This window comes from Mangifera indica, chromosome 11 (assembly GCF_011075055.1).
Source record: "Mangifera indica cultivar Alphonso chromosome 11, CATAS_Mindica_2.1, whole genome shotgun sequence".
Lineage (NCBI taxonomy): Eukaryota > Viridiplantae > Streptophyta > Magnoliopsida > Sapindales > Anacardiaceae > Mangifera > Mangifera indica.
The window spans coordinates 5,234,927-5,374,512 of record NC_058147.1 but is presented as its reverse complement, the minus strand read 5'-3'; the positions used below and the strand labels follow the sequence as shown (position 1 = coordinate 5,374,512).

Below are 139,586 nucleotides of genomic sequence, written 5' to 3'. Positions count from 1 at the left end.
ATATAAAAATTGTTAAGAGATTTCCTCGATAGCAAAAGTGTTAAGAAGATCTTTGAGATAAGAAGCCAAGCGGCGGAGGTTGAGAAACAGATTTCAAAGAAACAGATTGTCAATTTGATTAAAAGAGATGCAAAGGAGAGAAGAGAAAGAAAGAGAGAATGATAGGCATATGTTGGCAACATTGAAAGACAAAGGTTCTGCTGATAAGAATAATTTCTTAAGGAATGTTTTTGTGGGTAATAAAGTGTTTTAAGACTAAACTTGGATGGAAAATTGTTAATCAATCCTTTTGAAAAGTATTTCTAATTAGAGAATCATTTATAACACATACATCTACTTTCAATCAATTATCCTTTCTTTGTCCAAGAAAACAGAAGTGAGGCTTAAAAAGAAAGGTTAATAAAACTGATAGAGTATTAAAACTTCCAAAAAAAAATTTAGGGTTCTAAGCGTTATCACGTTTGTAAAACCTTCTAATTAGTTACTTATCTAAAAAAAAAAAACTTGAGGGTACTAATACAATTATAGAGTATTCAATTCTCTTGTGGGTATTATCGAAGCTAGAAAATCGAGATATAAGAAAATCAACAAAACTACACATTTATAAATATATCTTATTAACTTTATAATAATTATCAATTAACATGCATTTCTTTTTCAATTTATCTATTGAAATATCCTAAGGGAAAATGGAATTTGTGTCATATATAAAAAGAAATTCTTTTATCAATATATTCACACATACCTATTGATCATATCTATTACATGAAGCCATAAGTTAACTCTCCAAGGTTCCAAATAGCCTCCGCTCTAGTAAGTGCTTCCTCTGCCAGCCTAGTGACCTAAAACACAAATGAGTCTCATCAGTCAAAGGATACAGAGACCTGAAAAAATGAATAAAAGAATTGGATAATTAACAAATCAGTGGAAGCTTATGTTGACATGTACAGAACATCTGGTAGAATCAACAAAACTACTATGAACACCCACTATTTTCATGGGTATGACAACATCCATCAGCTTGCTTTGAGAAGACAACAAATGATGGGCATTCCTCATACTAACGGTTAATCCCATAATCCAGTTCAAAGCTACAAAGCTTTGAGCCTTGAGGCAATAAACCTAGTCAGACTTTTACCAGACGCACATTGTTAGAGGTTGCAACTCCATATTAATGCTATACAGCCATCTAATTTTACCTGCACAAGCGTGCATGTATATACCAACCACGAGAAACTGAAAGGTCGCAGAAACCAAAGAGACTTATTTTCGTGCACATATTTGAAATAAATCAAGGTTGATTAAAACATTATCCAATTAAAAACAGCAAATGATAGTCAACTCTTTCCTCCAACTTATCGAAAAAGGAAAAGATGATAGGTGATTACTTACAAAATGTAGGAGATTGGTGGGGCGGATCATTTCTTTGTGGCATCAATAAACATGGCTCGAGTCCAATGCTCAACATCCTCAGTTTGTGAAGGTGGAGGAGGAAAAGTTGGATGCTCGACAATATCCCATCCTTCAATAATACTTTCATTTTTCCCAACATCAGATATTTCAGTTGCATAAAGATAACTGGCCACCGAACTTGGGAGATTATTATCACTAAGTTTTCCTGCAATGCAACACAAGCACACAAAAATCATTAAGTCTTCCAAGAATGAAATTCATTTGAAACCTAATGCCATATTATCCACACATAAAAAGAGAATCCTGTTATCCTAAATGTTACCCATCCTAGTTATACAAAAGATTGGTGAAACAAAGACAGCATGAAAATCACTGGTTAAGCCATGTGACTACTTTCATCGAATGGAAACACTTCTCTCTCCACTATCTGTCTTTATAGATTCTATTATAGGTATGCATATATGGGCAGGTGAAAAGACATTACAAAGCAATTTACAGAAATCATCACCAGTAGCAATTTAGGCTGTATATACTATATAATAGAGATTCAACAAGCATGCTAATGTTGATTCCTTTCAAAATTTATAATCTAGTTACTATATGAACTTTTAACATTCTTCCCTCCTCCCCCACCCCCCCCCCCCCCCAAAAAAAAAAAAAAAAAACAGAAGACGGAAACACAAAAGGAGAAAAAAAAGGTGGTTTTGGGTTATCACACAAAAGGGTCCTATTCTTACCTAACAAAGCAGTTAAATACATTAGCTAAAATTTTTAAATCAGTTAAAAACCAAAATTATACCAGTAGTATGGGCAACATATGTGCACTCTCCAGTAAAGTGGTCGATGAAATAGCAGAATTCATATTCCACACAGATTTGTTTAGTTGTTGAACTTGTTTACATGACCTGAAAGTCAAAAGATAGTGTCATGCCCAAAAGCACCACAATACATGAATAAGTACTATTCTCTGAGAAAAAAGGGTAATATGAATTTATCACCCATGACACTGTTGTAAAGTTTTGATGTACCCTAGGATAGAGGGCCCAACAGATTAATCATTCTGAAGATGGTAAAAAAGACCTTGGATAAGTTCTGGGCAAAGGCGTTTTCACATAGGCTTGAGAAACAAGAAGAAACAGTGAAAGAAACACACAGTATTTGGCTGTTCAATATCAACCCTATTCAACAGACTGAGAACAAGGTAAGCCATGCTAGGGAATACATGTTCAAGCTCTAGTTTCAATAAGTAAGAAAGTGGCATCCTCTGAGCTCATTTCTTTATACACAAATCAATATCTGCAAAAAAATCTCATTGAAAATATGAACAGATGATCAGAAAACTCTCCAGCTTTTAAAACAAAAGACTGAAAATGCAAAAAAAAGTTGAGTAAACCTACAACTTAATAGCTGCAGGATGAATTTTCATGGCCCAAGGCACTAACAAACTAGCAATAGCCACGTCCCAGTGACTACTATAGTAACAAAGAAAAACTTCCAAGTATCATCCAAACATTTCTAAAATGACTTATATCTTTATTTTTGTGCAAAAGTTGACTTGCTGGCTGTTGTTCTTAAACTTTCACAAGGTAGAATTCAAATGTTTGGTCGGATCAAAAATCACGTATAAAGAGCGAAAATGGGAAAAAGAAAGAAAGTGGAACATATACCTTGAACAAGCCATTTTCAAGGAAAAAACAGATCGAATTTCCTTAGATGAAGACAGTGTTCCCAATAACTTTGCAAAAGCTTCAAAAGTAGATGCTTCTGCAGGAGCATCTAGACAGAGTGAGTTGTAACAGTAAGCTGTTATGCATGCCACACTTTTCTTGAGAAGAGAAATCCCTTTCTGCAAGTCCTTGTGTGTTTCAACAGAATGTGGGGATGCAGCAGAATAATTGAAGCTACCACTTCTAGAACAATCAAGGTTGGGCCTTTTCTCAGATTCCATTGATGCAACACCGAAATTACTTGAACTTTTATCCCATGCTTCTCCACTAGTAGAACAGTAATTTTGGCGAGGAATGAAAAGGGGATATTCATTGCTGCACAGAACAAAATATATTCAGTCCTACAATCAATAGAACAATGTAGCTTCGTCAAATTAAATTCCCGGCCAATATACCTTCGAGAGGATGGGCGTGCATTCCAATAAGAATCCCTTTGCCATATTCTTGAGCAAGAACCCTGAGGAGAAATTACAACATAAATATACAAGAAACTAGACAGAAAAAGATTTAAAGAATCCAGTGCAATTTTTTTGTGTGTGAATGTAAAAATTCCCCAACAATATAGTTTCCAGCAAGGGCAAAAATTTTAAACATCCACCCTTTTTCTTTTTTCCTAAAAAAATCTTGCGAAAACTTATAGGATGCTCTCATTAAATAGTTACGGCTTGCTCTAGTGAAGGTTATGAACTATTCCCTTCACCAAAACTATCTCAAAAGAATAATTCTTAGGTAAAGTCACAGTGTAATCATCATCCTTACTTTTACTTGCATTGATAACAAGTCCATGCAAAGGCCAATAGCTAAGAAACACAGAAATTTGAAAGATATTTTACTCAAGATTAGAAGAATTCTTTTAGTCATTTGACACAGGGCACATACTAACTCACCGCAAAACCTGAGTTATGAAGGACAGGAACTGCCAAATTCTGAACAACAAGATTTAGAAGTTGCACCATGTGTCTGTCCTCCAGTCACAAGAATTACAGGTTAGTGGTCAAACAGAAGAACATCCAAGCTAATTAACCAACAAACACATAAATTTGAGAATTTAGAAATACACTACCAAGAAAGTATACATGATTGAATCCCAGTAGGATAATCTAATTACCAATTCTCCAGTGGCATTGATTATTTTTCTTATTCATTTTGTCACAAAGGTTCAAGCACAAAATTGTATGCATGCATCAGCAGGATAATCTAATTACCAACTTTCAGTTACACCAAATTTGTTTTTCTTATTTAGTTGGATATGAAGGGACAAGCAGAAAAGTTAGATGTATGTATGCACTTGCGCAGAAACATACATAGTCCAAACAAAAGAGAAGCTGTTACCCCAAAGAGGCAGCTAGCTCTTCTGATGGAACAGAGTGTGGGTCAAGTCCTCTTGGCAATCGTGCACAGCAAATCTGATCATATTGACCACTGAGACCATCTCTTACTTCTGAATCTTTAGTCACCTGAAGAAAAACAACTATTGTATCTTATATGGAAGCATCATAACAATCACCCTGGAAGGCCGCTTCGATGTAACAAGTGATCTTATTTGTCACTTGAAGGTATGACAAACCCAGTCATATTTAAAGGCCTTACCCGGCGTTGTGGGAACAATTTGCAAATCTGTTTTATAACCACAGACTGTTTATGCAGAAGTTCAGAGAGAATTGCCATCTGCAAATCTGGAAACAATTAGGCAATAAACATGGTAATTGGGAGAACAAAATAAAAAGAAATGGCATTCCGTATGATCGACAAGAAGAAAGAACAGCGAGGATACAAACATCACAGACAAACAAATACTCCAACAAACATTAGATTAAAAGATAGTGGCCAACATAAATGTCAATATCTAAATGAAACTAGGATGATGGGCCTTACATGCCCCAAACTCTGAGTGCAAATAAGGTTAGGATAGAACTTCTGTAGTTGTTCTGCACGATTTTTATCCAGCTGCAGAGTCAAAATGATACATCAAATATCTCATATCAAATAAACAATGACACTAAAATGAAATCAAGAACAAACCAATACCATAGAACGAGCTGATTCAAGTACAACATATTTAGCTTTTAAATCATAAGACCTCTTCTCAATCTGTGACTCGCCTGTAAGAAATTTAAAGTAAATCAACCTTTAAATCTAATATACAGCACAACAAATTAGGAGCAGTCAAAGAACAAACCAACCTTGTGCGAGTTGCTCCTTACTAAGCCGTAGCTTCTCTCTCAAATTCACAAGCTTCTCATTCTGAAGCACTCTCCAATTTAATTGATCATCCGTCTTCCCCTAATGAAAAATAGAAAGTCCTAAGGTCATAAATGTGCTGCCTAAAACAAAAATCATATGAAAGCGGTAGGCAAGGCATGATTCAAACCTTTGTCACAAGAACGTCAGTCAATTTCAAAAATAATGCATCCCGACGACTCTTTAATGATTTCAACAAAGTGTTGCAGTCATTTAACCTACACATCATATTATACGCTCAGCAAACAAGCAAGCCTAAATCAATTAAAGCATTTAAAATAAGCTCAAACATCAAGGAATTACAGAAGTACCTGTTATTGACACAAACTGCACAAATAGAGGCGCGATTCGAATTCTCGCAGATGGCGCAGTTACTGCTTCTCTTGTTCATCCTCGGATTTCGTCTTCAGAAAATCAATCGACAATTTATATTTTTAACTGCTGCAAAAAGAAATTAAGGGCGCTGAATCTCTTAGAAAAGAGAAAATACCATAGTTGAAATGAGTTGGCCAGAGATTGAATCGATGACGGATAATTACCGGAGATTCATTATAACGGGAAATTGAGATGGCTTACGTGATACTTTTCTGCTCTCGTCATACAAGGAATAAATTATAAGGTTTTATTATTCGTTACTATTTTTTGTGACGGAATTTGAATTTGGGGATTGCCGAAATCAAATGAATGTGAAAACATTTTCGGGGTACAAAGGAAAGTTTTCAAGTCGTAGTATCACGTCATTTTTGTCTTTATTCAGTGATTGGGCTAAAAAGGTAAAAACACTATTTCCTTATAAATCCTACTTCATCAATTAAAATCCAACTTATAACTTAGATTATGGAAATCCAACTTTAACATAAGTCCAAAGACTGCAATTACGATATTATCCTTGTTATTTAATTTAATATAACTAAAATATCTTGATTAATTCAAAATTTACCCTATTAAATTACTATATTAAGACTCATTAATTATCACATTGTCCATTCCTCTCCATACATCATCCGGATCTCTTCAACTATTACCACAAAGGAAAAAAAACTCATAATTTAACTTGATACAATTGATGGAATGAACTAAAAAATTTTTTGTGGTAGTTTATAGGTATTTGAAAGACACTTGAATTTACCCATATAGAGTTGTCACTTATTAGTGTTACTTCAAAACTATTATTTCGTTGGTTATCTCAAGTGTTATCATAAGTTTGGTGCCCCTATGGCTAACATGTTTGCACTTCTAGATCCCAACACCCAACTCAGCCAGAGAGGTTGCCTAATATGAGAAGTGATAATTTGGTTTGGACAGATTTCATTCAAAGAGGTTTGTATCTTTTGAATCAATTTGATTATACAATAAAAATCAATGTGACATGAACATAGATATTAATTTGGTATACCCTTGCGCCAACAAAAACTAAGATAAAATTTAATATGGTTTGTTAGTTTGTGTAAAATTATAAATACTGATTTTAAATATAGATAAAATTGTGATGATGGTATCATCGTGAAGATAGGAAGAGATCGAATACTGAAAATAGTTCAAGTTTTGAGATTGGATGATGGTGATAAATAAGAAATGAAAAAGAAAAAAAGAGAGAGAGAAAAGGAAATTATTTTTATTTTTAAAATTTTAGAAAATGATGACACAATTATAATTGGTGAAAAAAAATATTTTTTAGAGCAATTTTGAGTGGACAAATGTTAATTACTCATCTATATATTTTTTATTTTAACGCCAAATATCTGCGTTCCACCCAATGTTTAATGAAATGACATGCTTACCCTTTAAATATAAAAAAACTATTTGTTCACACATTTATTAAATTTGTTAATTTTTTTTTAATAAAATTGTTGAAAAGACAAAAAAGCTAAAAAACTCAAGTTAAATAATATTTTGCCCCCAAAATATTATTAGATAATTTTTTATACATTTAATTTATATTAATTTTAATTAACAATAATAAAAAAGTTTCTTGTATAAATATAGATATGAGTGTCAAAATATATAATCATATGTTTGAGACAAAATATAATTTTTTAAAATATTTAGGGAGTTAATAAAATTTCTTCAAGATTTTAGAAATTTAAAAAAATTGAGATATTTTAAAATTTTAAAATTTTGATTTGATCCTTGATAATTCAAATATAACAAATTAAGAGTATATATTTTCTTCAGAGTTCAATATTGTAATATTTTTAACTTTAGAGATAATAACAGTTGAAAACATGGATTTTTTAAAGCTTCAAAAATTTGAGAATTCCTTATTTTATCAATTCTTGGGTGAGAAATAGTTATTCCTTTAAAAGCCTTGATATGACAATTTATGCATATACCCTGTGATCCAACTATCTACTAATCCTGACGATTCAGGGTTAATGTTTCCAATAATTCAGAGCATGCAGCCTCTGAATGATACAACATCAATTGACAGATTTACAGATGATACAAGAAACTACGATTAGCCCTAATTAATAAATAATAAATATTAGTGTTTGATGCTTCAAATACAATGCCTGCTGTTGTGTTGACAAAATTTATAGGAAGCTGAACTGAGGAAATACAACACAAGACCTAGGGAGGTTTACTCTGAAAGTCACTCTGTCACAGATGCAACATCACAGAAACAGAGCTACTATGATATTACTTCCGCCCAACTTTCTGTATTAAGATTGCAGATTTGTGATTGAATAAATTTGGAAAACTTCTGAAAAGTATCGGTTATGTTGTCATCATCACATAAAGTGCTTTTCTACTAGTTTCCTCAGCTCCTCCATCTTCTCAATGATTTTAGGATTCATTAGGTCCTTCGCTTCTCTCAAAAGAGTGCCTTCCCGGCTGAACTTGTAAGCATCCACCACAGTCCTCATCAATGTATGGAGTTTTTCTGGGGTCCTACAAATGGTGAGAAAAAAACCAACATTGAATTGATGATGTACGAATTAACCCAGTAATTGAGTAAGAATATAATAATCTTCCACTGGAAAATCAAATTCTTGCTACTATTTTCTGTGTCCTTTCAAATAGAAAAAGGCCTCCAAAGAAGGCCAGCGTTGGATGTTCCATAAGAAGGAACTTTTTTATGAAGGGCCTGACTCATTAAGGATCTTGTACTTCAAAATCCATAAGGTGAACTGTTATTTTGACACAGATTAGTAGGAAACAAACAAATTTCAGAGACTTACGTGTATAGGTTGTCTACATCTTTCCCTTCGATTTCTTCTCCAGGAGTAAAGGCATCTTTAAGAGTACATAATCGCTCTTCCGGATCCTCAATTGTGAGAAGATACTTTAAAATCCTAACCTCTTTAGGCATATTCCTCTGGAGGTTACCTCTTGCAGTCATATATAAATGATACAGTATGTCTTTGACCTGCAATGGAGCAAACCAAAGGCTAATAAGGTAGCAGTCAAACAACTCTATGCTAGACATTACAAATATTTAGTCGTCACATACAAAACCATCAAATATGAAGATGGCTGCATTCTTTGCATTAAAAGATTGAATATCAGGACACAGACGAAGGACCACTTGGACTATTCTACAGTTATCCAAGAGTTGGTTTTCATAGTACGATAGCACCTCCACAATTCTTTCACTTCTTCCCAACATGAACACAAAGTTTCATCTCCTCTCCCATGGAGTTTATTCTCTGTTTCATTCCTTCCCCACAAAATTATGGCCAAACTTAATTTCTGTGGGGAAGGAATGAATGCATGCATCTACAATCGAATAACTGTACAAGAGGGAGCCATATTTGATATTTTAACAGGAATGGTTTATAAAATTTAAACATCAAGAAACTTCTTCAAATCCCAGCATTATAAAACCATGAATGCATGCATCTATTATCAAATAACTGTACAAGAGGGAGCCATTTTCAAGGACCAGTGGTCACTTTACCTCATCTTTTGTCATGTTTGATTCCTTAGCAGCTGACCAAGCTTTAGTGATCATCAGCACCAACGCTGAATCAAGCTGATTTTTCTCAGCCAGATTATCTATCTTTCTGCAAGCAGTCTCTATAGAAGGTGAATTGATAATATCTTGGAATTTCAACTCAGCAGTATTGAGTGCTTCAATGCTCTCTGTTGCAGTATCATAAGCTTGCACAGCAGCCAAGCAAATGTTCCCCAGCTTTGCTAAAGCTGGTCAAACAGACACAAAAGAACAATTTCACCTTTTATCCACAAACAAAATAAAATAAATGGCGACTTAAAATTTCAAGCAAAGCCTGGATAGGCGCTGCCTTGTGGAGTCTTTGTCTCCATCATATGCATGAATAGAGTATATGCATATTAAATAACACAAGAAATCAAACATGAATAGAGTATATGCATATTAAGTATTGGTTTAAATCAGCAAAATCAATCCAGATTATAATATGTGAAACATAAGAACCATGTGCTCATGTACAATTGGCAAGCAACTTCACATCCAACTAGATCAAACCAGCCTAGATTACATATAGATAACTAGAAGGAAGAATATAGCATAAATGATGCGTTCATCAATTTGCCCATTCATTCAAAGTAAACATGTCCACAGGTCTATTTTGGGATGGTCAAAAGTCTTCATCCTTGGTAGTCCCCCTTAGTGTCAGAAACAAGCCATAAACACAGTTTGGCATCTAAAAATTTTAATACATTCAAGAAAAGTAAAAGTTAATTAGAATATCATTAAAAAATTAACTATTCTCACCATTTTGTTCAGTTGGATTCTCATAATATGATTCTGCTACAGAGTGTAGATGCATAAAAAATTCTTTAGTGAAATCTTTACGACGTCTAGCAACAATTTGACTTATTTCTTCTGATGGTGCTTTCTTAATGACTTCAAGAAGCTCATTGTGTCTTTGCACATCTTCATCAATCTGTGCATTAGAAACTTTCAGCGAGTCAGCAAAACAACAAGACGACACACTTAAGACAAAATCAGTAAGCATATTATGCCCTAAATTATTAATGGGAAATTACAACCAAACTGAAGTTAGAAGTTCAACGATTGAGAAACCTCTTTCAGTTTGCGTCCAAGCCGAAGAAGTTTATGCTTCATTCCAGGGTTTTCCTCAGCATCAGCTCGGTCCTGACAACGCTTGAAGAAATGAGAGCGTAGATTGCTCCATTCCTTGCTGAAAGCAAGCAACCTTCTCCAATCAGTTGGAGTGGGCTTGTCAACCATGAAAACCTCAATGAGCTTGTCACATACTTTAATCATTTTCCCATCATCCAAACTCCTAGTATCATCATTGTTTTGACCGCCTATGGCAGGCTCCTCGTGAACAGGTGTGGTTTCAGCAGTTGTATCACCAACAACAGCAGCAATGGGGGAATATCTTCGAAGTCTGATGGGATTAACAATCAAGGGACAACCTTACAAATCAAACCAGTATTTAATTAGCCACTGCTCATTATTAATTCAACATAAATGTAGTAAAAATGGAACCCAACTAACCACTAACAAAAAATGGAGAAGAGGCTATATATTTAAAGAAAAACCTAATTGAATTTATTCTTTGGGCGAGTAATAGAGTCCGAAAGTGATTAAAATTCATTCTTGATATTAAAAAAGAAAAAAGAATTCGACTACGGGAAAGCATGGGCAAGTAAATGAAAGCAACGAAAAAGAGAGAAAAACTTACATTTAAATTTATGGGAGAAACAAGGAATGGGCGCTGAATTTCTTGTCAACGGAAGAGCAGCAGCCTTAGCTCGAGAATATGTACGGGGGTAAAAGTAAGAACTCCGTAGCGTCACACAACCAAACTCCATCGCACAGTCAAATTCGCAGCGCTTGTAATGTAACACTAATCATCTTATTTGAGACTCGAGCGTGTTTGAGTGACTCCTGGGGTTCCAATAGACTAAAATATCCCTGTATACATCATCTAGAACGACGTCGTATCGTAGCTATCTCATGGAGAGAAAAGGGCAAAAAAGGCATGAGGTTTTAGACCTTTTCTTTGAAAGTTAAAATTGAATGTGGGGCAGAGAGCGGATTAGAATTTTTAATTTTATCATCTCATCTTCATCGAAGACGGTTTCTTCTTTCGCGGGAATTTTGAAGCAAACAGGTGATGCTCTCATTAACCTTCTTTTCGCCACATTTAACTCCCTCTCCGCAACCTTCACTACTCACCACTAAATCATTACAATCTCCGAAACACGAAAATAACTCGAAGTCGAGAAACAGTGGTTCTCAAAGCCCAAGGTTTCACTGCTTTTCTAGTAAAACCACGTCTTCTACCACCAGTTTTAACAACGCCAGCGACAGTTTGGGTTTTCAGGATAACCCAGTAGCTGATTTTTCGGATAAACCCTCCTTGAGTCAATGCGTTGAGTCTAACGAGCTTGCTGTTTGGCTTCAGACGTGTGATAGTGTAAAGCAAGTTAAACGAGTACATGCCATTGCTTTAAAGTGTTTGAGTAACTCCGTGACTTATGTTGATAATAATTTGATTAGTGTCTATGTTAAATTGGGGAAGCTAATTGAAGCTCGGAAAGTGTTTGATAAAATGCTGGAGAGGAACGTTGTTAGTTGGACCGCAATGGTTAATGGGTATTTGAAATTTGGTTTTCATGATGAAGCTTTAATGCTATTTAGTGAATCGATCAGAAGTGGGGTTCGAGCGAATGGGAAGATGTTTGTGTGTGTGATGAAATTGTGCAGTAGGAAATTAGATTCGGTGCTAGGAAGACAAATTCATGCTTGTATTGTAAAGGGTGATTGGAGAAACTTGATTGTGGATAGTGCGATTCTTCATTTTTACGCGAAACTTGGTGAATTGTCTTGTGCTTTTCGTGCCTTTGATAGGATGTCGGAGAGGGATGTGGTTTCTTGGACAACTATTATTACTGCTTGCTCACAACAAGGGCAAGGGCAAGAGGCTTTTTTGATCTTCTTGCGAATGTTAATTGATGGATTTTTGCCTAACGAGTTCACGGCTTGTAGTGTTTTGAAGGCTTGTGCAGAGGAAAAGGCTCTAAAATTTGGGAGGCAGTTACACGGAGCCATAATTAAGAAGACATGTAAGAATGATGTGTATATAGGAACTTCTTTAGTAGATATGTATGCAAAGTGCGGGGAGATTTTGGACTCTAGAAAGGTATTTGATGAAATGATGAATAGGAATATATTTACATGGACTTCAATTATAGCAGGGTATACTCGGGAAGGACTTGGGGAAGAAGCTATAAACCTTTTTCGAGTAATGAAGAGACGAAAAATAATTGCCAATAACTTAACTATTGTGAGCATCCTTAGGGCTAGTGGTCTGATTGGGGCTATCCAGATAGGGAAGGAAGTACATGCAAAAATAATCAAGAGTTGTATCCAAACTAATCTATACATAGGAAGCACTCTAGTGTGGTTTTACTGTAAAAGTGGGGAGTCCCCTACTGCGTACAAGGTCCTCCAGCAGATTCCTCTTAGAGATGTGGTCTCATGGACAGCCATGATTTCTGGTTGTGCAAGGCTTGGTCATGAGTCTGAGGCTCTCGAGTTCTTGAAAGATATGTTGGAGGAAGGTGTGGAGCCCAATCCATTCACTTATTCATCGGTTCTGAAAGCATGTGCTATGCTAGAAGATATTACACATGGGAAATCAATCCACTCCTCTGCGAAGAAGACCACAGCATTGTCTAATGTATTTGTGGGTAGTGCTTTAATCAATATGTATGCTAAATGTGGATTTGTGTCAGAGGCATTTCAAGTTTTTGACAGCATGCCAGAGCGGAACTTGTTCACCTGGAAGTCTATGATTCTGGGCTATGCAAGGAATGGACGTTGCCAGGAGGCCTTGAAGCTCATGTACCGGATGCAAGCAGAAGGATTTGAAGCAGATGATTTCGTCCTTACAACAGTTTATAATGCATGTGGAGATATTGAGTGGGATGTGGAGCTTTCACCTGGGTGTTGCATGCAGTCTAGTTGACCTTTGTGTAATCAGAAGTTCAATGTTTGCTTGAACCGAGAATGAAGACATGATGCCTGTGCAGATCATGGATGTTTCGGGTCATATATTTTCCTATTCGTTTATGTTGCATGGAATCCAGTAAATATAAAGGGTTGATCAGTTTATTGTAACCCCATGTCCTCAGAAACCGGAATTGATCCAACCTGTTATTAATGCCAGCCAGGTCTGTCATACAGAACTGTTTCTTGGATCTGTAATATAAGGGCCCTTAGAGATCCATTTTGGAATCATGAATATCGATGATCCAAGCCAATTGCATTGATATAATGCAAATCTGCTTTGTATCAGCTATGTAAATGTTAACTTAATATTCTTTACAAGTCAGAAAGATATACTGTGTGTAAGATGGTCTTCAAACTTATCTACCTTCACGGCAATATTTGGGTTCTGTTGTCCAGTGTACATTGCATCCTCGGGATCCACATTTGAAAGCCCTTCTAAAATTGGAAGTACCAAAAATGAAACCCACCAATATCCCAAGGCTGTACCTTTAAGAAGAAGACTGATAGGGGAAATTTTATATAACCCCGGTTGGAACATTTATGTTTTCCACTTAAAAGTGAAGAAAAATTAATTTGGCAAATATTTTGGTAATTATTTAAGACTTACAACATAACCTTTAGTTAGTGAAAATGTAAATTATTTACGTTTAATTCCTGTTTTAAATATATTATTCCAAATTTTTGAATTCAAAATAAATTAAACAGTATTTTATCCGTTTTTCTTATTAAATGCGTATTTTTGTTTTTTTTTTATGTTTTTCCTTTTTTATGCATTTTTAAAATATATATTAATTATCATAATATCTCTTATATTTTAAATTAATTATCATAATATCATAACTATATAAAAAAACTCAATTTTTTATTATTCAAATCTCTAATATTTTTTGATAATTTTTTGTAATGATTGAATCTTAATTATATATTATGTTATATTAACTTCAATAATCAGTTGAAAACTTTATATTTGAATTATTAACTATAAGATATATTAAAAGTATTAAAACTATTATTGATATATTTTTAAAAATGTATTATTAATGATATGTTGTATTAAAGTCATATATACACATTCTATATTTTTTCTATATCCAAATTTTATGGCTTTTTTATTATTTATTATATTATATTTATAAAATTTTAGGTTTTTTTTTTTCTATTTGTGTAGTTACTAATTAGGATATAATCTAAAATATCATACGTGGCAAAATTGTAACGTTGGAAGCAAAAAAGGGGCTCGCTTGACTTGTACCTAAGAAAGTCCAAAGGCAAGGTCCAAAAGTAAAAGGCCGAGTTCAAAAAATTTCCGGAAGAGTTGTGTAGCCCACAGACTTCCCGCTTCTCCTGCTTTCTCTCTCGTCTCCCTCCTTCCGTTTCATTTCATTTTGTTTCCATCAATCTCTCTCTCACGCTCTCACCAATTATACATAAAACTATAACTTTGTTCTTAATTCTCTCCTGATCCTCTCCATCAAATTTTATTCCTAATCTCTCCAATCAATCGTTATAATTCTCTCCAGATCGGTACGTCTTTTTTCTTTTTACACATGGAGCTGAACAGAAATTATGATCCTTAATTTTATCTGTGATATGCTTATTTCTTTTTGGTTTGCTTGGTGTGATTGATTGAACTGTGTAAATTCCTGCCATTTAGCAATTGTTTTTTTGTGCTTGAAGTCTACTTGAAGAGGAGCTCATGAAAAAGTGCAAAAGAAAAAAAAAAAAACTTTATGAATGAAACAATTGGTGCTTTGAAAAATGTAAACGCAGAAGTTTCACACATAAGATCACATCAATTTACTCTGGTTGAATTACACACGTTAAAGCAGCACTCAACTACACTTTACTGATGCTCAGATTGTTCCTTGATCAAGGCTTCCGTGTTTCTATCCAAGTTAATAAAAATACTGATTATTCATATTTACTTCGTATTTTTAGTTAATTTATGTATTAAATATCTCGTTTTAAAATTTTTGAATTAAAAAATTATTAAATGGGCATTTTATACATTTATCTTATCAAACACATTTTTATTATTTTAAACATTAGTCTTCTTTTTTTAAATAAATTTTTAAAGTACAAAAATTTCTTTTATATTTTCAATTAATTATTATTAGAGATGATGATAACTCAAGTTGATCAACTCTAACTTGGCTCACTAGACTTATCTGTGAAGTTTGATCCAAGGTTTGCAATATAATAAACCTTACGGATAAGATTGACTCACAAGGAGTATAAAACTTACGCCTAACCCTATATATATAGAGGTGGGTCAGACCCTATAATAACAGAGTGGCCCATTATTAATTAATTAATTATTTAATAATTATGAAAATAACAACAGATTGGATTGAGAGTCTTTTGTCTACTCCCAAGGCCTCGTTATTGTAGGAGGTTAGACCCTTCTGAGTCAAGCTATTTTTCTATGCTTCAAGCTGGGTGCAGGATAGTTTGACCTATTTGACACCTCTAATTACCATAATAATATAATTATATAAAACAAAAATTTAATTTTTTGTCACTTAATTTGTTAATGTGCATTTTATATTTTCAATGACACTATAAAGATGTTCTATGAATTTTCTATATACATTTAATTTTTTCAAATATAGAACATCTTAATATCTTTAAGTTTACTTGTAGGTGTTATAAAATATGGACAAATAATAACATTTTGGTGATGATTGGATAAAAAATTTCATGGCATCAAATTTTCACCCAAGACAGAGACCTGCAGTTTACTGACTAATGGCAGTTTATTAAATTCAAAATGTAAACACACAGTTTTCGCATGAATTGACTCTGGGTAGGTTCCAATCTGTGCTGCGTTCTGGTACGAATTCATATGATCCCCTCATTACCTGCCAAGATCATGTACTTTTCTTTTCTTGTGAGACAGGTGCACTCAAATCCCAAAGCTTCGCCAATCTTCTTCTGCACATAGTTGGCGACTTCGATCCTGGATTTCCGGCCGGAGTTACATGTTTGAGAAGTGGGCAGCTTCTCAAGAATGGTGGCAGAGTACATAGCAAATGGATTCAGTAAGTTAAATATAGAGTCTAACCATTTGAATCCGCTTGCTGTGGACCCATAAAACATGCTAACCTGCAAATCCATAGCCACAGGAATAATTGCATCACTCACCTCTGCAAACAGAGGACTAAACCTCAATAAAAATGGCTCCCTACAAGTGGTTCCTTCAGGGCAAACCACGAGGTTGCCTTGCCTCAACTCTTGCTCCATCACTTCCTTGTCTTTCTCCCTGTCCCTCGTCAATTTAACCGTCTTAATGGGAGACATGACGTCAGTGAATCTGCTGGTGCTGTAAGTGACCGTAGTTAGAGGTTTCATGATAAATATTGAGATATAAATTGGGTCCAAGAGTGTTCTGTGGTTGCAAACATAGAGGAGTCCAGTTGGCTTGTTGTGGTTAATGGTGGGGCTTGATATTGATACAGTGGAACTAAAGCCAGTCGAAGAATTGACAAGATTGGCAATGGAGAGAGGTAATAAGGTGCCGCAGGTAAATCTGATAATGAAAACAAAGATTCCCAGTGGAAGCCACATAAACATGATTAGGGAGGCAAATGGGGTAGGCCTGAAAGCCAATCTTCCATCATGAAAGATCAATGGCTTTGGGTATTTCTCCCTTGGAAGGATTTCCCACCTCCTTTTCTCTTCTTTCGTCACCCGGTACATTTCCTGTTGCAATTTCACTCCAAAAATTTTGGTCAAATTTTGTATTAGAAATGTGAGAATTATTACAAAGGTATTCCCTCCCTATCAAGAGCAATGTTATATAATTTATAAGGGTTACTTTATTATTAATTTAATGATATATACATTTATTTATGTATTTATACGGTTAAAGATGGATGCATCTGTGTATAATATAAACAAAATGAAACAGAAGTTAGAGATCTTACCTTGCAATATGAAAAGATTTGGTCATCAAAACCCAGGCAGCCAATACCAATAGGATAGCCACCAATTTTCCCATTGCCAAGAAACTCATTTAGAACAACTGGATTTCCCTTTTTTCTCTCCATTAAACCTAGACAATACCCACAAAACACCTTCAGTTCTCTCCCTTCAACACCATCAACTCTTAAATAATCTTTCACAAAACACTCCACCATGACTCTAGGCATCTCACTCACCGCAATCTTCCTTTTATCACCATAGCTCATCACTGCATCAAACCCTTCATTTCCAACGTCTTCCAACAAAAACTTAGGTAAAACCGAACTCCCAATCCTGAACTTGTCCATTTTCATCCCTGCAAAACTCACAAAAACCATTATCTGCAGCCCTAATCGTCTCTCCCCAAGCAGGCAAACCAAAGGGTACAAAAGAAACAAAATGAGAGCTCTCAAGAGCCCTCCCCCTTCCAAGGCCACCAGCATGAAGTATGTAAACAGTGAAGACGACTTCAACAGTGCTCCCTCTAAGTGAAACACCACGCTGGTCATTTCTTCTGATTTAGTTTTGTTATGGGGATCAAGGGAGGTAAATTTCTGAGATATTGGGTGGGTTGCATTTGCATGGCCTTTTTTTGTACCTAAAATTGAAGAGCAGATGGACTTGTTCGTCATTTGAATTGGAATTTTGGCGAGTTTACGTGGGGAAGACTTTGCAGCTGCCAAATATATTTTCTTCTATGCTATTTTTTGCCATGAACAAGGTCTACAGCTCTCTATATAAGTTAGTGAGTTATCCATTAGAGCTAATGTACTGGGGTAAGTTCGGTACCTTGGAAACAGGCATTAAAGAAGAAAGAAGTCAGGGTTTGGCATCATCTTTCGTCACTAGTTCAACTGATGAAGGAATGGTGGTCATTAATAGAAGAAATGAAATTTAATTTCCTTTTTATTTTTAAAAGAAGAAATATGTAGGGCTAGATTTGAGCCGAATCGAGCCAAACTCGAGCTCAGCTCATATATGGGTGGCTCGAGTTCGAGCTCGGCTAAGACCGGCTCGTTTTGGGCTCAAATCTAACTCGGTTCGACTCGTTTTTGTTATCAAAACGACATCGTTTTTAATATATATTGGTCAAAACGACGTCGTTTTGTATAAAAAATTTTAATTAAAAAATGAGCAGAGCCAACTCGAGCTCGATCGAGCTCGACTAAGGTCGGCTCATTTCGGGCTCGATCGAGCCGAGCTCAAGTTGGCTCGGCTCGAATCCAGCCGTAGAAATATGTATTGAATGACATTAATATTACCATAAAACTATATATATTAATTTTAGATACATAAATATATATATACTTATATATATCATCACGTAATTAGATCTAATTATATAATGACAAATATAAATATATACATAATTATATACTCAAAGTGAAAACACATAATATTGTTTCTAATATTAAAGCAGGTGAATTGCATTTTCTCATGGTAACCTTAAAACGCTTTTTCATTCTTAATTGACATAAATGATCCTCACTCAATATTTGTAATATCATTGGTCCAATAGCCCTAATTAAAGTTAAAATATTATCTATTTTGGATAAACAGTCGATTATAATTTTATTTTTGGATTTTACAACAAAAAATGTATATTTATAGCTTAAATAATTTATAGACTATTTAACCAATCACATCTTCGTATCTCTGAACGAGATAAGACAAACACATATACCCAATGTTTTTCAAGTTTTATTGATGTAAAATTTGTTTTAGGGTGGCAATAAAATTATCATTTTATTTTTAAATTATTATATAACTTTAAATTTATAAAAATTAAAAAACATATTATAAATATTTAAATTATATAAGAAAGTTAATTTTCCCTTTTATATATATATATATGTTTTTCCTTACGTTTAAAAATAGAATATATTTTTTTAATTAATTAAAAAGTTCTGAATTAATCTTGTGTTAAGTCATCATTTGCATTTACGAAAACATGCAAAACAAAATGAGACAGGCAGGTAGTAAATTGCTGGCAAAATTTAATGACCCAAACCAAATAACATGTCGTCTTGGTCATTTTTATGGCCCATTGGGCTCATAATTTCACTCTGAATTGACTACTCTATGCACGGATCCCAGAAATTCAGCAGCAGAGCCACTGGTGGGCCGTTTCTAATTTGGTTTGAATTGGTTTTAATTTGAATTAAATTAAATTCAAATTTAAATTAATTAAATTTAGTTTTTGAATTGAATTTGAGTTTGAATTTAACATTAACCAACTCAATGAGCCCGTGAGCTCTTGCTTTAAATAAAATATTAATAAATCTTTATAAGTTTCAAATATTTTATTTATCCTCTTAAAATTTTATTTCTTCAATTTAAATTTGATAAGTAATCAAGAAATATATAAGTTATGAAGTTTAAAAGTATTTTTTTGAAAAAACAATTTTTTGAGCCTAACTCGACCCTCATTTTTGTCTTCAACCCAAGCTTTATATATATATAATCAAATCGAGTTTAAATGAGTCATTGTTAGACTCATTTGCATTCCTATTAATGATTTTTTAAATGAAAATAAAATAAAATGGCCAAAGGACTTATTCTCCCCTAAAGTATATTATTTTCCCAAGTTTCTTCCTTTAACTTTGAAAATCTCAAATACCTATCCATGATTGGTTAAAATTAACAGTTATAAAGATAAAATTATCATTTTATTTGTAATATTAAAAATAAACTAAAATATAATCTTCATTTTTTTTTCCTAAATTTTAAAAACTAAAAGTTTTCCCCTAACCCAAATTTTAAAAAATGACAATTTCCTCTTAGGGTTTAGTTTCTAGATCTTCAGCATTATTGCTGACAACCTCTCCATTTCGAAACTTCATCTCCCTCTGACGGTCTCTCTCCACTTAATTGGATGCCCAATCGATGTCTAAGGAAGTTTCGGAGACGACAGGAGATGAAGACGAAGCCCGTCTTCGTCTGGGAGGACAAAGAGCTTCGTCTCCCAAGCTTCGTTGGACACTAATCGAGGTGTCCAACTAAATAAAGAGACTGTTGGAGGGAGAGGTTATTGGCAATAGCACTAGAGATCCGAAAACTAAACTCTCGGGGGGAACAGTCAATTTTTAAACTTGGATTAGGGGAAAACTTTTAGTTTTTAAAGTTTGAAGGGGAGGTAAGAGATAAAATATTAAAGGGTTAGAGTTCTGTTAATTTTAACTATTTATGGGTAGGGGGGAAGGATAAAATATTAAGGAATTAGGATTCTATTAATTTTTACTGTCTATGGATAGGTAAATGAGATTTTCAAAGTTAAAAGGTGGGAACTTGAGTTTAAAGGGTACTTTGGGTGGGAATAGTTCTTTGGCCAAAAAAAATTGATGAGGCAACGGATAGATAGGTGAAAACATTAACTTGGTGAAGCAGTGGAATTGAACACGAGATGGGCACTTGTGCTTGTCAGGGACCATCAACAGAAGATCATCTACTTAATGCTTCGTCTCTGTTGTGTAACTTGTGTACCTAATGTAAACATCAAATTCAATCAGTATTTATAAGCAGATGTTTTAAAATCTAAGCAAAGAAGACAATATGATCCTAAATTTAAGGTTTTCAATCCATTTTTACTCTAACAGAGAGAGATTTTTTTAATAAAAATAAAAAAGTAAATAGAGACGGAAAGAAAATTTTTCCTCGAGAGCAAAAGACAGAAAGATGATTTTTTTTTCTTGTAGATAATGCAAAAAAACTCTTTATCATCCTCATGAGGGGAATGGATTAAGGACACAAATTGATATCCTACAAAAACAGATAATAAAATTGTCAACCTGAAATCCCAGTTATCACTTTTTATGTCTTGTCGTTGTCATCCCCAAATCCAACAGTTGTTATTTTTAATGTCCATGTCACTTTCGTTGTGGTTGTGAGCAATAAAGTTGAACTATGGAAATCATGTCAGGACGGGCTCTACCACATTGTCGATGAGATTCAATCTTAAATTATGAAAAGGTCTCCCATCTGCCATTTTCGGTGCAATAACAGGTAATCTACTACCTTTCATCTTCATTCGTTGATAAGATTGAAACACACCCTTGTCTAACTGGCCCCTACTGCTCAAACACAAAATTTCAATATCAACCTTTGGGTACATAAATATTACCTAAATGTCAGAGGGAGCTCATTGTGGATTCATGGAAGAAGAAATTTGAGGTGATTTTATATTTTCGATTTATTTGAATTATTATATCAGAAAAAATACACTGCAGAAGAAAATTTTGGGCTAATTTTAATTACCAAGAGGCAAGGCAGATCTTATGACCTGTATTCAGTTCATGATACAAAAGGTTAAATGAACGAAGTAGATGGAAAAGAATCATGCCCGGCTTAATAGTTTTGGAAAATACATTCAACATTGAGTTTAAAAAGCACATCCAGTTACTTCTATCAATGGAACCCTTTTGTTTATTCTGAATGTAAAGGTGAAATGGTTGACACAGTACCAACAAAAACATACCCCAGCTAGGCACAAGTTCACTCTTAAGGGTTTAGAGTTTGCTGAGCCTGTTCCTAAACAATGAAAATCACTCTGTATTCTACAATTTTTCCAATTGCTTTGTTGATGTAACAGGAGAATGGGGTCATGCTGACGTTTTCTCAAGAATAATACACCAGTTCGATTTGTCATAAAATCGATCAACCACTACTGCATTGTTCATATCAGATGTCAATCTGCAGAAATTTATAATGCAAAATGTATGAGCATGTAGTTGTAATATTTGAATGAATGTGACAGAAAAAAAAAGTGAGATAATTCTAGTATTATGCAAAAGAGGCAAAGATGAAAGACAAAATATAGTTGCTTGATCAATTGCACTTATGAAGAAGCTTGGGATAAACTCAATCACACATGTTGAGAAGTTGTGAGAGTGGCATAGCCATTTAAATTTTATTCCCTCATCTCACAAACCGCCTTTTCAACATGACATTTATGACAATATCTTTAGCAAAAATTGATCCATATATCTATTGCTAAATTTCAGCTCATATTAAAAAAGCCTATCAATGACAATGAAAACAAAGGAGCATTATCCTTTTCTCTGGGCCATGCTTGATTTTCTTCTCTCACAAAACTTAAAGAAAAAGCATTTCTTATTGCCCATTAATTTTGTCATAACTTCTCATGCTGAAGTTTGTTACAGCAGTCAAAACCTTCCATATCATGTTATTGTGTTAAAAATTTTCTGGTCGGTTACAAAATTAGATAAAGAATCAAGGAAAGTTGGAACAACAATCAATTTAATTGAACCAACTGCATTTGCTAAAGCAGATAATGCGTACCTTTCAAGTTCACCTGCACTGAAGACATGGTAATATCTGTTGTACACCACAGCACCCTTTTTATCATCTTTCTTTGCCAGGCCATTTGCAAGAGCACTAGCAGAAGCACCACTGACTTCAGCTCGGTGATAAGGTAAGTGCCAAGGGACAAAATATTCTTGCTGATTGTTTATGGCTTTTTCATCTTTAGAAACCGCCAAATTATCTTCACTTTGAGAGGGTAAACAGAGAGATTCCCACAACTTGTCAGTAGATTTCTCTTTGGATTCTTTTACGCATTCTCCCATACCATTTTCCTCTGTTTCAGGAATACTTTCTAATGTTGGGGATGAAGGGCTCCGGATATGAGGACTGCCTGGTCCTATCCACTCTTCCACATACTTTTCGGAAAGCGGTGTCCACTTGGTAACTAAAGATTTATCCTCTTGTTCCACAGCCCAGACTGTTATTAGAACTAAACCACCCTTTTTGACAACCCGAACTAATTCTTCAATTGCTTTCTTTCTCCTCTTTTCAGTACTTAGGTGATGTAATACAGCTATAGATATTGCTGCATCACCATAACCAGTTCTGTAGGGAAGGTTTACAGCATCTGCAACCAAAACCTCATGCCCTCTATCTGCACAAATTTTTATTAGGGAAGGACTTATATCACAACCCAGAAAGAAGCAATTTGGATTTAAACCCAAGTACTTCCCATTTCCACATCCTGCATCCAAGACAAGTGAACCAGAAGGCAAGGAGTTCAAAAATGTGGCAACTTTTGGCCACTTAGCAAAACGAGTGGAACTGAAATGGGGGGCAATAGCATCATAAACACGATGTACATACTTCTTCTCCAATTCAGGGGTGGATATTACACTTGAGGATGAGCAACTCCGGTCCTTGCTTACAGAAACAGAATCCTGAATATTTGACTCCCCACCAGCAGCTGCAGTACACAGACCAAAGGCACTCTTAGCTTTCACTTCTCTCATGGTTCTGGAAATTAATGGAGGACAAACACAACAAATATTGACAAAGGATCGAGGACAAGTCTTGCAAAACTTATAGAAACATCTACTTGCATTCAGAAGCACGAAAAAACCATGAGATTGAAGCATAGGACCCAATCAGACATAGTGCTGCACAAAGACCAAGGATATTAATTCAATAATTTTTTACTTTCACAAGAGTCTAGGAATGAATTTGGCAAGTTGCAAAGATTGTTCCAACAATATGCGTGTGTCTGCTATAATGTGCAAATAACTTCAGTTTAATATGACATGATATAAATCAAATTTAATAAACAAATTAAGGAAACTGCCGGAGATGGCAACATATACATGAACCATAAAACTCTAATTTCTATGCAAGCAACATCAAACATAAGATTCTTAACTTCCATTACCACATCTACAGTCAATTAATAGAACATATGTTTTCCTTCCCAAAACCATGGATCGAAATACACCCTACACGCTAACTTAAATGTTAGGAATATAAATTATAGGTTCAATCACTTCAGTTAGTAATACTTATCTCATCATGAAACCTAAAACCAGCTTTCCTACCGAAAGAAAATCTGGTAGTGAGAAAAAAATAATAAAAATAAGGCAAGGTATGCATTCTCATAAGGGAGAAGATACACATAAATATGCAGGGAATGACCACGTACATGTAAAAATAATAAATATCCTTATTCCTGCTTAAGACATAATGTTAATGCATCAATTTCAACTAAATTCCTGTTTCTATAACTCAAATTATGCAATGTTTTTGAGTTCTCCTCTTGGTTGCTCATAAAAGCATTGAATACATTAAATAAAAATGTTTCAATCTTATGTCTTGAAATGCCCTATACCAAACCCATGAAATCAACTAAGCCAAATTAAACTGTTTAAATAATATTCCATCACATCATCTAATTAAAAAATTAAGCTCAATCCAACCCTTCCCTATATTCAACCAAATGGGTTTTGCCAATTCCAAACTGTACTAAAAAAAACTCTAAACTTGAACTTCATTTCCTTCCCACGCATTTCTCAAATCCAACAGAGCTTAAGCATTCAACAGAGTTTAAGTACATTATGTTATTAACAACATTAACAAAAGAAAAATAACTCCCAAACGTATCATACTTATCAAGAAACAATACAATTTAAACATCAAATGATTCATTTCCCATTTCCACTAAAAATTATCATTACAAGTAACAATACGATTCAATTTGAAGCTGAGGAACGCATTTCTTTTTTGGAATGGTTTACTACAAGCCAAATCTAGGGTTTTGAAATGATGATAAGAAACAATCACATACAGGGGTGGGTGGAATTATAAGCGCACATGTACAGTTAAGAAATTTACCTGATTGAATAGAGATGGCATCGACATGGGTTATTACAGTGAGGGGTTTGAACAGAGTTTCGCGATTAAATTAGGGTTTTAGGAGTAGAAAGATAAGACATATTAGGTATGGAAAATATTATAATGAGGGAACAGCTTTATGATAATCAGTATGAGCTCTCCTCTAACTACCGTCGGATTAGCATTTTTTTGGTCGGGTTTATGAGTTGTTAGTTGCCGTTGGATTAGCATATTTTGAATTTTTGGATAAAAGACTCTATTTGCTGAAAAAATGTCGTTGACCTGTTGGCTTTGGAATTAATAATTTTTTTCAAATTAAATAATATATTAAAAATATTAGTTTGACCTGAATTAAATTGCGTAATGATATAATAAGAGGTCAAGAAGATAGTGATAAAAAATTCCTCTCTTAAGAACTGATGAATCATATTTTCTAATAGGCCAGAAGACTTATTCCAACCCAACGTTTGGTGTTTTTTCAAACTCTAATTTACTAAATTTAAAAAATTTAAAAATTTATTTAATTATAAAAATTAATAAAATTTATTAATTTAAAAAATATAATTATCATTAAATATTAATAATAATTATATCTTTTAAATTAATTAATTTTAATAATTTATAAATAAATATTTATATTTTTAAAATTTAACAAATGGATGATTAAAAATACAATAACTCCTGGGTGGGAATAAGTCATTTGGCCTTTCTAATAAAAAACTATATATATTTAAGACTTTGAGGATTTAGATTGTTAGGTGACTTGCATGACAAGATTGATTATAAATGGAGGGTATTCTTATTTTTACTTAATTAATCATAGACTTTTGGAAATTTTCAACCATGTGTTAGAATACAGGGATGTCAAAAGGAATTTTTCTTCTGCATATCAAATTCTGGATTATGTTGCCATGATTGATGATACTAAATTTATGTTGAAATGATCAGAAAAGGAGACTTTTCCAGCGTCAAATTAAAAATTTCATAGCTTCTTCCTCTTTGTCTTGTACCGTAGTTTTTCTTCTTTGCTTTTGGTGTGTTCATGCATGATTCCAACTTAAAGATAATAACCGGACGGATAAGAGTCAAATATGTTAATCCTTGTCCCCAACCTCATATGAAAATCCTCTATCCCCGTTCTGTTTTCAATATGGGGATGGCAGCAAATCTTTTGTATTCTCCATACAAAGAAAAATTTTCTCTCATTCCCTTCCCCATTTCTGCAGGAAAAATTCTCTACACTTTTTTATTGACATCTTATTTACATATTTATAATAATTCAAAACTTTGAAGGTTAATTCAATATATAAAAGTTTAAAGAATATGTAAAAGATAATACAAACTAAAGGGGGATAAATCGGAGATATATTTATTTTCGTTCCAACCCATTTTTGACTGTAGAGATTTTAGTCATCTTCGTCTCTGTCTCCATCTTCGTCTCTGTCTTTATCTCTATTTTTGTCGGAAATCGGACAAGTTGCTACTTCTATTTCAACTAATGAGTTAAATTATGTTATCCATATATAGGTAGAGTAGCGAGGTAATTTCAAGGAAGGGGAGAGACTATGCTTTTAGTCAGTAGCTAGTCATGTATATTCTCAATGAAAATTTCGGAGAAATGTCTGTTCAAGTCTTTCAAAGTTGCTTAGAAGGAGAAGTTCATTAATAAAACAACCGTCAATTAACGTAAAATTCCAGTTGTGTATTAGTTGCATGTAGACTCATTCTTCCGGATTTGTAATGTATATGTGAGCTTTTAGTTGAAGTCAGCATCAATGAAACTTAACTGGTCAATCTAATGCCCAATCCAACTGCCCCACGACTCCACTCATAGACAAAGTTGGCTCTGCAAAAGTTGCAGTGTGCCATGTTAATTACTGAATAGCTTTATTTTAATTGTCTTTTTCACTGTGGTTACTTTGGTGGTTTCCAATGGGTTGACCCATGTTCCACTTTTGGAAGTAATTAAGAAGAAGTTACCTTCTCCATTTTAGCAAGAAGTTTTCTTTAATTACTTTATGTGAGAACCGTAAAAAATACAGGTAGGTTCAAGGAAAGACCCGTAGTCTGTACTGCTGAATTTTTCCATTGGAAATTGTGTTGAATTAGGTGGGTGTAGTGTGGAAATTTAGGTGTGTTCAGCAAATGGAATTCAGTATCTTTGGATGTCACAGTCCAACGGGCTTGTGAAACCAAGAAAGAACTTCTATGCTGATGGAATGGCAATCGTAAGCAGCTTAATTTGTTTTTTCTCGGAAACTCCATAGAAAGTCCTATGGATGAATTTAATCCACTTTTCATATGGCCCCATATGTTTATTTTCATTATGGACTTTTTGGCACTCTCCCACTGTTATAGTACTTAAATAAATAGCACTGTCGTAGTTGCCATCTATCGCAGACTTATAAGAGAGGCAGCTCAGCTCAATATATAAGAGAAAAAGATTGAAAAGGGATTATGTATTACTCTACAATGTTATCTTCACAAATTTGCATTCCACGTGCAACTGTTTTACAATCTAGAAAGAATTGGGACAGGTTGATATTGTTCTTATTTAGCTTGCCAATGTTTCTTTACTATTTCTTGTTCAAGATTATAAGCTGCTGATTTATGTCTCTTCATTTGATTGGGTGATTTGCAGTTCAAAGTCCAACAATGACTGGAAACCTGGTATTGACCAGATATCAATGCATGAGACCGAACACATCAGGAAGTATCCCGATGCAAAACTTATACGGCTTGGTATTGGTGACACTACAGAACCCATTCCTGAAATCATTACATCCGCAATGGCTGAGGTAACTCAGTGTAACTCCGTTGAGAAGAAATGATTTTCCTGAAAATTATTTTTTACACTTTTAGATTATTTGTTTTCTCTAAATGCAGCATAGTTTTACAGTGTGCAGAATAATTTCGCACCTAAGTATTGTTTTCTTCGTGTGGTGTTTTAGATGATTACTCTCTTGGGTTATCATTTAAAAATGAGCCGCTAAGCATTTAGTTAGAGATTGCTTTGGTTGTGGTAACTTTTCTGCTTTCCTTGATAATTTCTGATGCGGTCTTTTCTGTTTTTGCAGCATGCACTTGCTCTATCAACAGTTCAAGGTTACAAAGGGTATGGACCTGAGCAAGGCAACATGGTATATTTGCACTTGATTGGCTGGTTCTAAATATTTGTAAATATCAGAAGAGCATTCAAATTGAAAATACTTTTGGTCTTTGTTTCTTCATAATTCATGATGAGAGGAAAATTAATTAATCACCACTTAACCAGTGTCTATCTATCTATCTATAGAAAATAGAAAAGCATTTGTTAACTAGATTATCTCCTTCTGTTAGTCATGCAAAATCTAATATTGATCCGTTTGGTAAAGCTTTATGCGGATTTGGTTCCCCACATACTTTCTATCGTGAACCTAAAAAGGTTACAGGGGCATTTATTAGATCTAGAAATAAAGTACTTGAGAAACCCGAAAGAAAAAACGTACACTTTCTTTCGCTGAGAATTGGTGGTGTGTACGTGTTCAACTTTTTACTCTTGTCAAGTTGTGGGTAGTGCAAATCTGGTTAGCATTCCTGACTGGTCAAATCTTCATGAAGCTTCATTTTTATGGCTTACTTTAGGAATCGTTTATATCATTGGAAAATCAAATAGGTAGGATAAAGCAAAAGAATAGCAACAAGGATGTAACATCAGGAACATAGGCGTAAGGATGCTAAGAAGAACATGTGCTTGAGTGCTAAGATATTACAAATGCATCAGCTGGAATTTTTCGTTGGTAAAACCATCGTTGTATGTGGATATGAAATGACTTCCTGGTAAGCGAAATAGAAGCGTATCCACTGTTATTAATAATAGCCTGGGACTTGCCTGACACAAAGAGTCTGAACTTGAAACCTAATATCCCATTAAAAGAACAGATATAATTTCCATGATGATAGATGTGGAGTTGTCAAGTTGATGTTTGTTTCCTTGGCACTTGCATATATTTTATATAGTTTCCATCAGCTTTATCTCCTTTCATTAATTAATAAAAATACTGAAAATTCTTTTGCTGCTTTTTGCAGGCATTAAGAACGGCAATTGCAGAAAAGCTTTACAAAGATACGGGCATAAAAGGTGAAGAAATATTTGTATCTGATGGTGCACAGTGTGATATTTCTCGCCTGCAGGTATGGTATACTTTCGGTTTTCCTCTTTCTCTTTTAGCTCGGTTGTGCTGAACTATATATGTCAGAAATCCTGACGACTTATGCTCTTGCTCTCAACAGATGCTTCTCGGACCCAGTGTAACAGTCACTGTTCAGAACCCAACTTTTCCGGTAATATTTCAGGAGTTTGTAGCAATTCCAATTGGGAAACCATCATGAAATTACATATATAACTTTTCAAACTAAAATACTTGTCTTTTGTGAAACCTATAGTGCACAAAATCCCTTTTGGGCTTTTCAGCTAAACTTACACGATAGTGATATTTATTTTATATTTGATTGAAACTTTTGGTTCCGGGGACCATGTTAATGGACTATATGTTTAAAGCAGGCATATTTAGATTCTAGCGTCATTGTTGGTCAAGCTGGCGAGTTCCAACAAGAAATTGGGAAGTACAGGAAAATTGCATACATGAAATGTGGACCTGAGAATAATTTTTTCCCCGATTTATCTACCACTCCGAGAACAGATATCATTTTCTTTTGTTCTCCAAACAATCCAACTGGCCATGCTGCATCTTGGCAGCAATTAAAACAACTAATCGAGTTTGCAAAGGCAAATGGGTCAATAATAATTTATGATTCCGCATATTCTGCTTACATAACAGATTCAAGCCCAAGATCAATCTTTGAAATTCCTGGAGCCAAAGAGGTCTGTCAATAAGAAATAGTTTTTTAGTGCAAGATTTAACTTTATTGCAGATAATAAATTAGCTTTTGTTATATGACTTACATAATATAGGTTGCAATCGAAATTTCGTCCTTCTCGAAATTTGCGGGGTTCACAGGTGTTCGCCTGGGTTGGACTGTGGTCCCTGAAGAGCTTTGTTACTCTAATGGATATCCAGTCATTAATGACTTTGACCGCATTGTGTGCACTTGCTTTAATGGTGCTTCAAATATTTCACAGACTGGAGGGCTAGCATGCCTTTCTTCAGACGGCTACCAGGTAGGCAGCTGATCAAATTCCTTTTCCAATTCATGTCTTGTCTCGTGAAAATTTCTGGAATTAACTTAAGAGTGTTTATTTGTTCCCTGTTGTTGAATTTTTTTAAGGCTTTGAGGAACGTAGTTGACTACTACAAAGACAATGCCAAGATAATCGTTGATGCATTTCAATCACTGGGTTTGAAGGTTTACGGTGGGAAGAACGGCCCTTACGCTTGGGTGCACTTTCCAGGCAGGAATTCTTGGGAAGTATTCACAGAAATTCTCGAGAAAACACACATAGTCACTGTTCCAGGGAGCGGGTTTGGTCCTGGCGGCGAAGAATATATCAGAATCAGTTCCTTTGGGCATAAACAAAGTATACTAGAAGCTTCCAGGAGGCTCAAAAATTTTTATAAATGACCTAAAGTTAGACGTTGATGTAAGCGCATGACCCAGGTCGTACTTTCGTATGCTTCACGCAACGAACATATTCCTGGTGAAATGCTCCAATATAATCAAGTGATGCTCCCCGTACCATAATAAAGACAATAAGTAAGGGCTATTCTTACAGTTGCCTAATTAACCATGGAACTGCGTGACAGAAATATGTTGGCCTCATTTCTGGGATATAATAGAATTTAATGGTATATTAATTGGGCAAATTCATGCACAGTGTTCATTCATTTAATCAATTAAATTTCAACACAATTATGTAAGCCATATCTACACAGGTTACAGAACATTTAAATTGAAAGTGGTCAGGATTAAGAATAACTTGATATACTAATAATTGATGCAAAATCAATTCTAAATCGAATACATTGTCAATATGATGAAGTGGGTCTTTCTTTTCTCTATGCTTTTAAAATAACTATATTTATAATAGGTCATTTATTATGTATATTGGGAAAGTTACCTAATCTCAGTTTATTAACTCAATAAATATACACTTATATTATCTTATCCCCATTTTTTTAATAAAATATACAAGACATTTAACAAAATTAAGCATAACATACCCATATAATACCTGAATTTTATTAAATTAAAACAACTTCAATATCTGTCCAAGTAGATTAATTTTCTAGCATCAATTCAATCACATCTATCAAACAGAAATAACTTGGCCATTAAGGTAGGCAAGCTAACAAGAAGGGCTACTTTTAGATGTCCCCACTTGACTTCAGTCAAAATTAAAAACAGCCGCGCCGCCCTTACAGAAAACGTCAAGCAACTCGCTCTCGGGGTTGGTGACGCTAGTAAAAATAAGCCAAGTACTTGCTTCCTTCCCAAGTACAAGCCCCTATAAATTAGTGTGTTGAAATTAATCACACTTACAGAAATCAAATACCCAGATTCCAGTTCTATAATTTTGGCATCTCAGATACTGCTAAGAGATGGCGACTCCAGGGTACTGTCTTGCCGAGGCTTATGTGCTAAGAAAGATGCAAAAGGAGAAAATGAAGAAGGAAGAAAGAGGCAAGAATCAAAGGATTCATTCACGGGAGAGAATTTCTAGTGGGTGTTTCCTATGGAAGGTCAAGAAGGTTCATTCAGAAGTATTGTGTAAGGATTACTCTGGGAAAGAAGTAGAGAAAAGGGATAATGAAGGTGAATTAACAGGGATCAAATGACATGTTAGCTCCATCTTTACATGTTAATTATTGTCAATATCCATATGTATTTTTTGAAGTCGTTTATATATGTCAAATAAAAAAGGCAAGCAATGGTTGTGAAATGAAGTGGGTTTGTTTTAATCTAAATTTATGTACTGAATCTCAAATTTTTTTTTTTTGTAAGTAATTCAAATCAAAATTTTATAAAACCGGACAAAGATTCAAACCAAAACCTTTCTCTTGAAAGTTCTAATGAAGTTCTCTTGAATCTCAATATCATCATTCAGCTTTTGTGTGGTTGTTTTATTAGGCTCCCTTAGATATAATCAATTTTTAGCTAATTAATATGACTTTTTTTTTTTCCCTTTCATCCTGGAAGATGAAAGTATAGACACCGGCCATTAGCCTAGGTTATTCACTTGCTTGAATTTTTCTACCTGGTAAAAACCACATCGAACATTGATTATTTCAATTTCTGATTATGTTCATAAAGTTTTCTTTTGGGCAGAGACTCGGGAAAACTTGCAAAATTTGAAGTTGAAACCTTCATAATCGAAGTTCTTCTTCGTTACTTAATCACATTCTGGGCCAGGCCTTTATGATGACAACGATCTACCCAAGAAGAATTTAACATTCATCGCACGTTCACCGCTCATTCCTACGTAACTCCATTCCAAGAGATTTCCTTTTTAACATTTTTTAGTCAACTTAGATTTAGTATAGTGGTCCACCTAATAAGCATTTTATAACGAGACAGTTAAGTCCACCGGTACCTGGAAATATCATTTAAAGTCCTTTTCAGCAATCAAAGAATATATATATATTAAAGTTAGGGCAGTTTGAGTAAGAGGATTGAAATATTATTTTAATAATTTGTTTTTTATTATTTATATTATATATTGTAAATAATAAAAAAATTTGGATGCTTCTATTATCAATAATAATGTGATGGATAATATAAAATGTAGTAACTTATGTATTAAAATATTATCAAAGTAATTTTAATTTTATTACAATTATATCTTTTTTAATTTTTTAAGATAAAAATAATTTTATTTTTAATTAATATAATAAATAACATAAAAATATTTTAGAATAATTATATTTAAAAGTATTTAAGTAAAATAATATCTTAATATTCTTTTATTACTTTTAATCAAATATAATAATTATTTATATTCATTAATTTTTATCAAATTTTATAAAATAACAATAATTTATATTTAATAATCTTTTAAATAATTTATCTTAAAGATAACTTTTTATTTTTTTAATATAATGTTATCAAAACCAAACACATCTTAATAAAAGTTAAAAGAATTATAAAACATAATTAATAAACATCTGTTAACTGAAAATTCATTTAAATTTTTAGAGAAAAAAAAATTAAGTATAAGAAAATAAAAATAAAGGGGTATTTCAGACTCTTAAAATAACAATCAGACAATCTCGGGGGTACGTCTTTGCTGACCTATGCAAGGCCCACCCCAAAGCCCTTCTTAACACGTTTCTGTTGGAAGGCAACGCGACTTCACCGCCTTCATAACTTGACCAACAAGGCAGGGCTGGCCGCCGAAAGAGACTATGCACACAAGAAGCCTATAAATTGACATTTCCATGATTCTTTTACTTCATCAAATTAAATCTTCTTCTACACGTTCAAGTTTGTTCTGCGTATAGATCGATATTCAAGTGTTATTCCAAGTTAACAGTCGAAGACAATGTCTGCACTGGGTCTAACAGGAGTCAGTCTAGCTGAAGCTTACGCCGTGCGAGCTTTGCACAAGGAGAAAATGAAGAAAGAGAAACAGAAGGCTGCAATTGATGCTGTTGCTGATGAAAAGGAACTCCCCAGTGGATGTTTCTTCTGGGTATCCAAGAAGAATACGCATTCTTCTTCTTCTAAGGTGGTTTCATTTGCAGAGTCTGAAGAAAAGCTGCAAGTCCATGAGAAACTGGGATTATAAAAGCTAGTTGAGTTGAGTTAAGTTGTCAGATTAATTGTGTGGGTTACTTGCTAATTCAAGGGTCACCTCAGGTTTATTGTGCTGAGGATTTAATTTCATAGCTTGGATATACAGGATAATGATTTTTTTTTTCCTTTTGTTTCTCATATTTTCCTCGATCATATAGTGAGGAAGATTCAATTATGGTGTTTTTGTGTATGAAAGACAAAAAGAAAAAGAAAATAGTAAGTGTGAAATTATTTTGTTTGTTCGAAGTGAAAAAACAATTCACATGAGCCACAATTTAGATGAAGAGGGCCCTAGTTGATGTGGGTTAAAAATTATTTACATTATTATAGTTATATGATTGATTATATGTAATTGTATCTTTAATTAATATTATTTAATTATTTAATAATATATATGAATATTAATTAGTATTCATTTTACTCAATTAACTAAAAAAACTTATTTTAAAATTTATTGTATTTCTAAATTTTCATATATTAAAATTTAAATATTTATTTATTTGTTAAATTTTATTCTTATTATTATTATTATTAAAAATTATCTTTTAAATAAAAATATTATTTATATTATTTTTTATTTAAATAGAAATTTTAAGTAATATTTTTATTATTGACAATATTAATAAAATTTAATAAATAAATAAATAAAATTTTAAAATTTAACCGGCAAAAGTTTGAGAATGTATCCATCCTTAGTGGGAATAAGTCTTTTTGCCCTATTTATTATAGAAGTGTGAATGCAGTCACGTCATAAAGGAGAACCAATGGAATGGGCTGAGCCGTGAGGCAGAGGGACAGTGCGTGAGTGATCAAATTTTACGCGACTTTAATTTTAAAAAGCGAAACGGAAGCCCTGGGCAATCACTTAAAAAGCCCTTTTAGGCCTACTCAATGTGATCAATGATATAACTAATATGCTTTATTTTCTAAACAATAACAAACTCCTCATTACTCATAAAGACTGAAATGCCCCTTGACTAACTTAACTCATTATGTAAACTCTGCTTCATATCGATTGCTTCTTAATTTGAGAGGAGACTCTGACTATTAAGACTCAAGACTCAGGCTGTTCTCATATTTTCCCTAGCTGCAACACAATTCATAGTATCATCTTTATTTTCTTGGCCAAAAGGCTTATTCCCACTGAAAGTTTGTTGAAACGATAAAGTTTTACCAACTAAATTTTACAAATCTAAATACTTATCATTTTATAAAAATTTACTATTTGAATTAAGGATAAAAATGTTATTTAGTTAAAAATATTAAAAAATAAAAAATTATCACATTTTTCTTTCTTAAATATTTAATAATTTCCTTCTATCCAAGATTTAAAAAGTGTAATTTCTCCTTTAAGGTTTTTTTTTTAATTTTCTTTGATGAACATCTCCTTTTTTTCCATTAGCGTTCTCTCTCTCTCTTGATTTCTCTTGTTGCCCTCCTTTATCGAATACCAAACTTTTTCATCTCCAACAAAGACGACCAAGAGGGGAGGGAGAGAGAAGTTAAGAGAGAGAAAAAATAGGATTAGAGACGACAAAGTTCGTTAAAAAGTAAACCCTAGAGGAAAAATAGTCACTTTTCAAACTTTAGATAGAAAAAAATTATTAAAATTTTAAATTAAGGGGGGAATGTGATAAATATTTATTTTTTAAAATATTTTTAATTAAATAATATTTTTATCCTTAATCTTAATGGTGAATTTTCACAAAAAGGTAGGACTTTGGGTTTTTTAAACTTAATAGGTAGAACTTAGATATTTCAGCAAACCTTGGGTGGGCACAAATCTTTCTAGCCTGTTTTCTTTGTTTTGGGCCTCATCTATTTCATCTCTAGTGACCAACTAACTGCCATCTCTTGGGCTTTCACCTCATCCACTACAATTTTGGCCTTCATATCGCAAGTCTTGATGCACAATCGCGACAGACGCATGCCACTATTTCTGAGAACGGAGTGCTGCTTGACATAACAGCTCAGCTTGAGCACAAAAACAGGGCTTTAAGTATGGAGGTTAGTTATCATGAGAAAAAAATCAGCTTGCTGCTGAAGTTGGAAGGCTGAAGCACTTGTTGGTGAGATCCGAAGAAGATATAGATAATCTGATTGTCTCCAGAGAGGAACTGGATATCAGAGGCTTAATACTTGAAGCTAAATTAAATGAACTGTGTGGCCAAGCAATCTTGTTGGAGGCTTATGACATTGCAGAATCAGTGAAAAGAGCTTACTCAGAAGCTTTCTTGGCAGGTTTTGAAGCAAAACCTTGTCCATCCATCTGAAGGAGCTTAAAGACAAGGCTGAAGTTGAATGTGTCCAGCTTCATGAAAATAAGTTGTCTGAAGGATCAGAAACTGCTATGCAGGAGTCTCTGAGGATTGCTTTTATTAAAGCACAATATGATGCAAAGCCGCAAGAACTAAAACATCAGCTGTCCGTTTCAAAAAAGGTTAGCAGGGAAATGCTCTGGAAATTACGAGATGCCATCGATGAAATTGAAAATAGAAAGAAATCAGAAGCTTCCCCTTAAAGAAAAATGAAAAGTTGGGAGTGAAAATCTTGGAATTGGAGGCTGAGTTACAATCTCTAATCGCTGAGAAGCGTGAAAAAACAAAGGCTTATGACCTGTTGAAGTCTGAACTGGAATGTTCATTAATTAGCCTTGTGTGCTGTAAACAAGAACAACAAAAGCTTGAAGCTTCTTTGCAAAAATGCAATAAGAGGAAAAGACTCAGACTGTTGACCTCAACATAATGAGAGAATTTCTGGACAGTTCCAACTCGGCCTTTCAGAAGCAAGGAAATGATGGGTTGCACAATGAAGGTTGCATGTCGAATGAGCTAGTTGGCAGAAATATTTACCAAAATAATATAAATTTGAGCACTTTAAGCCATGGAAGAGTGAATGCAGACAATGGTTGCAGTAATGGTCCAACAGCTGACATGGATCTCAAGTATTTGGAACAAGATAGTACTGTGAATTGTGAAAATTCAGAGTACATGCGCCTGGTTCCTATTGCTGAGGGTAACTGTTTTAGTGCACGCATTGATGTGCAAGCAGGGCAGGTAATCCTCAAACAGATCTTTTGTCTCATTATTATTGTATTGTTTTTGCATACAGGCTGTGAATTTCTATGTAGCATATGTATTATTGTGACTTCACATAAATTTTGAATGTTCTGTTATTGGGCTGAAAAAATGTGTGAACAGGCCCCAATATAATATTAAAGTTAAGATCGGCTTCATTTTTCTCGCTCTTAAGGTGCAATATTAAATTTACTATTTTGATGCCCAGAAGAATCGTTCAATAATGAAGTACATGAAAATTCTCCTTAATATTTCATTCTTCTGTAAAAGACTCAGATATAATTGTTTGTATAACGAAGACAGTGGGCTCTTTTTTGTTTCCTGGTTGCAGCTGGAGGGGATGAAAAATGAGAATTCACTTGTTTCACAGGGTGATCATAATTTTAACTTTAAATTGCCAGGTTTACAGAGAGACCTGATGCAGTTACTTAAGGTAAATTGAATTGTTAATTGTGACAAATGATCCTAACACACTTCTTCTGATTACTTATTCTGCCAGTTCCTCAGGTAAACGAAGAATTGGGAAGCATATATACTCTCTTCAATGAAAGCCTGGGCAATGGAAATGCAATAGAAAGGGTACTTGCATTAGAAATTGAGCTTGCTGAAGCATTGAAAGGAAAGAAAAAATCAAGCATCCATTTTCAGAGGTATGCTATCTCTTTCAACATCTAAATATATCTAATGCTTGTGTGATTCAGCTCTTTCTTGAAACAACACAGTGACGAGGAAGCAATTTTCCAATGCTTTAGAGACATCAACGAGCCAATTAACGACACGGGAAGGTATGCAGCTGTGGAGACTGAACTAAAAGAGATGCACGACCAGTACTCTCAGTTAAGTCTTCAATTTGCAGAAGTTGAAGGAGAGAGACAGAAACTGATGATGACTCTCAAGAATGTTCGGGCATCCAAGAGATCACAGACATAATTTCGGACCTCATCTTCTCTTGGCGAGGCACAAAAACAATAGCAGATGTCTTATTTGCTGAGTTCTGGAAAACATAAACCAGAATTCAGAAGTTGGCCTTACCAGTCACCACCTTGCTTGCCTACAATGTTAATTATTATAATTCCAGGGACCAATTATCCCAGGCCACTGGACACCGCAAGTCTTAAAATTTTCAAGCTTGATGGGTATGCTTATTTCCTCATTTATACCCTTTCGGAAATAACTCAAATTGCAATAGACACCAATGAAACAGACCTGACAATTTTTTCCCTATAATTTCCTATTTTTACTTTTTGTTTCATTCACAACCAATGATGGAATGCAAGGTACTTTAGTTGAGTAAACCACGAGGTTAAGCAAATGAATAAAATTTTTGACCAAAGACCTCCAAGCTTCTCCTTTCAGCAGCCCCTTTAAATCCTGGAACTCCCTGAACACTTGGAATTTTCTGAACTGTATTTTGGTTTACACCTAATGAGAAGTCATAGCAGCTCAAACAACATTATAAAAGCTTTAAAATGCAGTCACAAGATAGCACAAACACCTGGGCTTGTTTGGAAGATCATTCCGCAGTTTATCTGAGAAAGTTACAGCAGGTGTTAGTTTTGAGATTCAGATCTATAATTTAATTGTGTTTCTAAACCATGCTATTCGCATATCCATGAACTACTCCTAATAATATAAATGAGGTAGTGTCTATTAGCTTCTCCCAGAAAGGCTTTAGCCGTCTACAGGCTTTATTTTTAACGAGATATAACAAATTACCAGAATCTTACAATCCTTGCAAATTTTGAAATACATGTTTGTTAACAGGGAATCAAGATCTATCAGCATTACCATTTTGTTATAAGAACAAGGATGTATGGCTTTGGTAACATTTTAATACCAAGTTATCCATAACATCCAAAGTTAGTTGATACAAATTGCAAAGAAGATAACTTTCTAAACCTATTTTGGCCAAATGACAAGTTCCCATCAAAATCGATTAAATGACCATTTTTCGCCTTTTTAAGGTAGTCATTTTACATAAGTATTTTAAAAATCCAATAAGTATTATATAAAGGTTATAAGGATAATTTTACTTTATATGAAAAAGCCCTTTCCTTCTTCTTTCTCCTCTGGAAATCTCATTGAAAATTTCTCCTTTGGAAAGATGATTGAAAATCTTCCTTTGTTACCTTAAATTCATTCTATTTTCCTATGAAAATGGTAGATTTGATAACTTTTTAATACACCAATGTGAGAAAATCATCAATATGCATAAATGGGTACATCATTGCAGTCAATGGACGAACAGGCAAAGCTAGAGGAGCTGAACCTGAAAGGGTAAAACATGCGCCTCCAGGCTCACTATGAGTATCGCCATTATCGAAGAAATGATAACTTGTATCTGATATCTCCCTCCCGGTGTACTTGAAGCACGTACGTAAAACTCCATATCTCTCAAACCCATTTTCCCAATTCGTTTTGGGCATCTGGGAGTTCATTATATTTATTGATCCACCTTTTTGTGTTGTCTCCTCCACCTTTGTAATACAATCCATATTGTTCGAGTCAGCTTGAACGCTTTCTTCATATTCTTTTGGTTTCTCTTTCCCAGTGTCAGTGTAGCCATCTCTTTCTTCCTCTTCTTTGATGATTTTGAGGTATTGTAGCTCTAGCTCTTCCTCGTTTGATGTTATGGTATCATCGAAGAACACAAGATTTAAGATAAGACGACTGTTCTCCCTGTAGGCTTCGAAGTACTGGTGATGCTTCAGTCTCTCCTCTTTTAGGATCAACTTCCCGTCTGTATAATGTCTCGTTAAAGCCCAAGACATGTGTCCCGGCAAGTTTCCTGTACGAGCCAATAAAGGGATTGGTGGTGGACACTCCTCTGATACTGAACACCGTTGACGCCGCCTACCAAGATTACGATTGTGATCAAGCACTGCTTCAGATTTATCCACTTGTGGAGTATGTTGTTCATCTGAGATTATGCAAACCCCACTATCTGTTCCAATCAAATCGTCCATAACCGAGGACCAGGTTGAAGAGGAAGTCAAATCAGATGGGAGCAAAGATGTGGTCATGGAGGATGAAGACGATGATGATGATGATGACATCATATGGGAAGTGATGATTGATGAATGGTGGCTTGGAGTTTACTAGGGTTATGAGACCGGCTGGCTGGTGAAGACATTGGTGCAAATAAGGATGTTCTTTTGGGATCGGCTCGTTGGGAGATTGTAATGTCCTTGATGCCCATAACAGAATCCCACCAAGAGATGAAATAACTATCCATTTTGCTTTCGTGACAAATCCTTCTATGCTGTGCGAATCCATGCCTCCCCAGTAATTGATGGACCTTCAAACTCTAGCTACGGTGGAGAGCTGCGAAATTAAGCCCGAACTGCTTAGACTTTTCTGCACTGTACTGTGGCAGCAGACTTTCAACGTGAATAGCCTGCAAAAAAAAAAAAAAATAGATTCAAATTGATAAAGAAGAGACAATCTAGGACTGTCTTTAGTTGACGTTATTTATAATGGAGTACGCGTGGTGATGTATTAGTACTACAGATTATACATTCCTTAACACGAACTTGTTTTTTGGAGCCATCGGCACCGTTTCTGCCCGAATAATTTCGTATCTGTAAATGACAGTAAGAAAATAATTTTCTATGAATGATGAATGAAGCAGATAAATATATAACAGCTATGAGCAGCGAAGAGAAACTGCCCGGAATTTACATACTAACTAGTAATTCATATGAAATATAAGATAGAGGTTTTAGCAGAGAGCTAGATCTTGGATGGGTCTACACAAGATTGAAGAAGCCCTGCTCATGAAATTAAGTTCATAAATCATCTAGTTTCAGCCTGTGAGATGGCATAATAACAAGCTACAACAATGCGCAAAAAGGAGAACATTTTATCAGTAAAACATTCTCTCAAATTAAGTAAACAGCGTAGGAATACTTCAATAACATGATTCTTAAGAGAACGGGAGGAATCAAACATTTCAAAATCCAGCTTTGTTACATAAATGAGGAAAATCACCAATACAAAGTGCAAGAAATTACAGACACATATTTTTATGTACCCCTTACTTAATTTCTCTGCTAAAAGCAGTCCATGCCCCATCGAACCACGAGGGAAGAGTAGTAAAAATGACCCAGCACTGATGTCCTCTTCAGTTTCTCCAACTTTATAACAAGGGAAGGGAAGACTTTGTTTTTATATATTTGTACAAAAGATTATCTGAATTCTGGTTTTGTTTCGGCTTTGTAACTGTGGCACCCAGATTCGATGACAGGTTGCTCCCTTTCCCATCAGGACAATACATTTGGACAGATATCTTTGTGCAGCCACCATAAATATCACATGTCAATATTCTTATCTTTATGAGTTTATTTTCTTCTTGATTTTAAATTTTTGTAATTATGTAGCAATATTTCTTATGTTTATGATCTAAATACAAGTCGTTCCCATTAATTAAACTTATCATAGAGATCTAATGTAATCAGATACAGTACTAGGATTAATTAAAAAGAAATCTTCTGATATTATAAATAAAAAACTAACCATCTATGTATTAATAAAACTATATGTATAAACAATAATCGTAAATTTGAACACAAACGATAATATATCACTATATGATTTGGTGATTTGAATTAGAGATAGAACAATACTAAATTATATGATAATATATCATCGTTTATGCACAAATTTATATTGTGCACATATAATTACTCTTAAGGTGTGTTTAGTTTGATAATGTTTTTATTACAAAAAAATAAAGTAAAAATTTGTAAATATAAATAATTATTATGTTTGATTTGAGTTATTAAAATAATACTATAATATTATTTTATTTAAATATCTTTAGATATAATTATTCAAAAATATATTTTTATGTTACTCGTTATATTAATTAAAATTATATTATTTTTGCCTTGAAAATTAATAAATAAAGATATAATTATAATAAAATCAAAATTATATTGATAATATTTTGATACTAATATGAATATAATAATCAGATTATTTTTTATATATTACTTGTCATATTACTATCACAATTGATAATAGAAGATTATCAAAATTTTTATTATTTATAAATTAAATAAAATAATATAAATAATAAAAAATAAATTATTGTAGTAGTGTTTTAAGAGCATTAACCAAACACAACCTTGCAATATATAGTCGTGCTCAAACCAGTTTTGACATCCAGAATGGCATGTGAACCAAATAACATGAAAACATAAACCAGAAATTAAGCATTTTGTGAGTCGTATTGGGGTTACAAAGTCATGTCATCACTACGTATGATACTGTAAAATGGATGGATTTCTTGTAGGAATTTGTTGTCATCTGTCTAAAGACTAGGGATAAGCTCTAGATTGTTGAATTTGTGTCCATGTGCAGATAATAAATTCTTGCAGGTGGATCAAGTATGCCTTCAAAGAAATTTGTGATTTTTTTCCTACTTACCTTCTTCTTACTTTCAATATAAAACTTATAATATATTCAATACAAATCTGACGTTTTTTCTCTTTTCTTGAGATCAATGAATTCACATTCATGGTAAAATTAAATAAATAAAACAAATTCATTTGAAAAAATTGTTAGTTTTGTCATATTTTGTTTCCTTAAATGGCCAACTCTTTGATATTTCGCCCAAGCTAATTTTAATGATGAAAAGGAAGGATTTTGAGCATAAGAGTAAAGATTAAATACAAATAGACTCGGTTTCATGGCTGGTCTATGCCCAAAAAAATCCCAAAAGAACAATTAACCCTTACATCAAGAAAGATGAAAAGATAAAAATAATAAGGATTTTCAAGTGACGAACAAAGGACTGAAGGGTGAGAAGACTCGACGCTAAACAACGCCGCATGACTGTAAATATTTTGTTGAGAGCTAATCAAGTGTGAACCGGCTTGATTGCTTGTACTGGCATCCCTAGAAAACAGGGTGAGTTTATTCCCACGCTGTTGTACTTCAAACACTTGCCGCCGCCGCCATTCTCACCCATCGCTCTTGGAACACTCCCATTCTCAACTGACGACTTGGCTATTTTAGATTCATACTTTGCCCTCGCTTCTTCCGTATTTTTACGTACGATCTTCTTCTCACCATTTTCGACAAAATCATCAGTCGCTTCTTCCACTTGTTCTTCTTCCGCATTGCAATATGGTTCGTCGACTTCATTTTCATTTTCATCGGAAAAGGGAGGGGCCAAGACATCGTCATCTAGATGAACAAGCTGCAATGTGAGATGACCATTGGATCTGTAGGCCTTGATGAAATACTCATAATGTCTCAACCTTTCTTCCCGAAGGATCAAACGGCCATCATTTGTGTAGTATCTCTTCAACACAAACGGCATACGCGAAGTTTGGTTCTCTGTACGTGCAAGCAGTGATATTGGTGGAGGAAACTCTTTCTTCTTCTTCTGCTTCATTGAACATCGTTGGTCTCTCTTACCACGAACATAATTCTGAACCCGTGCTCCATTATTCTCGTCTTCTCTATTCTCCGTAAGCAAATGTTTATAATTCTTCGAGTCGAGGCAGCTCTCCGTACCAATGTAATCACCCATCTGAGAAGAAAACGATGGTGATAGTGGATGTGACACCAGGTTAGATCTCATAACTCTAGAATTGTGATGGTGACCAAGTTCTATATCTGATGATTTTGGGGACTGCATCGTGATCGAAAGAACAAATTGTGGGTTTTCCAAGTCTTTGACCAATCTAGCTATCTAGAGAAAATTGTGGCAGAGACAGCTAATATCTGTGACGTCAACATTGGGAATGTATGTGGCTTGTAGATATTCGAAATCTCGTTCGTAAGCGACTTACCTGTAATACACAAATATACAAAAAAAATTAGACCATAGATTACCTGAATCTAATTGCAATACAGCAATCAGCCTGCAAGCTGTGGGGGCGGCGTTTCTATTAGGTAATTTTTGTGCTAGTTTTGCTGTAGAATCAACAATGACCATGTGTAAAGCTCGACTCTATTCATTGTACTTTATTCATCCAAGGTCCACAAAAAGGGTCTCGAACGCAAAACGTTAATGGATCATACATGTAGTAGGTATTATTTAAAAAGAAAGAAAGGAAAGGAAAGGAAATTAATTACTTGAAAATGAAAATGAGAAATTAATTATTGGGGAAGAAGAAGAGAACAAAAAGAAGGCATATGCGCGTCCAAAAAGGTTGGCAACGGGGGTTGAAGCAGACATCTCTGCATGCAAACGTGGATGCCAGGGATCTCCAGCTCAACATAAAAAAAATAGGTTCTATTTCTTTATTCTCTAGACGAACCCAACAATTTCATCATGGATGAATGATGAGATAAAAATTTCTAGCCTAATTTTTTTTTTTTTTGGTATATAATATCGGTACAGGAATTTGAATCAAACATGGTGGAATTCTAATGATGAATGACATAATTCTAAGGAATAAATATGATCGAATAATTGAATAAAATATAGTCAAGATTTGAACACAAGTTTTCTTCATCCACAAAAGAATATATGAATGAGTAAAGAATTCCTTGAATTAGGGTTTCTTGTGACAAACAATGAATAGTTAGAACTTAGAACACTTCAATTCGATAAATCAAAGTGTTTCAACTCTTTAAACTGGAGATGATTGACAGAAGAAGAGAGAAGATGATGAACAGATTGAGAAGAAACACTAAAATAGACGAAGATGACAGATATATCACATTCACATATACGAAATAATAAAAGAAAAGAAAAAAAAATGGTAAGAACTTACTGGATTGCAATGGAGAAAAAAAAGTTGACATCTTGATTTGGGCTTTGAGACAAGAAAATCATACGAGGATGACAAGTAAAAAGACAAAGAGACAGAGACAGATAGACATTAGCTAATGCTGTTAAGATTCTAGCTTGGCTTCGATTTCAGTCTTAATATTCCCCGTTTATTTCTGTATAAAATTACTCTCTCTTAATATCAATAACTAAATTTTCTGTTGTTTAAATTACCCATTTATAGGTGGGGATTGATTGTCTTTCCAGTCATCTCTCGGTGGACTTTTTAATCTTAGACGTTTTGCCGATACTTTTGGTTATTTTGCGGGCAGAAAATAGTTCTTCTGCCACCCCCAAAAGGAGGGAAAAGGACTATTTCCCACCCATGTTTTAGGGCTATCTCAAACTTATACCCATAGAAGGTGAAAAACCAGTTTTCCCACCCATGACCAAACTGCCGTCCAATTTCTCAGTTAAGGATGGGGGTAAAATCGATATTTTATTGTTTATATTAAAAAGTTATAAAATTTATTACTTTTCACCCCTCTTAGGTTTTAGAAACTAACATTTCCTCTTTAACCAAAGTTTTTAAACTTTAAAAACTAACATTTTCACCCCCAAACCTAGGGTTTTCATATTTTTCAAAATGCAGCTGTCCCCCATAACTTTCAAAAATAGCAGTTTCATCCTCATTCTTCAATTTCATCTTCCGACGTCGTCACCGGCCTCCTCCTTCTTCTGGTGCGACGAAGAGACGAAGATCTCTTCGTCGCACCACCGTGCGACGAAGAGGTCTCTCTTTGTTGCTCGTCGAGTCGTCCTGACGCGACAACGAAGGACGACGAAGTGTCGTCTTTCGTCTGTTCTTCTAGATCTGGATGACGCTTCGTAGTCCAGATCTGAGCGACGAAGGGTGGTCCTTTGTAGTCGGAGATGTGAGATCGGTGGAATGCGTCAGCCGTCGGTGATGGCCGGAGAAGGAAGCAAACCCTAGGGGTGAAATCTAAACTTTTTAAACTTTGAGGATGGGTTGAGTTGTTAGTTTTTAAAACCTGGAGGGGATAAATGGTGAAACTTTAAAGTTTTAAACAATAAAATATCGATTTTGCCCCTGTCTCTAACTGAGAAATTGGACGATAGTTTGGTCATGGGTGGGAAAACTGGTTTTTCACCTTCTATGGGTATAAGTTTGAGATAGACCTAAAACATAGGTGGAAAATAGTCCTTTCCCCCCAAAAGGATGGCTTAAATGGAATGAGCTTAAGCATGTGTTTAAGTTTCTTTTAGTAATATATTAAAATTAAATTTTTGATTTATTTGATTTAATAATTGTGAAATCAGTTATTAAATTCGAAATTTATCTTACTCAGTGTGATTGGTTTTCACCTAATATGATGAACTTGAGATTTGACCTGTTTAAAATAGTTAATTCCAGCCGTATATAATAATTCGATTCAAATGGGCGGTTCTTTCTTACCCAAAAAAAAGAAAGTTCTTCTGGTGTGCCAACTTATATCAACAATTCTGCATTATGGGATTTTTTTTAAATAAATAAATATTAGATAATTTAAAAGTTTATGAAACTTAATCCTCTTCTGCTCCTTTCGTCTCGTTTTTTAAGGATGAATCAGTTTCACTAAACTACCTGACTAAATCTGATTATTCAAAGCAATCCAATTTACCTCTTTTCATGACAACTCGCAATACTGAAATAATCAGAAACTGCTACGACCGCTCAAGGGTAAAAATTAATTGAATAAAAAGATAAAAAAAAAAAAAAACTGTTATAACGTACTAACAATTAGAGATGGCAATTTGGACCCTATTTTAGGGGCTCCGACCCTCCCCGACCCTAACTGAAAGGGGATTCCCCAATAAAAACGGGGAAAGGGGCGGGGATAGGGATGAAAAAAATCCCCGTAGTCGGGGACGGGTCGGGGACGGGGATACATATGTCCCCGCCCCGGCCCGACCCATCCCCTCCCCTCCCCACCCCACCCCTTCCCACCCCTTAAATCTAATATATTAATATAATAATTTCTAAACTATTAAGTTCTAGAAATTTTTACATTATGATTTATTAAAACTATAACTTTAATTTTACTAATTTTTGAATTATCAATTATCAGCTTTTACTAATTTCTGAATTATTAATATAATATATTAAAAAAACCCCAGAATCTCATTATCATAAAATGCAAATGCACCAAATTAATTTTATTTCAACTTCAAAACTTAGTTAGTTAATCCACCAAGTTTTACACAAAAAAAAAATTATAAACTTAATAAAATCAATTAAAGTGAATGAAAATTGTTAAATTTAATGTTATTATAAAATTACCTTAAATCACATACATAAAGAGCTATTAATGAAGAGATTAATTATTGCATATTGTTAGATTTTATGAAAACTTTGTATTTAAACTAAAATAATAATGAATATTTTGTAGTTCTTGTAGCAAGTGATATTTTGGGTGAATATAATTTATTTTATTTATTAAAATACATAAAGGAATTAAAATTTATATTTATGGGTATGGGGAGGGGATTTTTCCCCGCGGGGACGGGGCGGGGATGGGGAGGGGATTTTTCCCCGCGGAGACGGGGAGGGAATGGGGAGGAGATTTTTCTTCGCGGGGAGGGGACGAGAATTCTTTTTTATCCCCGTAACGGGGATGGGGCGGGGACGGGGACGGGGATTGATATCCCCTCCCCGCCCCTCCCCATTGCCATCCCTACTAACAATGCTATATGGGCATATGTTTTGATATATTATTGAACATATAATTAATATATCATTATATAAAAATAATTTATAATTGATAATCTTTTAATTAATCCGTCTTTAAAATAATTTTTTATTTTTAATAATAAAATATTATCCAAATCAAATATACCCTTATGGTCTTGCTTACAACAAGGTGTGATTTTGCATTGGATTAAACTTACAAATTATTATGTGAATTTGCAGAGCATATTGGAGTCTCTCTACGTCCTGGACTTATAGTTGTCTACGTCCTGGACTTCTTTTTTATTTTACTAGGCCCAAGATGGCAATGAACCCTGAGCCCAGCCCCTGTAAGCTGTAATTTCAAACATGATAATCTGACTTCTCTACATTTCTCATGTTATCTGCTATTAAATTTGTTTACTCAATAACATGAGAAATTATATTAGGTGATATCATTTAGAGACAAGAATTGTGAATGGGTATAATTTAATTTTTTTCTCATGAAATTTCACTTCTCCACTATTCTAAATAATTGTTACAAAAATACAATTAAATCCAAGTATAAAAACCTGAAGTTATAACAAAGTTAAAGTATAGAAAAAAAAAAAAAAAAGGAGATCAAAGAATATCCAAAGTAAGAGGAATGTTGGAGAATAAGATGCAAAAAGTATGAAAATCTGAAAATGAAGACGAGAGAGTAGTTGGATAGAAAGCATGAGGAGGAGCATGATAATTTGATATGATGAGACGTGTTAAGTTATATTTCGTAAGATTGTTAAATCTTATTTTAAGTAAAGTTGTAAAGTTGCCAACACACCTACACAACTAGAACCACAAAATAAAAGAACCTTTGCGGGTAAATACTTGGTTAATGGTAAGGTGTACAAATAATTGAAAACTATAGTTGCAAAAACTTAGTATTTAATAGAGTGATGGAACACTTAAAGCTAAAATTTGAACAACATCCCATCTCTTTATAGTATAGATAAGATTAAGAAATGTCTAAGTATGAGAATAATGATATGATGCATGCTAACTCTATTTTTAGGGAAACCTATAAATTTGAAGTTCTTTTAGATGTATTGGAGATGGATGCATGCTATGTTGTTCTTGGACATCAATGACAATCTAATGTACATGTTATATAAAAGGGATGTGATAATACATACACTTTTACTTAGGAACAAAAGAATATTTTAATAGTATCAGATAAGAATGAAAGAAGTGGTCCAAAATAAGAGGAGAAATCATTAATTTCGATACTCATGGAGAAGGAGGTAAACTTTTGAGAACAACCTCAATATTTTAAAAAGTCTAAAGAAATTGACGAAGAGAAACCTTCTAATGAAAACCGAGATAATTTTTCTTTAACTCAATCTAAAACAAACATAATAAATGATAAAGCTAAAAATTCATACAGAAGACCCATGGATTCATACTAAGGGCACATCATTAAAGATGGTATATTGGGGGGATATGGTGTATATTCAAAAGGTGCAAAAATTACACCTGAGGAAGGATGAATGTTTTGAAATTTCTTTTTCAAGAAAGTAATGATTAGGGATAGATGTATATTAAATCAAATCTGAATATTTATTGATTTGAGTTTATTTCAAATAAAAAATAATTCAATTCAAATTTATCAAACTAATATTAGAGGTGATTTAAATAAAAATGACTTTGTTCAAATTCAATATGAGTTTGGTTCAAATTTAAAATTTAAATTTATTATTTGCATATATGACTTAAATTTATGGTTCGAATTCGTAACTCATTAATAAAACAAATTTATTTAGCAATTATTTAAAAAATTTGAATTAAATATAAACCAAATTTTAATCGAATCGAGTTATTTATCTAGTTTGAGAGTCAAACCAAATTAAATTTTTTAATTTAAAATTAATTCTATTTTAAAACGAATCAAATATTTTAATTTTAACTCAGTTTAAATTTAAATTAAATTAAATCAATTTTAAAATTTAAATCAATTCAGTTTAAATCTAACATTAATAATAATGTTAGTATAAAAGAGATTGTCGATTTTGATCAACTCAACAAGTTATACGAGGAAAATAGATTTCGAGCAAATTTGGACCATGCACTTAATTGAAATCCTATGAGGAAGGCTAACTATTGTTTTAAATTTGATAAATGATTGATGGTGGTAACCTGTCCCTTTCATTCCCGACTAGAATGCTCTGATGGACCACCGTATGTTTGGCTTTATTTAATTCGCTTTCCCTCCAAAAACATGAAAAGGCCCATTAAAAAAAGCGTTCCGTCACGTGTCATTAATTCTAGAATAACCACATCAGTATGATTGCTCTAAATTTAAAATTTGAACTCTCATTGGCCCAGATCATCATTGCTTACCGTTTAGCAAAAGCAACCGGCTCGTAGCCTGCCTGCTACTAGGTTTTCACGTGATGCACTTTCAAGAAAAACCCCCAGCCGCATTATTGGCCTTAGCTAGTGCGCACTGCGCACTGCGCACTTTAGCACTCAAACTCAATAAAGAGCTCTCAGATTATACATTACTATCTCTTTCTCTTTCATTCACTCTCTGTACCTAAAATGGCGAATCGTCTGGTTATGTTGCTGGTCTCTTTGTTAAGTTACTTGTTGTTCGATGGATCGGCTGCTGTCACGTTTTCTTCGAAGCTGATTCACCGATTTTCCGACGAAGCGAAAGAGAGATGGATTTCGAGAGGTGGTAACGCGTCGGTTGCTGGTATGTGGCCGAAGAAGGAAAGTGTGGAGTTTATGGACTTGCTTTTGCTTAACGACTTGAAACGGCAGAAAATGAGAGTGGATTTACAAAGTAGTAACAAGTCGCAGTATCAATTGCTGTTTCCCTCTCAAGGAAGCCATACTCTGTACTTCGGAAATCAGTTTTATTGGTCAGTGAAACTCGTTACTCTTTGTTTGGTTCCTGAGAAAACGAAAGATTTCTTTGTTTTTGTTTTTTTGTCAACCATTAATAAATAAAAACATGTAATCGATGGATTGCCCTATTAATTAATTTTAGGTTTCTTGTGCGTCTGATTTTATAATTCAGGTTGCATTACACGTGGATTGACATAGGGACACCAAACGTTTCGTTTCTGGTTGCATTGGATGCTGGAAGTAATATTTTATGGGTCCCATGTCAATGTATAGAATGCGCTCCGTTGTCTGCCAGTAACTATACTTCTTTGGTAGGCCATTTTTTCTTTTTGTTTTAAACTGTTTATTCTTCTTTGTAACGGTTTCATTTTCCTAGTCATGGTTGATGTCAGATTTTACTTCGTATAAATTATATATGAATTGAAATTGAAATGGAATGAACTGTTATCCTTGTGAAAGATATCAATTGATTCTTTAAGTGCTACTAGTGGCGTTCATCGTTAAATCAGGAGAATATCTGAAGGTAAATGTTAATGGGCATTCCCTTAGTACTCTGCCGCTCTCAGAAATGCATTTCCCTTTCATTTTAAAATTTGGTATCGCTGAAACATGTTGAAAGGACTCGAAGCATTAAACAGTGCTTTGGCTAGGAATTGATAACAGATTTAGCATTTTAATTCCAATGATTGATTGGCAGGTGCTCCCTTGTATTTGGGGCATCCATTGTGCAGGAAAGAGATCTGAGTGAGTTTGATCCGACAATTTCCAGCAGCAGCAAAAACCTATCGTGCGGTGATCAGTTATGCAAGCCCCACTCAAACTGCAAAAGCTTGAAGGACCCCTGCCCTTACATTGCTCAGTATGCTTCACAAGATACCACAAGTTCTGGATATCTGGTTGAAGATGTACTACACTTGGCATCAGTTAGCAATTATGCATCCAAAAGTTCAGTGCAAGCATCAGTAATTATAGGGTGTGTTTATGTGGGTTTTCCTTTAATGTTCATCAACCATGTATGTATGTGCTTAGACATATGATTCTTTCTGCTACATGTTTCATTCCATCAGCTGTGGTAGGAAGCAAACTGGCAGTTATTTGGATGGAGCAGCTCCGGATGGACTAATGGGGTTGGGACTTGGAGACATTTCGGTACCAACTTTGCTTGCTAAAGCAGGATTTATTCCGAATTCTTTCTCAATTTGTTTTGATGAGAATGATTCAGGAAGAATTTTCTTTGGAGATCAAGGGCCTGCCTCTCAACAGTCCACTCCATTCTTGCCCATAGGAGAAAAATAGTATGCCATCTATGTATATTTTACTCCTACATATGTCTTTTGCCCTGTCTAGGGAGGTAGAAGTAAAAGACTATAGCTTTTCTGCTAGCTGTTTGGAGTCCTTTGGTTGCTTTCATATATTTGGTGACTGATCTTGTAATTTTTCTCTTAATTGTTTCAGTGACACCTATTTTGTTGAGGTGGAGTCTTACTGTGTTGGAAGTTCTTGTCTTCAGCAATCTGGATTCAAAGCATTGGTTGATAGTGGTTCATCGTTCACATTTCTTCCAACTAACGTATATGATAATGTTATTTCAAAGGTGCTTCAATTGTCCTGATTTTACTTTATAAATTGTGTTACAATGTTATGGCCCAAAGATGATTATGTCTTTATTACAGTTTGACAAACTTGTGACTGCTAAAAAAATTTATCTTCAAGGAAATTCCTGGAAGAACTGCTACAATGCCAGGTTGGATTTTAAATGCGAAGAGTTTAGGAAAGCCTTATTGCTTATATCTTTAGAACTCATTGTCAGCTGTCTTATGTGAAACAGTTCAAAGGAGCTGCGTAGCATTCCCAACATGAGGCTCATATTTACTGCAAACCAAAGCTTTGTAGTCCATAATCACAAATATATCTTTCCTGAAAATCAGGTAGCTGATCCTGCTGGCTTAACTTTTCGACATTTGAGTCTAAACTTATGGTCCAATTAAAATTTTCAGAGAAATATGGTCTAAAACAGAGGCAGATTGAATTATTATAAACATGTAGTGTTTAGATTTCATTTTCTAGTTCACAACAAGTGTTTTGCATTGGTGAGAAGTTGACTTGTACAATCTTCAAGATTGTTGTGTACAATTTTAAGTATATTTGGTTGGTATCATCCATTTTTTCTACATATATGGATATAGATACCTTCCAAGTTTTCCTTTTGCATGTTTTCTCTTGATTGTTCCTTTTTAAGTTGATGGAAAAAATTAATGTTGGATAATTAGTTGTCTGGATGTGTTGTGCAGGGATTTACCGTATTCTGTTTAACTGTGATGCCTGCAGATGGAGACTTTGGCATTATAGGACGTGAGTACACTGTTGCAGTCTTTAATTTTTCCCTTTGACTTATCTATCTTCTCTTTATTCTCTCTGCGTTTTATGACAATAGATTTAATCCATGTCCTGCAGAAAACTTCATGATGGGCCATCGCATGGTCTTTGATAGGGAAAATTTTAAGTTGGGTTGGTCACTTTCCAATTGTAAGTGCTTCAGGTTTTTTTCTTAAATGAATACAGTCCTAAGAGTTGGTAGACATTATTTTAAATAAATAGCTTTACAATCTTTGACACCTAACTGTGAAAAATAAAAATCTAAGGGTCTTGAAGTAAGAATTTAGCAAAATTTATGTGGTGCATTCATTTAGTTGTAGGAGGTCTCCGTTTACTTAATATTTTAAAAATAGTCAAAAGTTCACATTAAGAATTAATATAACAAAGAACAGGTCCAAATTGTTATGGTCGTTGTAAGACCTTGGGTGAAATTTTCCTTCCAAATTATTATCAGTCTTATCATTGCTTTGTATTTTTATCGGGTATCTCTGTTGTTGAGGTGGCTATGTAAAGTTCATTTTAATCAGGTTGCATTCTTGCTTTCATAAATGAAATGTATCTATTGTTTACAGTTAATGCTTAGTACACAGAGAAGTTAAACAAGGTTGATGTTAAAATAAGTTATTTTTTTATATCAATCTAGTTGTCTTTGCTGTTTGTTCTTTGAGAAAGAAAAATCTGCTAGTATTTTTTAAAATACTGTATAAAAGAAATCCTTTAGAAGAAGAGAGTTAACTTGGCTGTGCAATACTCGGTAGCTCTTTTTTATCTAAGCATTTAATCTATTTTTGATTATGCTGAGTGATTAAATTGTTAACTTTGCTGTGCAATAATATGTAGCTCTTTTGTCAAACTCTGTAATGAACAGATGGTGGATGTGCAGTAATTGGTAAGGTTTGAAAATGAGAGTTAGGCTTAAATTTATGTGGCTGTTCTTACAATGATGGTATTGTTTCCAACAGTTTCTCTGAGTCAACCATCTCTTTGTGTTTGTGGTTTAAAAATTAAAATTATTTTTAATTTTTCCATTTAAATCTTTGATACCCAGTTGTGTTCATTGTATGTGGGTCTTAATTTGATACCTTTTTTGTTTAAACAGGTGAAGATGTGAGTGACAGGACACATGTACATCTTGTGCCACCGCCTGATGGTGGATCTCCAACCCCGTTGCCAACCAATGAGCAACAGAGCACCAGTAATGCCAGCACTGTTTCACCTGCCACTGGCAAAAGGGGTTCGTCAAAGTCCTCAGCATTGTCAATCCTGCAACTTCATTCTCTGTTCCTTCAAATGAGTTTATTGATACTGTTAATATGTTTGTTCCAACCATCCGATTAACTCTTTTCATCATTTTATTTTGTAAATCTTGTGTATTCTTATCATAACTCTCTCGGCTGATCGAGTGTTTGCATTTTGATTAGGTTATTGTATTTGATTGAGGTGGGTAGGAAGAGTTATGTTATGATTTGGTATGTTAAATTCTGTGGATTTAATATGATTTTGCTTACATATTTATGTAATTTTACATCTGTAGTATTTGTGAGGTCACTAAATTACAAGAATTTATGTAATTTAGTTCGCTGGGTTAGCATATTTATGTAGTATTTGGTATCAAAATGTTTGGCTTTAAGGCCAACCCAGTGAACTGTCCAAACATTCATTATAACCCTGGTGGAGTATAGGTGGGGATTTGAATCTCAATGTCCAAGAATTTAGTTTTTGTATTATTATTATTTAAAAAAAAAAAGAAAAGAATCTCTTGAATGTTGAATTTGGTTGCAGATATTAAGGAGAAAGAAAAGTTTTATGATAAAGCTGACGTCCTTTGGCTGTTTACCAACTATTAATACAATAGTAATAGAAATCAGCTTACGTTAGTGCTTAATCTTTAATTTGTTAAGAGTTCGAAATTTTCTTTGAAATCCAATTTCTGACTCTTTTAACATTAATGAATGAGAGGATTAAAAGGCACCAAAAAGTTACACTAAACAAACAATGGTTTAGTTGCATTCTAGGTAAGAAGTAGGATGTGGATTTGACTGTGATTGGTATTGGTATCTTCAATTTATCTCGGTATTTTCTTTATTATCGGCTTTGACAAATCTAGAGCAGAAGGGCTGGTAGAAGGCCAAACCCAGTTTCTTCTTTCTTGCTATGGACAAATATTGGGTTGTTTAAAATACATATATGGTGCTTTTTTGGTTCCTGGCATCATTCATGGGGTCCTCGTCCATCATATCCCAAATCCAGAAGTTTTTTGTTTTTTTTTTTTTAATTTTAACAAATAAATATCTTTCTCCTTGAGTTACGGCCATAGAAATTATTAAAAAAGAAATCAATAGAGACAAGTGTTAAGGTCAAGTAATTTGTTTGGTCATTTCAATCTTAAGCTCATAAAAAGCCTAAATTAATGTTGCGTAATTAAGTGGCAAGTCTATGATATATGGAAGGATTTTGATTGCTTTATGAACTGGGAATTGATTGTTGGAATGGGTTAACACTGAATATGATTTTGGTTTAAATAAAACCGGGTAATTGAATAATAATTTATAAATGAGTTTAAGTGATCAATAAAAATAAATTCAATATATTTACAAGTTTTAGTTTGGATAGACAATATTAGTATAAATCTTAAAACTTATTGGATCTTTGATAGATGAGTTTGATAACTTATTATATATTGGTTATGTCTCCTTACTGAAACTCATACAATATAAATTTTACCTATTAAAAACTTTCATTTATGAAGGCTTCAAGAGCGGAAGATTAGTCGTTGTGATACAAGTAATCTCGATAATATTACGAATTCAAATTATATAGCGTTCAAAATACTCTTATAATAAAAGTTTTCAATTAAGTATTTTATATTTTATATGTAGATATTTTTGAATTACGATTGTATAATTTTATATTTGTTCAGGTAAATGAAATTTTTCGTTGTTCTTGTATCACAATTTCAATGAGTTAGAAATTTCTTAGGAATGAAGTCAACAGATATGTATCAAATTTGCATTTGAACAAACTTTACCTGTAAAGTCTGTTGTGATATTCGGCAATGGTGAAAGCAACATAGATAACAAGTTGAAACCCTTTTTATCACTTTTTTTGGCAGACTCCCTGAATGGATGTATCTCTGCAACTGCAACATTTCTTTGTTATTATTATAAATTAATAAAAGTTCTTCTACCGACCAGGCACATGAATACTTCATTAACATGGGTTTAGTTTTTGACAGAGGCAGAGACGACTTAGAATTCTGAAAGTTGCACCTCGCTGTCACAAGTCCATTTGTAGCTTTACTTAGATTATTCTTTGTTTCCTGTTTTTTCTACAGTCGCACCGCCCAATCATTCATGAACCCTATCAACTAAGCAATTCACAAGTGGACAACAATATCCACCAAACCATACTTGTTTCTTTGCCACGTTGGACGTTTCATCTATTTCTTCCGATACGTGGCGTCCGCTGGTGCCATCAAAATCCAAACACATACTCTATTATTAAACAAATAATAATAACATATACACAAATTTTCAGCATTCAACTTTTGACAAGGTCCCTCTCCGCGAGCACCTCTGGGTCAGCGAAGTCTGGTGTTTACTGCTTTCTTTCACGTTTCGTGTACCCGAAGAATTGGATTCCGTCTGATTTAACGATACACAGAAATCGTATATTTGCTTTTAAAGAATAGTTTAAGCGGTAAAGAAGTGATTTTTAAGTATAAAAGCAAAAGGGTATAAATCTCTTTTATAATATTTTAAAATTAAATTATTAATTTATCTAATATAATAATCATAAAGTTGAATGGGGTTTCATTTACTTGGTTTAATTGGTTTAATGCTGAAGTATTATATATTTGAGAGGTTGAGTGAATCGTTTAGGAGGTTCATGCATGCTCCAACTTTGGTTATACACCGATTGAACACACTTTTATTAATATCTTTAGTTCAATAGTTTAATATATTATTAAAATATTATTTATTTAAATACATAATTTATTATAATTTTATAATAAAAAATATGTTTTAACAGTTTAAAAAATTTACATGTTATTTAATTCGTTTGAGTTTAATATTTTCAAACGATATGAGATATATATACAAATATAATATTTTTTATATATTTTATTAATATAAAATTTATATAAAAATATTATAATATATTTCACTAAATAAAGCGGACGCAGCCTTTAAAGTGTTTTGCTTTTGTGTTCGTTCTCTTGAGAAGTTTAGCAAGATAATCCAAAAAGGTGCCAAGGAAGCTTCTGTTATTTTCTTTTCTGTTATTTTATTTTAATTGTTACTGTTTCTAGCTTTTTTTATTTATTAATAATTGAAAACCTCTCTATTTTAACACTATAAATAATCCATCATACAAGCCTTCGACACCAAGACTATTCAGTATCCATCTTCTGATATAGTTCACTCATCAACGTTGATTTCTCTCTACTCTTTACGCTTCTCTGTTGCATTTCTTTGATACCCATTTGTAACAAAAAGAGAGCTTCTCTGGTTTTGTTTCAATCTTTCAAGTTCTTCTCTCCAGTAACAAAAAACATGGGAGTTCAGGGTACTTTGGAATATCTTTCTGATTTACTAAGCAGTGTAAAAAGGAAGAAGAAGATGAAGCGAACGCAGACAGTAGCACTTAAAATAAGGATGGATTGTGAAGGCTGTGTGCGGAAGGTCAAGCGTGTACTCTCTTCTGTAAAAGGTAGATATATATACATATTTTCCTTTATATTTCTATATCCTTCATGTTATCCTTCATAGTTTGTTTGAAAGTAACAATGATTTTCTGAATTGCAGGAGCCAAATCCGTGGAGGTGGACTTGAAACAACAGAAGGCCACTGTAACCGGATACGTTGACCCGAAGAAAGTGTTGGCAGCTGCTAAGTCGACTAAGAAGAAGGTGGAGATATGGCCGTACGTCCCCTACACTCTGGTGGCAAATCCTTATATTTCTCAGGCTTATGACAAGAAAGCTCCTGCTAATCACGTGAGGGCCGTTCCAGCCACCGCCACCATCACCGAGACCACGGTGAACGACACTTACATCACCATGTTCAGCGATGAAAACCCTAATGCTTGTTCAATAATGTGAATATACAATACATATATATGTACACGCACACACACACACATGTATTTGCACCTAAAAATCAATAAAATCTCTAGTAATTGTGAGCAAATTATGATTTTTTTTCAAATAAATTTTATGGTGGACGTGGAGGTGTATGAAGGGCCAATTTGATTGAATAGTCTGGGTTTCTATGAGACAGCTAAACACATGGTTAAATATTATATTAATTTCCATAATCGATGTTTGTATTTTTGCATGAAAACAATTATATCTTACGTATAGATAAATTTGTGATCGAGATCATGGAAATCGGCATAATTAATCAATTACTTTGTACGATCTATATATGCTATACAGCAACTACAATAGGTTACAGGGCATCACTTTATATAAGAAAATAGGAAGTTTAGGAAATACTATTTGATCAAAATGGTTACATATTGATTAATCACCACTATGAATTAATATGATATAAGATGATGAACATAGCTGAGAACAATCTTTTTAGACTTGGATATGACCTTGACATGTCAAAGGGTCAATTTACGGGTTGAATGATTCAATTAGCAGGATGGATTTTGGACATCAGAATGAGATAATTAAAAATTTTAAGTGGGTTTATTTAATATATATTAAATAATGTTGAACAATAAATATTTCCAACCAAGTTGTGTCTTTGTCTTTCTAATCCTTAATCTTTAGTTCAAGAATTTTCATCCTCAATTTTAAATAAATAGTGTTGACATCATTATAATGATCTAACTCGATAATTGAATTATGACATGACATTAATCTCAATCACAAAAGAGTATTGAAATCAAAAAGTGGAAATCTAACCAAATAACAATCCAAATTATCCAATAATCCAACAAAAAGAATCCAATACAACGATAAATATCAAGATACATGTCAAATAGTGCCAAGTTGTGATAGAATGTCAAACTTGGAGGTTATGCCAAGAATCTTGGCTCGAACAAGGTTGTAGATGTCAATAATAATGGTCCTGTGAGAGTTGTATTGTTGATGAAATATATGGTTATTGTGCTAATACTATAAGATATACACTGTCGCTGAGAGGATTAATTGTGCAAAGATGTTCCTGAAGTCATCTTTGCAGTGAAGATGAGTATGATAGTCTACTAGAGCATAGAGAACCATGAAAAAGTCGGTCAAATCATAATTGTTTTAGTTGAGACTTCCTTTCATGTATAAGAAGAAAAACCAATATAACTAAAGAAAAAGTGCTCACGGGATTCAGAAAAAAATCCACATCGCACACACTCATATGATGCAATAAAGCCATGGACCTAGAGACGATCCATGGTGCTTAGTCTTCCTTGGGATGCCAATGAAAGAGTGTCTTGAGATATGTCTCGTGAACCATAAAAGAGGATGAATAAAATTAACACTTCATTTATCTCTAAACAAATCCTAGGTTGAGTTAATGAAAAACTTAATCAATGAGTGAGATATAGAGGTCAAGAACCCCTACTTATTGGGTAACGAAGATCAAGTCCAATATAATTTGGAGGTCTAGGCTGCTAGATGAAATAAGCCGTGAGCCATCGCAAAGCACAAGTGGGTAATATATGTATCGTAAGAGAAAGGCAACCAACTGGATGCATTTACAAACTCCGTGATTCTGTGGAATTGAATCTTGAAAAACCAGATAAAGTAATGAGCTTTTTATTTAAAGTAATCTTTGTATTGGAATATTCTGTTCTAAATGTTTTGGATACTTCTGAAATGATTCCTTGTTTGAAAAGAAATGGAGTTGGTAATTCAAAATACTTATTTCAGTCAAAGGCAACTATATAATTAATCTCCAAACGCTGAAATTCCTCTCCATTAAGAAATGAATATTAGAACCGACCATTTGACGAATTGCACGACCAGCTCTTACACTACAACGTTTTGACCCTTCAATATTGGCTGAAACAATATGTTATTACTTTAAAACGTTTGATTCTTTCTTTCTAAAGGATGTAAAAGTTAATATGAATATTCAGGCCTTGAAATTGAAAAAGACATTTTAAAAATTTTTATTGTAACCGACAAGTGGAGCAAACAATTTTCAATACTGATCCGTTATCCTAACAAGGAAAAAATTGGATTAGAGTTCAGTATTTTTGACAAAAATTTTTTTTCAGATCAATCTGATACGACTTAAAATTAAATTGGATAGTGTTAGAGTTCATACAAAAATAACTTGACATAACCCATTTCGATTTGAATATTTTGAAAAATGTTACTTTAATAGAATTTATTAGAAATAAATTATAGAAATGTTAAAAAACAATATTAATAACAATTAAAATCTTTACAAATTGTATATAGTTATAATTTTTATTTAAACATTTTATTTTATTTATTAAATAGTAAGAATGTGATTTGATTAGTCAAATTATTGATGTGTTTTAAAGTTTTTAATATGTAATTTTTAAAACATTTGTAAACTAAACAAAATATTATATTACGTGTTTTATTAATAATAAATTTGAGTGATTTTGGTGAAGAAATTGAAATAGTAAAAATACTTTGAAGAGCAAAAATAACAAATAATTTTATGTCAATTTAGGTCAAATTAAATATTTAAGTGTTAGATTAAGGTTAAAAAAATTTGATACGAATCTAATCAAGATCGGATTAGAGTAAAAAATTTCTATTACGAAATTTGAATTATAATTGGATAACATAAATTTTTAAGTTTATCGAAAAGCACATTGTTGATCTTAACATGGATAAACTTTAGAAGTCAAACAGTCAACCCTTTAGTAATCTCTTTCACAACTTCGGGAGGAAAATCAGGGTCATGCCGACTTGTTATCCAATTAGTTTACTAATATTGTCAAGTCAATATAGATTTAGATTACTATGAAAGATTTATATTATACAAGATAAAAAATAACCAAGGGAGAAGTATTAAAGCATTGTAATTGATTAATTTAATTTGGAGACTATATTTATTATCGTTAGATTAAATTGAATTGAATAAAAATATATAATTTAACTTTGTGTATTAGTTTATTGTTTCTGGGTGGCATTAGATTATATAAATTTTAATAAAATTATATATACATATTTTTGGTATATAATTTAAGTATATAGATAATATATTATTATGTGATTAGATGATTTTAAATTAAAAATAAAATAATACTTAATCATATAATAACATATTATCTATATATTAAAATTTGTTATAAAAAAAAATATACATAATATTGTTTTATAGATTTATTGTAAATAAAATGAAAACAACATAAATAATAAAACTATTTAAATTTAAATTTTGTAATTTTTCTGTCACATCCTCAGATCGGTGAAGATAGAAAAGAAAGTGGATGTGAATTTATGGAATTGGGTTGTCCAGGTACCCATGGACCATCCATATTTGGACTTTGCGTGTTAGGCCAAATTTAAGATGACACACATTTCCTCGTACAATTTTGCTCACTGCTTTAGGCTCTCCTTTACAAGAAGATTTAATACCATGCACATATTTTATTTAATAATTTCTTTTACAGATAAATGATATGAAAATTTGTTAGGCAAATGATGCAATATTTTCTTCACATTATAACCTTAGGCTTAAAAATATGAATAATTATATATTGAAAAATTTAAGACCTATTGTTTGAGGTAATGTTGTCATCTGTATTGTAATATGATCAAATGATATGATAATAAACATTATATTATAAATGACTCTCTTAATTGTTAAAGAAATTGAGAGGCTATGTGAAAACCAAACATTGCAAAATGGTGAGTTTAATTTTAGTGAAATGATACATAGTGGTTAAGTGGTGCGATATCATTTTATATAAGTAAAGAATGGTTCTTGTTAGAAAATGAATAGGAGAGGTCGTAGTTCATTCAAACAAAATGTTTTGTTTCATTGCCTTTATGAAATTTTGGGTTTGAGAAGGGAATATCTGACAATGGTTAAAGTCAAAAAATTTATTTTCAGGTGAGCGGGTTAACAGTGTTTGATGAAAAATAATAGTTGTTAATAGTTGTTACATTGTTCGAAGCTATATAAATGATAAAAGACTATATTGTATAAAATTTCTATACTACAATACATTATGCTTGATCTATACGATTGATGATGTTCATGTTTAAGACCATTGTTTAGTCTTGTTGTGATAAATGTGACAAACACTTCTTTAATCCTCCATTAATACCATTGATGGACTAGATTATTAAGAAAGATGTTATCCATAGAGATGGTTAAAGATTAAACTCATTAAGTTAGTATTGTATAATCATTAGTTGACGCACATGATCTTAGTGGAAGACTGTTAAAAATATTTATTTTTTATATTAGACTTACATATTAATAATGATATATATTATATATTATCGACAATTTTGGATAATATTGTTATCATGTATTTTGTTGTAATCAAATAGTATAATGAAATTATTAGACTTAAGACTCGTCTCATTAATCTTTTTTGGTACGAGTTTTTATAAAATGTAAAGACTAATATATTATATTTTATTATTTTTTATGAGTCTATATAAAATATAATAAATATAGTAATATGTTGAGATCCCTAATCTAAACCTTAATTTTATTTTACATTTTTATTTATATTTTTTTCTTAGTAATATTAATGTGATTTTTTCTCAAATAGTTTCTAGACGTAGAAGCCAATCAATCATACGATTTTACGTTGTTGTGGTTTACATTTATCTTTGCGAATATTTATTTTATTTATTTGATATAATATATTGATTGGATGAATTTAGACATTTCTCCATCACCATTAAGGTTTTAGAATCTGTCTATTACTTGGATTCAATATATTCAGGTAATGGTGATATAATTAAGAATATCTAAGAAAAATGAAGGAATAATTGGTACATTGTTTTCCCAATTTCCATAGAATAATGCCAAAGCTGGCTTTAATCCACATGTTGTCTAATAACAAAACGACAATGTTATTACTAATTTGCATGTTTAAAATGCCCATAAATTATTTGAATAATATTATACGTATTTATTTTAAATATATAAATAAGTACATATTTATATATATTATAATATAATTGAATATTATTTTATCATTAATTCAATATAATGATATTTATTTATATATTTAAATTAAATATAGATAATTCTACTGAAATCATATAGATAAAATGAATTTTATGATATTTTGAATTTTATAATATTTTTTTATTTTAAATTATATTTATATTATATATTTATTTTGGGGATTCCAATGGCAATGGTGCTCACAAAATTATGGAACCAGAAGTAAAAGGTTCACCAACAGGCTAGTTATGATTTTGAACCATTGAATCGAATGCCAACTTCTCCAAGCCAACGAACCCTTCTCTTGAAAGCCTTTTAATCTCTCGACAGTCCTCCATTTATAACCATATTTCTATCTCTAATGATTAACAGCCCTTCTTTTCAGGGCCATGCATTGTTTGCAACTACATATACAGCAACGCCATAGATTTTCTTCTTCTAAAATTAAGAAAAAGCAAAGATCGATCTTTGCTCCTAAGTTAAAAGTTTCCATCAACATTATATCTTTTTCCTTTTTTGAGTGCATAGATAGATCACATAGGTGCCAGCTAGCTGATCATCAAGATGGGTCGTGTTAAATTGGAGATTAAGAGAATAGAAAACAATACAAATCGGCAAGTTACGTTCTCAAAACGTAGAAATGGACTCATTAAGAAGGCTTATGAACTTTCCATCCTTTGTGACATTGATATCGCCCTTATCATGTTCTCTCCTTCTGGTCGTCTTAGTCACTTTTCCGGCAAAAAAAGGTGCCATTTTCAATCCCTCTTCATCCATTTGTTTTTGCATTTCGGTAAATCAACAATTTTCAACGCAATGCATGAGATATATATCAAATTATTCAATTGAGTTTTATTACGTACGTTATTGGTTTTAACGGATATTACTGAAGCTTTCTTCTGTAAACATTTCTTCAGGTTAAGCAGCTCGTAATTTTGTTTTAAGTTTTACTTTTGTTAATCTTGATGGAACTGGTTAAAATAAAAATTAACTCTGGAGCTAGGGATTAGGATCTTCTGACTGGCCTTGAAACAACTTTCTTGCCCTCGTTTATCGGAAGGAGAAAGAATAGCCCATTTTGATGGCCATTCATAGTTTTCCACAAACTTGTGTATCATGTCATCTCACTTGATTGTTAGTAAAATTACCATAAAAATTATATATTCAAAAATGGATATATATAACATTACTTTTAATTATATTATTAATAATATTATTAATAATTTTTTTGAATTTCAGGATTGAGGATGTGTTTTCTCGCTATGTTAATCTCCCCGATCAAGAAAGAGAACAGTATGTTTCTTAAATATTTACTTAAATCCATTTCATTTTCTTCTTTGAATTCTTGATACTTCAATAAAACTTGCTAAATGATTTGTTGCAGTGCTTTGATTTTTCCTGACCAAGGCAGACACCCGTATGCTCATAAACCCTATTAGCTCTTGAGAAAAATTAAGTACATTTACTTCATTACTTTTGATAATAAATCTTTATTTGGTGTATATTTTCGCTCTTTTTTTTGCAGTGATATTCAGAACGAAGAGGTAAGACGGCCTTTTACTTTAATAGTACCATCTTCTGAATTTTGTTAAGTCAGAAATTCAATCTAAAAATGACGTTGGAGAAAATTTGAATTATTGCTTTTTTATACTTGGAATCCACTGGAACTACCTTAGGACAATAGCAAGAGGAGTTATTGCAGTAAAAAATTGAAATCCATTTTAATAAAATTAATGTTGGGTTGAATTCATGCAGTATCTGCTAAGAGCTCTGCAGCAACTGAGGAGTGAAAATGACATTGCTCTTCAACTAGCCAAGTTTGTTTCTGTCTCTTTCCCTCTTAAAATTTTTCTACTCAAGTCCTTTCTGATGAATTGGTTTTGATTTTTCACTTGTTTCCCCATCCTCTCTGATGCTTCAAAAAAGTCCCGCAGCGATCAATAAAGATATTGAGGTAAAAAAAAATAAATAAAAATATATTAAAGTCTGTTTTAATGACAGTCTCTTTCTCTCTTTCTGTTTCCAAAATCTTTTGATAATTATTTTTCTCTTATAGGAACTCCAGCAAGAACTTGGCAGGTTACAGCATCAACTTCAAATGGCTGAGGACCAGATAAGGTATCTTTATGATAAATAAATATTTTTTTTCTTTTATGGTAACTCAATGATTTTACTTCTCTGTATGAAAGCAGGACATATGAACCTGACCCTTTAAGGCTAACATCCATGAAAGATATTGAATCCTGCGAGAAAAACCTTGTTGACACTTTGACACATGTTGTGCAAAGAAAGGTATTAACAGCTTCAATTTTTTGAATTCCACATGAGAAAGTATGAACTTTTAGTGTGAAACTTATATGTGTTTAGATTTCTCAATCTTAATAACTAGTTTTTGAAAATCTTATATCATATTAATGTTGCTTTCTCTAATGTTTACTCAATCGGGGTTGCAGGATTATCTAATGAGCAACCATCTATCTTCTTACGATCCATCTGGTATGCAGGTAAATTTATATGCTAAAACAGCTTGTAATCTGAATATGAATGAGTCTGTTTTGTTGTAAAATTATATTACTGCATATCAACAACAGCAGTGTCAACAAGCAATGCCAACGTCTTTTGAGAATGACGTTGTAGGCTGGTTGCCTGATGGTGGCCATAACCAAGCCCAAATATTCGACACACCAGCCCCTTTAAATCAACTCAGGTAATAATTTTAATATACTTAATTTGCACTGCAAGTTTCCTCTTTCTCTTAAATTTTGTGGGAGACTCCTCGTTGATTCAAATATGTTTTCAGAGATTTATCAAGAACAATGTATGATCCATTGTTGCAAGGAAATAGCTTGAACACAGGGCCACCTGACATGGGAGAATGTCAAATCACCAACACAAGTCCCGAAAATTATCCCACGTGGACTCACGCTTATGTTTCAACAGACCTCTGTTCCTCTCCTGCATCACCTACCTTTTACCCTCAAATTCAGGTTGATAATTTTAACCTTTATTTGCGAACTCCGTGTATGTATGCAATAAAAATATATATACATATTTTTTTAAAATAAATAAATAAATAAATAAATAAATAAATAAATATATATATATATATATATATATATATATATATATATATATATATATATATATATATATATATATATATATATATATATATATATATATGATGAGAATGTTGCTAATTAATGGGTTTGGTTGGGCCCATGATATGGTGTGTGCGGCAGCATGGCATGATGGGTATAGAGACAACAGAGATTGTGCCACGTGAGCAGGTTGATATCCCAATCAATGGCCGCCATGTACAAACTGACAATGAAGGTGCAAGAACAGAATCCCACAAGTTAATGGGCAATGGTACGCCAACCCAATTAAACTTTGGATAAAAACATCCATCTTATTGCACTGAGAATGATTGTGTTATTTCTCATGTAATTTCACTATAAATAATGTAATCCAGGAATTAATACAATTTTGTCTGTCCAGAAGAAATTACATGATTATTCAATGAAAGTAATTAAACATATCTTGCATTGTATCGAGCATTAAAATGATAAAAATTTAATATTATATTTATAAATTTAATTTTGAATCATTTTTATATAAATATTTCCATCATAACATTGATATAAATGATGAATTATGTTTTAATTCAGTATGATGAAAAAAAGGATTAAAAAATGATAATAAAATGGAATATATTAGCTAGATGCAAAAAAAAGAAAAAGTTTAAAATCCCTACAAACATGACATTGGAGGGATTAATTCGATTGATGAGTAAACATATTCATACCAATTAGAAGTGGAATAATATTCAGATAAGTATGAAACCAAAAAATATTAACAGTAACACGCCTATCATCATTGTAGATGAGAAAGATGTTGATTATCTTATTGACATTTTTTTACTTTTGAGAGAATGCATTTCATTATTTGTGAAAAGTATCTCTAAATCTAGACATGCATCTATAATAAGTACGATGTTCAACAACACAAAATAACAGACAAGATGATAATGGTTTACAAGGGGTAGAGCCACACAATGATACACAAGACGATGATGGTTTATAAGGGGTGTAGCCACATAGTGACATACAAGATAATGGTGGTTTTTTTTTTTGGGGGGGGCGGGGGAGGGTGTGGAAAAACACATAATCATGCAGGTGATTATTATGATGGTTTATAAAGGGTTAAGGTCTAGTTTGGGAAGCCATTTAATCATGTAGAAGATGATTATGATGGTTTACAAGGGAAGGTCTAGTTTAGTCCCCAACAAGAATTTGATGATGATAACTTCACAAATATGTATGATGTCAATGTATTGAAAACCACTGAGGAATGGGTACATAGTAATAAAGAAAAATGTTTCAAGTTAAGGTACCTTTGATTATGGATAGGAAATTGATAACAATCCTATCGAGGAACCCAAATTTGAGGAGTAGTCAATGTTAATTATGGTACAACAGGTATGAGTAGTTTTCAACATACAAATTTAGTGCATGTTAATGTCCCAAATGAGGTCGAGAATATTCCTATTGGTTCATTTCATTGGTTACATCCTTTTCGTAATAAGTTGTCCTTGTCTAATGCCTAAGGATCAAATAGAGATGGACAATGTCTCAAAGTGAATGACATTTTCTTGACCAGAGACTGTTTGCAAGATGCATTCAGATGATATTCTTTAGAGAATGGATACTAATACAAAGTTTATCAATCAATGAAATCTATATGAAGATCAAATGTCTTCACGAACAATGTAGATGACGTGCATGAGTATTAGGGTTGGAAGGTTATAACTGCTTCTAATTGCATTGTATGAATACTAACACACAAAAACATGTCTAAGAGATCAAATAATATTATTTCATAGGCAAGATAAGACCTAAGCTTTAGGTCAAATACTGAGGATGATGTTTGTATTGGTTGAACGTATGTATCAATTAGGGAAATCATTTTTGACATGGTTGAAAAATATAAAATTGATAAATCATATGGACAAACAAGATGGACAAGAAATTGAACTCTACAAGCCTTGGAAGGTACCTTGGAGGAGTCATTTATGTTGTATCAAATTATTGCTACAATTTAGTGCTTTATGACCTTGGGACTGTGACTCGTATCAAAACGGATGATTAACATCAATTTAAATACTTTTTCATGGTAATGGGCTATTTTATTCGTGCATTCCAACATCACATTCGCACAATCATATGCATTACTAGTGTCTTCTTAATGGGTATATTACTGTAGTAATAATTAAATCTACCAAGTGGCTTTCAGTGTGGGGACAAAAGAAAAAATCATGAATCTTGGACTTGGTTTCTCACAAAATTAAGGGATTGCATTAGTCCACCATTGTAGTTGGCAATAATTTTATATTGATATGTCAATATTAATTTTATGGTGGATGAAGTTCTCTTAGATGCACACTATAGTTATTGTTGTTATCACCTATGAGTTAATATGAAAGTAAAATACAAGATAAATGTAAAATTATGTAATTGTACTAGAAAGTCGTTAAGAGATATACAATATCAAATTTTCAAAAGACAATAAAGGTTTTGTATAATATTAATAATGATATGGGAGTGAACCAATAAAAATTTATTAGAATAATTCGATTACCTTTTTTGGTATTAATGACATCTAGACAACAAAAATTGATTATTAAATATAAATATGTGACCGTTACTGAAGTACAAAGACAAAAAAATTTGGTGTAATAAAGTTTATTATTCCACGACAAAAATGAAAAGCTTTACGCATCCCTCAAAAACACATTTATATAATATACAAAAATTACCATATAATAATAATAAGAACAACAACAAAGCAAACATAAAATTCTAAAAATTTCCCAATTATATTCACAAAATTATGTTTCCTTTAACAATTTCAATTAGAGTTTATACTCTTTTATCTTTCATTTCCTACTATAAAGCTAATATCAACATTACCATTTTGATATATATTTTATTTTTATCCTTCTCCATTTGCTTACACCTCATTCCTAGCACTCTCAAGTCTCCACTATTTCATTAACCATAATTTTATAACCTTTTTATCTATTTTCCATTTTTCAACAATTTCATAAGGTCAATTTTCCCATTCCATTTAAAATTACAAAAAAAAAAAAAACCCGAAAATAAGGTTAATTTTACAATATGATGATTTTCATGAAGGATTTTGACAACAAAATTAAAATTTTCAATTTATGTTCACATCATATGTAACAATGGTATTGAAAAGTTTACATGGTTTTTCAAGAAATAAAACATAGAAACATGTAAACTACCTTGTACCTTGTAATTTGATTTGAAGTTTGGAAGCTTGAATCACTAAAATAAGTGATCTCTTGACTTACACCATTTAAGGAAGAAAAATGGAAAAAGGAGAAGCTTTTCCCGGCAAAAAAGAAGAAGAAAAGAAAAATGTGTATTTTTCTTTATTTTCTCTCATATTTATTGCATTAAAACTTGATAATTATCAAGTTAAAACATATGTTTAATTCTCATTGGTGGAAAAACAAGAGAAATGAGAATTTGACACATGTTAATTCATTTGTGCCCAAAATTAATCATTTTAACTTTCTAAACAATTTAAAAGGTGTAAAATGACAATTTTGCCCCTTTTCCGAATCTTATTCGAAAAGCACAATTTTTATCCTCGGAAAGTGCTAGCCAATCATGGATAAATATTTTTAGCTTCATAACACCATTTTCTTCCTTAAAATATAGGTGTGACCTTCAAGGTTCATAGTGACGTAGTCGTGGGCCCCATATCGGATGATACGTTTCATTATATCATTATATAACCTAAAACTGTTGTTAACCGATATACTTCATTTTTCGCTACAAAATGAAGCTCCCACTGATCATGTGGTATCATTTAGCAATGTCCCATGACCCCTACATCACAATGAAATATAAGCTTCACATAATATCAAATGAACCTTTCTTACTCACACTTACCATGTAGTCCAATCCCTCCGTCATTACATCCCGATTAAACTTGGATTCATGGAATGTCAAAATCCTATATTTAATCTTTTCGAATATCAAGTAATACATCATAATGTGCCACATCGAAACTCTTTTCTTGTGGTCTTTTATCTACACTGGCCAGTGCCTTAGATTTTTATGTTTCTTGATATTCGTATGGGAACTCGGGAGCAGTCGAGCTGACGGATCCTTGTATGATCATCACTTGTCCTCTCGCTCAAGCAACATATGATCAAAACGGCTTCTGAACGAGACATGATTAGCTTCGTGGTATACACCGTATGAACCATACGTTCCGGAACGAAGCACAATTGTGATATCTCAAGTCAAAGGATCTATACACTAGTATGATTCACGATGTATCATTGACTACATATTAATGCCCATGTGATCATCGTTCAGCGGTCACGTTCGATAAACAATATAATAAAATAACCTTTGATCAGTTCTCTAACCATCAAATGGTTCTATTGTTTACCCATGTGTATATCCACCATGTCTAATATCATTCATTAATATACTGTGGTGATATAGCACACACCCACTATGCAATACTATTGCCCAAACAGATTGCCTATGTAGGGAACGATTTGATGACGTTTATTAAAACTCATCGGGACTTTTCACATGTCGTATGCATGTAGTTAATATGGATGTAATATACAACTACAACATATATATATATATATATATATATATATATATATATATATATATATATATATATATATATATATATAAGTGACATTGAAAACATGTGAAGTATAACATAATTTTTCTTTTATTAATAATGTATATGCAAGATATACAACCCTTAAAACCAATTAAAGCGATCAGTTTTTAGGGCATATTCTAACATTTCATATCCTGAAACCAAGACCAATTACATAGCCAATATTTGTAACCAAAGACATTTCTTTGTCTTTATTTTTCAGCCTTTTGCATATTTTAATATTTTTTTCATATGTTTGGTCCATTGTCTAACGTGGTTGCAGTTCTTGTAGATAATATATGGTTTGACAATATTTATTTCTAAATAACTCAATATAATTTATTTACATAATTCACATAGTTTTCTTATAAATTTTCATTGTCATATTTAAATTGAGTGATTCAATAATTCTTCCTTTATTAGTTATGTTAAACAACTGGGATTCATTTACCTTCTAGGCAGAGGATGCATGTGGCTACTTTTTTGTTTTTGCATGTGAGTATGATGAAAGTCATATTTGACGTGCTTGTTTTTGTTCAGTTTATTCATGGAATTGGATGACTTTAAAAGAAGAGTTGTCTGATGTTTGAGAGTATATTTTTAAGGAAGAGCTGAAGACTGATTTCTTCTTCATGTTGATGAGTTAACCAAAAAAAAAAAAGGTAAATTAAATTAAATGTCCAATACAATGTGATTGAAGCAAAAATGTCCAATTTTGAAGGATTAAAACGAAAATATCTGAAAGTCAAACTATTTTCCCACAAGATGGAGCGTCAGGCCTCGAGATCCATATTTTCTGAACAAAATCTCATTTTTCAAATACATCTACTCTAATACAATAACCCTCAACCAATTTATTCAAAATAAGCAAAAATTGACCCATAAAATCAAAGATTTAAAACCAAAAACCCTAACTAAAAGCATCCAAAATCTTCATCCAATTCTCCCACGAGGCACACGAGATCGACAATTCTTTAACGATTTTTGCAGTTTTTCAACAATGAAAATGTCAAAAAATGTTAGTACATCGTTCCTTGTCATGTTTTAATCATTTTGATATTGAGATTATATCGATTGGATTAAGATTTTAGACTTTTTAGTTAGAGTTTTTAATTTTGAATATTTGATTTTATGAGTCTATTTTTGCTTGTTTTGGATAAACTGGTTGAAAGCTATTGTGTTAGAGTAAGTGCATATTCGTTTTTTGTTGAAATCGTACTTAAAAATGATATTTTGGTTGAAAAATATGAATCTTGAGGGCCGGTGCTCCACCTATGGGATAATAGTTTGACTTTTAGGTATTTTCGCTTTAGTCCTTCAAAATTGGATATTTTGTTTTAAACACATAATATTTGGGTATTTAATTTAATTTTCCTAAAAAAAAATTATTGGTTGTTAATTATTTAAATTTCTTCTATAAACATACTTTCAATATTTTTACTTGATTATCTATTAATAGATATTAAAATAGATATTTGTGTCTTTTTTTCTTACCATGGAAGAGAAAAAAAGTTGTCTCCAGTCTATGCAACTAATGTAAAAATAATATTGAATTATATTTGTAATAACATGACAAATTGAAAAAGAAATTTAATTAATTACTTTACGATATACTCATAAAATTTTTTAACATAAAACATGATAGTATAACCGAATACAATAATAATTTATATTTAATAATCTTTTAAACGTATTTAACTAAAAAAAATATCTTAGATTTATTTTATTATGGTCAATCAAATATAATAATTATTTATCCATATTATATTTATCAAACACATATTAATTTAATCTAATAATATTTCAAATAATTTATCTTTTGTTTTTAATATTACTTTATTTAGTTTGTTAGTAATAAAAAATTTCAATAATTTATTATTATTAATAATAATATGATAGATAATATAAAAAATAATCTTATTATCAATTCTATTTTAAATATTAAAAAATTATTATGATAATATTAATTTTATTATAAGGGAAATTATAATAAATGCCTAAAACTAAAGGGTGTTAAGCGAAATTGTCCAAAACTTTAAGGATTAAGATAAAATACCCTCAATTTGGAAAATGACTAAACTGCCCTTATATATAAACCCCATATTTCCCATAGATTTACTGATTAAATTCAGAGAAAAATTTAGATCTCCCACGGGTCTCCCATGTACACAACGGTTTTGGTATTTTCTGTCAACTTTTCATGTTTTTCGACAATCGAAAATGACAAATAAGGATAGTACATCATTCCACTTTTTGTTTGAATCAATTTATTGTTAGGAATATTGAGATTTGAGAGAGATTTTGTGGTTTGAATGTTTAGGGTTCCGATTTTGAACAATACGTAAAATATTTTGATTTTTGGTTGTTTTGCTTGAATTTCTTAAGGGGTTTTGTGTTATTAGATGTGTAGATTTGATTTGTGTTGAAATTAGAGACTGAAATGACAATTTTTGATCAAAAAATGGGTTAGATCTATCGGTGTTATGGTAATCTCTCACGGGTGCCCGTAGGGTGGGGGGGAATTTAGCGTTTTCAAAATTTTAGAGGGAGGGGGAAGAGGAGGAGATCCATGGGGGTCCGTGGAAAATTTTACATTGAACCATGAAAATTGTGGGTTGGGTGGAAATTGACTTTTTTTAAACTATAGGGCTTGTAAGAGACAGACTTTAAACAATTATAACTTTTGATCTAGGAGGAGTTACGAGACCTATAATATATCAACGCGAAGCTTATTTTGAGCTCTATAACAATAACTAGTTTGTTGGTTGTGCCCTATTTGAAGGCCCAAATAAAATTGTTTCAGTGTGTATTATGTAGTTTTTTTGTTTTACCAAATTTAAGATTTTCTGTTTTTATGATTTTGAGCTTGTTTGTGACTGGGTTAGACTTTTTTGATATATAGTTTTCAAATTTGATATTTGCCTCTTTAGTTTTGTATTTTTTTAGACACGTTTTACGATATAATTACGAAATTTCAGATCGATTTTTAGTTTTCTCGTTCTTAAGAACGTGTAGTTTTCAAAATTCAGATTTGTTTTTTCAGATTTTCGAGTGATTTTTTTATTGTTGACATTTTAGGGTATTTTAGTATATCTATTTATTCTTAACATGTTATTTAAATAATTTATATATTGTGTAATATCAAAATGTCTCCCATATTTTTTAATATTTTATTTAACCCCTAAATTATTATCAAATATCCAAATGCCCCCTTCACATGACATACAAACTAGATTTAACAAATAAAATTAAGTTTTGAGTTAAGATTCATATAATATTTTTTTTCACGAATTGATTTTTTTGATTCGAATTTAGAAATATGAATTTCTTCTTTTCGAATAAACCCATAGTAATTGATATTAAATAAAAATGAGAGTGAGAGTGAGTATTTAAATGATATAAAAAGTGTATGTAATGAGAGTGAGAGTAAGAGAGTTTATATAGATTTGGTAAAAAGTGATTTTGACATTTTAAAAAAATTAGGGTATTTTTGCTTAACAATAAGAAAAATAGATATTTTTGCTTAGGAATAGAAAAAATGAGCATTTTAATTTAATTATATCATTAGTATAATATTATTTGAACGAAATGTTTTTAAAGATCATATATGTTCTTTAGTTATATATATTAGAAAGGAAAAATCTATACAAACATCCATGCATACACACACACACACACACACACATATAGAGAGATTTTAGTTTTAAAAAAATAAAAAATAAAATTTTCATTATATTACAATAATAAATAGTTTATTAAGTGGGAAATATAATTATTCCTGTTGACAAATTCTGAAAAAAGACAGAAAGAAAACCATTATACAAGAAAAATATCTGATCTGGGAGAGCCCATGGTTTTAGAATTACCATTGACAAACTTTAAAAGCTCAACGTAACGTGTAGTGGGAATCTGAAATTTTGAATGTCTTATATGGAATGAAATTATAAGTTTCATTGCATGGCTGTGTTTATGAAATCAAGCCACCAGAGGAGCCACTACGTGTCACTGCCAACCAAGGGACTTTATGAAATCTAATCTGTCAACCCATCATATTAAATCCTCCCCACTCTCTCTTTCTACTAGTTGACTTTTTCACTTGGTCCACTCTTATCATTTTTTGCATCCATTTTATATATTTCAATTTTATTTTTTTGGTAAATTCTAAATTATTTTTGTAATGTCACGAACCGGCAGATGCTTGAAAGGGGGCAATTTTAGCCCATAACATTATACTCTTTTTTCTAATTAGCTTCTCAACTGTGTCATCTTAAAGTATGGAAATTAGTATTCTTTACAATTATTCCAATAGTATAGATTATGAGTTTATTTATGAACATAATATTGTCACAAATTATTTTAATATCTAAGAGAGTGTGCCGCGGAAAAACGTTCTATTGACTTATGACGTTAAACTTATTATAATAAATCGATTGCCTTTTTTAGTTTTAATGATTTTAGACAACAAAAACTGATTATTAAATATGATTATGTAACCGTTATTTAAACAAAAATTTTTGGCGCGATACAATTTATTATTGCATAAGACTAATGAAAATCTTTACATCTCCCTTAAAAATCCATTTATATAATGTACAAAAATTAACGGAGTAATAATAACAACAACGAAGCAAACCTAAAATTCCAAAAATTTCGTAAATAAATTGACAAATTATGTTCCCTTTAACAATGTGACACATATTACTGTTTTGGCTATAAATAAGCCTCCATGGTTTCAATTAGGGATTATACTCTTAACTTTCATTTCCTCTCTCAAGGTAATATCAACATTACCATCTTGATTTATTTTATTTTTCTTCTCTCTATTTGCTCACATCTCAATTCCTAGCACTCTCTAGTCTCTACTACTTCATTAGATGTAATTTTCTAAGCCTTTTATTTACTCTCCACCTTTCATCAATTTCATGCATAATCAAATCTCGAAGAAAGAATGTAGTGCACGAGATGATTTTCCGTGTTCTTAATTTATTTCTTTTGATTCAGTTATGCTGTTCCTCTATGTATATATTTTTATAAATGACCACTAGTGCTTCAGTGCTGACTTTTGTTGCTGCTTTTTTATTATAATATTTGTACAGGGTCTGATTCCTGCTTGCTTGTAATCATTTTGCTACAGATTTACAGGTGAATTAGACCAAGATTGCTCAGCGACTATCTTTTATTTATGAAAATTTCTTGTGTTTTTGCTTTTTTGGTGTATGTTTAATTCTTCGTTACTTCTTTTACTCAAAAAATTAGTTTCATCATACATACAATAAGCATTTTATGGTTGGATTCATAGTTCAATCTGGTTATTTGAATGATTGAAAGTGCAGCCTTCAGAGAAATCTGAAGCTAGGTCAGTGGAGCTTTCGAGAGAGAGTTGCTCCTGACGAGGCTTTACGCATTATTAGGAAATGTACTTAATATGTTTGTCTCCTTTCTTCTTCTATATGACTAGGGTTTTTTACAAGGAAAGGCACACTGGACAGAAATCTAATCCTCACCGTCAAAAAAACCACATTTTAACCAAATGTATGATCCACACTTAACATGGGTCCACATAAAGAGAACTATATTATACATTAAACTTATTTTTCTAATAAGTAATTACAATAAAAAATTATGAAACAACCCATGAAAATTTCTAATATATATGAGAGATTTATCGATTATAACTATTTTTTTATGTTGTTTAATTATAAGTCATCCTGTGCTACATTTTAATTATTATTTAACTTGTTTACGATGTTTTTTAATTTGGTGCAGATGGATCAGGTTGACACAACTGGTGAACTAGGATCTTCTTTGATGTTTGACTTCGACTTTGATGATGAACTTCCGTTACTTGACAACCCCCAATCACAGCCTTTTGAGCAGAGTCCACAAGTAATGAGTGTACCAAATTAATCTTCTTTAAAATTTAGCATACATGTTTATACGAACGAATATTAAAAAACATTTTTGAGAAATCCATTTGTTCGTCATGCAGGAGATGCAAGGATCACCATCAGGAAGCAATCCGCCCATGTCAACTGAAAAATTCGATTCTTCAATTGAGAAAGCTTCAAACTTAACACCAACAGTCAATGCGGATCCACTGACAGAGACAACACAAGCCTCTGATCCAAAAACAGTACATATTGCTTATTTTCCCTTCAGTGCTACTCATACTATAATAAATCGTAAAACAACATTATATACTGTTTGTTACATATGGTGATATCTTTGTGTATATTTCCCAGGAAAGCTCGCAACTCCAACCTCCGCCGGCTGTAGATCAAAACCAAGAGCTGCCTTCACCGGATCAGGTGAACTCCGATGCACAGGTCTCACCCACTGGACATGAAAATATTAGTCCAAATAGTAATCCAAGCCAACCGGTCGTTGCTGCTCCCAACCCATCACCGATGGTCTTCTCATCCGTTAATACTCCATTGTCAGGGGTGCCACCGCAACTGCTCTATGTTTCAACGTTGGTAAGAATTAACTAATAAATATACTAACATGGAAAATATAAGCCAATAGTTTACGTAATAATTAATTGTAATTGAATTTTGGTTTTTACTTTGTTGTCATTTCCATATAAGATTATACATGATGAAAACATAAATTATACTATATATTACGTTGAAAGTATGCCATGTCATGGGTGCATAGATAGGAGAAGTTTGTGCTTGAGAAGACAAACTCTAGCTTCAAATGTATATCTATTGTCAAACACATCCCATTTGTATTTTATTAATAAAATGATTTTTTTTTTTAAACAAAAAAATATTCAAGATAAAATTATTCTGTTTGAATTCTAATGAAACCTGCTTAGATTTCCCCTCTTTTTATATCTTGTTTCTCATTTCACACACAAATCAGAAAAATTGTACATTTTATATTTCTTCTGCAATTTGTTTATAGAGAGGAAAAGTTAAATGAAATATTTTGCCTCGCTGTTTCAAACGACTCTTTTTCTTTTTTGTTTCTTAATCTTAAACGTAAACTAGCTAACTGCCCAGTATAAACACATACACCTAACCTTCATGTTTTCATTGATAGGAGTTTTCATCCTTGGAATCCTTTGGCAATGAAAGAATTCTATGATATTTTATTCTTTAAAATTATATGTATATATTTTTTTGTATATAAATTTATATATATATATATATATATATATATATTATCATATAATTGGGTAATGTTAAAATCATATTAAATAATACTCAATTGTGTTATGATACATTGTTTGTATACTATTTGTATATTAAAAAATATGTAAACATAATATTGTTCTATTTTAAAATACGGATTTTCTACTATTCTCTTTAACTTGCTTTATCATAGTTGTAATTATATCGTTTTGTTGTTCATGACTAGGAGAATGTGGAGCTGGGATCATCAAGTGGAAGTAATGAGTCTTTACTGAATTATTTCGACACCAGACAGACCTTCGTGGGATCAACAGATTCAGGTTTCGGAGGCTTTGATCCCTCTCTTGGAAATGCTACAAATATACAACGAACGAAATCAACATTCCTCCCTTCCCCATTATCAGCGACCAAATCACACCAACACCCTCCATTGACGGTATAAAGAACTTCATCCTTCATATAAGCTTAATGAATGTGTACAGCAGGTGATTATCACTGACTATATTTGATTTTTTTTGTTTATTTACTTAATCAGGCAGAGTTGATTCCACAGACGACGGCTGTAGTCCCATCATTTAATTCAGAACATGAGACGAGTTTGTCACATCTAAATCAGCTAATCACTGGCCCTGAAAATGGCCTTCAGAATGAGCCTCAACAGTACGTCTTTATTAATTTAATTTACCAATATATTAATTTTCACGGCTAATCTTCTATTCTGTTGCCACAGTCAAAAAGGGCTGAGTCCAGTCAATCTATCTTGCCAATTATCCGCTGATCAACTTGTACAGAATCAGCCATCAGTTCAATATTATCCAACTTCTTTCCCTCAGAGCTCCGTGAGTACTCATATATGAACCCTTCTCGACACCATACATACTGTATTGTGTATTTGTTTTTTGACCTTGTTGAATCTGTTTGCCATGAACAGACTGGAATGGGAACTGTAAATCAACAGCTACCCCCTTGGCTTTCTAGACAGCCCTCTTGGCTTTCTTGCCAGAATGTTCCTTTTACGCCTTTGTTAACTCCATCAAGGTACATGATTTACTATTTACCAAACTTAACATAATTTCATTTACGTATAAACTACACAAGTAATATTGATTTAATATGAAAGCGGTATACGATTTTACGTCTGTGCTTGTTAATTTTTTTAGGTCCCAAACAAATCATTTCCCGGCTCCTAATGCTCTTGATTCTCAATACGCCAACGTCATGCTACCTGCATCCTCTGGGCCAACAAGGTGCCCGATATCAAGCATTTTACTTGATGATTAATGCTTACATGCACTAAATTGTCTAATTTTTTTTTCCATATTATTGCCTACAAGAATATTTATTGATTTTACCGTTATTTTAGGTCTCAACATTCAGCTAATCAGCTACAACAGTTCATCGGAGTCCCGGAGAATGCTTTTAATCCACAATCGCAAGGCTCTATGATTCCTGAATATTCTCCTCTAATAAGGTTTAAATTTTCATCTTGACATATGGTTTCATTTTATATTCCACAACCCGAAAGTGGGATAGCATATAGAAACTGACGTGCAAGCGGTTGATTGCTTTTATCTTAATTTCAGGCCCCAAAATTTACCATATCAATCGAATCAATTGCCAATGTTACCTAATCTGCAGGATCAACAACGTTATAACAACATCATGCCCGTTCCTTCAATGGCTTTGAGTTTGAGGTAACTGCTATATCTTCTATGATATTTTCTACTTGTGAAATTACACCTGAATAAAATGGATGAATGTTTGTTTGCCATCGAGTTTCTATTATGCCATTTTCTGATTTTATATAGGACCCCAGAATATCTTCATCATCAGCACCTCAATCAAGCTGCACTAACACCTGATGCATCAAATTTACAGCGTTTTAACTCCTTCCAACTCCAGCCTAACACTCCATTGCTGCCAACGTAAATGATTTCCCCACCTTTTAAACATCATATGGTTATCTTCTTGTTCATTCTCTTTTGTCTGTATAATTCAGGATTCCCGAGTTAAATGATCGCAATCAATCCATGGTGCCACAATCTCTCATGCTTCCAGGGTACTTTCTTTTTTCTTTAAATAAAAACAGTAGTGTAGATATGAAGTACTGTTAAATTTGGAAAATTATCATAATTTCAATCAACCATTTGCAGGTCACAGAATTTCGAACTCCCTGGACTATTTAATCAACCGGCCAGGCCAAGTATGGGGTACCATATACCTGGCAGCTCTCAGAAAAATCAAGTCTTGAATCCAACAAATCAAAGAGTAAAAATTATCTCCTAAAGAATAAATGATATGTTTTAGCAACTTCATTTTGAATTCACAATTTAATATTATACAATCTGATTGTCAAAGGAACTTAATGTCTACAACCCTGCTGGAGCAACATTTTCTCAGTTGGAACTGTCTTTGAACAGCCACGATGAGGTATTAATATCTATTTCATTTCAGTTCTATATATTGTTAATAAATTTTGTTGGTTAATATTTTTCAGCAACCACCTCTGGGACTGGGACGACGGCGTCGCGGCCGTCCTTCGACCCGATATGAATTGGGGGAATCGTCATCATCAACATCAATTAAACGCTCTAGGTGTTCAAACTTTGCATATGTATGTATTACGATTATAATTTTCTATTTCATCTTGCCTTTCTAGTTGGGCTGTCAGGTGTTTTGACTGTATTTGATGTATCTAAAAATTTGATCACTGCATCAAGTCAAGTAAATTTCTGGCAGATTCAAGAGACTCATTTCTGGTTAATTTATTGAACGCAGGGGGATTCGAACTTGCAAAGGCCTCAAGGGAACCAAGTCAATAACCCATATCATTCAAATGTTTTCAGTGTCTCAAAGTTTGTTTCATGGAACTCACACTCACCTTTATTTTATTTTCAAGTTGCCCTCAATTAAGTTTATTCTGAAAATTTGTAAATATTTTCAGGCCAATGAAGAATTCTGTATATGATCCAATATTTGAGGGCATTGGTCTGCCAGTTGATCCCCATCTAAGGCTGTTTAATGCCCACTACTAACTTCAAGGTAATTATATATTCACTTATTGATAGAAGTGTTCAAAGAATGAAGCTAAGTTTGCTAAATCTACCTCTAAAATATGACCTAGAAGTTTGTTTATGAATCATGTCGCTGGATGTGTTTTTTCCTGGGTTCTTTTACAGGAATGAAGAGAGAACCGCGCCGCTTTGTTGGGTTCTCGAGTTCGAAAATGCTGTTCTTTGTTGATGTTTTTGAGGAAGTTTTAAGTTGAATGCTTTCTGCAAACTGTTATCTGATCCCGTTTTGGTTTAGATATAATGTTATAAGTGTTTAGTTGAATCCTCCCTGAAACTGTTTTCTAATGTTTAACATGAACTTATGGAAGGCAAAAAGCCTCGACCTATAATCTATTTACTCTCATTTCTCATAAAGGTTAAAACTTAGAACTCCTTTATTTTTTTTTTTTCAATTTACATATTTGGGCTCCAATCCATTTTTATTTTTATTCCTATCAAGTTATCAATGTATTTATATACTCTGTCATTCTCTTTCAAATGCAATTAGAGTATTATTTGAGACATGAAATGATCTATCAAAACATTTTTTATAACAAAAAATCCTATTCAAATTGGGCTGTACTTTTAAAGCTAAAGGTCTATCAAAATTGGAGTCTAACTTTTCTTGATATAAGGTCTAACTCTTGTATCAGGTTTGATTCATCTATACTTTGATCTTTAATCCGAAAAATAAGTTTTCCAATAATTTCATAAGGTTGACACGATGGGGGTCATGCTGGCACACCAACTTAGCCGACAATTTCTCTCCTCAATTGAAAACATAACTCAAAAAGACAGCTATAAAATCGTATAAAACCCAAATTTTTTTTTTCAATAACTTGATGCATAAACTAAATTCAAGACAAGGGTGATCAGATGTTAAAAAATAGGGGCCAGTTTCAATTTACAATAAATCTTATGATCCAAAAAAAAAATACGGAAAAAAAAGTAATTGCTCTGTAAAGTCAAGCGATTAACATAACAAAGCAAGAAAAGAAAGGAGAGATCTGGCGCTTCCCAGGGGTGAAATTGGGCCGGGGTAATGGGATTGGCGGTATGGGTTGATTTGTAGTTTGGTTGGTCTTCTTTGGCAGCCCTGATTTTCTTTTGTTTTCCTTTTTCTTTTCGTCCAAACGGAAAGCTGATTTTTCAGACGGAATGATTTACCGGAGAACTGGATTTGGCGGAACGAAACCACGTAGTTTTATATATTTCTTGATGCTGATACTGCTAATTAGTTACAACTTACGGGTTGATCCAACTAAAGCTAGATTTGAGTTGATTCAATTTTGAATAAGATAAAACATGTTTTTATCTTGATTTTAGGTGAGCTCGACTCATTTTCATCTTGGGCTCATCGAACATGAAGAAATATCAATTTGTGTTCAAGTTGTTTTACGATTTAAGAGTTTATGGTTAGTTCGCTCTTAGTCCGAGTTTTTGTAATGACTGGACTTGTCTTTATTTCACATGAGATATTCGGCTAAACTCTCCTAAGTAATGGCATTTCTTCTAATTCTTTTTTAATGATGCGAGTCATGCTCGACTCAGCCATTGTTTAGATTTAAACTCAGGTTAGGTTTTTTTACTACTCTGCAATTTGTATTTGGATTTGTGTTTGTTTATTTTATGTTTGTATTTAAACTTATTTTAAATTTGAATAAGTTTACTTCTAATCCAATCTTTATTGTGCCCACTACAATTTGGTATTATTGTTTCTCATATATGGCTATTTTCACAGAGACGAAAATTGATCAGCTTAATTCCAAAAAAAAAAAAAAAGTACTTATGCTTTAAAGTAAAATTCTTTGTATAAAGATATTTCGACAGTTACATGGAATTAAAATATAGTAATACACTCTCAATATCTGCTTAAATAGTGGCAAACATTTGATATACGGAAATCCCCGTTTTAACAGTTGCTAAGAGCACCAAATTTAGAACGGCCAACACATGCATCATTAGCTTCACCAACACTGAGGAAAATATTCCCTTTCCCAATTCTGTCGACAAATTTGGCTAATTTCAGCTTGTGTAGTACTTGCCATCTTGGACAGGCCATTGCTAACTGCAAAACCCACAAGCATATACATATATATATACATGTATAATTTAGTTTTACAATCTCGAAATTTTATTAGTCAGAGGCTCAGGCTCACAGCGATCTTACATCTATGCCATGTGAAGCCAAATCTTTATGCAGTTCTTCCAGTGCAAGAATCCCTGAAGTGTCGATGTTCATCATATCTGTGTATCAGAAATCAATTCAATCAGTAAGAATATCATTGAATCAGGAGCCAAAATGTTCTGCAAGATAATTGAACTTACTGGACATGTCTAGAATTACTACTTGGACAGTTTTCTTTCTGGGTTCTTGTAAGTCATCCTCTTCTTCTGTTACCCATTTGGTAATCCTACAGTTAATAAAAATAAAATTATCATTAATGGGTAGGAGTCAAATTAAGATTGTAGCTCTTCTTTCTCTAGCTTATGCACATGTATAGATACTTACCTTTCTCTTATGAAGTTTGCATTAGCAAAGCAAAGCAAGGCAGAGTTGATGCGGATAGTCAAAATGCCTGGAGTTTCAATGGCCATGGGAAATTGACTCATCTCGCAAAAGGTGTCTGTCCTTGGAAGTCTGCCTAATAGTTGTACGCTGGGTCTAATGGCATTCAGCAAGAGCTTTGCAAATGAGATGCTCACCTGTATTTTACAATTAAACATAGCAAATAAGTCTCCCTAATATTTGTACTTACTGGAGTGAAAGTTAAAATAGGTAAATTTTAAAACAGGTAAATTATAATTACCGCAACTAGAAGGCCAATTTCAACTGATGCAAACAAAACCCCAAGAAAAGCTCCAACGCAAGCAATGAAGTCTAGTTTGTCAACCTTAAAAATATAGTAAGCTTCAGGCAGGTCAATTAGTCCCGGAAGAGCAGATAGAATGATTGAAGCAAGAATGGCAATAGGCGTGTAGTACAAGAGCTTTGTAAACAATATCAGTGAAAATAGCACAGTAATGGCCATCACTATATTTGACACCACAGTTTGACACCCTGCACTGAAATTTACAGCTGTTCGGGAAAAGGATCCTGCAGAATATGTCAGATAGAAGTCAAAATTATGATATGAATTGTTTTTTATTCTTAGTTTGAAATGGGTCAAGTAACAAGGCAGCTCACCAGTTGCCACATAGCATGAAGTTAAAGATCCTGCAAGGTTCATGAAGCCCATAGCTACCATTTCCTTGTTCCCATCAAGGTGGTAGCCTTTTATGGAAGCAAAAGACCGGCCAACAGCAACGGCTTCCTGAAATTAATATTTCAGTTTGTAGTAAGAAACATATAAAAAGAAATGGAAAAATTAGGAAAAGAAAAAGTTTAACAATGGAGACTTACAGTGAGAGCAGTAACAGCAGAAATTAGTCCAATTTTGGCAGCTTGTCCAAGATGGGGTCCTTGGAATTGCAATTGATGGGCTGTACTCGGATTAAGGCCTCCTTTAATGTGTTTTACAATCTGAACTCCATGCTTATCGGCTCTTGTCATATACACAATGAAAGTGGATAATATAACTGATAGAAGAGGAGCAATTGCTGGAAACCAGAAGAGCTTTTTATTTCTTCTACCCTGAAATTAGAACAGTTTTATCAAAGCTTAAAAGACAAGGTAATTTAGCTGAAGAAAATTAAAACATAACTGAAGAATTTAATCACTTACAATGAACCTGGCAAATAGGAGGAAGACAAGAAATGAACAACCGAAGACAAAATTCAGAGGATACCACTGCCAACCATAAAGCACAGGGAAGGGACGCGATTGTCAAGTTGTGAGAACCAACAAATAATAGAAATAGACTAACAAACAAAGACCTGCTCAAGATTCCTGAATGAAGACTTGATCATTAGTGATTTTCAACATATTTGTCCCCAGTAAATTATTCGTTCTGCTTTAATTAAGAAAGATAAAGCCTTTAAACTTTTTCTTCTTTTTTAGAAAGTTTAGAGATGAATGGAACTTACCGAATTGTGAAGTGATGTAAAAACAGATCCCAGGACAGAGATCACATCAGTTTTGGTGGTGAAATGACTGATGCCAAGTAATCCCTTCAATTGCTGAAGGCCAATAACAATGGCTGCACCAGCCATAAATCCAACAATGGCAGCATGTGAAAGAAAATCCACCAGAAACCCCAACCTGCAGAATATATGTATCAGTAAGAGTAATTTGTTAGAGATGAAAGTCATTTAGAAAGACAAAGGACATACCTAAACAACCCAAATATAGATTGGAAGAGACCGGCAAAGAAAGTGACAGTAAAAACAAGCTTCCTGTAGGCGATAGGATCAGCTGCAACATCTACTACTGGCTGAATCATGGAGGATAGGAGCATTGAAACCACAGCTACTGGTCCGATGGCTATCTCTCTTGAACTCCCCATTAGTGCATAAATCAGAGGGGGGACAACACTTGTATCTAATGCACAAAACAACTCAAAGCAAAGAGTCAAAAATTCATATCAGAGAATGATTCTTAAATTCATATGTTGCTTATAAGTTACGTACATAGACCATACTGAGGGTCCAGTTTTGCTAAATTAGCATAACCAATACTCTGCAAAAGATTTTTGAAACATTCATAAGAAACTGATATAAAGTGTCATTTATATAATTACTGAGCTCAAGAAACGAACACAGAAGGCAATGAAATTAGCAACCTGAGGAATGCTTAAGCTAGCAAGAGTTAAGCCTGCCATCAAATCATGTTTAAACTTTGAGACGCTGTAAATCCTTCCCCATTTAAGAATTGGAAATAGGCTTTGCAAGACTAGAAAAGAACGGCTAGACCAAGGTTGTTTTGAATTTGATGAAGAGAGTTTTCCAGGAAAGAAAATTTCTCTTATGGAACCTATGAGCTCATGCCATAAGCCTGGAGGATCTGGTGAATTAAGCAACCAGTATGCCCTCTCTGCCCGACTGGAATTCTCCAAGTCCGGTTGCCGCTGCTGCTGCTCCTCCACTGAGGTTTCAGTAGGCAATGAACCCATATTAGTTATGTTGTTTGAAGTGTTTTAGTGGACTCCTTGAACGATAGTATTTATCTTTAATGTTAGATACCTGTCAAAGATAGGATAAGTTGGCAAAAGAGTGAAAATGCTTGAACAATTAAGATCTACCTTCAAAATTAATCATACTCATCAGTGGGATGATGTGGACTGCCTGTCTTTTTCAAGTCCAAATTAGTAAGTTTGACCCAACTTATTCACAGGAATAAAACACATCTTCTGCACAAATACCACCATCATCTTTTCACAAGAAAGAGTAACTCTTGTTCGGCATAACTGAGCCTTGGGCATCCGATTTATAGCTTTCTTAACTATATATCCACGGGCTTAAAGATAGATATTATGATAAGTTTGCAATAGTTATAACATCCACTCAACACATACATCCGATCTATAGTACAAATTATTCTTCCTCTGCCATTGATAATATTTTGAGTCCTAAATAATCAACACATACATCTCCTATCGAAGAGGACTCTAACTCCAAACTTCCCTCTTTCGTCATGGATGGACATGTGTTGTGTTATCAATTTTCACCTACACAGACTAGCAAAATAAGTAAGTTCGTGAGCAAAACAGGATTTTTGGAGTTGAGCAATTTACCATTTTGCAAACTAGTGTAAATAGGTTTTCTGAAATATTGGAGACTAAAAAAATAATAATGCTCTAAATCAAGGTAAAGCAAATACCAATTCGAATAAACTACGACAGGTTTCTTTCATCCCCCAATGCAAACATGTCGCATCTAATCTAATTTCTTGCAGAAGTGAAATGACATGATAGAGCGCGGCACAAAGCATATATAACAATGATTTTGCTAGCTATAAAGAATCTTTTTCATAAAGATCTTACAATCTTTCCGTAGCACTCATTCTAGCTAATAGCCAAAGGAAGTTTTAAAGAGTACAATTGTTATACTATAGTCCATACCCATGGAACATATACACGAGAAACGATCGTTTATAGTAGTCACAACCATGCCTCGTCTAGCAATAATAAATATCCTTCACTTAGAGAATATAGTTGACATTTAGCATTTATTTCATATCATCTGCCCATCATGAAAATCAATAATTTTTTTCCTTATCAACTTTGATCAGGATCTTGCCCCTTATTTATCATATTATTTGAATTTGGATTTTGAATATATCCAATAGGATTATAATCACACTCTTTCATCTTTTAAATAAAGAATATTATTAAAAAAAAAGGAGAAAAACAAAGAAGAGAAATTTATAGGAGTCAAGATAAACTTATTCTCGATGCCTAAGATTAAATACGTTGTATCCTAAATTAAGGAAGTTTCCATAAAATTTAACAATTCCCTCTAAGACTCTTGTTCTTAGTTAAGCCCTTTCCAAAACACTTTTTTGTAATCTTTACACCTATAAACTTTGTTGAAAAATTCTTCTCGAACTACCAAATTATAATTGTAGATATAGACTCTCGAACAGTAGGACAAATTATAATAAAATATTATTTTATATCTAACTCATCACTAACTTTTGTTTTATATTGTAATAGATATCATGATTTATTAACATATTCTCAATAAAGAAATTGTAGCATATTTTGCACAAAAATATGAATCAAGTATGACAAGAAATCTTATGAACACTAAGTTATTATCTTCAGAAATAAATGATTAAGTGGGCTCGTGTCCCTTATTTCTACAGTTAAAACCAATCATTTACTATGAGTTTGCTAAGGCTTAGATATCAGGAACTGTGAGATCCTCTGGATTTTCATACTTATCGTATATGCTATATTTAAGGCATTAATGTCACCTCTAATTGAATGTGTGATGAGAGCCACATACTTTGCTATCCGGACGAGTGATGCCTTGAATGGAGTAATGTCATTTTCAAAACCAAAATGCTTACAGTAAGTCTTCAGATTATTACGAAGTCCCCCACCTTCCTTTCCTGGATTCACACTTGTTTAATTAAATAAATATACTAGAAAAAGCTTAAGTGAATTCGGTGGCGAAAGAATTTAGATATACTCAACACGAGTAATTTAATAGTTATTTGCATACCCTTTGAACCCTAAAAGCAAAACATTTAGAGACCTTTTACAAAAGTCCAGATGCAAAGCGATTTTTTCCATTAGTCACCAACACCAACTCATTGCCATGATATTTGTTTTGTTTCCGTTTTTGGCCTTATATCTTTTCTCTAAGAGAAACTGCATCCAACAATATTTTCAGATATGTTTCTTCTATATTTGATAATAAGGTAGACTCTTTTATTATCCCATCGCTCATCTATATTAATTTAATATTGTTGAATTAATGTTCTTTTACAAACTCATCCATTTGTTCTGTGAATATTAGTTTGTATGAAATTTTAGTGTGTATATATATATATATAACAGTACTTGTAAGTAAAATTTTCCTTTTTCTCTTGGGATTTAGCCTAATATTTATAGTAGAAAGAGTTGCTTCCTGATTTATTTTGTTTATTGGTTGAATTAATCCTTTTGCCTTGGAAGAAATGCTGAAACTTAATCAAATATTGACCCACCATCAACTTATTGTTTGGTACTTTGATTTCTCTAGTTTAGCTGAATCAAATATGGACTTTGATTTATTTTTGTATATTCGATTTGATACTGACTAAACTCCTACCCACAACTAGTACTGAAATCTGTATTTACTCTTTCAACCTATCACTCATTTTTTTAGGGATAAAGGAATTGAAGGCGGTTCAGGTCCAGTGACCAAAATCACATTGAAAGCTAATGGGGCCATCTTTATTGATATTACTTCATTAACCACAATTCTACTATGAGCTGATAAAAATTTTCTAAAAGCTGAATAAGGTAGCTGATCTTTTTCCTTTTCACCAAACTGCTATTGGCTTCAGAGAAGTTTTCTTTGTTTTACTACTAAGCTTCTTGTCCAAGCTTTTCTCCCAAGTTGCTGTAAAATCTTCTGGCTACAATTTCTTCGCAACCACCCATTAATAAGTGGTAAAGATAAAGAGAATACAATCGTAAGATGTAATCACATTTTAGCGAAAGAGACTTGCAATAAAGAAATTCCTACACATTTTGTTCATTACTAAATTTAAACATTAGTAGCCAGCCACTGATCTTCTGATTCTCCTTGTGTCAAGAGACTCCGGCCAATCTGCACTTTGATTGAAGCTCATGAAAGTAGTCGATTTTGTGAAAAAAGCAGCACAAAATGATGTGTATGGTTATATATGTATAGAATTTGCAGGTCTACGCACTAATATAATATCTGACCGAATATATATATGTGTGGTGGAGGTTGGCATGGAGGGGTTTGTGGGATGGTCCCCTTTGTTCAATGTCCTATCAATAAAACAAAAAAAAGGACCATAAATATATTTGGTTCTCTTATCATCATCACCATCATCCTAGTGCTCTTCCATCTAAACACCGACCCACTTAATTTGATTCCAAATTCTTGTCCATGGAAAACTCTCTCTTTGTCCCTCATTGATTGCCACATTCCTTGCGTAGCATATGTCCCTTATAAGTTGAAAGCGGCTATCTCTTTTTCTTTTTCTCACCTCAAAAGTCTCTACCGCTGCTAGGGCAGAACATATCTGGTTAAAACAACTGTACGTATGTATATTTACGCTAACTTTGAGTGAAAACATAGCCAACACAGTAACTTTTTTTTTTTTTTTAATTGAAAGGCAGTGGGCAAAGTCTTCCAAATCTTTCAGGACGTTTAGTGGTTAAAGGGTGATTTGTTTGAATATATTTAGAATAAGAATTTTCCTACCTTACCTTATTTTGCATATTATTTATTATTTGATTATTATACGTTTTCTTATGTAAGACATTACTCATGTACAAATTCATACATATATCAATGCACGTAAAAATATACAAAAGTTTTATTCTATTCAATTATGCACGTGTGCTATCAGAGCCTTAATATCCTTTTGCCCCCTACTAGGTTAAAACATAAGTTATTTCCCCCTCGATACTAGGGTCTTCAATTTTTTTTTTGTAGTTGTCAACCCTTAGATTTGAGAAATCTGACTTTGCCCCCATACAAAGGAAGACTCTCTCCCCAGCCTCTTTGGTCATTTTCTGGTTACTGTTATCTCAGTTTTCGGCCACCAACACGGGCTTTGTGGGTATCTTTTTTGTCGGTTCTCTCATTCTGGTGTTGTTCTCCCAATTTTTGTTATCGATTACTGTTTTCCCAGTTGTTTTTATTTCCTTCCGATTGTTCTTGTAATTTTTGGTGACCCGGGTGAATTAGAGGGTTCCCTCTCTCCAGTAATTTGATTCCAGCAATGGATGACTCTCCACTCTGTTTTAGACGAGTTTCCTAGTAGACGAGTTTTTATTTTCGGATGCCAAGTTTTGGTACTCTCTTTCACTGTTTTTTTCTAGTGACTAACGGCTCTTTCTGATGCCCTTGAATCTCCGACGGCTTCTGAACCTGTGAGTAGTTTTGGCTTTACGTTCGAGACTCTGACAATTTCTGAAGCCATTGTCGGCTAATATTGGGTTGTTGGGTTGTGCTGCATAATTTTGTGTTTGCTACTGGATTAGTGGATTGTATGGGATTGCCTTTGGTCTACTATTTGATTTATTGTTGAACACATTGGATTACTGGTTATGTTGGGCCTAAATTACCATCAGTATAACTCTTTAACAGTATGAACTTTATTATTTAGGTTCAAGAAATGTCTGGTTTTCTTCAATATAAAAAATTATAATGTTATGTTTTTCATGATATACCTTGAACAATCAAACAATAAGACGTAGACATCCAATTATTGTTAAAATAACGTGAAAATATATTGATTAAATCTTTAATTGTTTAATAAAAAATTGGTGAATGTGTAGTTTAGAAAGGATGCTTACAGGTCACTTAAATCACCAAGATTCAACAAATAAACCAATTATATACATCATTATCAACCAGCATCATGCAAATCATATCACCCATAAAGATTTTAACATAATGTAACCCAGATCATATGATAAGAGAGGGTTGTTTTCCCTTGTAAACAGGGAAATGTTTGAGTCAAATTAACTCGAATTTGCTTTTCAACTTGACTAGAATGAGTTCAAAATAAACTTGATTTAGTTAAATTCGAACCTAAACAATTTGACATTGTAGGGCTAAAACTTTTACCTACATCCTGTTTTACTGATGTATAAGTGATGCATTTAATCCTTGTTCGAATGGTTTGTCGTTAAATCTTCATTTATCTAATCCCGAATAAAGTGCATCCATATGACCCTCCCTAGTCACTAACCCATTTACAAATTCAACTAATTAAACCTCAATTCTTGAATGTTACAATTAACAAAGTTTATAAATTCGGTCCAGTTAGTGAATTTCAGTCCAAAACGGATTTTTCATTTTCAGGTGTTATTGGAATAATATTAATCCATGAAACCAGACGTCCAATGAGGAACGAAGAAGAATGGAAAAATATTAATTTGCAGCCCATTGAAAATGAAGGGAAAAATTATAAAATAAAAATATTCTACCTGCCTTTTTCCATATAACTAGGCCATTGAGCATTATATAATATAAGGTAAAATTTGTCAAACACATAATATTACTCCTGTAGTAAATTAATCATCCATTAATTTACGTGACTTTTGCGTATATTTTTTTCGTTATTGCAGTTTCGCTTTTGCGTATACGAAATGCAACTAGTTGACTTTGTAGTCGGTATTTATTGACTCTAAGAAATTGTTGAAGTGTCATTTTGTAATGTCTTTCTTGCTCAACCAATAAGCAATATTAATAATTAATGTGACCAAGAGCAAAGGGAAATGGTTTGCCGGAAACAGATGATATTAAGGAAGAGTTGACAAAAGAGGTGATCAACAATGGAGATTACCATCTGACTGATATTCAATGGATAAGATCAATTCCCAATTCTTTTACTAATATATATATATATATATGTTTCTAGATAATTTTCGTTATTAATAAATTTTGATAATTGTTGTAAGTCTTGTTCAAGCACTGAAGAGGCTGCTTCGCTCACCCCGCAGCTCCAATGGTTATTCTTTAATTTTGCAGCTTATATCATGTAAATTAAATTCATGAGCTAAACACTTGCAGCTAGAGTCATCCCACATCAGGAAATTCTTTAATCAAAACACAGAATGCATTACTTGGTCTACTCTTCCCAAACTATTTTATCTTCCTATTTTATCTTACTATGGTTGTTGTAGTATTGTTTTAAAAAAAAAAGGCCAAAGAACTTATTAGTATCCGAGGTTTAGTGAATTCTAAAATTTTTATCAGTTAAGTTTCAAAAACTTAAATACCCACTTATAAGTTATTAAAATTAATAAAATCTATTAATTGTAAAGATAAAATTTGCTATTTAATTAATGATATCAAATAAAATAATTTTTTTTTCATAAACTTTAAAAATTAATAATTTCCTCTTATAATTAAATTTAAAAAAATTACATTTTCTCTTTAGGATTTTCATTTTTCTATAACAATATTCCAACGAACGATTGCCTTCTATAATAATCTCCCAATGATATTTCTCTATTTTAGTCGCATCTGTCCTTCCCAACCATCTTCTCTTAGTGTTGTCTAAGACGACGACGATTTGTCTTTATCTCTGATAAAAGCGAACCATTTTCGTCAGAGAAATGGAATTTTGTTGGAGAGAGAAAGCCGCAATGGAAATAGCTTATTGTATTAATGTTTCTCAAACCTAATAGAGGTGATAATATAATTTTTTATTGTTTAATCTTAAAAAAATTGTTAGATGTTAAACTTTAAAGAGAGAAATAAGATAAATTTTTATTTTTTAATATAATTAGTTAAATACTAATTTTATAAATTAATAAATTTTATTAATTTTAATAATTTATAAATAAATATTTAAATTTTTAAAATTTAAGATATAAGAATTAAAAATAATCGGGAATAAGTCCTTTCACCTAAAAAATAATATAAAATAGCAGTCTCTTTAGACCAGTAATTTTCAAAGGGTCTCCTTGTTTCCCTGTCTTCAATTCGATCACGAAGCCATGATCCTGACTACCCTTATCATATTGAATGTACAAAAATACAAAAAAAAAAAAAAAACACACACAGAATTTTTAATAAAAGAATTTTTCCAAAATTTGAAAGGTATAATATAAATTTCCGATTAAATATAATTTTAGCTAAGAATACGATTCTATTTTTTTCGTCCATCATAAAGATTTCGATTGGATAAATTATTGGTGGCAAATTCCAATTAAATTGTCAAACTTGGAAACTGTTGGTCGTAAAGAACGGCATCTGGCCTTAAACGAGTCCACATTCACCATGAGATAAAAGACACACAACAGTGGCGGGTCCACGAGGAAGAAAAGTAAACGAACTTCAACGACTAAACTAAACTTACAGAGTCTAAAACTGAAGTTGTTTGACAGCCATTGATGACTGATCTGAGCTCACAGTTTCACATAAATTCCAAAACGTGGAGACCCAGCGTTTCCGCCAATCTCGACTTCCTTCTCCGACTAAACTCTCCACCTATTCATCTTTATCTTTATGCGGCTATTCGATAATTCAACTTTTAATATTATAATTTTTTTTTTTTGCATTAAGATTGTCGTTGGAAATATAATTTTATCTTATTGTCAAAGGCTAAAAAGTCTTCTGGGTTCAGTGCTTTTTTAAGTTATTTCTTTCATCAGGCTTGGTATTTATATCCAGTATTTAATATATAGATTCTGGCGTGACGTTAAAAGATGAAAATTTTAATGTTAACTAAATTTATATAGGTTTAGCCGACAAAGAGTTAAGAAGGTGGTAAAGTTTGGTCTTGGTTCATTGAACCTGCCCGGGATTTGGGTTGTTGCCAGTATTCTTGTTATTCAACAAAACCATAAAAGAAATATGAGGACCGTCGAGTTTGGGGGAGCCAGAAGAAAAGGTGAAAAGTGATTTTATTTGGGGTTTACTGTAAGGGATTTGATTATTGTGTACATAAAGACTTTCTTTTTGTGTTTTTTTTTTTTTGATTGTTTATTGTTGTTCTTGTTTCTTCTTATAAAGTTACAGGTGGCTTGAGAGAGAAAGTGATTTTTGGGAGGCAAAGACTTTTTTTGGGCTGTGGGGTTTTGGTCTTATGATCCACTATCAATGGCTTTGGTGAGAAGCATATGAAGGAGGAGAGGTGAGTTAGATAGACTTTATTGCTTAACTTTATTCTCTCCTCAAATGATGCAATTTGAAACTATATTTCAATTTAACTTTGGTTGTTTTTGGTTCACCCACATGTAATCATCAGTATTTGATTTTATGCTTGTAGTTTGATTGAACCACTAAGAGTTAGAAAGGTTATACTTTTTTTTATGTATTGAAACGATTTTTTGATAGATGGAATCTAGTATGTACTTGTGGTGGTGGATTGAATTTTAAGTTATTAAAAAAGATAGGGCTGTTTGGTTTTAATCAATTTGGTTCTTCAGGTTTCTAAAGGACATCATTGATGCTTCAACTTTTAATCGTTTTTCGGGTATAGAATATTTTATTAATGACTTAATAGTAAAAGCAGCCAAATGCTTTGATGCTCTTTCTTTTTTATCTTGAAGGAAAATACAAAGTTCCATACTAAATGCAGCAGAAGAATAATAATGCTAAACAAACAAACAACTCAACTCTATCAAATGTTATCTAAGACTACCATCTTTTGAATGTTGAAACTGGGTATTTTGTTGCTCTTACGTATTCATCAGATCTTTATAAGACATGAAACATGTTTGATATTTCATACAAATACACCAGTTTGAACTAAAAGAACGAATCCTTCGATGTCTGGTGGTTCTGGACGGAAGCGCTGTTTTAGTTCACCGAAGTTACAATAATAATACTTAGCAATCTGCAGTTCTCACCTTCGTATTTTAGATTGCAAATTCTTTTAGGCAGTTGCATTATCGATACCGGGTATACAGTTTTATTTTCATTTTCTGACACTTAACAAACTATGCAAGTTATCAGGGGGAAAACTCAAAGGAAAAGAGGCTCACCGAAGAGTGAAAGGTTAGTGTGTGCTTCTGGTTTTCTTGCCACTGTTGTCGCCTGTGCGATCAACTCAACACGTTCTGAGACTGAATATTTTATTAGGTATGAACAATTATGGTGTAGATGAACTTCGGCTGCTAACTCAGTCAATTGTTGTTGAATAATCTCTTGCGTCACTTCATTGAAATTTTAAATTTTCTTCCACTTTGTCTATAATATAATGTATGTGACCAATATAGGATCTAGATTCGTAACTTACTTTGCTAATTTAGTATAATACCTCTTAACTTGTAAAGTTTGACCTAATAACCTTTCAGAACCTATATAAGCATCGTCTGTAAGACTCCATTCAAATCAAGAGGGATCTGCACATTAGGTCCTTAAGCTTCCTATCACTTTGTTGTGGTTAGCTTCGTTTTCTTTCACCATCAGTAGTTCCTCAGCGTTGTTATTTCGGTAAATTTCTGAAAGCATTAGGAATATCTATTTATCAAAGCTTTTAAGTTAATAAGATTTGTTGTCAAATAATTATTGTTTCCTTGACTAAATGTACATTCGCTGCCTTAGTTTTCAGATGATGACTAGATTTTTTCTTGCATTGCAGTTGCCATTGAATTAGTACTCCTAATTTTCCATGGATCCTTCAACCGGAGAGGTTGAAACAAAAGAGATTGATATTAAAAGTGAGTTATCTTCTCAACGTTACTCTCAACGATACTCACAAAATGAGCCTTATGTGCACAAGGTGGGGATTCCCCCTAAACAAAATCTATTCAAGGAATTCAAAACAACTGTTAAAGAAACATTTTTAGCTGATGATCCGCTGCGTCACTTCAAGAATCAACCAAGGTCGCGTAAGTTCATCCTTGGCATCCAGGCCATCTTCCCCATTCTTAAATGGGCAAGGAATTATAATTTATCTAAATTTAAAGGGGATGTCATTGCCGGTCTGACCATTGCAAGTCTCTGCATTCCTCAGGTAAGGTTACCATTCAGCAAAAATGTAACTGAAAGAATGGAAAAGTCATGCTGTTTTTCACACCTAAACAATTCTAATAATAATTTACTTTTCTGGATACATAGGATATTGGGTATGCAAAGCTAGCGAACTTGGATCCACAATACGGGCTGTGTAAGTTTGCATTACTTATCAATTATATGGCCGGAAAAGACATCCACCTTCAACGTTGCTTATATTATTATTTTACCTTCTGCAGACACCAGTTTTGTTCCACCTTTGGTTTATGCATTTATGGGTAGTTCAAGAGACATCGCCATAGGACCAGTTGCAGTGGTATCTCTCCTGTTGGGGACTCTGCTTCAGGGTGAAATTAATTATAAAACAAATATGGCAGAGTATCGGCGTCTTGCTTTCACTGCCACATTTTTTGCAGGAATTACACAAGCTGCCCTTGGAATTTTCAGGTATTAGGACCTTCTCTGGTGTAGCTTTAAGAAGAAACCCTATGGAGTGTTTGTATATCCTACTTTATTTTCATTATTTTATCCAACATCAAATGTCCTTTTTAGGTTTAAAGTTTTAGAATGTAATATTGATTTGGTGTTTTGATGGATTGTTATAATTACTAGGTTGGGTTTCCTGATTGACTTCCTATCTCATGCTGCTGTCGTGGGTTTTATGGGTGGAGCTGCAATAACCATTGCTCTCCAACAGCTTAAGGGTTTTCTGGGCATCAAAAACTTCACTAAGAAATCAGATATTGTCTCGGTGATGAGATCAGTGATCAAGTCAGCTCATCATGGAGTAAGCTCAATTCTTTATTTGCTTATGCTTTTCTTCAAATAGTTTTACCTATCCTTTTAACTAGAATGATAATCCATCTAGAAGAAACAAGATTCCTTGTGACCAAAGATAATGCTCCTATTGAATCTATGTTGCTAAATCTTAACAATAATATTTTGCAGTGGAACTGGCAGACCATCGTTATTGGAGCAAGCTTTCTAGGTTTCCTTTTTTTTGCAAAGTACATTGTAAGAATATTTAGTCCTTTCCTTTGAATTCCTTGATAACATAGGCTACCAATTGTTGTCGAATTCTTAATTTTAATTTATTTATTTTGATAAACAGGGAAAGAAGAACAAGAAATTTTTCTGGGTGCCAGCAATCGCCCCGTTAATCTCTGTAATTCTGTCAACATTTTTTGTATTCATAACCCGTGCAGATAAGGAAGGTGTTCAAATAGTAAGTATTTTTCTCCCTCACATCTTTGTAAGATTTTTTTTTCCTTTTAAAGTTTTGCTTTATAGTTATTGGAATTAGTTGCAAAGTTAGTAGAGATTTTAGAAGTAATATGGCATATATATTGTTTTGCTGATGTGTATATGCAGGTAAATCATATAGCAAAAGGAATCAACCCCTCATCTGTGAATCAAATATATTTCAGTGGTAAATATCTCCTTCAAGGTGTCAAAATTGGTGTGGTTGCTGGCATGATAGCACTGACGGTAAGATTATGTCACAATGTATAATTTCTACCTATCAAAGGATCATTAGTCGTGGTACCGAATTCCCCAACCCCACCTTTTCTGTTTTCTTTTGGTATATTTATCAGGAAGCTGTAGCAATCGGTAGAACTTTTGCTTCCATGAAGGACTATCAATTGGATGGAAACAAAGAAATGGTAGCACTAGGAGCAATGAACATTGTAGGTTCAATGACTTCGTGCTATGTGGCCACAGGTGAAAAGGAAGCACATATTGAACCACATGAATCTATCTATTCTTTAAAAGAAACAAATGATGCATGTGAATGATAATGCACAATCATATTTTACTAGTAATAAGAAAGAGATGAACTAATACATGGATGTCAAAGGAAGTTTCAGTGATGAATTTAAATTTATGAAAATTGTTAGTATTCTCTTATTAAGTTACCTGGTCATTCCTCGCAGGCTCATTTTCTCGATCAGCAGTAAACTACATGGCAGGCTGCCAGACTGCAGCCTCCAACATTGTCATGTCTTGTGTTGTATTTCTAACCTTAGAGTTCATCACCCCTCTTTTCAAGTATACTCCAAATGCAATTCTTTCTGCCATCATTATATCAGCTGTGCTTGGCCTAATTGACATTGAGGCAGCATGTTTGATATGGAAGGTAGACAAATTTGATTTTGTCGCCTGCATTGGAGCCTTCTTTGGAGTAGTTTTTGCCTCTGTTGAGATCGGCCTTTTAATTGCGGTAAAAATCTAAATACTATACTAGTTTATGCTAAATGTAAACTATGTTGTATTGAATAAAATTCACCGTGTATGTGGCTGCAGGTTTCCATATCCTTTGCTAAAATCCTCTTGCAAGTCACCAGGCCCCGGACAGCTCTTCTGGGAAAGATTCCTAGGACTGCTGTGTACCGAAACATCCAACAATATCCAAATGCAACCAAGGTTCCTGGTGTCATGATCGTCAGAGTTGATTCGGCAATTTACTTTTCGAACTCTAATTATGTTAAGGAGAGGTATAGATATTGCTTCTGTTTTTCTCTACCCTTAACAGTCTACATCTTCACATCAGTGACATTAAAAGAGCTAAATTGATCAATTTACTTCTGCAACCAAGCTATTAGTTGGCTTCCTAACGCTCAAAATGGACTTGTTTTTGTAGGATATTAAGATGGTTGACAGATGAAGAAGAACAAAATAAAGCAGTGGGTGAACATAAAATCCAATATTTGATAGTTGAAATGTCACGTAAGTAGTATAATTATCCACGGTAAGCCAGCAAATTATGTTGTCTATATTTCATTCATTTTTCATCATGCTTTCGATTTTTCAGCTGTTACTGACATAGACACCAGTGGTATCCATGCCTTGGAAGACTTATACAAGAGTCTACAAAAGAGAGACGTTGAGGTACTTATACTATATATTCCAATAAACAATAACATTTAGGTATGAAAATGGTGAAATAGGCTTACCAGAAAATTTGGCGTGCTGAGCAGCTTGTTTTGGCAAACCCGGGTCCAGTGGTGATTGACAAGCTTCACGTATCCCAGTTTGCAAACATGATCGGGGAGGACAAAATCTTCCTCACAGTTGCAGACGCAGTTTCATGGTGCTCTCCTAAAACACCAGTGGAAGAGGTTTGATGAAAACAACTGAAATAGCATTGGGAGAGAGGACGAGAGTGTAAAGTGGAGTGTGAATGCCAATAATGGATCAATGACGGAAATGTCCAAAGAATTCAATCCTAGTTAAATTTGTATATCAAGGAAGCTTGTTTTGAAGTGTAATTTATTCAGTTATGAGATTATCAAAATGTCGTTCGGAGAAAAAAGAACTGTTATTTGCTGGGAATGGGGGGTAATATTGGAAAGAAGGATAAAAAGTTGTCGATGAGGTAAGACGGCTGCACTTCACTAAAAAAGATACTTTTTGAAAGGAATGAATGTAGAGGAGAAGAGGGCTACATTCACTCTGTGGTTGATCCAAATCCATAAAATTTTTTTATTAAAAATAATAGTATTGATGCATGTAAAGAGACCAATGGTAAAGAGACCAATGGTAAAATTATGATTATTTATTTTGAGATTAAAAATAGGGATATATTTATATGTATTATTATATAATAAAATAATTTTAAATTAATAATAAAAATATATTTATTGACATGATAGCTATTATAAGTTTTAAATGTCTTTTATACTGACAATTATGAGATTAAAGAAAATTGTTATAAATGTTTACGTCAAAGAATTTATTCCTACTTAAAATTTATTATTTTTTTTAAAATCCAAATTCTCATCTATTAATCATTAATTTTATTAGTTTTAAAGATAAATTTAGAGGTGGGATACCTACCTCTAAATCTTGTCGAATCGTGGTCAATTCATCTATCAATAGTCTTAAGATCTATGTTTGGTCATCCATCGATTTGTTGTATTGTCATCTTTCTTTGCTTAAGGTCATCAATAGTAGGTAAAGAGGATGAGATAATGAGGGTTTTGTTTGGCTCTAGTTGTCGGAGAAGCAAAGGAAGAAATTGCAAACCCTAACAGGGAGAAATATAACTTTTTAAACTTTTAGATAGGAGAAAAATTGTTATTTTTTGGGATTTAGAGAAAAAAATAAAATTTTAAAATTAATAAATTTCTTAACTGTAATAGTTGATAATTGGATATTTAAGTTTTTGAAAAATAATTACTAAAAATTTGAAAAAAAGAGTAAACTTTAGGTAAGAATAAATCCTTTGGCCAAATTTTAAAATATCCATTTAAAATAATATTTTATATAAATTCTAATGATATATTGTTATCTTTTGTTTTATCTAAAATATTTATTTATTTAACAAAGATATGGTAAAAGTTACCCCAATAAATTTGAATCCTAAAAATTTAAGAATAATAAATTTCAAATTTGAGATTGAGCGTAAGGGGTGTAAACAAAGACCTCAAAAGGTGATCACCCATATTAAGAATGAGAAATGTGTTTTAGTAATGGATGAATTATTTTTCTTTCTTATAAATAATATAACTATATAAGGCCAAAAGACTTATTCCCACCCAAAGTTTAACGTATTTTCAAACACATATTTATAGGATTTTAAAAACTCAAATATCTATTTATCTCTAAATTTTTGTTAAAATTGTCAGTTAAATATAAGAGTAAAACTGTCGTTTTAATAATATTATTAAAAAATATATTATTTTATCACATCTTCTCTCTTATATTTTAATTTCTTTTTTTGAAAAGTCATAATTTCTCTCTCAAACTTATGTTTTTTTTCTTTCACCTCTTTGGGCACCATCTCTGTCTCCAATAGTGGCCTCTTTTCACCCTAAACGTTTGCTTTCAAATCTTAAACCATTCTCGTCATCGTTGAATCCATATAATCGTCTAGATGACGCTTTGTCTAGACAATAAAGACATTATTTGTGGTTTTGTCCTTTGTCATTGCGGGTGAAAGAGTCATCAAGAGAGAGCAATATCAAGAGAGAAACGTCGGAAGGGGAGGCTGTCATTCACTGGATTAGTTAGCCAAATTTGTTTTCCAAATCTTATAGGACAAAAATGAATTTTTCAAAACTTAATCCTGAGAATATTGTCAGTTTTTTAAACCAAAGAAAGAAAATAAGATATAATTTTATTTATTTTAATATTCTAATAAAATGATGATTTCATCGTTACCCTTAACATAAAATTTTTAGATTTGTAAAAATTAACTTAAACTTTATATAAATATTTAAAATTTTATAAATGTGTACTTTATCTTTGCACCAAAACTTCGGTGGAGATAAGTCTTTTGGCCATAATATAAATATTCTTCTGCACTCAATATAAAATAAACATCACTGTTCAACGTACGGCAGGCTTGCTTTTTGTATGTATATATGTACACATCTCATTAGCAAAGGCTTATATTTCAATAACTATTTGTCCCTATTATTCAATGACGTGTAATACAGTACATGATACAAAGATGTATAATCTTTCTATTTTCATCCTCACCAACTGAGTACCAAATATGGATAGATAAAAATAAAATCAGAGTTTCTGGGTGGGTTCACAGAACCTGGACGACACTTGGTTTTGTTTCTACATATATTCTTACTGTTTTACGAGAATGAAAATTATTAAAGAAACATCAAGGGCCATTCAGAGTGGTGAAGGCAGGCAAAAGGGAAAGGTCAGTTTTCGAATTACTGAAATTGACTTCTTATAGCTTCTCTAACCAACAACTGGTAGAGGACACATTGATTTTTGACAGGTACAGACTTTTCTGATGATCCACGAATTTTCATTGACTTTAGTGTTTAACTTCATTCTCTTTTACAGTGATGCGACATTGAGCGAGTACAAATTTCAACTTCTGATGTCTTCTGTGCAGGAATTTTAATCTTTGTAGGTTGATTCTGTCTTTGTCATTGAGTTCAATATTTTATACTTTATTTGATTAAAGTAAACAATAAGGTTCCAGAAAGGCAATCGACTTCCTGATCGATACTGAAAACAATTTGTTTGATATTTTATACTAAACACCAAAAGAATACTGCTATTATTTTTACCGTGTGAAAACAAGGCATTCCTCTAAACGTTGTTATCAAAGTCTCCTCTTTCCTCAACTGGGCATAGTTTTTGTTCATTAGTTTCTATGTTTCCTTGATTGTTTCTCTTGTAAATTTGTTTCACTTGCTATAGCTCTCACGTATATGAAAGTTGAAACAAGACTAGATTATCACAAATGAAACATTTCTGACATTTCCTACAACTGGCACCACTGTGCTTGAACCATATAGATAATCTGTTTAATGCCTGGTTGTTATGGATACAAGTGCAGTTTTCCCTCAAGAAAAGAAAACCAGGCAGTTCCCTTTCGAAAATGGTGTGTTTTTGAATTTCTCACTTGGAACTTATTAGGATTCATTGCCAAATTTCGTCTAGCAACAGAAAAGTAATCGCTGTTACTTGATTGCAGTGGTCCTTCTTTTCCATGGATCCTTCAACTGAAGATGTTGAAACAAAACATGAGGACATAAAAACAATATCATCTTCTCAGCCCCACTCACAGGATGAGGTATACATTCACAAGGTTGAAATTCCCCCCAAGCAAAACCTGTTCGATGAATTCAAAGCAACTGTTAAAGAAACATTCCTAGCCGATGATCCTCTACGCCCCTTCAAGAATCAACCAAGGTCTCGTAAATTCTTCCTAGGCATCCAAGCAGTCTTCCCCGTCATTGAATGGGCCAAAGATTATAGTTTAAGCAAATTTAGAGGCGACCTTATCGCTGGTCTCACCATTGCAAGTCTCTGCATTCCTCAGGTAAATATTAGCACTCAATTTAAATGTAACTAAAAGGAGGCATAATCATGTAGTTTTAATAATTTAATTTACTTGATGAAACAGGATATTGGGTATGCAAAACTTGCGAATTTGGATCCACAATATGGATTATGTAAGTTTGTGTTTCTTTAAATGAATTGCCTGATATGTGTTTCTTCTGGGATTTTTGGTTGAGTTGCCCACTGTATTGTTTTAAATTGAGCAGATTCCAGTTTTGTTCCACCTTTGGTTTACGCCATTATGGGCAGTTCTAGAGATATAGCTATAGGACCAGTGGCAGTGGTGTCTCTCTTATTGGGGACCCTGCTTCAAAAAGAGATTGACCACAAAAAAAATGCATTTGAGTATCGACGCCTCGCTTTCACTGCGACTTTTTTCGCTGGGATTACGCAGGCTGCCCTAGGAATTTTCAGGTATATATTTTAATACTTTCTTGCTTATTATTTTCATCTTTTCTTACGCCAAAAGTTCTTCCAAGTCCCAAAAGTGTCAGTTTGACGGTTTCCATATATTGTTTAGGTTGGGTTTCCTGATTGACTTCTTATCCCATGCTGCCATAGTCGGTTTTATGGGTGGAGCAGCAGTAACAATTACCCTCCAACAGCTGAAGGGTTTTCTGGGCATCAAGAACTTCACAAAGAAATCTGATATTGTCTCTGTAATGAACTCAGTATTCAAAGCCGCCCGTCATGGAGTAAACATTTTTTCCTCCTCTCTATTTCTGCTTTTCTCTAATTCCAGTTTCTTCGACCTCTTTCTTTTGAACAGGAACCCTGTAATACAATATAGTGCTTATATTGAACCAATGTTACTATGTCTCATGTAACAATATTTTGCAGTGGAACTGGCAGACCATTCTCATTGGGGCAAGTTTTCTATGTTTCCTTCTTTTCACAAAGTACATCGTAGGAGCCTGCTGTTCTTTTTCTCTGGTTTCCTTTACTATTTAGGCTCCAATTATTTTCTAATCCTTACGTTATATGGTAAGCAGGGAAAGAAGAAGAGAAATCTTTTCTGGGTGCCAGCAATTGCCCCGTTACTCTCTGTTGTTATCTCAACATTTTTTGTATTTATAACCCGTGCAGATAAACAAGGTGTTCAGACTGTAAGTACTTCTATCTTGTTTCAATGATATTAATAATAGTTGCAAAGATAGTGGTATTTACTAAGTTATATTAACTATATTGTTTATGCGTTTTCGAAGGTACAACATATAGAGAAGGGAATCAACCCATCATCAGTTGGTGAAATTTACTTCAGTGGTGAATATCTGCAAAAAGGTTTTAAGATTGGTGTGGTGACTGGCATGATAGCATTGACGGTAGGACAATGTTACAACCTATAATCTCCGTTTATCAAAGAATTTGATCATCTGCTTTTGTATCTAAATCTTATTAATTTCTGCCTTCCTTTTTCGTTGGATTTATTAGGAAGCTGTAGCAATCGGAAGAACATTTGCTTCCATGAAGGACTATCAACTGGATGGAAACAAAGAAATGGTAGCACTAGGAACAATGAACATTGTAGGCTCACTTACTTCTTGCTATGTGGCAACAGGTGAGAAGAATCACATGAAAGTTTTCTACAGATAATTGTAATTTTATGTTTTGAGCTATTCAATCTTTCCTTGCAGGTTCATTTTCTAGATCAGCTGTGAATTACATGGCAGGTTGCCACACTGCAGTCTCCAACATTGTCATGTCTTGTGTCGTATTTCTAACCTTGGAGTTCATCACACCTCTTTTTAAGTACACTCCAAACGCCATTCTCGCTGCCATTATTATATCAGCTGTGATTGGCCTAATCGATGTTCAGGCAGCGACTTTGATATGGAAGATTGATAAATTTGATTTTTTTTCATGTATTGGAGCCTTCTTTGGAGTAGTTTTTGTCTCTGTTGAGATAGGCCTCATAATTGCGGTAACAACTTAAACAGTAAACTTGATCATAGTGTATATAACCTATCAAATTATATTTAAATATTTTATCTGTTCGTCAGGTCTCAATATCATTTGCTAAAATCCTGTTGCAAGTTACCAGGCCTCGTACAACAATTCTGGGAAAGGTTCCCGGGACAAGTGTGTATAGAAACATTCAACAGTATCCTAAAGCAACAAAGATTCCAGGAGTTTTGATTGTGAGAGTTGATTCTGCAATTTACTTTTCCAATTCTAATTACATTAAGGAGAGGTATATATAGATTTTTCTTCTCAATCCTTTAATTCACAGACATAGTTCCTGTGTTGATCTAGGCTACCCAAAGCTCAAAATTGATATTTTTCTGCAGAATATTGAGATGGTTGACAGACGAAGAAGATGAGAAAAAGGCAGCCAACGAACCCAGAATCCATTTCTTGATAGTTGAGATGTCACGTATGTGATTTAATTAAACTTCTAATTTCATCTTTAAAACCCACTGTGATTGTTTTAAACTTGAATTCATTTGTCATGATTTTTTGTCAGCTGTAACCGACATCGACACCAGTGGCATCCATGCCTTGGAAGAGTTATATAAGAGTTTACAGAAGAGAGACGTTCAGGTAATTCTTATACGTTTCTGCTGATAATATAAAGTTAAACACCAATATGAAGTTGGTGAAATTGGGTTACCGAAAATTTCCCTGTGTTGTTGAGCAGCTTGTTTTGGCAAATCCTGGTCCAGTGGTGATCGACAAGCTTCACGCCTCCCAGTTTGCTAACTTGATCGGAGAGGACAAAATCTTCCTCACAGTTGCAGACGCTGTGTCGTCCTGCTCTCCCAAACTAGTGGAACAAGTTTAACAGAGGAAACTCAAATAGACTGTCGTAAAAGGAAAATTCACACATATTTTCCATTGTAATTTAGTCTACATGTGAGGAGTGATTGTCCTTGTCCTTGTCCTTGGAACAAATATTTCATAAAAAATTTGTCTATCTTGTTCCCATTATGGAATGATTGTTTTTGTTTTTGAAATAATCATTCTATTTTCAGCAAATTAATATCCAACAATTCTCTATGATGCATTCAATATATTTCTAGCTAATACAAAATACTAACACCCAAATCAAAACCTAGTTTATGACATCTCATTCATGAATCATGTATATACTTCAACCATGCATTAGTGTCCATAGGTGTATACATACCATCTCAAACCACATAACATTTAAATATTTCAATTATCAATTATATATTGACCAAGACATATTCAAATTGAGTCTATTCAAACTCAAAAATTCAATTTACTTTGATTGGACTTGATTATGAAAATAAGTTCAATATTTAACTTTAACCCAACTTGTTTAATCAGAACTTGAGTAACCCTAATTGAATTCAACTCTATTAGCTTTCCATTGCCTAATTCCTGAGGATGAGAAATTCAACACTCACAGACATGTGACATATGCCAAGGGTTTTTAAAATTGAGTTGCCATCACTGTGCGACGTGTCGGTTGACATATAAAACACAGTACGATATGTCATTCAGAGGTAGCACACTTGATTCTAATATGAACGACATTAGTGAATTGATTTACGTTATTAAGTCGATGTTTAAATAGTGGGTTGTGTTATCAGTTATCAGCCATGGCTCTTGTTCCTTCACTCCGTTCGATCATCAGACCGCCACCGCAACTACTCTCCTTAGCTTCACTTTTCTTCCACAAACACAAATTCTCGATACCCACTTCCTCTAACATTTCTTCCTCTCTTAAACCCAAAACAGCAAACCCACCAAAACATGACACCCTAATTTTCAAACCAGACGAACGCTTCTCCGCTGCTAACGGTGGGGTTCACGACAAGTTTGAGAGTTCCAGAACGATTGCAGCAATTGTCACTTCCATGGGTGGCCCACCTGGTGCGGTGGGCATCGTACGGCTATCGGGCCCCAAGGCCGTCGATGTCGTTGGCCGAGTGTTTAGACCCCTCAAGAAAAGGAAAAGGAAGACTTCCTGGAGGCCTACTACCCATGTTGTTGAGTACGGTGTCGTTTTAGATGCTCAAGCGAATATTGTTGATGAGGTATTCTAATGTTTTATGTTAATTCTGGTTGTTTTCTGAACCTTTTCAATTGGTGCTCTTTTTGTGTAATTATATACGAGAATATTGACACTATGAAGTTGAAAAGGTAAAAATTATTTTTTTAACAAATTAAAATTAATGACATGATAGTTACTCCAATGTTACAAATTTATTTGTAGAGTTAGTTTGTTGGTTTAGCATCTCTTCTGCTAATGATATGAAGGAAAACTTCAATTTTTTTTTTTTTTTCATGTCAAATTGTCATTTTTAAGCCCTATTTTTTTTTTATTAAAAAAAGCCTTTGTGGATAATTTGACGTATACACTTCACTGATTTATGAAGTAAATTGTTATCTAGAATGTTGGATATGTAAAGATTTGCTCAGCAATATAACTTGCAATGGAAGTGGATAATCTGTGTTTGGCAAATTTTAGTTGCTTGAGCTTTGCCTTTTTTGTGTATTTGTGCTTGTCATTGACTAGAACAAGATTGTGTTAAGTGGGCATTTTTTTTTCATTTTGTTCTCCTAATTGTTCTAGGTTTTAGCAGTACCAATGTTGGCTCCAAGATCTTACACTCGAGAAGATGTGGTCGAACTTCAGTGTCATGGTAGTGAAGTATGCTTGCATCGTGTGTTAAGAGCATGTTTAGAAGCTGGAGCAAGCCTTGCTGAACCAGGTTTGTTTTTTGTTTATTTAAAAAAATAATAATTATGCATATTCATTATCAGATGATGTTAACCAACTATAGCACATGGGCTTTTTTTGTTTTTGTCTCCCCTGAATAGCTTAGCATGTGTCTTTATTTAATTTTGTTGAGGTTGTGTTGTGTCTGCTTTCTCCTGTTTTGAAGAGTATGATGTTGGTGCTTTTGTTGGAACATTAAAAAAATGCTTTATCTTCTATGGTTCATCTCTCAAGATCATGTCATTATTGCAGGAATGAGAAATTGATAGTGATATCTGGACTTATAACCTAACGGCCCACTTAATAGCATCATATTTGGTAGGTTGGATTTTTAGCTTTTAATGTAGAACTTGTGTGTTTGGTGAACAGACATTGCTATTGGTTCTGACTTATATCCATCCGTATGGTGTTAAGTTGTGGTCACACAATCATGTTATAGCAATGTTTGTTTGTCAATACTATAAAACTTTTGTTATTCTTGTGCCTTCCACCAATGAATATGTATCAACAGCTGCAAAATGTATGTAATTTCATGTTCAATCACATTCATTTCTTTTTATGTTTTCTCTTCATCACCAGTCCACCCTCGCTGCCCTTGATGACGCTTAGACCTATCTGTAGCTGAAAATATTTGGAAATTAGTGTTTACTTGCATGGTTAATCACATTTAGTTGTTTCTTCATTGTTTTCTATTTTAGGCGAGTTCACCCTCCGTGCTTTTCTTAATGGCCGCTTAGACTTATCTCAAGCTGAAAATGTTGAAAAATTAGTTTCTGCAAAATCTGTGGCTGCTGCAGATACAGCTTTGGCGGGAATTCAGGCATGTTTTCCTTACTGAAATTATATTTCAATAGCAGTTATTTCTTAGTTTGACATACTCTAGTGCATTAAAAATCTGGGACAGCTAAATATGTAAATTCATTTCCTATTGCAGTCATCTTAGCTTTGTTATAGGCCCTTAATAATATGTTTCTTTTGGCAGGGAGGCTTTTCTTCTTTGGTCAAATCACTGAGAGCACAGTGCATTGAGTTTCTTACTGAGATTGAGGCTCGTTTAGATTTTGATGATGAGATGCCTCCACTAGATTTGAAATTGATCATGAATAAAATACAGGCCATGTCACAGGATGTAGAAAATGCACTGGAGACTGCGAATTATGATAAGCTTTTGCAGGGTGGATTACAGGTATAATAATGGATTATAACATCATTTTGGTGTCCTAACCATGATAAATTTATTGTTCTGCATAAGTTTTATAGTTATATGGGATTTTGGGTTTTGCTCAATTTTATTAATATGGAGGGGCTCTTTATCTAATAGAAAAAGAATAAAAAGGCTTGTGTATATGAGTTTGGTTACTGTTGATTCAGTTGCCTTATCTAACAAGCTTCTTTTTGTTAACTGATATTATATATTACTTGCAGATAGCAATCATTGGCCGTCCAAATGTTGGGAAGTCAAGCATTCTTAATGCTTGGAGCAAAGTATGATGCAATAAGATTTTTTCCCCTTTGCTAGCTGCTAGTTACTTTTTGGCATGAGCATTACATTTCATCATGATTAATTGATGAGTTATAATATAATTTTAATAAATGTGGAGTTATAATATAATTTGACTTAAAGTAATGCCTATGGATACTGTTCTTTTCTCCTTTTCATTTGGCCAGCAGGTGCACTATGAATTTAATTGGAGAAAGTAGTTATTAACTTGAATTCAGCCCTTCAATTGTTTTCTTTTGTTTTGGAGAGTTCTCAGCACCATAGTGAATCCATGTTTTATTTTTAGCGTGTAGAGTGAGAGAGCTATAGTTACAGACATTGCTGGAACAACTCGAGATGTTGTTGAAGCCAGTGTAGCAGTATGTGGTGTGCCTGTGACACTTCTTGATACGGCAGGCATCAGAGAAACTGACGATGTTGTTGAGAAAATTGGTAAGAATGGTCTCTTTGCATGAACTCGATCTTGAAACCACGTTAAGTTGATTTTCATGAAAGTCTTCAAGTTTAATTTTGTCAACTAACTAAGATTGAAAAGCAGTAATATGGAGAATTTTTGGAGATCAATTCTAGATATCTGTTGGCAATGTTAGTTTGAAGATATCATGCCTTGTTCAATATCTTCAAGATGTTCAGTCATTAGTTGATATGTGGGCATTACAGGTGTAGATAGATCTGAAGCTGTAGCTCTGGGTGCCGATGTCATTATCATGACAGTGAGTGCTGTTGATGGGTGGACTTCAGAAGACACCAAACTTCTTGATAGAATCCAATCTAATAAGGTATGAACTGGTCATCACTTGTGTAGTTACATGTGGGTTACTTGGTTGTTATTGTGGTCACCATTCTAAGATCATGTTGGTGTGTTTCATTGTCATGTGTGATAAATAAAACTTTCTTCAGTCTGTAATGTCGTCAGTCTTTCTTTGGAATTGCAGAAAGCAATTGGATCATCCACCCCAATGGTTCTTGTGATAAATAAAGTAGACTGTGCTCCCTCAGCTTCTACTGAATGGGTCAATAGTGGCAATTCTTTTAGCAAGCACGTTTTCACCTGTGCTGTTACTGGTGAAGGAATACCAGATTTGGAGACAGCAATCTCAGAGATTGTGGGTATCAACCAGATTCCAGCTGGGGGACGCAGATGGACTGTGAACCAGGTTAGCAAATAATGTGAATTTAACTCTTATTTCCGATTTACATATGGACTTGAGTGCTACAATTTTCTAGATCGTGAATGTTTGAATTACTCAGTTCTGGGAGTCCTGGTTTAGTCTAACGAGATTTCTTAGTTACACCAAGATTCATTGGGATGGTGCAACTCTTTAACTCTATTATGGTGAACATGTTCCTCAATACAGGCCGATGCTTACTTTTTATTGTTTATCTATTCTCTTAGAGACAATGTGAGCAACTTGTGAGGACGAAGGAGGCTCTTGTAAGATTAAAATCATCAATAGAGGAGAAAATGCCTCTAGATTTTTGGACTATTGATTTGAGGGATGCTGCCTTGTCCCTTGGGCAGATTAGCGGAGAAGACATCTCAGAAGAGGTACTGTCCAACATTTTTGGCAAGTTCTGTATTGGTAAATAGACAACGTTTAATCGTGTAATAGGATCATCTAAACCACAAGATTTTCCTCATATGTGCCTCAAAATTCATCAAGTGATCATAAACATTGAATCTTATCGCAGGAGTGTCAAAGTATTGTGGACGAAATTTTGATACTAAAGACATTTTTAATCTTTCCTTACAACTTTCATACAATGCCTTTTTTTTTCCATATTACTGCAATATTTGTGAACCCCTTTGACTGTCTTATTAATTAATAAGTAGCGCCATTGTTATGTCAACATCAAACACTACAAATCAGAAGTAGTTGCCATAAGGCAGAGGGCGTTCTTCTTTTGCATGGCAATTCCTGGCTTAACGGCCAAATCTAAGTCTTCCATATTCGTTCCATCTGGCATTTTCCAATCAAATTTGTAAAGAAGATTACCAAGTGCAAGCTTCACCGTCGCCAGTGCTATGTGCATTCCTGGGCACATTCTTCGCCCAGCACCAAAGGGTGTAAACTCAAAGTGTTGCCCTTTAAAGTCGATACAACTTCCAATGAATCTATCAGGATTGAACACATCTGGGTTTTCCCAAGTTCAGGATCCCTTCCGACTGCCCATAAATTCACAAAAACAAGAGTTTTCGGAGGTATTTCATACCCTTTCACGGTGCAAGTTTCAGATGCTGATCTAGGAATTAATGGAATCGGCGGTTGCAATCTCATTGTCTCTTTCACGAGAGCATTAAGATATGGGAGTCTCTTAACATCATCTTTGTCTACAAAACCCTTGTTCCCAATAAAATTTCTAATTTCTTCTTGAGCTTTCTTCATAGCACTAGGATTTTTCACTATGTAGGTCATCGCCCAAATCACAGTTGCAGAAACTGTCTGTTCCACCGATAAAAATATTCTGCAAAAAACAAAAACTAGTCAAATCATTTATATTTCAATTTGAAGCTATAAAAGAATATATCCAATGGATTACCATAAGCATTGCTTTGATGCTATTCCAAGGAAGATCAACTTTAAATCCACGATCTTTTCGAACAACAAGTAAAACATCAAGTATATCCTCTTGTTCAGCTTTTGCTCGGTTTGGATCAAAGATGCACATCCATAAGTTTCTGGTAGAAAGCATCGAATTCCTTGAAGTTGTTTTGGAGTCGAGCGATCGTTCCTCTGAATTTGTCAACCCAACCCATGAAAGGAAAATAGTCTGAAAAAAGAAGCTTCCCAACATGCCCTCAGTTTCATTAATCAGCTCATGAAATCTACTTTTCTCGCTTCCTTCATCGTCATGTCTTTTGCCAAAAGAAATTCTGCTAATGATCAAGTCTGTAAGTGACACAATGATGGCACTTAAGTTGACAGGCTTATTAGATTTTGATATCTTCTCAATCATGCGAGCTACCTCCTCTTCTCTAATAGGACGGAAATTTTGCACTCTACTAGAGCTGAGGAGATTGACAACACATATTTTCTTCATCTCTCTGGAATAAACGTTAGAATATGGAGAAAAAGCTACATCCGAGAAATCGTAAGATAATATTTGTTGGCCAAGCATGTTTGCTCGATCACAAAACTTAAGATCATGGGTTTTCAAAATCTCTTCAGCCTTTTTGTAGAGGAAGCTACAACGATTGGCAGACAACCAAGACGCAAGGACATGAGGGGACCGAATTGTCGGGAGAGTTTCCAAAAATAACGAGGAGGGTTTGAGCTATCAAACTGGTGTAGATTGCCTACCAAAGGAAGAGGCGAAGGAACACTACTTCAAGAGGGCAATCAAACTGGTGTAGATTGCCTGAAGAAGAAACAAGAGGAGGACAGGGAGAGAGAGAAGGATGATTAGCAACACCATTTTGCTCTACTGAACTGAAAATGCTAATGCAAGAGGGGAGTCTATCATTTATAAGTTTCCGCAAAATTACAAGCAATGAGAAAAGAAACGAAAGACATTTGGCATTTTCTATTAATTTCTAGATTTTGAAAAAAAAATATCAATGTTAAAAGACTAGATAGTGTTGCATATGCAACGGCCTTTCACCAAATGTGAAAACAATAAGTTATGGGTGAATGAGCTAAGAACCTTGGGCAATTAACTTTGGGAGGCAACATTTATTGTCTTGCAGGGAAATCTTCTTATATAAAGAAGGTCCGCCCCCCTACAACAACCCCATGTATCTTTACCTTTCAAAGAAATTGTACATGCCTCTTAATTTGCTTCGTATACCACCTAGAGGACTTCATCTTTCTTTCATTTCTCCTTTCTAGTTGTTAAATTTATTCGGATAGTGCTTATTACACAATGAGAAATTTGTTTTATTGTGACAAAAAAAAAGCTGACAAAATATATTTTGTGATTATAAGGTAAGTTATTACGATAAATATTGAATGTTTGTTGCTAAACATATTGAAAATGGGATTATTTTAAGTATAATAAGTTGTAACTTATGTTTGTCATAATAGTATAACGGTGATAGAAATTGCTTGTCACAATTATTTTGCACGGTGAGAAGAATAATAATGTTGGAGACGGCGAAGATCACCATGAACTTTAATCCAATAGAAGTTTGCATATTTTCTTCTTTTTACTTTTAATTATATAAATTTAATAGTATAATCATATATTCTCTTTTAATTATTGATTTTCTTTAAAAAATCTAAGTTTTTTTTTGAAAAATATGAAAGTATCATATGTTTGAAATCAAAACCGATTGGATAGATTTTACATTTAATTGCTAAATTTTGAAATCCGTCTAGTACAGAATTAACTCTTAATAACTTAATAATACATTTTTAGTAGGGTACTTAGACCTACTTAACCTTCAACATCATGCCTAGTGGCTTTGCATAACTAATGAAACAATCTAAGAAACAGATGAAACAAGCTTAGAAAGGTCAAAAAAGGGAGGTAGTTACTTGACGTAGCTCTAATTTCATAGGTTAAGTTATTGGATTAGGTGTATCAAAGTTAAAACCTTAATTTATTACAAATATACTTATTTGTGTAAGTAGATATATATAATTTTATTATTTAATTTACCCTTACACGATTGTTTTGTGCTTAGTAAATAAAAATCAATTGTCACGCCTCAATCCATTTTGCAACAAATGAATAATTGAGAAATTGCTTAAACAGGTAAGTTCATGATTAGAAAGATTTTATCGTCAATGCAATATTTTAATAAAATTTATGTAAAAGAAAAGACCAAAAGACATATGCCCACCCAAGGTTTACTCTTTTTTAAAACTTTCACCCGTTAATTTTCAAAATTTTAAATACTTATTTATTAACGATTAAAGTTAACAATTTTAAGGATAAAATCGTCATTTAACTAATAATATTTAAAAAAACTAAAATTTTATCTCTTTTTCCACCTTTAAACTCTAAAAAACTAAAAATTTTCTCTCATTCAAAAGTTTAAAAAATTATATTTTTCTCCTTTTAGGGTTTTCAATTTCCTCCCTTCTTCTCTAGTGACTGAAGCAGGCCAAGAGCCTCATTAGCCCATCCTCTACTTGTCGCAAAACAACCTTGACTAAAGAAAGACTAAAAGATGGCAAACTGATGAATGATCAAAGGCATCTACGAAGACCATCAATGGACAAATCAATTGTGATTTCATTGGATTTGGTAGCGATTTAACCGAATTCAGAGGTGGGAAACGTTTCCCACCTTTGAATCTAATCTAATCGCTTCTGAATCTGGTGAAATTGAAGTCGATTAGTTCATCGATGGCCTTCATGGATGAGTTCGATCGTTTGTCAATTCGTTGTCTTTTAGTCTTTCTTCAGTTAGGGTAATCGATGATAGGCAGAGGATGGGCTAACGAGGCTCTCAGTTAGCTATGGTCACCGGAGAAGAAGGGAGGAAATTGAAAACCCAAGTAGGAGAAAAATGTAATTTTTTAAACTTTTGGGTGAGAAAAAATTATTAATTTTTTAGAGTTTAGGGTTGAAAAAAAAATTAAAACTAACAGATTTGGTTAACTTTAATAGCTAACTAGTGGACATTTAAGTTTTTGAAAGTTAATGAATAAAAGTTTGGAAAAAGAGTAAACCTAGTGGGAATAAGTGGTTTGGCCAAAAACAATATATAAATAATTAACTACTATTTATTTATTAAATTTTCTGAGATGATCTTTTTTATTCTCTGTTTCGGTAACCTAAAGGGTGCGTTTGGTTGACGATTTTTAAAATTACTTTGGTAATCTATTTTTTATTCCCTTGTTTGGTTTGTCAGTAATAAAAGATTACAGTAATTTTCTATTACCAATGCTGACGTGGCAGGTAATATAGGTGGTAATCTGATTACCACCTTCACCTTAGGTATTTAAAGATTACTAGGGTAATCTTAAGTTTATTATAGAAAAATTATTATGTATTAATTTTTTGAGATCAAAATAAATTTATTTTTAATTAATATGACAAATAATATAAAAAATATTTAAAAATAATTATATTCAAGGGCATTTAAGTAAAATAATTTACTAGTAATCTTTTATTACCTTTAACCAAACACAATAATTATTTATACCTATCAAATTTTATCAAACATAGTAATCATTTATACTCAGTAATCTTCTAAGTAATCTATCTTCAAGGTAATCTTTCTATTTTAGTAATCAAATATTATCCAAACCAAACGCCCCCAAAGAGTCATTCACTTTTTATGCCAATTTTAGTATGGAAAAAGTTAATCACAAGAGGTGAGTCGTTAATTCGATGAACATTAAGGAAACATAACATATGTAAAATTATATTGCTAGAAATGCATTTAGAGGAGAAGGGAGGGGGATGAACATAGATATGAAAATTTTGTAAAATTTAAGGTAATCTTTCTATTTTAGTAATCAAATATTACCCAAACCAAATGCCCCCAAAGAGTCATTCACTTTTTATGCCAATTTTAGTATGGAAAAAGTTAATCACAAGAGGTGAGTCGTTAATTCGATGAACATTAAGGAAACATAACATATGTAAAATTATATTGCTAGAAATGCATTTAGAGGAGAAGGGAGGGGGATGAACATAGATATGAAAATTTTGTAAAATTTAATGTCTTACTTATCTAAGCTGATCCAACAAGTATTAAGTTATTTGCAAAATGAACTAAATTTTGGTGTAAGATTTTCAACTCTAGAACGAACATTCACACTTCAGAACGAGTTTGTTCCTTCATGGAATAATTAGAAGCTTTCTAGCATGTCATAGTAAGTGTAGAATTGACTCATTATTCTTAAGTTAAATGAAACGAGCAATTCATATCCATTTCTTACACTTTTAAAATTAGAAAAATAGGTCAAATAACTATTTCTCACCCAAAGTTTGTTGAAATAACGAAAGTTTATCAAGTGATAGGTCTTGGCATGACTTGACCTGTGAGTCTAGTGGGCCACATCCAAATTAGCTCAAGACAACTCAGCCTGACTCATTGCTGCCCCCACATGAATTTAATCAAGGCCAAACGACAATTCCCACTCAAGGTATGCTGCAATCTCAAGTTTCTACCCTTTAACTATAAAAACACTAAACACCCATCTATGGTCGGTTAAATTTAACGAAACTCTAACGGTGATAAGGATAAAATCATCATTTTCTCTATAATATTAAAAATAAACTAAAATAGAATCTACTTTTACCCCCCTAAACTTTAAAAACTAAAATTTTCCCCAGTCTAAGTTTTAAAAAATCACAGTTTCACCCTAGGGTTTCGTTTTGAAATCTCCGACGGCATCTCCAGCTCCATTGTTTACGTTCTCTCCCTCTCGAAGCATCATTTCCTTTCGACGATCTCTTTCTTCCCATTTGGACATTCGATCGACATCGGAGAAGTCGTGGAAGACGAAGAACTTTATCGAGGAAGACAAAAAATTTCATCGGGGAAGATGAAGTTCTTGGTATTCCCATTCGTTGTCAAACGAGACGACTCGTCGTCCTCTGGGAAGACGAGTCGTCTTCATCTGGGAAGACGATCGTCTTTTGGAAAGACGATCGTCTTCCTAGACGACGAAGACAAGATCGATCGATCTCGTCTTCGTCGTCTGGGAAGACGATTTCTCTTTCCAGACGACATCTCTCTATGCCAGATGGGTTAGGGTGGAGTTGAGGGGGGTCGTCGGTGGAAGATAAACCATCAGGAGGGGAAGATGATCGGCGATGGCACCGGAGAAAGTGAAAGAGTTTGGAAATAAACCCTAGGGGGGAAATACCATCTTTTCAAACTTAGCTTAGAGAAAAAATGTTAGTTTTTAAACTTTTAGAGGGAAAAATGAGATTAAATTTTCAGGGGTTAGGGTTTCGTTAAATTTAACCGATCATGGGTGGGTGTATTTGGTGTTTCTATAGTTAAAGGGTGGAAAACTTGAGATTACAGTATACCTTGGGTGGGAAATAGTCGTTTGGCCTTTAATCAATTAGATATTCAAGGTCTCAGAGAATGAGGGGCATTAATGAATTAACATATAGTCATTTCAAAACAAAGAAAAGAATATTTAAGCTGTATTAGATATCGAGGATCAAATAGTAGATTTTCAAAATATATAACAAAACTTCACTGTTACTAATAACACATTTTAGTCATTAAAATATAAATAAATCATGTTTCCTTACCTTCAAATTGTAGTTGAGCTATTATTTGTAAATAAATAAATAAATAAATAAATATATATATATATATATATATATATATATATATATATATATTTCTTTCCAAGTCCCATTTTTTTAAGTACTAATTAGAATATGAGGGAAATTCATAAATATATACAAATAATAAGTATAAATTTGAGTCCTAATGATGATATACTAATATATGATTAGAAATTACTTTAATATTACTTCAAAATCATCTAATAATATAATGATATATTATTATTTGTATTCAAATTTATGCTCGTTATTTATATATATAATTTTATTGAATTTGAAGACCCTCTGCTGTGTGAGTTATGCGAAATACTTCCTGCCTACAACGGCAATGGATTCCAAGGCTTATCAAAACCCTCTTCTTGGACGGCAAAGGATAGATAGACTGTAAACGATAAATATTAGAGACAACAAATAAGACGGTTAAATGCAAATTAAAAAAACCCAGGAAGCTTTGTATAAATTCATAGTTGAAGAGGAGCAAAAGTGAATTATGTAATCAAAATGTGTTTCAATATCAACAGACAATTATCAAGGGAAGAGTTGAAGGAGATGGAAAAGAGAAGAAAAGCAAAGCAAAAAGAGAAAGAGAGGAAGGCCATGGAAAAGGACACAAGGAAAAGAGAAGAACGGAGGAAGGAAATGAAAAGGAAACAAGACAAGGAGAAAAAGAAAAGTGAAGAATTAAAAAGAAAGGAAAGAGAAAAGAAAGAAAAACAGAAAAGGAAGAAACGCTCAAGCTATTAAATCTATTTACCTTTTTCACCTTCTTGTTTCTTTTTTTTTTTATACCAGTCTTTATGGTACCAGGTGTTTTACAACTTGTAAGCAAATAAATCTAAAACAAGCTGTTGAAATAATAATCAATTCTGATACTAGGCCCCGTGAATTTTCATTTCAAAGTAGAATTTATTACTTTTTTCCCAGAGTTTATTACACCACCACCACAACAACAATAATAAAGGAAGAAGACAAGCAGCCATGCAGGAAACTAATGGAACAAAGCCTGCAATGGGGTTGCTCTCTTCTCAAAAATAAAAAATATAGTTAGAATTTACACCTTGTAAAGGTATACGCTGACTCAAATTACCCTTCACCATTCTAATATTGGTTGGTTTTTCAAAATGTTGATATGATTTAAGCAGAGGAGCAACATCATGATCATGTGGTACAATCACAAACCTCCTATCTATTTCAGCACCCTACAGATTTCATCAACTAATTGCTGTCGGCTTGATGGGTCCACCTGCATTGGATTCAAAAGATTAGAAATCCCAAATTAGGGGAAAAGATAATGAAGTGGTAGCAAGAAAGAATGATTGAATACTTTACCTTGCTTAGAAGTGTGGCAAGACCTTGCGGAAGAGCTTGCAAATCTGATGTTGAATTGCCAATATTTGTTAATTGAAGCAATACCTTCTGGACCCCCAACTCTTGTAGCTTTTTCTCATAATTCTTAGAATCATTTTTCCATGTATAGAAAGCTTCATCATCTGACCAAGCATCTGCTTTGCCTCTAGCAATATCTGAATCCAAAAACCATTCTTTGATCAAATCTATGGCAGATCTGTGTGATAGATGGTCACCGCCAGCATCTATCAAAGTCTTCACTAGAGAGCTCTCAGCAATTCTTCGGCGCAATCTTCTGTAGAAGTAAGAACGCGATCTACTCCAGTCCACAACTTCTCTGATTACCTGTTTTGCAGCCATTCTCAGGGAAGTATCATGAAGTTCAGCAAATTTGGTGGCTATTTGAGTGTAGACTGGCAAAAGCTGCTTCTCACGTGCTTTTATCTGCTGCTGCAGAGATTCAACCATTGCCGGGGGTTCATTGCTTTTCGCTACCTGAAGTTTTGCCTTCAGATCTATAAGCTGGTGGTCAAGCCTTCCCATGCACTCTAGTAGTTCCCTTGTCCTAAACTTGATTTCAATCATCCCTTCTGGCTCAAGAACATTACCTTTAGATGTACAATCAGCATACATTTCTATATGATCTGAGTTGATCCGACTGTCAACAACCACCCATGCCCCACCACGGAGCTCACCCATCATGGGGATGTAAACAAAGACAGGCTGTTTGTATGTTCTAAGGTTTTCGACAATGGTTGATCCAGCCTGAAGGATCCCCTCAAAAAGGTCTCTCTGCCCACCTGAAAAGCCTCTCCAGTTAGCAAGAATGAAAAGAGGGAGTTCTTCTCTGTTGAAATCCATCAAAGCTTGAGCTGTCTTGGTTGCAGAATCAGGAAACCAGACTTGCCCAGCTTGAGGAACCACCCTTTCATGGGAATCAAGTTGACCGGGATCAGCAGGTATTACTTGCATAACTGTCTGTGTCTCAACAGCAACAATTCCAACAGGAATTCCTCCAAGCCTTGCCCTTCCTGTAACAACAGTCCTTGCCCAACCTTCCAGTGTTTCAACAAAACTATCCTTGTCAAAAATACCCCCCATCCACTTACTATTACTGTCCAATGTTCCACAGATAGCAGCACGGGGATCACAAGAGTTTTCCGGGAAGTAATCAACAAGCCTGTCTGTAGGATCTGAGGGACTTGTAATGGGAAGTAACCCACCAATATGGGGAGGAACATAGCTCAGCCACTTCAAAATAGCTGAAACACCTTCAAGATCATCTGAAACAGTTAGATGAACGACCCCATTAGTTGCCATAATTTTAGGTCCCCCAAGTTGCATGTGGGAACTGTACACTTCCCGGCCAAGAAGTTTGTTCAATGCTGAGAAACCAGTAAGAATTATGGGCTGATCAAGTCTCTGTATGCACCGCATCCCAAGCCGAGCAAGATAAGCACCTATTCCAACAGTTCTGCCTGTCACATATGTCAAAGTAAAGGTTTCCCTGTATGCCCTGGAATAAGCACCAGCAATAGCACCGCTGCCACTTAGGTTCTCAACACCAAGTCCATCCTCTTTCCCAACAATGCTATCCACAATCCACCTGGTTTCTCCACTTTCCAGCTTCATTTCATGTGCTATAACATATGATGCAATCCGAGCGTAATCCTCAGGTGTCAAATATACATACTGAAAACCACGCTCAGGGTTTGATTCATCCGACCAGCCAATTTTAAAGCAGGCTTTGACTTCCTCAGCTACTCCAAGACGGGCACCAGAATTGGCTGCCAAATAGATTAATGGAAGTTTTTCTTCACAAGCAAGATCAGTTACCGCTAAGAAGAATGCATCCTCTCTTGGGCCAAAAGATCCAGCCTTAAAGGTAACATCATTTGCTACAATTAAAATTGTCCTTCCAGATGGGAACTCAGGAGTAGACATATCCATGCGCCAGGCTACCATGCCAACATCATTAAGTCCAGGTGGACGCTCAACAGAAACAAGAGGAGTACCCCAGGACCCTTTGTCATCAGCAAATTTGAGTTCTGTAGCTCTGAGAAGAACGTTATCCTTGGGTTTATTCATATTTGGGAACTGGGATGCCCATGAGAGCTCCAGTGCTGTCTCAAATGCCTGCAACCAGCATCTCTTATTAATATGATTTGATCGGTTTCTCTGCATATGTCTCCCAAAAATAAAAAATTCACCAATATTATATCAAGAATATGATAAGAGTGCTCACCAGAGGAAAATCATAGCAATAAGTAGTGCTGCTTTTCCTGGCCACAAGACGTTTCTGATCTAATTTTCCCAAAGATTTATACTCAGCATTGACTTCTACACCATGCAGAGGGCCTCGTACAGAGATTGAATGGTACACTACTCTGTGTTTGCTGGTATCTTCAAGTTCTCGATATATCTGGATGTGATGTTGACCAGATACATAAAAAGGATTAACCACAAACTTATCAAGAATATAAAGTAATATGGAAGCTAGCCAACAAAAGGATTTTATAACCTGAATTCATAAGTCATTCAAGCAACTGTAAGAAGGCATCCCATACTTTGTTAATCAATTTTATTGTGCACAACATAATGAATTCCTATGTCCTATCTATTGTATTATTCCACGTCTTTTCTTTGTTAGACATGCAAAGTTATTATGACAGGAAAATGGCTTCCAGAGTGGATCAGGATCACAAATTTAGCTAAAAGATATGCTTCTAGCAGCTTGTATTCCTATAAAAGCCATTTTACAAAAAGGTGACAGACCCAGACTACTGAGAAAAGCTATATATTTGAACCATTCAGGAGAAGACCTATCTGCAGTACTAGTTCATTATACTAATCAAATATGCAAACTAATTTAAGGAAATTATCCCCCTCCTTAATTCTGAACTGCAAAGTGCTTTACACATCAGCGAGATCAGAAAACTTGTAATTTAAAAGTGTCTCCAGGTGGAGGACCAATTTCTAAGCACCCGAAGATAGTAAACACACTTACATGTACAGTGCAGGTGTGACCAGTCACATTTGTTACAACCACTCTCCAAGCACCGTTTGCTTGCCCAGAAGATGCCATCCAAAGCTTCACTTCCCACTCACATACACCCAAACGATGCATTCTTACACCAACATTTGAATGAATTTCACGTACCAGTCCTTCTAAGATCACTGCAACTGCAGTTTCTTCTTGCCCTGCATTTACATCAACTCTCCTAGAAACAATACAGCTCAAACATAAGATCCAAAAGGAAATTAACCACAAATCCACAAGCAAAGAACTGATGAATTTGAAATAATTACTTGGGGTATGGCACAAGATCATTGATTTGTTGTTCGCGTAAGATACAAAGGTACATATGGGCATGGTCAGATCTGAATGAGGCATTGTGCATATTAAGCTCTAGCTCCTCCATTGAAGCCATTAATGACCTCAAAATACTCCTTGAAGTAAATGACATATTCCATTGGGCAACACTGGTTTCTTTACTCAGTCCTGGATAAGACGTGAATCCTTCATTTGTGCTTTGCCTGACAAGAGTTCTGAGGAACATCCTCCGAATTGGTAGCTGCTTGTCTACAACAGTGTATAAATGCCACTGACGATCGCGGGATAGAGTGTATTGTATATTATCATAACCTTTAAGCTTGTCCTGAATCAAAACAAATGTTATGAAATTTCAAGTCAAAGCCATAGTGAGTATATATATATATATTTTTTTTGTGGGGGGCTGATTGGGGAAACCAAATGGAAGGACTAGAGGTGAATGACAAACCAATTCAAGGTAGATGGATAGAGGAGGTTCCAGATGACGCAACAGAGGCTCTTCTTCATAGTAATGTTTTTCTGATGGCCAGTGAAAGGAATGCCTCATGGGAGCCCTTCCTTCATCTCTCTGAATGATACAGCTAATGACCCCAACACCTGCGGCACGTAGACTGGAGCCCACTTCCTCCCCTTTAAGTATTTTGGCTAATTTGTTTATTCTCTCTTGAGCCTGATCCTCATCACCACTGCAAAGAACCACAGATTAAAGCTGGTAAAGATGAAAAATCATTCAAAAAGTTCCCTTTTCTAAATTTGACAATTAGAGAATAGTAACCAAGACACCAATTTTCCAGAATACTGAAAATGTAAAACTATCAACTATTGAAACAATCTTTTGTTTTTTAATGTACAGCCATTATGGTTGGGATTAAAGCCAAATTGCAGCAGACTAGATTTAGTCAGATTACTAATTTTATTGTCTGATTCTACATATATGTCACAGATAAGCAGACACTTCAACAACTTGTTTCTATAAATATCACCCAGGATTCACAGAATAGTGCAGTAATTCATAAACACAGATTTCACAGCAAGTGAAAAAGCAAAAACACCCAATACCTATCCTGAAGTAAACTCATCTGATTGTTGATGCCCACCAATGCAATATGCATCATATTAGTTGGTTCAGCAGATCCATCTGGAATTGGTTCATGAATGTTATGAGAAGTTTCCCTCAATGCAGCAGTAATGATTGGGGGAAGGAGTTGAAGAGATTTTATTATAACCATGGCTCCCCATTTCCTCTCACTGTGTTGCTCAACCAACAGTTTATCAGACATTTGATCTTCAGACCCATTCTTTCTCTCAATATGCTCCTCCACGAACTCCCATGATGCAATAAGACCACCTCTGTGCCACTGCATCCTAACACTCCCCTTTACAAGATAAGGCTGATAGTAGAAAGCAAAGGTTAAAGAGGGACTGGACCTCCTAATGTTGAATCAGCAGAGATTAATATAATTTGAGAAGGAATACCTGATATAGCCTACGAACATAAGTCTCCACAACCCGCCTTTGAAGGGTGTGATCACTGTGGTCAAACAGACCGACAAGTGCATCTTCAACTGCTAAAGGAGCGCTCACAAGATCCTCCATTCGTTCATTGATGGCACTTTTCCTCTTGGGAGTATCCATACTTTCACCATCCTCAGTGAACATCTCTAATTCAGATAGGCTTCGAGCAATGCTAGACCGAAGTTCACTTAATTTGGTTTGCTCCAGCAATTGACTTGCCTTTAGTGCCAACTGCATCAATTTATTGTATCTTAAAAGTGGCGTTCAATTAAGAAAGATAATAACCATAAAATGACATGAAATAAACTTCAAAGATCACATTAAAGTCCTTTCCATGGCAGACCAAGTTGAAGAAAAATCCAATTATTCAACTTCAATCAAATAAATCAGTTCATCGGCCAACCTCGGAATAATTTGTATGATTGAGCGAAGAGAATCGTATAAGTTTTTCCCTGTATGCAGCAGGGTTTGGGTACACCAATTGTTCCATCAGCCGTAGTACCAGCTTATTTTTACTCCTGATACCCTGCAATTCAACGAATGTATATAATTTTGGAGCAAAGTATTTTCTAAAGAAAGCAAAAGTGAACAGAAGAGGTCAGCCAATGAGCATCGTTTAAAGTGTATACCTGATGAGAAAGCACAATGTCCACAACCTTCAAAAGATCTTTTGTATATTGAAGTCGAAGACGTTCAATTACGTCTGCCTGGAGAAGAAATAACATAATAATTAGGACTCCTTTAACAAAATGATAATAACATAATTGGTGGTTCATTTTTTTGGCTTGTTTGACATTAAATTTCTACCAAGGTTCAACGTAAGAAAACAACCTTCAAATATTGATCATGGAAACAAGATATTCATCACAAGAATGTAATGGAGCTAACAAGATTGGTGTTTTCTCAATTCTTCACAAAGAACTATTGAGAGAAGACTTACCCAAAATAAAACTGTTGAGGGAAGACCAGATTAGTATGCACGAAGACTAAGAAATATGATAAATGAAGCTACCAAAATAGGTGTTTCTTACTTTCTTAAAACGGTACTGTAGACTAGATTAAGTCAGACATATATCTAAATGGAATAACTTTCACAGTGACATGGGCCCAAAGAGAAAAAGGACTGAAACATTATGTTAGAATTGGACATACAAAGTTTGACTATTCTTTAACTACAATCATAATCTTTCAGGATGCTAATAAGAGTGCTGTCCACAATCCGAAATAATCAGAACACATCTACATTTTCATGTTAAGATTGCATAAACAATTGAGATTCATAGGGACAAGATTACCTGGATGTTATCGTTGAATAATTCTTCAACAGACAGATACTCTTCAAAAAGTGACTGAACTATTACACGGGCATGACTCTCTCTTCCACCCTCATAAGACTTCACAAGACTCATCAAAGGCTCAACAAGCCTTTCCAGAGCTCCTCTTTCCTTTTCAGGACAGGACAACAGATGTGCCTGCAGCAAACAAGCACATGCCCTAAGTACACTAAAACTCCAAGAGCAAAGGTAAAAAGAACTGGAAAGTCACCTCAAGAACAGATGAAGAATGTAAAATAACTCACCTCAAGAACACCTCGCAATACTTTGGCGGGGAAGTCAACACTCTGGGAACTGGAAATCCCCTCAAACCCCTTATATTTCGATTCCAACTGATAAATGTGGATCAAGGCAAGATCAGATAAATATTGAAGTCCAAAGCCACTACTTGAACAAAAATCCAGAGCAAAGCATTAAGTTTAACATTTCACCTCATTTTTCAGTTCTTTGGGAAGGCGGGTAGACAAAACAGCTAAGCACTCTTGCCATTGAAGGAAAGGGAGTTCAGGACTGTCAAGACAATTGAGCAAGCTTTGCACAACCTAATATAGATACCATATTTGTTTATGAGAAGAATAAAGTTTAAAAAGAAAAAAGGTTGGTAATCTTATCCGCCTACAGTTCTATGTTTTCGAGGGGAAAAACAATAGATCACAGCCAAGAACAAATTACTGAATAACAATATTGTTTAAAATTTTAAAATAAAATAAATGCAGGGAAGAGATTCATACTTCATCGATATTATGCTCATAACCAGCAAGGATCATGCGAGCTGCATTTAGACTTGCAGCACATCTCTGATGAACTTTACCAGAAATTGCAGTTGGAGGCCCCAAGATTGGAAAGCTTCCATGGAATGGTTCAGCTTTTCTTACAGCAGAAGGATCATCAAGATCAAGGCTTGCTATAAGCTCACCAGCCTACAAGAGAAGTGACTTCTTAATTTTTTTATTAATACAGAAGATTTAAACTTCTCACTTGGAAAATAATATACCTGCATTGCTTGACCTTCAGCCATTTTAAATCGGATAAGTCCAGAAGCAGGTGAAAGAAGAGGCATACACATCTTCATGACCTCAACCTCAGCATAAGGTGTATCAGCATCAATGTGACTAACATCAGAAACCAAATATCTCAGCAGCTTGCATGGTGTCTCAGCCACTAACTTTGATGGATCGTGATCATTCTGAATACAACAAAGATAAGTAACCATTTTTACCCCAGTTAAGCTAAAAAAAAAAGAAAAATAAGAAAGAAAAGAACGTGTAGCACCTGAAGCAAGCAAGTCCTTCCATCAATAAGAAGGCGAGTTCCTGCTGCTTCTTCCTCTGCATATATAACATGACTATTTCCATCCAACTGTAACAAATTGAAGTAAATAATTACTTTAATGAAGCTTCGGATGCACATAAGACACAACTTTCAGCCACTCACCCCCACCATTGTCAAATTCTCTATGGTACCAGGAACCAAAATTGCTAAATAAATAGATGAAATAGCATCTGCCTAAAATGCTTGATAAATGAACTTTAATTCTCAATTTTGGTTTTTCTTGATCATAACAAAGGTTTCCTTCAATTTTGATTTAATTACCCAGACCTTAGGTATAAAACCACAAACCTAACTACTCAACTAAACCTCATTTCCTGTATAAATTTAACAAGGATGCTTTAATTCTTGAAGATAACAGAAAGTGGAACAGATTCAAAACATATTGTATGGTAAATTAACAACACAATAACCATGAATGGTGTTTATGAGCAGTGTATTGAACCTCATTCATATGTAGCTTACAGACCCTTTACACTCATATAACTGAGGCATCTGAACAATCAACAGATGAACAAAATGAATGGTCAGAATTCATGAATTACTGCATAGGTTCATAAATTGCAGGGAATACAATCGAGATGTATGGTAGTGCTAGAACACCAATCAACAGAACCATTTGTTACAAATTACTAACACCCATAAGTTTCTGGGACATGTTGTTCATTAAGTGTTGGTTCAGAAGAATTTATGATGTGCATGGGAAGTCCTAAACATAAGGATCCAGACTGATACATTTTTTTTTTTTTTTTTTTTTTTTTGTGGAAAGATTTTTTTACTTGAACTCAGATTATGACACTCATAATGATTGGTAAGATCAGTAAAGTTGCTAACATGACTCAGTTGCCTTACCAGAATCTAACAAGAAGCATAAAATGAGTGACAGCCACAAGAATTATGTTATCCACAAAGCAATAAACAAGAGTTACAAATCAAGTAAAACCTTACCTGCATCAGTAAACCCCCATCACGTAAAGTATGAATCTCTGCTTCAACTTCTGATTCATTCATTCTCAATCTATAGCTCCCAGGACCCCCTCTGACCATGTCAATCTAGAAGCAGTTTTCCAAAATATTAACAAAACACATTAGTCAACTCCATAAGTCCTATAATCATGCAATTTGAAAAGCCAATGTATTAATAACCTTGCATCAATACAACACGTACCGTATATTTGCTTCCTTCAATGTTCAAAGAAACTTGAGAGTTGACAAGTGATATGTGCTGCGATTGGAATCAATGGATATTACTATTGATAAAGTATAGTTTACCAACGCTTGATAAAGTATAGTTTACCAACGCATGTACAAAGGAAACTGTCTGTACCTTGGGAGGTATTTGTCCCTTTTCAAGATAACCAATATAATCTGAAACCGCAGCAGCACTGCTCACTGATGCTTTCTGAAAAACAACAGTAAAAAAGCAAAATTGACATTGAATACATGCACATGCCTCACAAACATATGCACACCAATATATTGCATAGACACTTACATATAGAGCACCACCAACAACAGAGAGATACCACGGAGGCCTTTCCGCTCTAACTCGCATGGCAATTCTACTATCCAGCCAACCGGTATGTATTTTATTTTCTCTGTAATCTGAAGCCTGTTTAACATTTCTAACTTGTGTTACATTGTATTTTTTGGTGCATATAATTTTTAAGGTAGTAATGATTACAAAATGGATCAGAATGCCAATTAGTGAAAAAGTTTACATGTAAAAGATCAATTGTGTAATCAACATTGGTACGAATTTCTCCACGAATTTGAATTTCTTTCAGCCCAAGAACCATATTTGCAATAGCTAGAGCTCTAGATTCTCCAAATGCAAAAACATGACCTGAGGTAAGATGAAACATATTATTTTTGAGCCAAAAGTACGGCAAAACATACAGAAGTAGGCTCCAATGGAAAGAAGACAATGCTATGATTTTTTTTGTTACTCAAAACTGAGACCTGCAAAGGGCTTAAATCACTTTACAATTGTCTACAAGTCCACGAAGAATCAAAAATTAAGTCGGAAACATTTTTAACAGAAAAATGGAATTTGTACTCAAGTGTCAGTTTTAATTGCATCAAATGCCTCTATTTTGGTTTGCTCAGTCAAACTTAAATTCCAAGCTACCAGCTAAAACTTACCAAATTGAGAATCTGAGAATTCATGAATGCCTCCTCCAGACTGCAAATCATAATTTCAACCACTATTAATATTGAACATTGAAGAGATAATTTAGATAAAACTATCAACCAACATTTACCTTAACAGAGAAGTAAGCCCACACATTTGGCTTGCTTTTAAAACTCAGTTCCTGCACAAAGTTATGAAATGCATTAGGGTTCATCATGATCAGTATTTCAGATGCTTCAGGCAAGAATCCTTCCAGAACCTCCATGGTCTAACCTGTACTTTACCACTAGTAGGCTTAAAACCATCATCAGGATCCTCACTTGTCACACGGACAGCTACACAGTGACCTTTTGGCCTGGTAGACTCTGCCTTGTCAAAATCAAAAGGTGTGGCAACAACCGAAGTTTTCCTCCAAGCATCATAGCCACCACCATGTTGCATTCCATAAAATCGCCTTATTTCTAATCAATTGGAACATATAAACACCAAAATGAGACATATACATCCAATCAATAAGGATTATAATTAATAAAAAGCATTGAAATAGTACATAGATCTGGTTAAAAAAAACCTGGAATTTGCCAGAGAGGAATGCCCATCCCGACTGAAACTTGCGCTGCTGGAAGACTTACTTCAGCAATCCACTCGGTGACAGGATGCTCAACCTAGATTAAGGTAAACTACAACTACTTAGAAAGAATTAAAAACATATCAAGGAGGATACTGCAAACAAGCAATAAACAATCACATCAAAGCATAATCAAGTGAAAACTGATAGCCCATGCAGTTTGTCAATGCTCTAAGACAGTAATATAACCGCCAAATGATTTTTTAAATGACTAAGCAGCTGAATTGTTCTGTAATAGATTTAATTAATCCTAAGTGACCTGGTCAGCACATAAATAAATTTTTTATAATCTGGAATGATAGCAAGCAAGCAATGCTCTCATACATAATTATAAAATAATATAATACACAATAGCCCAGGACACTCTAAAAAGCTAATTCAAAGAGATTATACAAAAACCTACAACCATAAAAACTGACTACCTAGTACCTAGTGAGAGTAAGGCATTGTAAGAATCCCAGTGGAACCATGTTACAAACCTGTAAACGAGGGTTCAGCTCTAAGAAATAGTACTCGCCCGTGTCCATACTGTAAAGATATTCAACGGTAGCTGCTCCAACATAGTTTACACATTTAGCCAACCTTCTAGCTGCCTGCTCCAACTTCTTCACAGTCTCTAATGGAGCCACAGTAATTGGACCCTCCTCAATTATCTATATAAAATAATGCATCAATAGATCTTCGACAACAAAAAGGGAAAGTTATTCCATATAGATAAAGAGATGCACTAACAATGTTATTCCTCATTATAGCAAAAGCAAAAGCTAAAATAAAACCACTGGTTACAGACTAAACTAAATTTAGTGCTAGTATCTGACAGATGAATATACCTTCTGGTGCCGCCTCTGAACACTACAATCACGGCTATGCAAAGCTGCGACATTTCCATACTGATCACAGAGTAACTGGACTTCTAAATGTCGGCTCTAATTAGAGAAAAACCAAATAGATTGTTAGAGTAAAATCTTAACTCAAGCAGTTAAGTGTAAGCACTTTCAGAAAAAAGTAAAACATATTATCCTACCTGGGAAGCAACCTTCATTATGAAAATAGGTGAGCCAGGAACTTCACCTTGAACTTGTTTAAACAGAGCTCTAACTTCTTCATCACTATGAACCTATAAAGTCATGAATTAATTCATATCATCAAACTAAGCATTTAAGGGTTCAAACCCAAACCAGTTGTCAATCTGATAGTTAACCTTGACAGTCCTACATTTAGACTAAATATATATATATGTATTTATATTGACTGAGTGATACATCTATTTCTCTCTAAAATATGCTCATGTGTAGAACAAACCTTTCTTATTCCTTTACCGCCACCACCCCAAGATGCCTTAATCATTGCAGGATAACCCACAACTTGACAACTTGCAACAGCCTCCTCAGTTGTATAAACACATGCTTGCCTATATATATCATCTGGAATGGTCACCAAGCAACTATCAGAAGAAATTTTCACCTGGAAGATTACAATGTATATTAGATGTTAGACAACTTGCAGAAAAAATGGAATTGAAAGTACAATCATAAAAAGATTTAAAGGGAAAGAAAAGTTACATGTGAACCACTCCATGGAAGTGTGGGGACATCTGCTGCCTGAGCAATTAATGATGATCCTATCTTATCTCCCAATGCTGCCATTGAAGTAGATGGGGGGCCAAGAAATATGATCCCCTTTGCATTAAGGGCATCTGGTAGCTCAGGGTTCTCCGACGCATGACCCCAGCCAGGCCAAACAGCATCAACATGTGTAATCTCTGCCATCTGTGAAACCAGGAATAGAAAATTGTACAAACATGCCTCTTGAGATTAGAATAATGTATTGATCTTTAGTATCTAGATAGCTCAATATGCAACTCATTTCTTTTCTACAAATTTTTAGCTTGTCAAATCATAACCTTATATCACTAAATTGTATTGCTGATAATAGAAGCACGGAATCAGCAATGTCACTAGATGAAACTTCTTGTTCTAATTGTCTATTTTAACCAAGTTAGTTTTACTTCTTCAGGGACAAATTTGAAAGTGCATATGTTTTATGGGTTCTTATATACACACCTCTACAATGAGCTGCACATTAGCATAGTTATTGTTATTTGTACCACCAGGAACTTCCACAAACTGATCAGCGATTCTTATATGCTCTGCATTGATTCTCATATCCTCTGGAGTCGCCATGGCAACCAATAGGATTGCTTTCTCTGTGCCAAAAGTTTCATAAGCCCACGTCCTAATACTTCGCATGAACTTGACAGCTGCCATTCCATTGTTAGCTATTAAAATACTATGGATTGGCTTCTTCCCACCAAGGGAATGACAAAATTCATCTACTTCAGATATAGCTGCTGGGTTCCTGATTGGAACTACCCCATTCATTATCCCATTGGCATGCCCAACCACCAATGGATTAATTAGTGATCTCCTTTGGGCTTCTGACATCCTGCAATACCAAAATGCTAAGGTCAACCTACTGGAATATCAAGTTGCACTCAACAGATTGATTTTTGACACATTCATACAAATGATTGAAATAAAATGGTTCCAACTCTTAACTCAACTTCAACAATTTATTTTAGAGAATGATAAGACTTGAACTCTGACCTAAAATCAAACCAACTAAAAGCAGACTCAATTCAACAGCAAAGGTGAACTTCTAAGAGAAAAGAATTCAAGATATTGCACTAAGGCTATGTTTGGTAGGCGAAAAGTGAATTTACTATTAAACTCCTACTGTGTGACACTGATAACACATATTTCTTCAGCGGAAAAGTTTGTGTATGCCTATGTATCACAAGTATATTTCAAGTCTATTGAAATAATGAAGTATCCAATTCGACGTGCAGCCAATCAAATTAAATCTTAAGAGAATTATAGGAATTTAAAAAAGAATATGCAATGATTTGCTGCAAACAATTCCAATTTCTGCTAAAAGAAATCCATTTAAGAAACATCGAAAAAGATAAAGAGATTCTTCTATCTTCCCTTTCTTTATGAGTAACACTTTCACTAGTGCCTTCAAACTGATAGCAAAAAATACAACCAATAGCATGACAACACTAACAGATACACGTATCTATCAAGACAATGATGATCTTTATGGCAACTAAGATACAGGATCACATAAACATTGATTTCAACGAAAAAGCTTTGACTTTAAAAAAGAAGTGCAAACACTTGAAATCCCATGAACTCAACAAAAGCAAAAAAAAAAAAAAAAAGTATGCTATAAAACATCATCTACAGACAAAAACTCAATCAAAGAATCTTCAAACCCAAATCAGAATCGCACTCAAATGGCATACTCAAGCCAAGCACCATGATCACAAAAAATTAAAAAATAAAATGAAAACCCAATTAGAGATAGTCACAAAGTAATGAACCTGAAAAGTAATCACAAAATTCAAGAAGCTGAGATCAAATTGGGTTCAAACTCTGTTTCTGGGCGAAATGCATCAGAGAGAAAGAGAGAATCAGGAACAGAATTAAGAAAAGATGGAAAATAGCCAAGTGTGTGTTTATGAATTCAGTGAAGAGTTCTATGTTAGAAAGATAAAGAAGAAGAAGAAGAAGAATGTAATGGGAAGAAAGTGAAGTAATAGTTTTAAGGAAAATACAGAGAGGTAGGTGTGAGTTAGGGGAAGGTGGGGCTGTTAAGTTTTAAAGGCCTTTTATGAGTTCGCTTGCACGTGGTACCTGCCTCTGCCACACTGCACAACAACACCGCCTCTCTTCTGTCCTCTCCTTCGTCGTCGTCTTCTTCAACTTCAACCTGCTTATATATCAAAAATTACTCTTTCCCATTCTATATATATCTACAACTGGAAACCTTCCCATCAACCCTCTTATTAGCATTCAACAATTATGACTGAAGAAACCTGAAATAATAGAAAATACAATTTTATATTTTTCGTTCGCGGGGTTGTTGAGGGGTTTGACTTTTCAGTTGGGTGGCTTTGTGTCAACAACCCGTCTATGATCTGAACAGAAAGGGGAAGATTGGGGCGTTTGCGTTGAGCGTTAAAAAAACTTTTGTTTGATAGTGGAAGTAATAATTCATTAAATATTAAAATATTAGGAAGACTGTGGAATTTAGTTTTAATTTTATTATAATTTTTTTAAATAAAATAATTTTATTTTTAATAAATATAATAAATACCATTAAAAATATTTTAAAAAAAATTATATATAAAAAAATTCAAATAAAATAATATTTTATTATCTTTTTACTACATCTAATAGAATATAATAATTATTTATATTTATAAAACTTTAACAAATATAACAATATTTTATATATAATAAATTTTTATATAATCTATTTTAAAAATAATTTTTTATTTTTAATAATAAAATATTACTTAAATCAAACAATTTAAAAAATAATAATAATTAAAGAAATTGATTAAGGAATAAAATTAGGTTTGAATGGTTTTAGGTTAATTATTTGGAGTTGAAAGATTTAAATATTGCATTGCATGGGTGTGGTTTGGTAATGGTTGGTAGATAGGTCCAATAAAGCGGAATTTCAATCAAGATTAATGAGCATCTAATTACATTTAAGCAAGGGGGTTGGTGTCTGCAATTTCTTCGTTATATCAACTATTAATTTATAATGATTAATATTTTTTTTTATACTGATTAATATATTTTTTTTATAAATGCCAAAAAACTGTTTCTCACCTAAAATTTGATGACATGACATTTTTCATCTTTAGGTTTGAAAAGTTCATTTTACAACCTATCAAACTAACTCAAAATGTAAATCTTAATATCTAATCACAGAAAGGAAATGAAATATGAACCCAATTACCCTGAGATAGAGAGCAACAAGATTGAATCAATTAAATAAAGAATAAATGAAACATAAATCAGATAATCAAAATCATCAGAAAGAATGAAAAGATTTACCTTTTTTGGCTAAGGCCAGATTTGAGTCTGATTGAGTTTACCGGTGCTAGTAGCCACTGAAGAGAAAAGTAAGTGACAAAAATGTAATATGCTCAGGTTTGTCAATGATGAATGTATTATATATGATATGTACATGGGGTATAAAAAAAATAAGATTTGTATAAGAATTAAAGTGTTGACCGATGTTCAAAATAATGGAATGTCCATTCAATATGTGATTTACAAATACTTACTAAAACATGATTTCTCATTTTTCTTTTAAATGATATATTTTCTAAAAGGTTCTTGTAAAAAAGACACCTCTACGATACTTTGTATACACCTGTACAATAGGGTATGCCACCAATTGTGGTATTGATAGTCTAATAATATTGTGTGTATGGAAAGGGGACTGTGATAACTATGTTACTCTTGTGGCCAGCATATCAAATCTTTGCTTCAACCTAATTTAATTGGTACAACAATAGTTTTCAGCAAACATTTTATGAAAAAGTTCTCACCAATTTTATAATATTTTTATGTCATGTATTTTAGTCCTTGTTATCATAGTTTGGGTCTATAAATGCACCCTAAATGACAAGTATATGAGATAAGAAATGTATGATAATAAGTAAGAAAATGAAAGAAAAAAATGAATATAAATATAGGGTCTTCTATTTATTGAATGTTTATTATACACTCATTGTCTTTAATATTTTATAGGTAATGGGTGATATACAAGTTGCGATGATGCAAGTTAGAGGATTTATTTAAGGAGATCTACTACTTATTGAATGTTTATTATGCACCCATTTTCTTTAATATTTTACCCATGACAAGCGACATGCAATTGCGGTGATGCAAATTAGAGAATTTGTATGAGGGGATCTATAAATTAAACTTTATATGTTTATGATTTTATTTACTACATACATATTGATGACGGTTTTAATATTTTGGACATCTTTTACATGTTTTCATTTATGTGAACTTTAATAGTTATGAATGTTATGATTTTAGTAAAAGTTGTTTTACTCTATAAGTTTAAGTTTTACTCATGTATTAAGTTATGTAAATGTGAGTTACAAGTTTGAGGAAAGGCGACACAAGGTGGCAATGATAGATGTAGGCACGAATTGGTGAATCTTACAATTTTTCAATCCAACAACCTAGTGCATTGTCAAGACAATGCCCGCTTTAAATATAGTTTTATCATGGTTTTGTATTTTTGTTTTACAACAAAAAACAAGTCTTGTTGGTTTATAAGCTTACAAGCTATTTAAAATTCTTCTGCTATCATTTTCAAACAACGTAAAATGTTTATACGAGACTTAGCATTATCGTTAAAGCTTGTCTTAGCATTGTTTAATAGGACACATAAAGTAACACTAATACAATTTGTAATATTTTAGTCTAATAATCTGATCTACTATCAATATATTGTCTATTTTAGATAGATAATCTATCTAAATTTTACTTCTGGATTTTATAATTCAAAATACGTTTTGATAGTTTAAAAACTCATAAACTATTTAATCAATATTCTTTTATCATTTGTGAGCGAAAAGGGATACCCATGTTAGATTTTTTTAAGGGGACATTTGCTTTAATGTATAAAAAAATTACTTTATTAATTTATCTTTTATTATTGACATTATTTTATTTGGTTGTGAGTTAATAAAAGATTTTGATAATTTTTTATTAATAATAATGACATGATAAGTAATATAAGAGGAAATCTGATATTTATTTTAGGTATTAAAAGATTACTAAAATAATTTTGATTTTGTTATAATTATATCTTATTTATTATTTTTTAAGACAAAAATAATCTCATTTATTAATATAACAATTAATATAAAAATATTTTAAAATAATTATACCTAAAGGTCTTTAAATAAAATAATATACGAGTATTCACTTATTATTTCGAATCAACACAATAATTATTTATATCTACTAAATTTTATCAAATATAATATTTATTTATACCTAATAATTTTTTAGATAATTTATCATTAAAATAATTTTTTAATTTTAATAATAAAATATTATCTAAATCAAACATCCTCTAAAGATGTGATAGATCTAGATTGAGTTGACACTATACTTTGGATTTTAGTCTTATCATTATCATCAATTTTATAAGTATTATATCAAATAACATTAATCAAATCATTTTTTTTTAAATACAAGATATTTAAATCATAAGTGAATAAATCCATTCTTTGATAAGAGAAAAAAAACAAAGATGAACAGTGGTTGAATTGAGATAAAAAAGAATCATGGGTGGATTCATGATTTTTTTTTTTTTTTAAAGAATTCTTGGCTCAATTCTCTAGCTTAAATGGTGTCATAAGGATTGATCAACTGCTTTTGAATCTGACTCATGATAATCGCAAGGACAACAAACTCTAGCCCCGAAGTCATTGGAAATGAAAAGCTTGGTTGGCCATAGTAAGAGAGGAATGGTCACATAATTAGGTGGGTAAATTTTTTTTTATAATTTTTGAGAAATATTACTTAATTTCAGAAAAAATAGAAAATTATTTGTCTTTTTCCACTAACTTTATAAAATATATGTATTTTTTATTAACATATTTAACAAACATATAAAAATATAAAATTTCAATCTTACATTTTTTTTGTTCCACCAAAGATGGGAACATTCATTAACAGTAAATAAAAATAAAAATATTTGTAATTGTAAGGGTATAAAGATTTCAAATATAATAATTAATTCATCCTCCTTCAACAACTTAATCAACTTAATACTCCAACGATCGTCTATCTTTCATATACACAATATATACATATATACATATATTATCATATGATTAAATATTATTTTATTTTTAATTTAAAATTATCTAATTATTTGATTATATATATTAAGTATATATATATTTATATACTTAAAATAAATATGTGTATATACAGTATGCACATGCACACACACATACATACATAAACACATATATAGAACAATATTAAACATACTTAATTTGTAATATATAAACGAATATACATATGATATATCATCGTGTGATTGAATATTATTTTATTCTTAATTTAGAATAACTTAATTATTTAATAATATATATTAAATTTATTTTTATTTAATACTTAAAATAGATATACCTAACTATATATTTATATAAAAAAAAGAAAAAAAAAAACTCTATGGAAGTGGGTAGTACCAAACAGTTGGTAGAAGAGTCTATGAATGTCCTGAAAATCTAAAGAGAATAAATTGACAAATTACAAGTGAACTTTGTTTTTTATTCAACTATTGTAGGAAAGAGCCATAATATAATAAATATATGATGCAGTCCATTCACTTTTAAAGCTGAAAATATGCGACTTGGACCAGTCCCATGATCCCATCCCCATATAATTCTAATTTCGCATGCCTTCTTGTATCATTTTTCTTGACCTCTTGGCTCCAATTTTATCGATATCTTTTAGCAGGCCTGCCATCACTTTTATTTTATTTTTAATTTTGCCCAAAATGAGTTAATTGCTACATTAAAATATTATTATTATTGAAAAAATAAAGATTAGATTTCGATTATATCAATGTTATTGGTACACGTTTTAACAATTTTAAACTTAAAATTTTAGTGTAAAAAACATGTAGAAAAGAAAAAAAAGATGCGGTGGTGGCCATGAAAGGGTTCAAAATTGAATGGGAATTGCGAGCTGTCTCTGCCATCTCATTCTCGTGTGCTGACTACCTCTCCTTCAACCTAACCCCCACCTACTCCTATTTCAATCTTATCGCTCTTTTTATGCTAATTATAAAAAAGGCCAAATTACAGGGTCCCACCTAAGGTTTTCAAAACTACCAAATTTTCACCTTTAGATTTTAAAAATGAAATTTCTACTTATCTTCTACTTGCAATAGCAAATTCTATTAGGTGAAAGGGTAAGAGGGTCAATTTATATAAATTTTCTATTTTCTCTTTTTCTTTTCTCTCTTATATTTTCTATCTTTGCTTTTCAAGGGAATAAATTATCATTTTTAAAAATATTAGAGGTACTAAAAAAAATTTTCAAGAGGTTTTAGAAATTAAAAAAGTTCAATGGTTTTTTTTTTAATTTTAATATACTCTTTAATAGTTTAAAAAATAATAAATATACCTCTGAGAACTTAACAAAATGTAAAATTTTAAAATTGGTTAATACTTTGATATTTTATAAGAGAATAAGTGATAAATTTTTAAAGTAATTTTGTAATTTTAATAAAAGGTCAAAATAATTATTTCAAATAAAACTTATCAAATAAGGTGAGAATTTAGTTTTTTGAAACCTAAAGGAGAGATTTTGCGATTTCATTAAACCTTGGGTGGAAATATTTCATTTCTCTGGGTGATCTTAACATTATTCATTATTTATATCATATGATTTGATATGTGCAATATATAAAATGTTGTTCTCCATACCATTCCCTTTCAACTCTCCACATTTCTCCACGACTCCTCCAATAAATAAATGAAGTAGACTAGACAGCTGCCACCCTTTATAATAATGAAGGAAGGTGGGCATAAATAAAAACTAAGCACATTCATAATAAAGGCGTTTATTATTATTTTTGTGGATGTCTATGTCTAAGGGAGCTAGCTAAATTTACTTCTCTTAAACACAAAGAGCAAAATAAGCACCAGAACTCAGGCAATGCGGAAGATCAAGAAGCCCAAAACCACACTCAAGATAATAACTTTGAAGGAACCACAAGTCCTAGAACTTCCACTGTGTGCTGACGGCGCCGGTGCTGGAGCTTGGGGTGAGGGCTCTGAAGGCGCTGGTGGTGGAGTCTTCTTTGATGGTGCTGGTGGTGGAGTCCTCTTCTTTGTTGGTGATGGAGGTTTGACTGCACCCCGTAGAAATGTTAAAAGATGGCTTCTCAAATTATTTATCAATAATACAACTAAGGCTTAGTCAGTCAAACTTATAACCCCCAGCCAGCATGATTAACTTGACCAACTTATAATATTTTTTTTTAAACCATAATAATTAATAACATTATGATGGAGCAATTCTATTTCTAACTTGTTAAAAAAGAAAAATTCAACGGACTGATGTCACCCAGCAGTCATATCGAGAAAAAGTCTTATATGCAATGCAAAGGGTTGACATGTAAGTGGGTTGCCATCAGCCTATGGTACGGCCTGAGACCACAGGGCATATGGGTCATGCCAGCGGCTTCAGAGTAAGATTCACAACATGATTTAAAACAATGATTAAAAAATAAAATTAATTAAAATAAATTTAAATGAACTATAATTTTGTATGCAAACCGGTCTGCTAAAAGTTTACGAAGAGACAATTCAAAGGTCTTGAATCGTGTTAAGAGTCTTTAAATCCTAATAAACTGGTTTGGTCCACAAATTTTGTCCATTGATGGGTCTAAACCCAACATAACCCTTAGATACAATCGACAGTGTCAGAGATAGTCTGATACGACCCATCACCATCTCTAAGAAAGATGTTACAATTATAAAAATAAACCATACCGGGAGCTTCACCAGGAGGGGAAGGAACTGCATAGAAAAGAAAAAAATAATTAAGAAAAGCAGCAAAAGATAATATAAAAACAAGAGAAATCAGAGATCAAACTCACTGCCACATTTACTAATAGGGGGAGCTGTAGCGGACACCCCACAGTCCGAAGGCAGAGTGACGGCCTTAGTCATATTCAAATCAAGGCCCAAAGAAGCACTGCTCTTCAACGCTTCACAAATGCACTCAGCATTCACCTTCAGCACCGATTTAAATCCAGTGCAACAAGAAGAGTCCGGCTTCATATCCTTGCCCGCTTTACTCAAAAATGGCATACAATTCGCCATGTTGTAAATGATCATGGAGCAATCTGTCGGTTTTGATGATGGAGCTGGAGTGGGTGATCCATGAGCACCACTGGCCACTGCAGCAGCCAGCATTAAGCATGTGGCAAAGAGGATTCCCGCCATTGTTGTTTCCAAATTTTAGGTTGCCAAGGCTGTGTAAGTGGGCTAATTTAGTTTTAAATAGAGGATAATCAGAGGATAACGAATCAGTTCAAAATCCTTTGAAGGGGAAAGCTGTTACTGATTAGTTAGAATCATTATCTTAAGTTTCAGCCAATCAAATTTAAAAATTAAATATTTTAATTTGGTCACAAGTTTTCAAAACAGCTTCTACTACTGCTATAGTTAAATCTCAGTCATTATTGGGATGCGTCTAATTAATCTGAATCATTAAGTGTCGTAAATAATATA

At 33.3% G+C, this 139,586-nt stretch overlaps 16 protein-coding genes and 1 pseudogene across 32 annotated transcripts in view; 8 read left to right on the top strand and 9 right to left on the bottom strand.

Moving 5' to 3' along the window:
- Positions 1-6,077, bottom strand: part of LOC123229897 — a 6,501-nt gene extending 424 nt beyond the window's left edge. The window contains exons 1-14 of one of the 5 annotated variants that reach the window (XR_006504982.1): positions 5,921-6,076; positions 5,693-5,822; positions 5,512-5,599; positions 5,324-5,423; positions 5,169-5,242; positions 5,016-5,087; positions 4,731-4,808; positions 4,473-4,597; positions 4,028-4,100; positions 3,536-3,597; positions 3,081-3,455; positions 2,213-2,318; positions 1,393-1,618; positions 746-842 (exon numbers count right to left, since the gene is read on the bottom strand). Coding sequence is in view for 3 of the 5 variants with exons in the window: in XM_044655914.1 (XP_044511849.1) it covers positions 835-842; positions 1,393-1,618; positions 2,213-2,318; positions 3,081-3,455; positions 3,536-3,597; positions 4,028-4,100; positions 4,473-4,597; positions 4,731-4,808; positions 5,016-5,087; positions 5,169-5,242; positions 5,324-5,423; positions 5,512-5,599; positions 5,693-5,772 (1,467 nt within the window). In the remaining 2 variants the exon portion in view is untranslated. Of the gene's footprint in view, positions 1-680; positions 843-1,392; positions 1,619-2,212; positions 2,319-2,441; positions 2,710-3,080; positions 3,456-3,535; positions 3,598-4,027; positions 4,101-4,472; positions 4,598-4,730; positions 4,809-5,015; positions 5,088-5,168; positions 5,243-5,323; positions 5,424-5,511; positions 5,600-5,692; positions 5,823-5,871 lie in introns of those variants that run through there. The other 4 variants (XM_044655914.1, XM_044655917.1, XM_044655916.1 and 1 more) reach the window with 4 other exon arrangements.
- Positions 6,078-7,821: 1,744 nt separating this feature from the next.
- LOC123228865 (uncharacterized protein At4g37920) lies at positions 7,822-11,197 on the bottom strand. The gene is made up of 6 exons (XM_044654348.1): positions 11,021-11,197; positions 10,393-10,751; positions 10,081-10,252; positions 9,283-9,527; positions 8,564-8,751; positions 7,822-8,273 (listed from the first exon to the last, which is right to left on the bottom strand). Exons 1-6 carry the CDS (start codon positions 11,148-11,150, stop codon positions 8,114-8,116), a joined length of 1,254 nt encoding a protein of 417 aa, XP_044510283.1. The 5' UTR covers positions 11,151-11,197; the 3' UTR covers positions 7,822-8,113.
- A 159-nt stretch (positions 11,198-11,356) lies between these two features.
- LOC123228863 (pentatricopeptide repeat-containing protein At4g18520, chloroplastic) lies at positions 11,357-13,698 on the top strand. The gene has a single exon (XM_044654346.1). It carries the CDS (start codon positions 11,456-11,458, stop codon positions 13,310-13,312), a length of 1,857 nt encoding a protein of 618 aa, XP_044510281.1. The 5' UTR covers positions 11,357-11,455; the 3' UTR covers positions 13,313-13,698.
- Positions 13,699-16,093: 2,395 nt separating this feature from the next.
- Positions 16,094-18,197, bottom strand: LOC123228864 (probable glycerol-3-phosphate acyltransferase 2). Its single transcript, XM_044654347.1, has 2 exons — positions 17,283-18,197; positions 16,094-17,058 (listed from the first exon to the last, which is right to left on the bottom strand). Exons 1-2 carry the CDS (start codon positions 17,949-17,951, stop codon positions 16,198-16,200), a joined length of 1,530 nt encoding a protein of 509 aa, XP_044510282.1. The 5' UTR covers positions 17,952-18,197; the 3' UTR covers positions 16,094-16,197.
- A 3,521-nt stretch (positions 18,198-21,718) lies between these two features.
- On the bottom strand, positions 21,719-25,073 carry LOC123228866 (tRNA (carboxymethyluridine(34)-5-O)-methyltransferase). 2 transcript variants are annotated; one of them, XM_044654349.1, is made up of 3 exons: positions 24,964-25,073; positions 22,618-23,741; positions 21,719-22,008 (listed from the first exon to the last, which is right to left on the bottom strand). In XM_044654349.1, exons 2-3 carry the CDS (start codon positions 23,718-23,720, stop codon positions 21,918-21,920), a joined length of 1,194 nt encoding a protein of 397 aa, XP_044510284.1. In that variant the 5' UTR covers positions 23,721-23,741; positions 24,964-25,073; the 3' UTR covers positions 21,719-21,917. The 2 variants fall into 2 exon arrangements, with proteins under 2 accessions (XP_044510284.1, XP_044510285.1); XM_044654350.1 differs by having other exon boundaries at positions 22,618-23,598; positions 24,964-25,068.
- A 2,312-nt stretch (positions 25,074-27,385) lies between these two features.
- Positions 27,386-30,691, top strand: LOC123230141 (probable LL-diaminopimelate aminotransferase, chloroplastic). Its single transcript, XM_044656269.1, has 8 exons — positions 27,386-27,500; positions 27,605-27,761; positions 28,041-28,103; positions 29,032-29,136; positions 29,236-29,286; positions 29,507-29,827; positions 29,918-30,124; positions 30,232-30,691. The coding sequence occupies exons 1-8, from the start codon at positions 27,421-27,423 to the stop codon at positions 30,523-30,525; spliced, it is 1,278 nt and encodes a 425-aa protein (XP_044512204.1). The 5' UTR covers positions 27,386-27,420; the 3' UTR covers positions 30,526-30,691.
- Positions 30,692-42,636: 11,945 nt separating this feature from the next.
- On the bottom strand, positions 42,637-43,422 carry LOC123229665. Its single transcript, XM_044655583.1, has one exon. It carries the CDS (start codon positions 43,420-43,422, stop codon positions 42,637-42,639), a length of 786 nt encoding a protein of 261 aa, XP_044511518.1.
- A 6,275-nt stretch (positions 43,423-49,697) lies between these two features.
- LOC123228543 (aspartic proteinase-like protein 1) lies at positions 49,698-54,015 on the top strand. 2 transcript variants are annotated; one of them, XM_044653945.1, is made up of 10 exons: positions 49,700-50,133; positions 50,292-50,430; positions 50,851-51,092; positions 51,187-51,414; positions 51,575-51,713; positions 51,793-51,863; positions 51,948-52,047; positions 52,411-52,471; positions 52,574-52,645; positions 53,595-54,015. In XM_044653945.1, exons 1-10 carry the CDS (start codon positions 49,808-49,810, stop codon positions 53,831-53,833), a joined length of 1,617 nt encoding a protein of 538 aa, XP_044509880.1. In that variant the 5' UTR covers positions 49,700-49,807; the 3' UTR covers positions 53,834-54,015. The 2 variants fall into 2 exon arrangements, with proteins under 2 accessions (XP_044509881.1, XP_044509880.1); XM_044653946.1 differs by lacking the exons at positions 51,793-51,863; positions 51,948-52,047 and having other exon boundaries at positions 49,698-50,133.
- Positions 54,016-56,871: 2,856 nt separating this feature from the next.
- On the top strand, positions 56,872-57,687 carry LOC123228542 (heavy metal-associated isoprenylated plant protein 24-like). Its single transcript, XM_044653944.1, has 2 exons — positions 56,872-57,208; positions 57,304-57,687. Exons 1-2 carry the CDS (start codon positions 57,052-57,054, stop codon positions 57,597-57,599), a joined length of 453 nt encoding a protein of 150 aa, XP_044509879.1. The 5' UTR covers positions 56,872-57,051; the 3' UTR covers positions 57,600-57,687.
- A 5,502-nt stretch (positions 57,688-63,189) lies between these two features.
- On the top strand, positions 63,190-80,935 carry LOC123229664. The gene is made up of 31 exons (XM_044655582.1): positions 63,190-63,374; positions 63,865-63,918; positions 64,010-64,042; positions 64,151-64,169; positions 64,381-64,442; positions 64,552-64,579; positions 64,682-64,743; positions 64,818-64,917; positions 65,079-65,129; positions 65,220-65,332; positions 65,426-65,605; positions 65,858-65,997; positions 66,101-66,153; positions 76,120-76,239; positions 76,343-76,486; positions 76,596-76,829; positions 77,719-77,928; positions 78,028-78,152; positions 78,223-78,331; positions 78,424-78,530; positions 78,653-78,739; positions 78,856-78,963; positions 79,076-79,186; positions 79,301-79,417; positions 79,492-79,551; positions 79,646-79,760; positions 79,851-79,922; positions 79,990-80,106; positions 80,271-80,347; positions 80,437-80,534; positions 80,672-80,935. Exons 1-30 carry the CDS (start codon positions 63,190-63,192, stop codon positions 80,525-80,527), a joined length of 3,084 nt encoding a protein of 1,027 aa, XP_044511517.1. The 3' UTR covers positions 80,528-80,534; positions 80,672-80,935.
- Positions 80,936-82,331: 1,396 nt separating this feature from the next.
- Positions 82,332-85,646, bottom strand: LOC123229046 (low affinity sulfate transporter 3). Of its 2 annotated transcripts, none has more exons than XM_044654612.1 (12): positions 85,267-85,646; positions 85,115-85,163; positions 84,818-85,025; positions 84,572-84,746; positions 84,270-84,335; positions 83,949-84,179; positions 83,733-83,859; positions 83,440-83,642; positions 83,058-83,251; positions 82,874-82,959; positions 82,716-82,792; positions 82,332-82,613 (listed from the first exon to the last, which is right to left on the bottom strand). In XM_044654612.1, the coding sequence occupies exons 1-12, from the start codon at positions 85,594-85,596 to the stop codon at positions 82,458-82,460; spliced, it is 1,902 nt and encodes a 633-aa protein (XP_044510547.1). In that variant the 5' UTR covers positions 85,597-85,646; the 3' UTR covers positions 82,332-82,457. The 2 variants fall into 2 exon arrangements, with proteins under 2 accessions (XP_044510547.1, XP_044510546.1); XM_044654611.1 differs by having other exon boundaries at positions 83,356-83,642; positions 85,267-85,643.
- Positions 85,647-92,986: 7,340 nt separating this feature from the next.
- Positions 92,987-99,108, top strand: LOC123229557 (sulfate transporter 1.3-like). Of its 9 annotated transcripts, XM_044655457.1 has the most exons (17): positions 92,987-93,524; positions 93,647-93,767; positions 94,592-94,717; positions 94,933-95,071; positions 95,220-95,594; positions 95,699-95,747; positions 95,833-96,040; positions 96,206-96,380; positions 96,542-96,607; positions 96,705-96,818; positions 96,965-97,081; positions 97,189-97,315; positions 97,528-97,814; positions 97,898-98,088; positions 98,235-98,320; positions 98,406-98,482; positions 98,572-99,108. In XM_044655457.1, the coding sequence occupies exons 5-17, from the start codon at positions 95,250-95,252 to the stop codon at positions 98,716-98,718; spliced, it is 1,989 nt and encodes a 662-aa protein (XP_044511392.1). In that variant the 5' UTR covers positions 92,987-93,524; positions 93,647-93,767; positions 94,592-94,717; positions 94,933-95,071; positions 95,220-95,249; the 3' UTR covers positions 98,719-99,108. The 9 variants fall into 9 exon arrangements, with proteins under 9 accessions (XP_044511392.1, XP_044511393.1, XP_044511394.1 ...); XM_044655458.1 differs by lacking the exon at positions 94,933-95,071 and having other exon boundaries at positions 94,592-94,633; XM_044655459.1 differs by lacking the exon at positions 94,933-95,071 and having other exon boundaries at positions 94,585-94,633.
- Positions 99,109-102,059: 2,951 nt separating this feature from the next.
- Positions 102,060-105,326, top strand: LOC123229192 (sulfate transporter 1.3-like). Its single transcript, XM_044654835.1, has 13 exons — positions 102,060-102,392; positions 102,477-102,525; positions 102,619-102,826; positions 102,933-103,107; positions 103,253-103,318; positions 103,405-103,518; positions 103,618-103,734; positions 103,844-103,970; positions 104,047-104,333; positions 104,413-104,603; positions 104,701-104,786; positions 104,877-104,953; positions 105,051-105,326. The coding sequence occupies exons 1-13, from the start codon at positions 102,060-102,062 to the stop codon at positions 105,192-105,194; spliced, it is 1,974 nt and encodes a 657-aa protein (XP_044510770.1). The 3' UTR covers positions 105,195-105,326.
- Positions 105,327-105,883: 557 nt separating this feature from the next.
- Positions 105,884-110,363, top strand: LOC123230069 (tRNA modification GTPase MnmE). The gene is made up of 9 exons (XM_044656171.1): positions 105,884-106,416; positions 106,956-107,094; positions 107,801-107,922; positions 108,085-108,288; positions 108,528-108,587; positions 108,897-109,035; positions 109,264-109,382; positions 109,539-109,760; positions 110,000-110,363. Exons 1-9 carry the CDS (start codon positions 105,979-105,981, stop codon positions 110,192-110,194), a joined length of 1,638 nt encoding a protein of 545 aa, XP_044512106.1. The 5' UTR covers positions 105,884-105,978; the 3' UTR covers positions 110,195-110,363.
- A 15-nt stretch (positions 110,364-110,378) lies between these two features.
- On the bottom strand, positions 110,379-112,020 carry LOC123229663 (annotated as a pseudogene).
- Positions 112,021-117,699: 5,679 nt separating this feature from the next.
- On the bottom strand, positions 117,700-132,365 carry LOC123229974 (acetyl-CoA carboxylase 1-like). Of its 2 annotated transcripts, XM_044656042.1 has the most exons (33): positions 132,133-132,365; positions 131,820-131,877; positions 130,498-130,879; positions 129,997-130,203; positions 129,737-129,898; positions 129,459-129,551; positions 129,265-129,360; positions 128,914-129,087; positions 128,378-128,471; positions 128,080-128,267; positions 127,937-127,987; positions 127,818-127,857; positions 127,394-127,518; positions 127,168-127,284; positions 127,000-127,074; positions 126,841-126,897; positions 126,621-126,725; positions 125,616-125,702; positions 125,338-125,529; positions 125,075-125,263; positions 124,775-124,885; positions 124,589-124,675; positions 124,305-124,481; positions 123,639-123,716; positions 123,413-123,535; positions 122,971-123,240; positions 122,554-122,885; positions 121,943-122,180; positions 121,470-121,819; positions 121,168-121,381; positions 120,406-120,582; positions 118,143-120,296; positions 117,700-118,056 (listed from the first exon to the last, which is right to left on the bottom strand). In XM_044656042.1, exons 3-33 carry the CDS (start codon positions 130,876-130,878, stop codon positions 118,000-118,002), a joined length of 6,801 nt encoding a protein of 2,266 aa, XP_044511977.1. In that variant the 5' UTR covers position 130,879; positions 131,820-131,877; positions 132,133-132,365; the 3' UTR covers positions 117,700-117,999. The 2 variants fall into 2 exon arrangements, with proteins under 2 accessions (XP_044511977.1, XP_044511978.1); XM_044656043.1 differs by lacking the exon at positions 131,820-131,877.
- Positions 132,366-137,703: 5,338 nt separating this feature from the next.
- Positions 137,704-139,359, bottom strand: LOC123230186 (non-specific lipid transfer protein GPI-anchored 31-like). Its single transcript, XM_044656344.1, has 3 exons — positions 138,950-139,359; positions 138,843-138,869; positions 137,704-138,199 (listed from the first exon to the last, which is right to left on the bottom strand). The coding sequence occupies exons 1-3, from the start codon at positions 139,296-139,298 to the stop codon at positions 137,997-137,999; spliced, it is 579 nt and encodes a 192-aa protein (XP_044512279.1). The 5' UTR covers positions 139,299-139,359; the 3' UTR covers positions 137,704-137,996.
- Between the last annotated feature and the right edge of the window lie 227 nt (positions 139,360-139,586).

Excerpts from the sequence above, each read along its gene's own strand:
- LOC123229192 (XM_044654835.1), top strand. The coding sequence starts at position 102,060 with ATGGATCCTTCAACTGAAGATGTTGAAACAAAACATGAGGACATAAAA. Across the intron at positions 102,393-102,476 it reads CAAGTCTCTGCATTCCTCAG|GATATTGGGTATGCAAAACT; the intron begins GTAAATATTAGC and ends TTGATGAAACAG. Across the intron at positions 102,827-102,932 it reads GCTGCCCTAGGAATTTTCAG|GTTGGGTTTCCTGATTGACT; the intron begins GTATATATTTTA and ends TATATTGTTTAG.
- LOC123229974 (XM_044656042.1), bottom strand. The coding sequence starts at position 130,878 with ATGTCAGAAGCCCAAAGGAGATCACTAATTAATCCATTGGTGGTTGGG. Across the intron at positions 127,519-127,817 it reads ATTCTCAGATTCTCAATTTG|GTCATGTTTTTGCATTTGGA; the intron begins GTAAGTTTTAGC and ends ATCTTACCTCAG. Across the intron at positions 120,583-121,167 it reads GTCACACCTGCACTGTACAT|ATATATCGAGAACTTGAAGA; the intron begins GTAAGTGTGTTT and ends CATCACATCCAG.
- LOC123229557 (XM_044655461.1), top strand. The coding sequence starts at position 95,250 with ATGGATCCTTCAACCGGAGAGGTTGAAACAAAAGAGATTGATATTAAA. Across the intron at positions 97,082-97,188 it reads CTGGCATGATAGCACTGACG|GAAGCTGTAGCAATCGGTAG; the intron begins GTAAGATTATGT and ends TATATTTATCAG. Across the intron at positions 97,815-97,897 it reads AGATCGGCCTTTTAATTGCG|GTTTCCATATCCTTTGCTAA; the intron begins GTAAAAATCTAA and ends ATGTGGCTGCAG.
- LOC123228865 (XM_044654348.1), bottom strand. The coding sequence starts at position 11,150 with ATGGAGTTTGGTTGTGTGACGCTACGGAGTTCTTACTTTTACCCCCGT. Across the intron at positions 9,528-10,080 it reads GAATCCAACTGAACAAAATG|CTTTAGCAAAGCTGGGGAAC; the intron begins GTGAGAATAGTT and ends CTGTTTGACCAG. Across the intron at positions 8,752-9,282 it reads CAAACATGACAAAAGATGAG|GTCAAAGACATACTGTATCA; the intron begins GTAAAGTGACCA and ends GCTCCATTGCAG.
- LOC123228863 (XM_044654346.1), top strand. The coding sequence starts at position 11,456 with ATGCTCTCATTAACCTTCTTTTCGCCACATTTAACTCCCTCTCCGCAA.
- LOC123230141 (XM_044656269.1), top strand. The coding sequence starts at position 27,421 with ATGTATTACTCTACAATGTTATCTTCACAAATTTGCATTCCACGTGCA. Across the intron at positions 29,828-29,917 it reads AAATTCCTGGAGCCAAAGAG|GTTGCAATCGAAATTTCGTC; the intron begins GTCTGTCAATAA and ends TACATAATATAG. Across the intron at positions 30,125-30,231 it reads TTTCTTCAGACGGCTACCAG|GCTTTGAGGAACGTAGTTGA; the intron begins GTAGGCAGCTGA and ends AATTTTTTTAAG.
- LOC123230186 (XM_044656344.1), bottom strand. The coding sequence starts at position 139,298 with ATGGCGGGAATCCTCTTTGCCACATGCTTAATGCTGGCTGCTGCAGTG. Across the intron at positions 138,870-138,949 it reads CCCTATTAGTAAATGTGGCA|TTCCTTCCCCTCCTGGTGAA; the intron begins GTGAGTTTGATC and ends TTTTCTATGCAG. Across the intron at positions 138,200-138,842 it reads CCCTCCTGGTGAAGCTCCCG|TCAAACCTCCATCACCAACA; the intron begins GTATGGTTTATT and ends TACGGGGTGCAG.
- LOC123228543 (XM_044653945.1), top strand. The coding sequence starts at position 49,808 with ATGGCGAATCGTCTGGTTATGTTGCTGGTCTCTTTGTTAAGTTACTTG. Across the intron at positions 50,431-50,850 it reads CCAGTAACTATACTTCTTTG|GAAAGAGATCTGAGTGAGTT; the intron begins GTAGGCCATTTT and ends TCCATTGTGCAG. Across the intron at positions 52,646-53,594 it reads GGGTTGGTCACTTTCCAATT|GTGAAGATGTGAGTGACAGG; the intron begins GTAAGTGCTTCA and ends TTGTTTAAACAG.
- LOC123229665 (XM_044655583.1), bottom strand. The coding sequence starts at position 43,422 with ATGCAGTCCCCAAAATCATCAGATATAGAACTTGGTCACCATCACAAT.
- LOC123230069 (XM_044656171.1), top strand. The coding sequence starts at position 105,979 with ATGGCTCTTGTTCCTTCACTCCGTTCGATCATCAGACCGCCACCGCAA. Across the intron at positions 107,923-108,084 it reads CAGCTTTGGCGGGAATTCAG|GGAGGCTTTTCTTCTTTGGT; the intron begins GCATGTTTTCCT and ends TTCTTTTGGCAG. Across the intron at positions 109,383-109,538 it reads ATAGAATCCAATCTAATAAG|AAAGCAATTGGATCATCCAC; the intron begins GTATGAACTGGT and ends TTGGAATTGCAG.
- LOC123228864 (XM_044654347.1), bottom strand. The coding sequence starts at position 17,951 with ATGACGAACAAGTCCATCTGCTCTTCAATTTTAGGTACAAAAAAAGGC. Across the intron at positions 17,059-17,282 it reads AAATCTTTTCATATTGCAAG|GAAATGTACCGGGTGACGAA; the intron begins GTAAGATCTCTA and ends AAATTGCAACAG.
- LOC123229664 (XM_044655582.1), top strand. The coding sequence starts at position 63,190 with ATGGGTCGTGTTAAATTGGAGATTAAGAGAATAGAAAACAATACAAAT. Across the intron at positions 76,487-76,595 it reads AAGCCTCTGATCCAAAAACA|GAAAGCTCGCAACTCCAACC; the intron begins GTACATATTGCT and ends TATATTTCCCAG. Across the intron at positions 79,923-79,989 it reads CTTTGAACAGCCACGATGAG|CAACCACCTCTGGGACTGGG; the intron begins GTATTAATATCT and ends AATATTTTTCAG.
- LOC123228542 (XM_044653944.1), top strand. The coding sequence starts at position 57,052 with ATGGGAGTTCAGGGTACTTTGGAATATCTTTCTGATTTACTAAGCAGT. Across the intron at positions 57,209-57,303 it reads TGTACTCTCTTCTGTAAAAG|GAGCCAAATCCGTGGAGGTG; the intron begins GTAGATATATAT and ends TCTGAATTGCAG.
- LOC123229046 (XM_044654611.1), bottom strand. The coding sequence starts at position 85,596 with ATGGGTTCATTGCCTACTGAAACCTCAGTGGAGGAGCAGCAGCAGCGG. Across the intron at positions 83,860-83,948 it reads CTGCTGTTACTGCTCTCACT|GAAGCCGTTGCTGTTGGCCG; the intron begins GTAAGTCTCCAT and ends TATTAATTTCAG. Across the intron at positions 82,960-83,057 it reads GCAAACTTCATAAGAGAAAG|GATTACCAAATGGGTAACAG; the intron begins GTAAGTATCTAT and ends TATTAACTGTAG.
- LOC123228866 (XM_044654349.1), bottom strand. The coding sequence starts at position 23,720 with ATGCTTCAATCTCATGGTTTTTTCGTGCTTCTGAATGCAAGTAGATGT. Across the intron at positions 22,009-22,617 it reads AGTGCAGGTGAACTTGAAAG|ATTGACATCTGATATGAACA; the intron begins GTACGCATTATC and ends AAATTTCTGCAG.